The 127146-nt window shown below is 35.7% G+C and overlaps 1 protein-coding gene across 4 annotated transcripts; it reads right to left on the bottom strand.

Annotated features, from left to right (window-relative positions):
* Positions 1-32961: 32961 nt before the first annotated feature.
* On the bottom strand, positions 32962-121679 carry LOC145686385 (mitochondrial coenzyme A transporter SLC25A16-like; the record flags this gene model as incomplete). Of its 4 annotated transcripts, XR_014131601.1 has the most annotated exon segments (8): positions 35855-35994; positions 70098-70201; positions 75065-75206; positions 78293-78449; positions 83113-83298; positions 87001-87134; positions 102170-102262; positions 121141-121679. XR_014131601.1 is itself a non-coding variant. In XM_081759657.1 (7 exon segments), coding segments are annotated over 7 exon segments (951 nt in total). In that variant the 3' UTR covers positions 32962-35816.
* Positions 121680-127146: the final 5467 nt, after the last annotated feature.

Consider the following 127146-nt stretch of genomic DNA (forward strand, 5'->3'; position numbering starts at 1 on the left):
CAATGAGATTTTTGTTTATTGAAAAACCACTTTCAAAATGCGTTTTCGTGAACTGCGAAAATAAAACACAGTTTCATAACAGACCATAAGTCAACGAAATCCTTCTCATTTCCTAAGAGTATGAAAAAAAAAATCAAGTCCAATACCATCTCTGTCCTTGGCTATAAAATTATTGAAGTGTTCCTTAAATCCTTCAGCCTGAGCTTTCACTATGAGCTGGAGATATTGTTTCTTCGTGTTCTCAGATACTTGTCCAAATATCTTTTTGGCACCATGCAATTATAACCAATTCGTGTCGTTGTTCGTGGTTCGTTGTCCTACCAACGTACTCTACTAAGTATTCTGCTGAGACCTGAACTTACCTGGATAGGACGACGAAGGATCTCTCCAAGAAGGGGTTACAAATTGTTTCCAAATCACTCGTCGGTCTCAATGATGAGATGAGCATTAGGCGCCGAGAGGTTCGGATGTCTCGTCTCGAAAACATCACGGACGATCAGACGGTCAACCAGACCATAACGCACACAAACAACGAAAACACACTGGATTAAATAACACTATACTTATTTATTAGAATACTATTATATAAAAAAATAACAAAGAGAAATGATCACAACACTTAACACAGAATATGTATAATGATCTTCATTACTAAAATCACACTTTGCCTTGTTAATTCACTGTAGCCCTTTTTATCACTTTTACATAGAAGATTATAATTCAGATTTCACTGTAAATGCTTCTCTCACACCATTGATGCACTCGGGGAATTAGCACTGAGGGAAAAGTTGTCGGAATAATCCCACGTAAAAATCCGGTTGATGTGCCAAACAATTCTGAAGCGTTAAGATGAGTCTTCAGCAAATTAAAATAGTCTCCAAAGTAGAATGGCAATGTTGGAGGGCGCGTTTATAACTTTTTAGGCGCACAAGGTTTGTGAACCTGGGACTTCACTAGTTGGGGCTAGCCGTAAAAAAACGTCCTTCACCGGCTAATAGCTTGTGCCCCTTAACACAAAATCATACTTAATTCCCGACGCAACGTGCGTGGTGGCTGCACACAATTCCGGAGTCAAACTCCCCGAGCTCAAAAGTTCAAGATAAGAGCTGCAATGGTTGACTGAAGAGTGTTGGCAGTTCATTCCAAAAACCACTCAGTTAACTCACCTGTATGCATATACAATCAGAATACGGAAAATAATTTATGCTAATTTTAGTCCACTGGCCGCGATGCACGAGATATTGCGATAACTCGGGCGTGAGAAAGTACAAATAAAGAACTGCAAAAACAATGTGACGCGTCACTCAAACACCTGGTCAGCTAGTATTTCCATAAATTATTAAAGAAAGCACTTAATTCAGTTCCAAATAACTGCAGAATATATACTGTGCATATTAATAAGTCAGGGAGAAACACTGAGAAGATTTGTCATTCACTGAAATGTTCTCACCAAAAAGCAATGTTTTAAATATATATATGAAAAAACAATGAAAGACTTCTTTGTCCAGTTGCGTGGGAGAGCAATTCCCACCGAAGAAAGAACTTAATATGTCGCAGAATAAAGTATAAATCGAAAAAATAATCATTGTCTTTACGAAATATACAGAGCGTCCACAAAAAATACTTCTATAACCTGGTAGCGGTTATACAATTCTTCTAAAATAGCGTCTACTTTTGACCAAATATACCAGGACGCAGTTAAATGTTCAACAACTATTTCAGAGAACACTGTCTCCCTGAATATCATCATTGGGAACACCACTTTTTGCTTCCAGTAACAGTAAAGAAATTAACACACTATTTTATAAATTCAATAATTGAACAATGGAGCTAAATCGATTCTTCCCTGACGACTTTCTCTAATACATTTTTACTTGCCTGACCTTTCCCTGACTTCCACTGATTCTCCAGAATGTGGACACCCTGGATAAGAGTGCTCTTCACGGGGCTTACAGTATGATTGTAAAAGCGGAATCTAAAATTTGCAGCTACGTCATTAACCATTATATACAGTCTCCCAAAACAAGGAAGAAGTGCCCTTAAAAGTATAATCTCCGGAAAACATCCGTCTTAGCTCTTAACCAAATTGCTCTTAACGTTTTTTTTAGAAAATCCGAGAGAGATTTTAAATACTTTGTTTAAAAAAATAGTGTTTCGATTAAAAGAAAGAAAAAAGGTGTCTTATTCGTTCATCAGTTCTGATAGTTGTGAAATTGTATGACACATGAATATGTACAACCTCTTTTTCCTTAGATTTGGCAGTTAAATGTCTAAAAATTCTCGGTACACATACAATTCTGGTAATTGAAATAGATCAAACAATTACAGTAGTGGAAATATGGGTAAAATATAAACATTTTGAATTTCAAAATAGAATTTACTTCCAACTTCATGGTTTGACCATGCAGAATTATTTCTCTGTTCTTAGCCCATAATGTTCATCATAGACGTCAATCTGGAAGACCAAAAGCAGCCAGGGATGAAGCAGCAATAACAGTTCTGGCAGCATTCGTGAAGTCACCCAAAAATAATAATAATAATAATAAAAAGTATTCAACGACTATCCGCCCAATGTGGTGTTGGCAAGACTTCCATTAGCAGGATTATGCAAGAACAAAAATGGCATCCATACAAGATGCAAATGCAACATCTCAGAGAGGATGATCGTGATAGGAGGATGCAATTTTGTGAGTGATATGTCGATCAAGTTGAACGTAACCCTGGCTTCGGACGAAACATTGTTTAGCGATGAGCTTTTATATATATATTTTATATACCAACAGTAAAGTCAACCGACAAAACATCCTCATTCTCGGAGAACCAATATTGGGTAAACCTGGAAAACGTGGTTAGGGCAGAAAAAGTCATAGCATGGTGTGGAATATGGCATACCCATATTATAGGTCTATTTTCCATTGAGGGGATATTGAATGCAGACACTTATCTGTACCTGTTGCGCGATCATCTTAACTTCAGCGTGTATGCCGGATGGGTCTTTCCCACATTTGTTCAACATGATGGTGCATTACTTCATTACGGGACCATGGTTAGGAGGTTACTTGATGTCCAATTTCTTGGTAGGAAGATTTGCAAGACGAGGACCAACTGAGTGGCCACCCAGTTCCTCAGATCTTCCTCCTCTTATTTTTTACGTGTGGGGGTATTGAAGGCCATGGTTTATGCGGTTCCATTACGTGTTGTCACTTTCGTCAACTAATCACTGAGGCCTGTGACGCTATAACTCCAGAAACTCTTGTGAATATTCGCCGTTCATGGGAGACTCGTTTATAGATGTACAAGGGTTGGATTTTTAGTGATGGCAACACTGCTATAAATATTCTCAGGAACAAAGCAATCCATTATAATTCATACCAGCCGTAGGTTAGATGCCAACCCTCCTTCAGAGCACATGAACTCGCCTGTCCTCCTTTCTATGTGCGCGCAGCGCCAGCAGTTAAAAGGCAGTTATGTTTACGAAGCAAGATCAGAGGAGCTGGTTGAAAATTGAATGCGAAATATTGCAAGATGTTTGCGGTGCAAGTGCATTACCATACCGTACAGTAGCAAGGTGGGTCAAAGCCTTTAATGACGACGACAAAAAGTCACAGACATGCCTCGCTCTGGCTATTCTCCTGTAAGTGAAGATGTGCATGACGTGAACGCGTTAGTGCTAGCAGATCGGAACGCCACGATTCGTCAATTGGCCAACGATACAGGACTAGCGCATTCGACTGTGCTGAAAATTCTGAAGAGCCTGGGATTGCGTAAAATCGCCTCAAGGTGGGTTCCACATGATCTGACTGAACAACACAAGTAGCTGCGATATGATGCCGCTCGAACACACTTGGAGCGGTATCAACGTGAAGGTGAGGTCTTCTTAAGGCGGATTATTGCTATTGATGAGACCTGGGCTAGAGCGTATGAACCACAGTTGAAACGGCAATCAAATACGTGGCGTCATCCTGGGTCACCGAGAAAAACAACAGTTCGGAATACCCCAACCAATGTGAAAGCTATGCTCATCACTGCATACGACTGGGATGGTGTAATCATAAACAATACCGTCCCCCAAGGAGACACCGTTAGTGCAGAGTAGTACTGCAATTGTTTGCAAAACAATCTGCGAGCAGCTGTAAGATGAAAACGACGCCACTTCCTAACGAACCCACCCATCATTCTGCATGACAGTGCAAGGACACATTCAGCAGGTGCGGTCACTGATATGTTGCATCGTTGGAACTGGGAAATGTTGAACAAAGTGTTGTTCTGTCATGTATCACCCCCGTATTCTCCAGATTTAAGTTCCTGCGAGTGGGCTCTTTCCGAAGATGAAGGAATCACTTCATGACAGTTGTTGATCTCCGGGCCACCGACCGCTCCAACCCCACTATCCAGAGATTTTGGCACTGCCAACGGCTTCCACATCGCTGGGAACGCGTGATTCACAATGCTGGTGATTACATCGAGGGCCTGTAAAACTTCGAACCTTGTAAGTACTCTATTTCAAGATATACCATTGTTGCCATTACTAAAAATTCAATCCTTGTATTTACGGGGGCATTTTGTAGAGCAATAACTTTGCACAGGTTAAAGATATCTAAAAACTGACTTCATATTCTTGTTTCTGGTGACATTCTAGCCTAGAATTATGTGACACACACACATTTCAATTTAAAAAAAATTGATCTCAATCCAATATTGCGGATACCGAGATGGCTGCCGCCGTGGTCACCCACATTTATTCAAGTTTCTCCTACCCACACAGTATTACTATATCGTCAAATCATGACAATCTCTGAACTACAAGTCTCTAGTACGGCTGTTAAGGGATTTTCGGGGCTGAAAGAGTCTTTATCTACCAGTGTTATATACCAACAGACGATAGAGAATAAAACAGGTATTCTACTGTTCACTAAGGAAGCTTTCAAAAAGACAAACGGGATATAAAAATTGTAATGGGAGATTTAAATGCAAAAGTCGGATCCTAAAGCGAAGGATTGGAATAAGTGATGAGATTTTCCGCAGTGAGCACTATGAATGAGAACAGAGAAATGTATATAGTAAAAGTGGGGCAAACGGTCATGTCCTAACATTTCGGTGTATTATCGGAATACGAAAGTAGCAACACTGAAGTAAGTGTAGTTGGCGATTGGGGTTGTGTTGATAGTTGGGCTGTGTCCACAAATCCACTTGAAGTCAGAACAGTTGCAAATAGGAAGATATCAAGTGTCCATCTATAAATCAGGTACGACACATGAATCACTATTCTTATATATAAAAGAGAACGTACAAATCCTTTGTTCCCTCATCACGCTAATACGGCTGAACCAATTTCTTTCATTTTTGGGGGGTTATTAGGATTTGGACCCTAGATGGTTTTTATCATATCACTTTAATTTTTAATTACCAGTGTCTTGAGATAATTGACCATTCAAGTGTCCATAACGTACAAATCCTTTGTTAGTTCATCATAGGTAAAAATAAACGTATTTATATGCAACCCGCATGACCGTGTCACTCGGCGGGTTAACATAAATGACAGGCTATATAATGTTAACATTTACTGCAATCTACTATGATAGATCACTTGAAAGCGAAAAAGTAAAAATTATCTAAGTAACAAAGTTTATTGCGTTCCGGGGTGACCGCAGCGAAGCGGGGTGAACGCTGCTAGTTTATAATAATTGCAAAGTCTACCGTAAGGCTCTAAGGCAGCGTTTCTCAACCTTTTTCAACTTGCGGCACACTACGGGTGTAACTTGAATTCTCGCAGCACACTCATAGATATTATTATTTGCAAATATAAAATACCATGGTAATTTTGTTTCTGTGATTACTGATCTCCTCACAGAGATGAAAGCTCGATCACTGGTTTTCCCCTATGCTAATTCATTATGATTATTTTTATTCTAATTTTAAAATAGAAAACAATTGCAATGAAATATAGGACTCAGATTTTTAAAAATACGCTTTTTCGAACACTATTCAACCTTTCACTAAGAACGAACCAACAAATGTCTTGTACTTTTAACTTCGTTGTTTTAACCAAAACCGGTGCATATTATTGTAATCACACAGCCTGCGATGCGTCGAAGTTAAAACACATCTGTTGAACAAAGTGTTGTTCTGTCATTCACGTGCGAGTGAGTGTTCTACGAACGTTCACTTGACACGTATCGTACAAGTGCTTCCATTTCTCGGTGTTCGTATGACTCAATTGAAGCGTAACATAGCGGCTAACCGTGGAAATGTGTACGAGCCAAAATACTGTCTGCTACACAGTAATAGATATAGAATAATATATTACAATTATAGTATTTTTTTCCATGGTAGAAACTCATAGTAATGTGAAATACAAAAATATACATTTTTTCCTATGTCTTGCAATTTGGTTGCTATAGAATTAATAATTTTGTTTCGATTTCCGCGCGGCACACGGGTTGGGAAACGCTGCTCTAAGGTATTACAAGCGAGCGTAAAACCGTAACAATAAGGTATAGTGTGCACCATGGGTCATGCCACATTGCAACCTAGTCATAGGATAGCATGTGCCATCTTTCGATAAAAATTGGTGTTTCATTGGAAACCTGTATGCTGGGGCAGACGGACAGCGTGTCGTAGGGGCAAACGGACAATGATATGTACAGTTATTTTGAGACTGTGATAAACAATTAAGTCTAGAAAAATTGATAACAAACCCATCGGTAACTGACACAGCCTTTCATTTTCCTTTTAGTTATGATTCGGCACCGGAAAAGGATGACAAACGGATGTTAGTGGAACGCGGAATCTAGGTCATCTGCAGATAACGCTGTTAAGGAAAGTGCAAAGCCACTGTCAACAGCAGCAAAGACATTTAACATTCCTCGCAATACATTGCGGCGTCGTGTTCTTTCTGATACAGACGTGTCCTAAGTTTGGAGAGCACACCACATTTTCGATTGATATAGGAAACGAACTAGAAGCCTACCTATTAGACCTTGAAGGAATTGGATTTGGTTTGACTACGAGAGAGATTCGCTCATTGGTGTATTGTTTTGCTATGGCAAATAATTACAAGCATCCGTTCAGCAACAACACACAAATGGCTGGCGTTGAATGGATTAGAGTTTTTCTGCCACACAATAGTGTCTTGAGTGTGCGAGTGGCTGAAGGATTATATACTGGGAGAGAGGGAGACAACCAGAGAGAAGGCTCAAAAATTTTGCTCAAACAGGCACCAACCAGGAGCACGTGGAGTCTTATTCAAATGGGTCTTCATTGGATGGAAAACATCTAGCAGTTACAGAGTGATGTACATCTACCAAGAGGAGAAGCAAGTTGCTGTTCCGCTTCACCAGAAACCATTAGCTTTTCGCACCTAAGCCTTTCGACTACTGCAAAGTCATTAGGACAGAACCGCAACAGGACAATGCTGGATCAAGAATACTTTCCAGTCCTGGTGTCATGGGTGTGTTTCGGGTAAAACCTGCAAATAAATCCTCCAATCCAAATGCTAAGAATAATTTCTTGTCGACGATATCTAAAAAGAGTGGAGCATCCAAGTCACCAGCAAAACGACAATTCGATCTGAGTAATGTTTGTTTGAATGTAGAAAGATATACAAGAAAGGGAAAATTTGGGTTCAGTGTTTGAGATGTCATTTTTGGTTTCAGATTTCATGTGTTTCCAATAGAGATGAGCAGTACTTTGTGTGTGTGCGTTGTGATGATGATTCTGATGACATGTGCACAGTGTCCGTTTGCCACCTTTGTAGTGTCCTTACGCCCCACTGTCGGGGGCATATGGACACTTTGGCATTATTTTTTCTTGCGACTTTTTCGTGGACTAAATGTAACTACTGCTTTTCGTTTACAACCTTTCCTATTATGTAAAAGTCTGTAGTTTCCAATGCCATATGTATCTGCCTTCCAAATATAACATGTATAAAAATTTTCAGCCATATTTCATTACAATGTCCGTTTGTCCCACTTTTCCCCTAACTTTTGTGCTAGTTCAGATTTAGTAATTGACTGTACTACGTTCCCACATAAAATATTACACAAAATCTCGTAGGTATCTCCAGATCATGATCTACTTAAAACCAGATAGACCACATAGCCATCTCGTAAAAACGCTGAAATTTTGTACAAAGCAAATACTTACATGGGAAAATCACTTGACATACTCTGTGATACCAACAAATAAACAGTATTGCTAGGCTAACAAAATTAGTTTTTTCAAGCAGAACTACGTCAGATTCATATCTCAAATTCACATTGTGTTGGATACTATGATCATGATATGACGCATTTCGAATAAATGGAAACGAAGTTACGAATTGAAATTTTGACTTGATTTTCTCAAAAGCTTTTATTTCTGAAAAAATGCTTAAATAAGTAGCACGTAGATGTCTTTCAATAGATGTATAGATTATAATGCCATTTACAGGTATTTAACATCTCAAATCGTTCCATAGATATGAAAAGCATTTGTAGAGATTACTACAGACAGTATCCAACATTACAGTTGTGTTGTTACTGTGATAGAGGCTTCCACAATTTGGATGTTTGTAATACTGTAGTATCCCTAGTTTGCAGCATTGACTAATAAGTGTGGTATTTAAATTTTTGCTTAACATGTAAACTTGATATACGTAATAATCTGACGTCATTTAAAGATATATCTCTGTTCGTTTGGTGACACTCTTCATCTGTTATTGCAGTATGTGTCAAGAGATTTCCCTCTGTTAACCTTATGACGCCAACCTGAGGTCCGTGCGGACCCCAGGCTTCATTATATTCATATATTTTCTCTGTTTCATATTCTTATCCACGACTCGGGACATCTCTTTTTAAGATGTTTCCAATTCACTAATAACAATTTACTTGTTGTACGCTTTTGTATTTAGAAATTGTATGAATATTTAAGAACCAAAACGTATTTAGCACACCTGGGGTCCGTACGGACCTCATGGTTTTTCATGCTTCCATATGCGCTGATAGATAAATAAAGCTTGTTAATTGGTAGTTCCTAACAACGACAACATAAATAAAAGTAAATATTTATTCCCCTGACAAGTGAGTTGTGTTGTTTTAAAAATTGTCAGAAGATGGCAGCACGATCTTTATGTTATTGTTCTATTAAAATTTGGATACCTTACAAGATGTTACTATACACATATTTTTGAAAGAAATAAATTTTCTTTAACAAAAAGTGTACTTCCTGTATAATATTTGTGAGAAAATTGTTGAATTTTATTAGTATGTCAAAGTTGCCCTAGTATATTACTACTCAAATATACAGAAAATGGTGCGTTTCAGGTCAAAATTACGTTGATTACCGGTAGTTTAGTGTCTTGTCTAGGACTGCCTAAAAAAGCGTTCTGCGGAGATAGAAGTAAAAGTAACTACTAACGAAACAACTGAGATTGAATCGGACGTCAGCCATTACGAGAATGAACGTGAATTGTCTGTGGAAAGGAAAGGAGACTAAACTACCGGTGTCTCTAATGAAAGTGACATGGACCTGTTTTCTGATTATGACCCTTCGCAGCGTTCTAGCCGAATTTTAGACATGTCAACAGAGCACGAGAATTTGCAGCTCCACGTGGAAGAAAATCCAGTGCACAGAACACTCCAGAACACCAGACGTTGACAGAAAATGTCGTCAAGGAATTCAAACCAGCGGAATTAGGTATTCAGAATGAACTACGTGCCTTCCAAGCTTTCAAACTCCAGAATCAGCAAATCTAATTGTGCAGGAAACAGAAGCTCGAATCTATGTTGAGAAAGTAAAGGAGTAAAACTCAGAAAACGACCGAACTGAAATATATGCTTTCATAGACTTCATTATTTTGGCCCTATTGCCAAAATCGGCAGGAGAAGGGTTGAATGAATTGTGGCCAAGTGAAAATGGACGCCCAATATTCCAAGCAACGAGGTTTCTGCATCGTTTCTACTATCTCCTTAGCTTTTGTTGATTTCATAGTATTCAAACTAGTCAAGAGAAATTAGAAACAGAAAAAAAACAACATTCCGTGAACTTTAGGAAATATTCGTTCTGAATTTCTATGACTTGTACAGATCTGGAAATTTGTAAGCTATAGATCAATAACTGGTACCTACATGTGGAAAATTTTTTTGTATGTTTATATTCTAAGTATGACCGGAAAATATGGTATAAAAATTTACTGAGTATGCAATACTGAAACATCATAATCATTCAAAGACAAAATATATATCTATCCGCACGTAGGACATGAACGGGGCAATGTAAAAGACCTGGTGAAGTGACTTGTAAAGGAATGGTTAGATAAGCGAGGAAATATAACCATGGAAATTTATTTCAGAAGCACAGGGCTTGCCGAGAGTTGTGTCTTTAGATAACAACAGTTGTTGGTACAATGAGAAGGTGCAAAAGGGATATCCATACGAAAATGGTTGAAAGCCGTGATCGATCAGAAAATACGTAGAAATAAAGAAAATGTAGTATATAGAAAATTTCAGTAAAATGTATCGTAGTACACAAATGTTGCACTATATATATATATACTGTGTTTATTTTTACTATATTATAGTAAATAAAACTCAGGAACTGTATTTTACAATATAATAAAAATAAAACATAATAAAATGTGCCTACTAACAACGATGTTGGTTGGGGTCCGCACGGACCCCAGGTTGGCATTAACGTAATCTTTGAAAGGTTGGCGTCATAAGGTTAATACAGGGCGGCCTAAAAGTAGGTATATACCCCTGCATTGATGAAGTATAACATTCTAGCTTATAGGTTTATTTGCTTCGGCTGTTTCGAGCTTAAGGTATGAGTAAAAAGACATTAAGAACAAATAATAAAGAAATTAGGTCTATCTGTTTGATAACAATAAGAAATGATATGAAATACAGTGAGCTCATCAATACCGGACTGTACCTACTTTTGGGTCCCCCTGTATTTGTTCGGTACAAAATTTCAGCGTTCTGTATTAGTTTAAAAGTCCATGCTTGTAGCAAGCTAAAAAAGTCACCCTACGTATATATAATGCTTGAAAATTATTTATTGTAGCTAAGTTGCCAAATTGCCAATAGAACCGATGGTGACCAACATGGACATCTTTGAGTGTACTTGGATTAAAAAGCGTCTTTTTTCCCGATATAGCAGTGGTTCGAAAGAGTAGTAAAAAATTAAGCCTGTTACATCTTGTAGAAACGCTTCGTGAAGAGTAAGTATACAAAAGGTGATTTACATTGGACAATTAAAAGCTTTGTCGGCAATAATAATGAAAAATATTCAGTATACTACATTATTCTATTCAGCACTGTAAGAACTTTTACAGCGTGGTTCGTATGCCATGAGATAATCAATTACACTCACCACGCTCGTGCATCTTGCCGGCATTCGATTTTTGTACAAAGAGAACTGAACTAACGGGAAATTTTAATTGACAAATAAATAAATTGAAATGAATGATAATGAGATAAAGTGAAAGAATCCCAAGAAAACCCATGTACACTCATGTCCAAAATTACTGTTGCATGTCTATAAATATGTTGATGTAGGAATATAATTTGATAGCGAATTCGACCCGTATTTCTTGCAACGTTAGTATGTATATAATCGGCAAAGACACGTATGTGGAAAAAATTCATGTCAAAAGAGCAGTAAATAAGAACAATAAAACGGAAATAAAAATTTTTTGTCCATTTAGAAACATTTTGTTTTACTCATTCTAATTTTCGTATTTATAATTATTTTCCTATGAAATTTACCACAAATATACATTTCCCGATTACACACACAGTATCAGTATTAAAAATACCCTTAAAATCATTATCACATTATATTCTTACACGAAGACAGTTATAGATATGCGACAATCATTTTGGACATGAGTGTACATTTTATAATGTATTCTATTTCCGTTCAGGTAGATGGGAATGTAGAATAAACATTGCTGGATTTTTAATTTGGTCCATTATAATTTCTTCCCAATTTTTGGAAAACAAAAAAAGAACTACTCAAAGGGCTGTATTCCATGCCAACCTTCGCGAAAAGAATGCACCAACGTTGAAGAAAGCCCGTTAACCTCAGACGAGGATAATTGCGTACCCCTTGTCTGCTGTGACACAGCAACAGCAAACCAAAGATAAAGTGGGTGCAGTGTAAAGATTGCAAACAGTGGGCACATAAAACCTGCATAGCATATCCCAAAATTCCTATCTTCCTTTGCCATACCTCTGAGAGTGAAATGAGTGACAGACGCAATAACGATGATAGCGATGTTTATTTTTCTTGTGGTATGGGGATTAATAACTTTTTCTAAGTAAATTAGTACTGTATTTTGAAAGATAGGCCTACGTAAGTAACTTCTGTTTGGTTTGAATTGTCTATCGTTTCGCATTATTTTATCCTTGTTATGTAAATGTCAAGTTTATGATAAAATCTGCTAGGAAGAAAATTTCATTTTAGCTGATCAATTAATCAATCAGTTTTAAATAGACTGATAACGTTTTATATGATTTACAAAGCATATTATGTGTAGACGTGGCTGTAGGTCTTGGATACAACAATACCTATGTCATATTACATCTTACCCCACATATTACGATGATTGTACCATTCCACATGTTTCATAACTTTGTTGTAGTTTATTAAATGGTTGCAGTTCAATAGTTCAAACTGTGTTTACGTACACCTACGGGAGAAGCTCAATAAACGATAGTATTGAAACAACTCCATTTATTATCTAACAGCGATGAGGTTGAGAAAAAATGTTATAATTATACCCACCTTCCCCTATGATAGATTAGAATAAGATAAACGGATTGATAGCCCGAGGGCAGTGGTGAGGGGCAGCGGAACTTCCAAGAATTTCTCGAAACAATTTGTGCAGCTGTACAAAGTTCATGCAGGCATAGGATTTCACGTGAGAGCACATAGATCGTACCGATTTTGTACGCATTACTTCTCGATAAAACTGAAGATACATATAGACCTGTCCACATCTTTAAGAAGTTGTTCTAAAATTATTCGAATATTTTTTTCTGCTGTTATTTAAATATCTGAATATTCGTTATCCGAGCAATAGATTATTCGAGTCTTAACAGCATTTGTCTGTATAGCACGATCCAAGTGTGCTGCAAATGGACTTAGAAACTGCAGGTCTGAATGCATTATATTTCCGAATTCTGACAAGTAAACCTTACGTTTGGGTGAATCGAGTTGCTGACTGAGACACATATGAGAAAGTAGTACTAAATGTGGTCAGTATTTCAGTGAAGTTGTAGGTGCGAAGCTCCAGGGGTTTAGGAGATACAGCTACGAGAACATCACATGGAAGTACAGAATAGTCTTCATACAGTTGGAGGTAAAAGCTCTGTAAGACCTCTTATAACGACAAAAGGTGAATAACAAATATATGGGTACATATTAGGACTAGGGGGAAGTCATATAGTAAGGGTATACCTGACGGCAGCCATCTTGAAATCCGCAATTTTGAATTAAGGTTAAGTTTTTGAAATAGGAATAGGGTCATGTGATACATGATTTAAGGCGCAAATTTAATCAGAAGAACAATGATGACGTTAATTTTGATTTACGCGCAATTGGTAAAGAGTTACAGGGAAATTAAATATTGTTGCAGCATATGTATTAGTCCTTTACCCCACCTTGTAAAGTTTGTGTTAATGATAATAATTAAATAGAAAGCAGGTGGATAAATATTAGGTTTATGGTAAGAGTTGCCTTGATGGCGGCCATGTTCAAATCCGCCATTTTGAATCAGACAAAAGTTTTAAACAAAACGCATAACATTGACACCTTATTAATAGCAAATTTTACCATAAATCCAACGGTATAACCATTTTTGCTTTATCATTAACCAGCACAAAAGTAAATGGGAATAGAGTAATGCAATAGATGACTTCGGGCTAGAAGTTAATCAGAAATGCAATGGTGGCCTGTGATTCGCAATATGATTCGATTTGCTTTCAATCAGGCTGGATATTTGAATGAAGAACCTGGATATTGGATCGCTCCTTACGACTACTGCTTTGACGGAATTGTTAACGAGAAATGTGTCAAGTGTAACTCGATTGCCTTTGTCAGGTGTGCTCACTTTGAGCAGAGCATTTGTGCAAGTCGTGTACTCTTTTCTGAACTACATATTGATTGTACTAATTGAGGACTTTTCTGGAAGAAAGACCCAAGTTCAATTATGACTCAATTCTACTTTGGCCATTTTTCCTTAAATTAGCAACTTGTTTATGCGATAACAAATGCTGGTTGATGATAAAGCAAAAATGGTTATACCGTTGGATTTATGGTAAAATTTGCTATTAATAAGGTGTCAATGTTATGCGCTTTGTTTAAAACTTTTGTCTGATTCAAAATGGCGGATTTGAACATGGCCGCCATCAAGGCAACTCTTACCATAAACCTAATATTTATCCACCTGCTTTCTATTTAATTATTATCATTAACACAAACTTTACAAGGTGGGGTAAAGGACTAATACATATGCTGCAACAATATTTAATTTCCCTGTAACTTTTTACCAATTGCGCATAGATCAAAATTAATGTCACCATTGTTCTTCTGATTAAATTTGCGCCTTAAATCATGTATCACATGACCCTATTCCTATTTCAAAAACTTAACCTTAATTCAAAATGGCGGATTTCAAGATGGCCGCCGTCAGATATACCCTTACTATATGACTTCCCCCTAGTCCTAATATGTACCCATATATTTGTTATTCAGCTTTTGTCGTTACAAGAGGTCTTACAGAGCTTTTACCTCCAACTGTATGAAGACTATTCTGTACTTCCATGTGATGTTCTCGTAGCTGTATCTCCTAAACCCCTGGAGCTTCGCACCTACAACTTCACTGAAATACTGACCACATTTAGTACTACTTTCTCATATGTGTCTCAGTCAGCAACTCGATTCACCCAAACGTAAGGTTTACTTGTGAGGTATCTGGTTGTAGCTTTCACTTTAAGCGTGGTGGAATGACTACCTACACAATGAAGAAATGCGCCTCCACATCCGTTGTACGTGCATCGCTAAAACTTGGTACAAGTAGATTTCACAGTTTAGGCACTGAAAACTTGTAAGTGATAACGATGAAGAGTTTACGATGCTGCAGTCCAATCTTGAGAAAGCGATATCCAAATTCGAGGTCTACATGTATATTACATTGTGCACTAAAGGCAGCCGGTAATTTTAATTTTGTTGTTGGGTTGTATAATTTATAATCCATGATAGATACTTTTAGTCAACCCTTAAGATATAGTATTTCTGTTTGCCCATGTAAAATAACATGTTCTTATCCTTTTACATGCCCAGTGTTTCTAGTATTTGCAACGGAAATGAACGTCACTATCTAGGAAATTCAGTCATGTTTCTTTAGAAGGAACTCGGCATGTACTCCCATGCGCAAAAAAATATTGCGCGTATACTGTAACTCACGATTTTTCTCAATTATTTCATTTCCCTTATGTTTATGGGTAAAATTCAGTTATTAGTATGTGGAGATAATAGAAAGCAATCCATCTAAGGAGATATTTCCAAAAAATATAATAAAATAATAAAAATATAAGCAAAAAACAAAATTATGTTCCGTCTTGTGTATATTGGCAATAGTGTTTTCGAGGAAATTTTTGGAGTAGCACAGCACGATTGTAGAGGGAATTACAGAATTGGTAACAGAACAGGGGGACAGTTGAATCAAGGAACAGGAAAGTGGAATAAAATATTGCATTTATTGGCTTAAATCTAGGGTGTAAATTGTCTGCCAAATATAAATTAGCTTCTGTAACCAAGATGTTGTACAGAAATATATAAACAAAGAGAAAAACTGTTGTCTCAAGTTTGGAAGTGACATGCTCTATAGCCATGAGCATTTATTTCTTAAGAAAAAGATAGGCAACAAAAGAAAGTCTGTGTGGTCAAGTGGGTGGAGTGACGGATTAGTAATTTTTATACTGTTTTGACCCCAGATCGAATCCTATTCGATCCTGTTCAATTTTTTTTTCTTTACAAAACATTGTAGAAAGTGTATAATTTTTATGTTAATAAGAACCGAAACAATATAATAATGAAATAACTTTTTGTTTTTCTGATGACGTATTTATTCAGAATTAGCTTACCATTTATTACTAATAGCGATTGTTTTTAGTTTATGGTATGGTATGCTTAATCATTCCCTCTCCGTTTTTTTTAACACAGCAGAAGTAACTTCAAACTTCAACTCACTGCGAGTGTGTCTGTAAAAAACAAAACAAGCGCGACCTGCAGCTTTACACACAGCGTGACGAACACAATCACAGCCATAGCTCGTTGTCTGTTCTAGTGTTTCTGTGTGTGTGTTCCTTTTTAGAGTATTGACTCTCTTTCTCTCTCTCTCTCCTTTTGTTTCATATCAACAAGTGCAACAAATGCAAGTCTGTGTAAAAAAAATCAAGAATGCTTTCTTTAAACAAAACTAAATTTTACAGCTCTCTTTGTGAATAACACGAATGCTTCCGACGAATTATACAGTAGCGTGAAAAACTGATAATAAAATGATCTAACATGCATAAGCTTCTTTTTCTAGCGTGACAACACATTAAACATAACAAATTAAATTTTTGGGATTACAAATTATCACATTACGTGTCGGTGTAGGCCTATTCGTTTTCACATTCGAGCGACGAAAGAAGAAAGTGTGGTTATAGTTATAAAAACCGAATACCAGATTTCAATGAATTCAAGTTACATGGCTCCTACATATCAAAAAAAAATATTTTTCGATATCTATCCATCTATTCGTCTCTCGGTTCGTCACGCTTTTACACGCACTCAAATAGAGGCCATACTGTTCAACGTATCTGGACCGAATTCTAGACATAACGTTTTAATAACATACTATCTTTCGAATTTTATGTCCTTCGACATCTAAAAGTAAGGGTAATTTACTGAAGGATTAAAATTTAAAACAATTCAATTTTCTCAAGTAAAAAAAGCTGTGACGATTTTATGTACTTTTTATAAATATATATTTTATTAACGAATCTCCACCGCATATGAATAATTTTTCTGAAAAAATATATATGGTGTAATTTACTGTATGGTATGCGTTCTTTTTGCAGAATTTTCTCAACCACATTTCATAAATAAACGTATCATTAATAACCTAACAAACAACTCGTTCGAAGGAGTAGCTTAATCTTAGGGCGAGCTTTACCCCGATAGTTTTCCCATTAACGCCTCAGGCAATTTTGTTCATATTTCGTAAAGAAATGTTTCATTAATAAACTAACATACAACATAAATCGTTTATTCCGATAACATACAGAAGAAGTGGTTTTCTCAAGGGTTGAATTTTTTTGGACAATTTTCTCAGTAATAACTGACAAATTTGTTCTAATTTCAGTAAAATATTTTCTGTAATAATCTTACAATATGGTATAACTCGCTTGTTCCGAAAAGAAAAATCCAAAAGAGATACTTTGACAGTGAATTTTTTCCCGACGATTTGCTTAAAAATTACTCGATATACTGTGAAAATTACAGATAGAAGAGTTTACCTTTGGGGATAAGCTTTTCCCGATGACCTTCCTAAAAACACTCAGGAGATGTTTGTTGTTCATATTTTATAAATACATGTGACATAAATAACCTAGCTATATGGTATAATTCCCTCATCCGGAAAAACTAGAAATGGTATATTACTTTTGACAGTAAGTTTTACCCTGCGATTTTCTCAAGAACGACTCAGGCGATTGTGTTCGTATTTCATAAATAAATGTTTTACGAAAACACTAACAATATAGCATAGCTCGTTTGTCCTGAAAAGATCCACAAGGGATAATTTATTCTTGGGGGTGACTTTTTTCATGATTTTCTCAGAAATTACTCAGACGCTTTTGCTTATAGTTCACATAAAATTATATCCTTAATAATTCTAATATATGGATCAAGTTATTTCTAACGAAAATATGACCAATGAGTACTTTACTTTTGGGCCTGAAGTTTCTTCTAGCAAAGTTTTCCAAAACATTATTTTATTCGCAATTTCCCAAAAAAATGTTTCAATAACAGTTACAGCCTAACATAAGTCAGTGTAAAAAATTCGAGCGAGAAAGTACAGTGCGTTTGCTCCGTATCCTTTCTTAAATATATTTTTTAATGTTACACCTAATCACAATTTCCCGAACAAAATCGAAACTTCTTTTTAAATGTGCCTTGTTGTGGTCAAATGGTTCAAGTGCATTGGTTCTGGATTTGATTTCCAGTGAGAGCTAGTGTATTTTCATCCAAGAGATGTGAGACGTCGGTGCAAAGAAAATGTGTTTAAATAAGCCTAACCAAGCTAATCAACAAAAGAAATAATACAATGTTACGAAATTATCGTAGAAATGTTGTTAATATTAGGTAGGTGCGACTGAAATGTCCAAACGATTATTGTCAATTCCAAAGGCCTTTGTTTTCGTCCAGCGGGAGCTCATGTGGTTCGGATTCTACGTTAATCAGTAGGTCCACATCTCATATAGCCTCGCTGCTGAAAGGGACGTTAAACTCAAGATCACATCACACATCTTTGTTTTCGCCTTTGTTTTAAATGTCTCTGTTCATGAGCTCCTTAGTGGCTAAGCGGTTAGCGTACGCGTCTTTGGCGTGGAAGACCCGGCTTCGATTCCCGGCGAGAGCTCACGTGCTTCGGAGTCCACGTTAATCAGTAGGCCGACGTCTCATATAGCTTCGTTGCTGAGCGAGACGTTAAACTCAAACTCAATGTCTTTGTGTATGGTTTTGCATATACCGGTACGTGGCATGGACATTAAATTTTGATTTCTACGCCATATGTATCTAATTACATACACAGCTATAGAACGAACACAACAAACTTGGAATATCTACATTGTTTGCGTATGGAAAATAATCACGCTCTACTGCACAGGAGAGCCGTGTGTATGGAATTCCATACACATGGCAATCAACGTATTAAGAAATGTATAATAATAAGAATTATTATTATTATTATTTAATAATAATAAACAGAAAACGATACGATCGCTTACATAATTTATAAATATAAGTTAAGATTTAATAAGCATATAACTGCAATGGAATTAAGTTGTTTCTCTCTCTCCCTGAACGCAACAGCCCTTATTGTGCTAAGGCGTAGAAGGGAACTTGTGGCACTCACGATTTGGGGCGGTGTGTGGTCACAACTTCGGATCCCTTTGTTGTTAGTCCTAGCTTTGTAGACGGATGCAGTTATTCCCGGTAGAATATACAAGCAAATACATTTTGTATTACTATTAAAGTAAATAATTATACTCATTCCCTCAATGTGATACTTGTGGTTGCTTAACCGTATACAGACAGCTGATCCATGGAAGAATCGTTAATAATAATAATAATAATAATAATAATAATAATAATAATAATAATAATAATAATAATAATAATAATAATAATAATAATAATAATAATAATAATAATAATAATAAATAACAGAAGCTCGACAAATATTCTTGCAAATAATAGGAAAAAGTTTTCGTCACACAGTTCACTTTGCTGGACACACCAGTGTGCCGCGTTATACCGATTGTGGCACACTGGAATATAGGGTATGTTTTTTTTTTTTTTTTTTTTTCAACTATTCCAACTGCTTCAATTGAAATGGATCTATAATAATAAGAGAGTGAATTTAGTCTTCTTACCCTTCGATTTAGAAATAAGGTTCGCGAGAATTTCATAGAAGAATAATATACTCAGAATTGTATATAGTAGTTTGTTTTATTCGAAATTACATACTTCCTGCAACTGTTTTTTGATTGAAATGATTTGAAATGAAATCTTTAAATTTTACGTCCCACGATTATGCCGGATAGGCTAAAGGAGACAGTGATGATAAGAAATGAATGAAATGATCGAGTGAAGAAAGTGGGATAAAACGGGAGAACCTCGAGAAAACCCACGCACAGTGTTTGTCCAGCACAAGGTTCACTTGGCGCGAGCATAGATCGAACCAAGGACTCCATGCACCAGAGGTGAACGCTCTACCACTGAAACACCGTGGGCTCTGAAATTACTTAAAGGAGAAAGGGACTACTTTATGAAAACTTGATGACGAACACATTTGTTAAAAAAATACCAGCTTTCCGTGAAATATTGCTTATAGACAGGGGCGGATTAAGGCTTTTGGGGACCTAGAACCGACTGTTTTAAGGGGGCCCTATGTTAAGAATAGTTCCAGTGCATAAATTTTCTTTTCTGCCTTTCACAGCCTCATAGGCATATGGAACTACCGAGAACTATGCTGTAATATTTGAATGTGCTCCAAGTTTAGAATAATTAGTTTAGTTAAATTCATTATTAACAATTAAATAATTGCATTCATTATTAACAGGTAAATGCTGCTGATAGAAAGACTTAAATCTAGCGATACCGCGAGCGTAACGAGCGGGGGAAAAAATAGCATCGGTCTGAAGCCTATAATATAATAAGTTGATTACTATATTTTAGTATTAAACAGAGGGATTTTAAAGGGTCCCCTGAGCTTGGGGCCACGAAGCCTGGGCTCCATTGGCTCCGCCCTTAATCCGCTAATGCCTATAGATTATAAATTAAAGGGGACGGGCCGGGTCCGTTCTAAAAATTCCGGCCCGTGCAGACTTCTAGCCCCTGTGTATATGCTATCTTTGAAAATACAGTAGAGTTTCGCTTATCCGACATGAAACAGGCAGGCAGAACGCCGGATAATATGTATGTGTTAAGGAAAGACCTATTAAAAGTCAAACTATGATATAATTTTACATATTACGCATCTAATTATCATGTTTTGCAAGAAACAAATACAATGCATTGACTCAGTGACGTATCCAGCGTGAGGTCCTGGAAGCTGTCCCTTACCAAACCTCAAGCACTTTTTAATAAACCTACTTTTTCCCTTTTGAGGTTCTTTTATGTCAGATTACTTTGAGTCAGTGTCCGAACTGTGGACAATGCGTTGTTGTTATAATTCTAACAAGTAACACTTCCCAAGTGTAACGCTCCGATTTTGATAAAATTTGGCAGGTAGATACTACACATAAAATAAACAAATAAGTGCTTCTTTATTTTTTGCTGAAAAACGGTTTTAGGGGGCAAAAGCCCTCACCCAAAATGTTGAAAGTTGACGCCAGAAAGACAAAAACAAGTGGACCAAAGTGAACGAAATTGTGAACAGATATTGCGGACATAAAATTAGGAAATACGTGTTTTGTATTTTCCTGGAAAAAACGGTTAGGTGGGGCACAGACCCCTCCAAACCTTTGATCATGAAATATCAAAAGTGCTAATAACAGTATGCCAGAAGTGCCTAAATTTACACGAAGAATTGGAACAAAACTTTATGTTAGTACAATAAGCAAAAAAAAAAAAAAAAAAAAAAAAAAACGGCTTTTTTATTTCCTGCGAAAAAACGGTTTTAGGGGGCAAAAGGTCCCACCCAGAATTTTGAAATTGGACGCAAGAAAGGCAAGAAGAAATGGACCGAACTGAATGAAATTGTTCACAAATGTTGTAGAGGTAAGATGAGGGAATACGTGCTTCGTATTTTCCTGAAAAGAAAAAAAAAAAAAAAAACTGTTGAGTGGACCGAGGCGTTGAGTGTCGGAAGGAGAGGACCGAAGCGAATGAAATTGTCTGTAGATATTGGATATGAAAAATAAAGCCTCTCGTGTTTCACAAGCGTCTCCATCAGATTTCTTCAAATTTGGCAGATCAACAACAAGCACAAACAGTTAGCGTATTTTGTAGTATATCACGAGGCAACTTTAACCCTTATAATGTTTTTCCGCATAAACAAAAACACGTGCCGATTAATTTCCTGTTTGTTGTTGATGTGCTAAAATTGATAGGGACATCTTAAAAACACGAAAGTCCTTATTTTACATACAGTCTATACAATATCTACACACAATTTCATTTGCTTCGGTCCATTCCTTCCTGCACTTTTACGGTAATATTTACTTTTTTTTTTTTTTTGGAGGGGCTCTAGGCCCCAACACTGTTTTGTCGTACAAATTAAAACGCATTTCATTTATTTTTTTGCAAATTGCCCCTATACGAAGTTTCGTTGCAATTCTCCATACTCTTTAGGAACTTCTGACGTATACTTATTTGCACTTTTAATATTTCGTAATCAACAGCTTAGAAGGTCCGTTCCCCACTCAACCGCTTTTTTTCCAGGAAAATACGAAACACAATTACCTCAAATTTACGTCTAGAATATCTATGCACGATTTCAAAATTTTGGGTGGGGAATTCTGCCCCCTAAAACCATTTTTTCGCAGAAAATAAACCCGTATTCGTTTGTTTTTGCGTATTGTCCCTACACAATGTGTCGTTCAAATTCTTCATGTCCTTTAAGCACTTCTGACATACTATCATTAGCACTTTTGATATTTCACGACCAAAGTTTTGGAGAGGTCTGTGTCCCACCCAAACGTTTTTCTTTTTCTTTTTCTTTTTTTTCCCAGGTAAATACGGAACCCGTATTCCCTCATTTTTCGTCTGCAATATCTTTGCACAATTTCATTCATTTCGGTTCACTTCTTCTTGCCTTTCGGGCGTCAACTTTCAAAATTTTGGATGGGGGCTTTTGTCCGCTAAAACCATTTTTACGCAGAAAATAAAAAAGCAGGTATTCATTTAGTTTTTGCGTATTGTCCATACACAAAGTGTCGTTGGAATTCTTCGTCCTTTAAACACATCAGACATATTGTTACTAGCACTTTTGATATTTCATGATCAAAGGTTTGAAGGGGTCTGTGCCCCACCTAACCGTTTTTCCAGGAAAATACAAAACACGTATTCTTCATTTTACGTCTGCCATATCTGTGCACAATTTCGTTCACTTTGGTCCACTTTTTTTGTCTTTCGGGCGTTAACTTTCAACATTTTGGGTGAGGGCTTTTGCCCCCCTAAAACCGTTTTTCCGCAGAAAATTAAAAAAAAATCATGTATTCGTTTATTTTATGTGTAGTATCTGCCTGTCAAATTTTATCAAAATCGAAGTGTTACACTTGGGAAGTGTTACTTGTAAGAATATACCGTAATGCCATTGATACCAGGTGGAATTAAAGAACACTTTTAAATGGGATTACAATTTCGTTTCCGTTCTGTTTATAACATTACTGTATTAGAACGATACACTCATTGCCATTTGTTATTTTTGTTATGTGATATACGTAGCAGAGAGTTTTCCTTACATGTCTCTAGAAAATATTTTTTTTATTTCGTTTGTGTTAGAATGCAGTTTGACCGGTTCATAAATGAAAAGTAAGAAATGTTTAAGAGAAATACAGAATTGTTGCATTATTATTATTATTATTATTGATATTTTTGAAACATTAGAATTACGTGCTTACGAGCTTTCGTGTCGGGCCCCCTCCGAAAAGTAAAGCTGGATATGTGCCTGCACTGAATGATAGACGTATGAGTCAAGGTATACACGGGCGTGCTACGCGATCGAGTCCGGAGCATCAGAAACAGACTAAGACCACAACTTACAGTTTTTCTTGCCGATTGATGCTGCTTTTTACCTGCTATGGTATGTCGGATACTAATGTGAAATAAACGAAGGTCAAGACCATGGCGTATTGGTGTTTCATGCACCTAGACCTGTAAAATATTTGTGCCGAAAACATCTTTCACCCACTAGCTAAATTTGTGGGTATGATCGCACATCTTGCCTTATAAAGTATAGTCTTATAAAGAATATATATAGCATGCTAAAAACCTAAAGACCAAATTCAATGATTTTCTATAGTTTTCTTTTTTAATAACGGGAAACTTGTTTATTTCATCACGATAAATCACGTTTGATACTAAGATGTCTGATCTGTCTATATATATTTTTCATACTTTATTGGAGACATTTTTTTTTTTCAAGAAAAGAGGAGGATAAAAGAAGCTATATAACAGCATAAACTGAAACCAATGGCTATTCATTCATTCATTCATTCATTTATTTCGTCTTTTTAGTCATACATATTGCACGATTACGTGCGTATGAATAAGACTCGTCAAGGGTACAAATATATAAAACACGTAGTAATGACAAATACATACCTATTGAAATAAACTAATATGCTACATCTACGATATAAAAGCATTACATAACAATATATTTCCAAAACTATCAATAGACAATTGAATTAAACTACTATGCTACCCAAAACTATCAATAGACAAATTCACTTACATATCTAAAAATTCGTTTACAGAATAAAAACAGTGCTGCAACATATAGGTTTTCATTAACCTCTTGAACTCTCCTTTTTGTTCTGTCCTTCGAATATTCTGAGGTAGTTTATTGTACAATATAGAACCCATAAACATTGGATTCCTTTCATATAACTTAGTGAAGTGCTGTTTGCTGGGGATTTTATCCTTGCGCCTGGTATCATATTTATGTGTTGATGGTGTGTTAAATAAGTCAATGTTGTTTTTGACGAAGAGCAGCAATCGAAACATGTAAAGAGAGGGTAACGGCAAAATTTTAAATTCCTTAAATATTGGCCTACATGGGTCGTTTATTTTGGCCCCTGCTATAGTTCTTAAAAGCCTTTTTTGTATTACAAACAACATATTACTTTTTCGAGAATTTCCCCAGAAGATTATGCCATATGTAAGTAAAGACTGAAAGAGACCGAAATATAAGTTACGAATCGTGTCAAATTGTAAAACATGTTTAATTGATTTTAATGCATAGAGCATTTATTGAGTTTTTGGGCCAGTGAAAATATGTGAGTTTCCCAGGAGAGGTTGTGATTTAGCCAGAGTCCCAAAAATTTGGTTGACTTTGAGTACATGATTTTATGATTATTTAGCGCTATATCAATTTCTACGCACTGCTTATTTTGAATGTGATGGAAATTTAGAGCTGTAGATTTGTCTGTGTTTAATTTTAGTTTGTTTTGGGCAAACCAGTTTTCTAAACTACGAGTTGTCTCGTCAATTTTATCGCAGACAATATCATAGTTTGTACCTGTTATTGTTAGGCTTGTGTCATCTGCGTACATAGTTGTACTTGCTAATGATACGTCATGTGGCAAATCATTTACGTATAACAAAAATAATATGGGTCCTAGTATCGAACCCTGAGGGACGCCGGTAGAGATGCTTCTAAATTGAGATTTATAAGTTGCTGATTCAGCTGTGTCTGACGAAAAAGATATTTCAACAGCTTGGGTGCGATTTTGCAAATATGATTTAATCCATGAGTTAACGACTCCTCTTAGACCGTAACTGTTAAGTTTTTGGATAAGAATGTTATGAGGGACAGAATCAAAAGCTTTGGATAAATCTAGAAACAATCCTACGCATTTTTTGCCTTTGTCCAGGGCCTCCGTAACCTCATTGATATAATTATAGATAGCAATTTCAGTTGATTTGCATTTTTGAAACCCGAACTGTGAAGGTGAAATTACATTATGCTTAGATAGGAATGGTATAATTTGGTTGAGAAAGGCTTTCTCTATAATTTTTGAAAAAGAAGACAACAAGGAAATTGGTCTGTAATTTTCGATTTTTGTATTGTCCCCCTTCTTATATAGCGGTTTAACTTTGGCATATTTTAATTTCTCAGGAAAGGTACCTGTCTGAAAGGACATATTGATGAGGTAGGACAATGGTTCCGAGATGTGAATGCTGCATTTTTTGATGATGGCAATTGGTATTTCATCCAGACCAGAAGACCACTTTGACTTCAATGACATTATTATGTTATGTACCTCTCTTGCTGAGGTGGGGCGTAAAAACATGGTACCAATAGTTGTGTTTATCTTGCAAATGTTTGGGTGCGATTTATCATTAGGACCGTGCTGGTTATGTAAACCTGTGTAATAATTATTGAAGGCGTTTACAATATGGTCTGGGTATGTAACTTTGCTCCCATTAACATCCAACTCAGTAATTTCATTTTTCGTTTTGATGCTATGTTTTAACTCTATGTTTACTACCTTCCACATAGCTGCCTGTTTGTTTTTACAATTGTCTATATAATTTGAGTAATGTGATTTCTTGGCAAATTTAAGCAACTTTTTATAAACGGTTTTGTAGCGTTGATAATATTCCTGCATTTCTGGAGTACACTAATTCTAAATAAATACGTCATCAGAGGAAACAAAAAGTTATTTCTTTATTGTATTGTTTCAGTTTTTATTAACATACAAATTATACACTTCTATAATGTTTCGTAAAAAAAAAAAAAAAAAAAAAAAAAAAACTTGAACAGGATCGGATGGGATTCGATCTGGGGTCAAAACAGTATAAAAATTACTAATCCGTCACTCTACTCACTTGACCACACAGACTTTCTTTTCTTGCCTATCTTTTTCTTAAGAAATAAATGCTCATGGCTATAGAGCATGTCACTTCCAAACTTAAGACAACAATTTTTCTCTTTGTTTATATATTTCTGTACAACATCTTGGTTACAAAAGCTAATTTATATTTGGCAGACAATTTACACCCTAGATTTAAGCCAATAAATGCAATATTTTACTCCACTTTCCTGTTCCTTGATTCAACTGTCCCCCTGTTCTGTTACCAATTCTGTAATTCCCTCTACAATCGTGCTGTGCTACTCCAAAAATTTCCTCGAAAACACTATTGCCAGTATACACAAAACCGAACATAATTTTGTTTTTTGCTTATATTTTTATTATTTTATTATATTTTTTGGAAATATCTCCTTAGATGGATTGCTTTCTATTATCTCCACATACTAATAACTGAATTTTACCCATAAACATAAGGGAAATGAAATAATTGAGAAAAATCGTGAGTTACAGTATACGCGCATTTTTTTTTTTTTTTTTTTTTTTTTGCGCATGGGAGTACGTTCATGTTAGCTCAGCCGTAAAGCGCGGGACTTCTAATCGTGAGGTCGTGAGGTAATAAGTAATTATTAATTTTAAAATATCTGAGATATGGTATTATGGGTCAATATATTGTATGTGAATATTAAATACAAATTAAGAAAATCGTTAAATAGCACTAAATAAGTGTGTGTAGTATATTTGCCTGCAACTATTTGTCATACGGAGGTTACTAAAATATTCCCTATCGAATACCCGGATAAAACTCAAACACATGTGGGTTCTGACAAGAAATCCGTACTTAAAATTTCCTGATCCTTCCACGACTTTTTACGAGTAAGCTGAGTTCCCTATTTTATATATATATATATATATATATATATATATATATATATATATATATATATTTTAAGTTTTCCATGGTGGGAACCCTGCAATATAAGTAAAAATGTTGGCAAGAGCATGATGTGCCTTTTCATTCAAATGAGACGATTCTTCAGAACCAACACCTTTGAATACTTGCACTTAATCCTTCGGAAAGCTTCGATCTCTTCTCCAATCTGCTTCCAGCAACCGGCTTCTAATGTGATTTTTTTCAATGGTTTGGTTGCACTACACTCTTCCCAAAATATTCATATCTGATCAATTCTTCATATACGCGTGTTTAGAACTGACGTATGAAAATTAGGAGGGAATACTAAAACAATAAATTACTTACTGTTTGCATTTATTGGTTGTGTGAAGATGAGAAATATAGGAGTAATTTGTAAGCGGTCCGTAGAGTTATATGGAGAAACATTAGGACGTTTAAAGCTGTAGTAGTACTTAGTTGATTTGTTAGTTTTGACTTGCTTTTCAACACCGAGGCTATATACGAGACGTAGACCTACAGCTTAACATAGAATCAAACTCAGGCCTCCTGCATGCAAGACGTATATGTTAATCACGTAGCCATGATGGATCTCAGCTAGCGATTTCCTCCGACAAGAATAGTTTGTTTGGTAGATGAATTCTTTGATAAAGATTATTATTATTATTATTATTATTATTATTATTATGTAATTTCCCTTTTATGCACCGAAGTTATGTAAAACATGAAGCACTGATTTCAACATAGGATCCATTCGCATGAACCTTTTATCAGGAATCGAACTATAAAATGGGTCACGTGCCCTGATTTAATAATACAACATGCCAGTGAAATGATAATCGATCATACCAAGTAAGACTTTTAAAGAGAAGCCCTAACAGAAGTTTGCTTTCATAATGACGTGTCAATGGAATTCTATTGATCATTATCCATTTTGTTCATTTTCCAAACATTCATACATTACATGCCAATGAGGTATTTTGATTAACTTCATTATATTTTGCATTATTCAAGTTCCCATAAGCAGAAACAATTGAAAAATATTTTATTTATAGTCTTTAACTTTGAAAACTAAAGTTTACTTCTAACTTACTTGCATAATTTTTAGAATAACCGTTATAATCCAGTATTCGTATTCTACTGATACTTGCACTCTCTTGTTCAAATAAAGGAATCCCTAGGCAGAAATGGAAAATGAATATAATAGAACAAGGTAAGCTCTTTCGCTAATTGTTTCATGATGTGTAGGTAGGTAGGTAGGTAGGTAGAGAGAGAGAGAGAGAGAGAGAGAGAGAGAGAGAGAAATATGGATGGGAAAAGACAAAAATACCAAGGGACACAGTGGTTAACGCATCGACACAATACTCCGAAGACAAGGGTTCGATTTTCGGTTTGGAAGTGCTTTATATCACTCTTCGTATAAGGTAGAGATATTATATTAACCCTAAGAAGGACAAGCATGGTAGAAATTTTACCCCACATAGATGTTTATTAATGATTGTTTTCAATTTTTCTTATAGCTGACTATAAAAAATGAAGAATATAGCAATTAAATAATTTCTGTATAGAAAGTGTTATTTTTTTTAAAAAATAGGAATTTAAAATGCACTCCACTCTGCAATCCGTGGAAATAATTTAAATTATTGCAATGCGTACCCTTTTACATTTGGGCTGACACACTGCTTTGTAACATAATAAATTCTGAGAGGAACGATGTAATATCACATTAGTAAACTTCGGACTTGTCATTTGGCATTGAGTATCATTGTGTAACAGCTAACTAAAGCTCCAGAATGAACTGTGCAGCCCTGACCGAACAAGAAACAGAATCTGAATTTGTTGCATATATTCTTCATCTGATGAGGATTATGTTGAGAATTTAGAAGAAATTGACTCCCAAAGTGATGAATATAATGATTTCATAAATTCTCACGACTAAACACATCACAACAAAAATACGTTAGTCCAATTTTACCCTGCTTAGCCTTCCAAGGGTTAAAGAAATGCAATATACAGTGTGGACTATTTATCCTGATAGGCCCTTCTAACTTTTGAAGAAAGAAAAAAAAATGTAACGTACAACCATTGGCCGTGTGTCGGCATAGGCATATTGTTAGACATATCTTGTGATACCACCAGATTAAGTGTTGCAAACGCAACATGCAGTTGTATTTTTTTCAAAGGACACTACGTCAGGTCATTACGTATTTCAAACTTACATGTTAAACGAAATCAATATAATTTGTTATTCAGTGTCTACAGTATCGCAATAATCCAAAGTGTGGTAGCCCCTATTGCAGAAATAACAAGTGAGACGGGCATGCATATCTATATGCATGCATATCTAAAGTACGATAGTGTTGAAAACTACGTATTCGTACGATAGTGTTGTGGTATGACGGATTTCGAATGAATAGGAACAAAGATATAAGGGATTGAAAATTTAATTTCATATTCACTTTTGAACTGAACTTGAACACTGACTGTTATAAGTCATGGTTTCAAAATAATACTATTAGGCTGACAACTACCTTGGTAAATCACCTTGAGTTTTTAAAAATGTTTTGATGTCCTGAATTAATCAAGGAAAATGGCAAATAAATGCGTTACTCAAACTGTTTAATAACAGAAGAATGTTAATATATGAGAGGAAATCGGAAAGCTCTTGCACCTACTGATTTATTACCGGATTGCAAACCATAAAAGAAAAACCAGATATAAACAATATTCTATGCAGTTTTGTCCATTTTCCCACATAATCACCACATCTGTTGAGGTGCTTGTCCCACCGTACCACAAAGCTGCGTATAAGGCACCGGTTGATCACGAAATCAACGACGAATAACGTTTCTGCGCTTCAGTCTCGTTCGTGAACCTCTGACCTGCTACGAACTACTTCAATAGACCAAAAAGATGGTAATCACCGGGAAGCAAGGTCTGGACTGTAAGGGGATGATCCATAATCTTCCACTCCCAAAAGTGAAATTAGACGATTGCTTAGTTCGCCACGTGCAAATTTTGCATTGCCATAGAAGAAAACCAATCACATCGTCAAAAACACGAATACCATGACTGCTCGCAGATGGGAGAGTGTGCGACAATAGCGTTCTGCGTTAATGCTTTCACATCTTTGCAGGAAATCCAGCAGGAGTGGTTCCTGGCTGTCCCAAAACATTGTGAGCAGCAGTTTACAGGTTGATGTTGACATTTGAAACTTCGTAGTTACTGGCGAGCCGGGATGTTTCTACAACATGCTGCAGCTTTGGTTCAGGAGTGTAATCCACTTTTCGTCGCCAATGCCAATGTGGTCTAGGAAATTGTTGCACTCCTCGAATACGAGGTCCACTATTTATATTGTGAGCCTTGGCAATACTGATTGTTGTTATGCGCCATTTTTCATTTGCATAGAAACGTTTGACATTGTTGACCATAACGTACTTCAAATGTTTTGTCAATAGCTTTATTTGTGTTGTTTACGTTTTGAAGATTGCGTGACAACAGAAAAATTGAATTAATTCATGAAAATTTTCGTGCGATAATTTATTACCATTTTCGACGTGGATTATCAAGACAAGAGTACAACGATCAACTTACTTCCACATTTGGCGATGAAGTCCCATCCTTTGCCACTGTGAAACGCTGGTTTACTCGTGGCCGCCATTGGCTTACTGGAGAAATTCGCGCAGGTCGTCCAAATCAGTTGTTATTCAAGAAAACATTGATGATGTACAAAACCTAATACTGCAAGATCGTCATGTGACATACTGTGAGGTTGAGGCAACCCTAGGCATTAGTTCCACCAGCATATATAAAATATTACATGATCATTTAGCTGTGAGAAAAGTTTGTTCTCGTTGGATCCCACATAATTTGACAAAAACTCAAAAAGAAGCTCGCGTCGATTGGTGCACACAAATGCTCAATAAATACAAAGGCGGTGCTTTAAAAGACGTATATAAGATTGTAACAGGTGACGAATCATGGAAATATGCATACGAGCCGGAACGTAAAGAGCAGTCGACTGTATGAATGTTTCAAGATGAACCCAATCTAACAAAAGTTGTTCGCGCTCGAAGCACGTCGAAACAAATGGTCACCTGTTTTTTCGGGAAAACTGGTCATGTGGCAACTGTGCCTTTAGAGGAACGCAGAACAGTCACTTCTGAATGGTACACAACAATTTGTTTGGCGGAGGTCTTCGGTCAAATACGGAAAACAAACAAGCGCCGTCGATCATTCTTCATCAAGACAATGCGAGCTCTCACACATCTCGTCTAACAACCGACTATTTGAACACTCAAAAAATTGAATTGATGGGTCATCTGTCGTACAGTCCTGATTTGGCATCCAATGAATGTCAAGAATAAATTGCGTAGACAACGATTTTCGTCGGCGGATGAAGCCGTTGATGTGTTCAAAACCATATTATGGAGGTGTCTGAAGACTGGAAAAAAAGCTTTGACAAATAGTTCGAACGAATGCAAAAGTGAATAAAAGAGAATATTTCAAAAAACAATAAATCAATTTCCAATGACAAATTACTGTTTTTTCATTGTTAGGCTCAAAATATAAATAATGGCCCTCGTAACTCTGTGACATGATTATTCGTTTGCATTTGTTGACATCACTAAGGAACTTACGAACCCATCGACATGACTCCTTGAGATATCCCAACGAATTGTGGACAATGTCATGAACATAGGAAGTCAAGCTCCCTAGCAATATCAAAAATACTACCTTGGAAAATGTCAAGCTCTCTAGCAATATCCTTCGGTCGAATACGTCCATCTCCGTTTACAATTTCGTAAACATATGCAAGGAACGAAGTCCTCTCGATCGCTCGTTGTCTTGGACATTTTGGCTCGATCGCTCGTTGTCTTGGACATTTTGTCATCCATTTTCAAACTCCTTACACCACCACTGCACACTTCGCACTGCTAAGCACTTGTCCTCGTATACCGGCACCACTTCCCTGTGGATATCTATGGCTGTGTGTTCCTTGTACCATAGAAAATGAATAACACTTCGCTGGCGTGGACGTCTTGAGTATTCTGACCACCTTCGGGAACTGATAACAGTGCCGCGCGGTGGAAAAATCGGAAGTTACAGTGAAACCGTTGCAAGAAAAGCCTACCGCATCGCTCGGTACATCTGAATTTTGTATTAAAATCTATTACACACTCGGAAAAAAACTGTGCAAATACTTTTGTATTTTCCCTCGTAATATCAAAGAGTGATTACATACACTTCTAGCTTCATTTTCCTTTTATGTCAGGTTGTTTTATATACTCATCACTGATATTTTAGTTATTAAACAGAAGTCTAGAATTCATTTGATAGCTGAAAATTTATTTTTAACATTACTAATCTATTTGCGAATACTGTATTATTATTATTATTATCTTCATTGTAAATATCACTATCCTAAAAGGGTAATGTCATTGTCCTGTCGATCTTATAGTCTCAAATTTAACTATAGTATTTTTTATTTTATTTTTAGTTGTAAAATGTTTTCCGAAATGTTTCGAATTCAAATTCCAATACTTCTGGAAAATTACCAACATGCCTGTATTATCAGTTTGATAATAATAAATATATATTTTCACAGGTATCAAAAACACTATAATTTCACACTACTTAGATGGTTTGATTTCGAAGTACCGCGTATCACAATCTGATGTCAATCATCACAGATAAAAAAAAAAAAAAAAGAAAAAAAAGAAAAAAGGAAACAAACAATAAAACCCTTCATTACACATCATTTGTACTATCATTCTACATTTTCATACACAATGACCAACTGCATACATTTTGTGTTTTTCTTCTACTTTTTTTAAAAAAATATATACACCATTTCATTAATATTTACAATTTAATGAAAACAGAGAGAAATCTCCATCAAACTTACCATATTCATATTTCAGAATAAATTCAGGAATTTTAAACAACTACTTGGATATTTTTATAAACGCCTTGTAGTTTTCTTTATATCTTACTTCCTATATCAATAAACAATTTACTTTTGATATTTTTAAATAATAAATATCTTTATTCAAAAATTATTGTCTTTGATACATTAGGGAAAAAAACAGAAGTTAAAACTTTGTAGCGAATACTAATTCAAACCATTTTGATTATCAACTTAAAATATATTCTAATGAATAGAATTTATCGTTATTTAATTACATTGTATAGATTACAAACGTATTTAATTTATTACATATTTGACTGGATAAAAGTACTGGCAAAATGCAATGTCTTAACCCCTATTACACAAAATAGAATTCAACGAGGCTTATATACCAGATATATACAGAATGCGGACAAAGTCGCTTTCCCCAATATGTCTGTCCACCGTGAACAGGTAGACAGATAATGTCTTGGAAATAAAGTCATGGTAAGTAATTGCTATGTATGGTACAAAATGTCAGAACACACTAATATATGGCTGATAATGACTTAAATCTCAAAAACTAGTATTTATTTACTGTATGTACGAGTTAAACGCGTCCTTTGTCCGTTTCAACAGGGAAAAGCGAAAAAAAAAAAATGCAACGTGTGTGTTCATAATTCTGAATCCAAATAACGGTTCCTACTTATTCAAGTTGCAAAGCTGTCGCTATAGAGCAAGAGGGAATAGTTCGTAATGATTCCAACCAAATCCTTAAACATGACTTGTATTCTCGTCTGTTAAATATCAATGTGTTATATGCAATGATTTAATGTAATGTGAATTAATAAGAATGTTGGAATTATTCGACACACAAAGTTCTGCCAAAAATGCGTTGTCATGTAACTATTTGATGTCCCGTAATTGACGTCATATTTTATTCTTGTATGAAAAAAAAAAAAAGAAAAACGTGCGCACGTATATACAACGTGAATTTACGGGGAGCGTCTGAGTAAATAAGTGATAAGCACGCTTGCATATTCTCCCAAATTTTATTCCCGATGGAAGCCCAGTCTCCATTATTCTAAAGGATCTAAACGTCGAACATAACATTAAATAAATATATGAATTTACAACTACTGTTGGTTAGAATCCATAATGACTGATTTTATTCAGAATTTCCTAGACATAATAGACCAACGCTGGATTTCGGTGGGAACAGAGGATTCAGATTCAATGTCTAATTTATTTTAGTGTCATACTGCCCATTACAAATATGTTTTCAACATGGTAGATTAAAATTCTATTATAAAAAATATTAACTACAAAAGTCAACGAACGAAGCAACTATGAAACAGAAATAAACGAAAAATATTTGGAATTAAGTTCATTATAGGTTAAAATAGAATTATGTCGTTATCTCAAATAAAAATGTACTTCTTCATTTTAGAATGAATGAATAAATAAATAAATATAAACATTACATATTTCCAATATAAGTTATATTCTTGGTGTTTCTTATAGAGTTAAAAGTACTAAGTATATAATATGTTTAATATAAATACTTATTAAAGAATCATGATTTCAAAGAGCGTTACCCTGTTTACAACGAAGGTATTGATAAAAATTCTATTAACAGTCTATTTAAAACAACAAAACCCTCAACCTATATACTATCCAACAAATAGTTTTCTTCTCTTTTGTTTCTAACCATGTCTTAAAAATACAGCATAATTGTATCACAATTCTCCGAGACAATAATAAGAGGAGCGTAAAATATTGAATATCTATAAATATGAGATAGAATTATTTTATTACTAAATTGAGTTACCAGTACTTTTCCCTACTGTCTTTTATAAAATAATTGCACCTTCCGCTTATTTTTAATTCGGTACACTTGTGACCAAAAATAATGTCAATATTACATATCATTGCACAGCAATGTTCACAATATAGTTCACGTTTCATCCTCACAATACTGTTTAGAAAGACTTAGAAAAAAAAGCATCCCCATATTTTATATATATATATAAAGTCTTCTGACAAAATTCCTGTTTTGAAAACAAGTAACATTATAGAGAAGTTTTGAAAAGTCTCAGGACAAACAGACAGAAGACATAGACATTTATTAAGACATAAATCATTTCACCGCAATACAGTTTGCGACATCTGATACAAAATACCAGTCAATCAGCAATAACAATTTTGACAGGCATGAAAACATCATGTAGTCCTTCACATTTGATGTAAGAAAGACATGCTTCAACTGTTTGTATTTGGTTGTCTCATCATAAGATAACCATATTTCAGCAAACTTCACACTTTATTGAATCATTGGTTGTACAACTTGGACAAACACATAAGGAAGTATCCATATACCAAACTAATAATTAACCAATATTTTGTAAAATTTGTCAAAAAAGTAATGAGCATCACAACAAGTGGCTTTTAATTCTAAACCCATTCTATTGTTCCTATCAGGTCTGAAACTTTTCGATACCTCTTCATACATGTCTTGTATAATATGAAAGAGAGAGCTACGCATATTTTAAAATACAACTTAATACTACCTGCTATGATAATCGTGCTCTGCACTTCAGAATTCAAAATTTAAGAAAAATAAATGCTTATTTATGATTACACAAGTTTGATAATAATGAAAGAAGAGATTCCTCATCTCATGATCAAAAATGTTTCTCTTAACATAATGATTGCATCATCCCAACTTCATGCCAGTGTCAAGTTCCAACAGCTGTTTCATAAGTTCATATGTTGAGAAGGAGACAGCAACCATTGGCACGGCTCGTAAGTAATTAATGCTCATTCCTCGATACAAACCTTTCGTTATGCCGTTTTCCTTGTATATTAATGTTAATGTCTGCATCATTCCCATCCTACAAGAAAAATAAAATAAAATAAAACATAAGACTATTTTGCAAAGCAATATCACAACATATATTATCCAACAACATTAACTACCTTCTATACACGTTAACATTCAAAAATCTGGCCATCAATAATTAGGTAGTTTCAGATTCCGGTTTTCGAATTTACCGCGTTAGTGTGCCAATTCTTTCTGGAGGCGTCGTTTAAATTTTGGTAACGCTGTAATCAATAATCAGTTCTTGCGTCTTGCTTGCACGTGCTAACAAGAATTTCTTCTCATTTTATCATTTATTTGCTGCTGTATAATCCCACTGTGAATTCAGCAAAGGAAAAAGGTGAACTATTTTATTTAGTTGAACTAAAACTTTCTAGAATTGTTTTATTTAGTTCGTGAACATAAAACTTCATTTGCTTTTCATCATTGTTTAATCTTCCTTCTTTAAATGACTATACAGATAATCGTTTTCTATTAAATATATACAAGCTTAAAAATAACCATCCAAAACCCTGTATTCCTCAGGTCCGGAGGTTGCCAGGTCTTTGAATGTCAATCTGTAATATCTCGCATACAACGCATATTCAAAACTATGTATATTACTTCGTTTCAAGCGGGTTAGTTCCAAGTGGCTAATTGATATTACTACTAAATTTTCGAAAGTGTCATTACACAGGGAACGTCTAACACCTCTTGTAATATAAAGAACTAGGTCTTTCAATGTATTAACACCTAGAGCACTCAAAATTCTATTCGTACAATAAAAGCTTATAAGTGGATAGGTTCAGGCAACCTGTCAGAGGTTGTTTTGAGGAAACCAACACAGTAACGTCAGTGTTTCTACTTCGATATTTGTGACACCACATCCAGTAGTCTAGAGTGGAGAGGACTGCTTAAACAGCAGTTAATTCGGGCTGGGCGCGTAATATAGAATAAAGCATATGGAATAAGCAGTAAAACACTAAGTCATCAATTTCAAGTTCACTCCACTCCTCTTGGGATATTTGTACTTTTTCATAAAAGACAGAAATAGTATTAGGTATTTAATATGTGGGAAATTAAGGGATTGCCCAAAGAATTTTAACGTCAAGGATAAAGAGGTGGTGGTGGTACTACTACTACTACTACTACTACCAGCAGCAGCAGTAGTAGTAATCGTCGTCGTCGACGTCCAATGTAACTATTTACATCATAATTAGATTTATCGCGCATCTTTTGTTTGTAGGACAAAATACAAGAAATTATGAATGTATGCACGTATGTAATAATTCAAAATATTAAAGTATATTTCAGTTCATGTTTTTATTTTTTCATTATTATCTTTTGTAGAACAACGTTACTTTATTTAACTACATTTTGCACTACAAGTTCCAGGTAATACAAAGCTGAGCCGTAGGTCTTGCAATATTCTAGTACACAATATACATGTGTCTATTACAGTACAATGAAAGCAGGTTAATATTGGGACATTCCATGTCAAATCAACAACTCATCAAACTTGACCATCTCAGATTTTTGTCAAAATTGGTGCACAGCTTTATTACAGTGGGAGATGAAAAATTCCAAAATATTACCCCTCTTCTCCTGAAAGTGTCCCCATACAGGGTGTTCAAAGATTGCCAAAAAGGGCATTTTTTCAGTTACAGTGGTTATTAAAAATTGTCACAAAATGGTTAATATATGCAGTAGAGACATGGAACAAACACCATTGGAAAGCTTGAAGATTGCTCTACAAGTTTTACTGTATTGAAAAACCTGTATAATAAAAATAATATTTCAAAAATTCAAATTAGAATTTGAATTTTGAATATCACACAGAAATGTCCTGTGAATTTGTTCAAAATTGCCCTGATTGTAGTCTCGCATGTGTACTAAAACATCACAAAGATTCGTTTTGGGCACTCAATGGAATCCAGTTCAAAATTCAACATAAACCAAACATTTCAAGATATTGACCGTGTGAATATCTGGGTTCAGATCGATAACTATTTGCCTGTAGCTATTTACCTACAGCATCAAAGGATTTATATTCAACTTCATTTGTTTCTTGATGTATTCATTTGAATTTACACAATTATCCACCTTTCGAGTTATTTAGACAGGTATTACTTTTCCGAACAGTACTCAATACTGATCATTATTCTTGTTAGTCAATATGGATGTTTCTAACCTTATATTGGCAACATTGATACATGTTATTTTCATTCCTTTGTTTTAGGATACCTGTTACAAACATGTAGAAATGCATCATTGAAACAGGAAAAAGAACTAATGAAAAAGAGGGGCATGTTTCCCTCCCTTTCACACTATTCATATCAAATGTGTTATGATACACTGTGGCACTGTTCACAATCACTTCACACACTTTCAGCACAAACAAGTCAATAAATTCTTTTTCCTATTTCAATGATGCATATGTTTGTAACAGCAATCCTGAAACAAAGGAATGAAAATAACGTATCAATGTTGCCAATATAAAATTTGAAACATCCATATCGACTAACAAGAATAATTATTTGCATTGAGTGCTGTTCGTAAAAATAATACCTGTCTAAATAACTCGAAAGGTGGATAATTGTGTAAATTCAAATGAATACATCAAGAAAGAAATGAAATTGAATATAAATTCCTTTGATTCTACAGGTAAATAGCTACAGGCAAATGGTTATCCGATCTGAATCCAGATAGTTACATGGTCAACAACTTGCAATGTTCGGTTTATGTTGAATTTTGAATCGGATCCCATTGAGTGCCCAAAATGAAACTTTGTGGTGTTTTAGTACACATATGAGACTACAATCCGGACAACTTTGAAAGAATTCACAGGGACATTTCTGTACGAAATTTAAAATTCAAATTTTAATAACACTGTAACTGAAAAAATGCCCTTTTTGGCAAGTTTTGAACACCCTATATGGGGACACTTTCAGGAGGAGAAGAATAATATTTGGGATTTTTTCGTCTCCCACTAATAAAGCTGTGCATCAATTTTTACAAAAATCTAAGATCGTCAGGTTAGATTTTGTCATTTCATTGGTTGATTTCACATGGAATGTCCCTATTCAAATATAGCTCCTCGTGTTGGACTGTCTGTAGCCATCTTCCTTCTAATTCATCGATATTGCTTTTTGTCCTGAGAAGCAAAGAAATCAGTCATTGTTGTTTCCACCCCATGTTGGTTAGTGAAGCATCTCGATTTCAGGAAGTGCGCCATGGACCAGAACTATATGCCGAGTGCGACATCCAATCGATGCCACCAAGTTCCTGCAATTTTTTGTTGCATTTTTCGAGCCGAGTGTGGTTTTGCGTTATTCTGATGCAGCAGGACTCGCTTTTGGTTCACCAATGCAGGATATTTGCGACGTAGTGCACCATTCCGCCCCAACTGTTTGGAATAATGGTCGGCATGTATACTACGACCGTTAGGAATGAACTTGTCATTACCCTCTCGTAGTTACACCATATAGAGCATGACTTTATGCTTGAAACGGCCGTTTGGCGACCGGTCCTGGAAGCTGGCCCTTGCTCAATCACTGTTTGTGCACACTCGGATTTTTGAAAAAACTCCTTTTTTCGTCGCATGGGATAAACTGTTTCAGGAAACGCAGATCATTGCGCATCTTAAAGCAGCTGCCGACACACATCCATTTTCCTCTGAGCCTAGGCTGGGGTCAACTCATGTTGCCATACTCCCCTTCACGCTTCGAAGGTACCGCGGCAATTCTTTATTCTGGTTCCTCGTAGCGGAACAGATAACATTGAGTGGAAAAATAATAAAGTGATGGCGCATTTGAGTCGCCATACCAATCTTGTGGACTTGTAAGATTATCAAGGAAAGGGTGGTTCGAAGAAGAAGAGGTATGTATTCCGGAAGCCGACTCAAACTGTTTATAAATGCAATATGCTCGAGTATCGATTCAAATTACAAGTATCAATAACATTAAATGTTAAATAATCTGTAAAAGAAGTGACCATTAGAAATCACACAAATTATTTCAATCAGCCAAAAGATAACACACCAAATAATATAAAGGCGGTAAATATTAACCCCTTTAAACCTGAATTATTATGTGCTGCACATTTTTTTTATTACAATTTTATTATACGATACAGATTGACACAAATATTTATTTTTTCGAAAACTGACTAATTTTGATGTGCATAATTATGCCCAATTGTACTAGATGCATATATTGTATATGACATTTTAATTTCTGAACGCATATATGAAAAACATATTTTTGCTAATTTTTCTCTACATGAAAGTATTTTAAACCATCATATGAGACATTTAAAATACAATTAAAGGATATGAGTAAAATTGCTTGAGTATATCAACAGTGAAAAATATTTATACAGTTTTTGAATATATAAAAATAACTAGTAGACCAACACAAATACATTATTTGCATCTCATCTATGTAAAAAGAACTTTACGCACTACGATAGTACATGACGAAACAGTTTCTATCCTTTGTAATACATAAGTGTACCATACATTTATCCCAATAGAAATGTGTTTTCCGGTCTCACAGTCCATTTTTAGAACGTTTTCCTTACTTGTTCCCGTCTAAATCTGGCATGTGGTCAATAACGTCTTGACGAACTTCTGGAATTGGACGTTGTTCTTCTTTGTTGCACTTTGGTTTGCTCACAGGTTGAATATCAACACTGGGTAGGTTTTCCTCGTTTCTTCGCAGTTGGTTTGCCTAGCTTCACAAGATTTTCTGCAATTCACGTGCGAAAATGCAAAAGATAAAGAGTGTTCTTGACTGGGATTGAAAGTGCAGAACAACTACGCTTATATTCGATCCAACTGCCTACAGTTACAAAGTCACTTGCATGGAAAATTAGTCTGAGAGTCCACTTTCTTGAACAATATGTGTGCTCCTCGGATAGTCCTACTGGATGTTTGAGGTACTGCAAGCTCCCCAGCATCCTCATCATCGCCGAGGTCCAGATTAGATACATTTCCAGATTCGAGTAATTGTAGAATCTTGTCTATTTCGTCGCATTGAACATGTCTGCAAAGATGAAAATAACTGTTTCCCATACTTATTATAACACAAAAGTTTGCATAGCAGAACCATGACTATAAATAAACGCGAATACCATATACGAACAATCACAGGTGTCCGCAGGATTTTACTGAAGAGAGGGTCTTAAGCCCTATTAACCAGAAGGTATAGCTAGCAAATTTCCGTAGATTCGTCTTCTTGGCACTTTAGGCTGTTGTACAGAGTTGACAGTTTCAAGCCTACTTACTGAAATTCTTCGAATTTCTTATAAATTTTACAAATGCCAAAATTAATCAACTTTTATTCAAGATCCATTTTCCACAGGGACCATGGCCCCTATTTTATGAGCTCTTATGGGAACAACAACAAGTTGTCGCTAACATTACTATTTGCTTTCAGTAACTTTATAATAATTAAATTCGTGTTCCATGTAAATATTTCGCCTAATTTGCAATTTAATACTTAACACTAATTTTATTATTTAAACAAATAACATGACTCATAATTTACACTGTCAATATTCCTCATTCTCTCTCAAAAATAACTACTAATATGTGATTCTCTTCTGCATTGTCACCAATTCCCACAATCTAACCTGAACTCTTCCGATCTGAGTGGGCATAATAATGCACATCAATTTCAGACTGTATATTTGGCATAATATAATCTATATTTAATGCTTTTAATTTACCAGTTCTTAGCTACAGTCTTCCACTTCAAAATTATTATGAAACCTCTAAGCTAATGGGCTTTACAATTTAAAAATATACAAAAAACAATGACTTACCTTAGTGTGCTGACGAACAACCAGCCATGCTGTCTTTACACACAATTAATTCTATCATTTTGATGCTAGATGGCTACAACAGTGCCACAATCCTGCTACGATGATGTGCAGAATTGTGTACAACGCGTCAGTATGTCCCTACTTTAAATATGTTGCCTGTTTTAAATATAACAAAGCGATGTGCATAATTATGCACCGAGGGTCTGAAAGAGTTAATTTACAAGACTAAATACGTAGCTACGATTTGAGACAGTTAATGTAACCACACAAATTTCTTTCTTTCAGATTCCACGTCGAGATGTCTTCAGCATAATCGTCGAAGCGTATTTCCATGGTACGTAGTTTATGTACTAGAACGTAGTACAGATGTACTTAGAATTAACAACATTAGAAAGTTGTAGAAACAGTGTTAATAGTAACAATAGAAGTACTTATAAGTGTAGTACTTTGCAACGCATTGTGTACTGTTATTATGAGTTGAGAGAGTAGTAGTAAGCATTACTATTATCAGCTGAAAAGTAGAGGTTGTATTTGCACTAAGGTTGGTTTAAAATTAATCCATACAGGTACTTTATATGCTATCTACATTTGTTACGAAACACTAGTATAACGATTAGTATAAAAGGTATTTTCTTTCTTTCAATGAATATGTTTAATAATAATAGCATCATTATTATTTATTTAATCCATCTAACCAATACATGGTATTTGGAGAGTTCAGTTCACATGTACATAGTATTGATGTGAGATTATAAAACAAACATAAAATGATTTACAGAAGTGATATACATATAGATAAAATATTTTACATTGTTATACATATATTTCTAGATATTCTTTAAACTATAAAATTCTTTCTCTATTAGATACGTTTTTAAGTTTTGTTTAAATTTATTTAAGTTGTTCTCCATTTTCATGTGATTGGGCAAAGTATTGAATATTTTATTTGCCGTATGTCTGGGGCCCTGTTGTACCAGTGATAATCTAGTAAAGTAAGGTTTTTTGTTTTGATCTCTAGTACCGTAATTGCGGGCTACTTGGACCCATACCAAAAACTCGTTTAAAGTCCCATATGCAATGCAATATTGAGTGAGTTTAGAGTTAGATCCATTGGATGGGATCATCATGCAGGCGTACAAACATTGAAACTAGTTCTGTGGTAGGCTACGAAGGAGCAGTGTTGGTGAGAAAGATCATTGACGTAGAGTGTATTTATTGACCGCCAAACTTTTATATGTGGACACTATTTGCAAGGAAGTGGAACCAATGCTAAGTAAACACATAAGTAGTTACATATAGGTTAATGAAACTGACATGGTAAACTTTCTCATATAAAGTAAGATGTGTGCGTAATTCCATTATTTATGAAGTATGTACATATGACCTGGAAAACATGGATATTTTGTCCCACCCCTTCTTTGTTATCTTTATCATTGAAAAATATAGGTTTGTTGTCACGTGTCACACAAGTAAGGACTTTTCATTGTTTCCTTAAGGATACCAGTACAAAATGGTACAGCAATATAAAAGATTGCCTGGAGGTCGAAAATATGCGGATTTTTCATAACAGCTTGAAGAATGTTTAGCAGCAATTCAGTCAGGGAATATGTCGCATAAAGAAACAGAAGCTCACTTCAAGATAAGTCGTTCCACCATAGAAAGAAGATTAATGAACAGATCAAGGCAGAATCCGGGCCATCTGAAAGTATTCACTGAAGAAGAAGAATTAGCCTTCACTAGTCATCTTGATAAAGTTTGTGATTTCGGATTCCTCGTTGATTAACTTGATTTCAGATTTATTATGAAGTCCTATTTAGCCATGCATGGGAGAACTGTCATTGCTTTCAATGGCACTCTTCCCAGTCGAGATTGGGTGAAGTTATTTTAGAAACTACACCTCCAGTCAACGACTAGATTCGCTGCTAATATAGATAGGGTTTGTGCAGCTGTAGAAGAAAATGTAATCAGCTATTACAATCATTATATTTGATAGTACCTCTTAACATGGTCTCTTTGTGGTTTGCAGTAAATAAAAGGTGTTGTTCTTGGAACACCTACGTCGTACTTAGTCTCAGAGCAGATTTCAATGGTTTTCTGTAGGAAAATATGGGGGTGGGTTCAATTAGCCCGAACGCGAGTCTTACTTGGACCCATTTTTTACAATAATCGTCTGTGCTTTGTTTTCAATATATGTAACTAAAACTGTCCTCAATATGTACAAAAAATCCTGTAGTTCCACTTAATATGGGTTTTGACAATAACTTTCAAGTTTTCGTGGATGAAAACACACCGAAAGAACGAATTTATTGCAAAATTGGGTCCAAGTAGCCCGCATCTACGGTATTGTAATGATGCTCTTTTGCTTCATCTTCATTTTCTGTTAGACTGAAAACGGATGCTTTACATATATAAATAGATGGAACTGTTAATACCTTTAACTTCTTAAAATGCGACTTGCAGCTTGTAGTGTAATGTAAGTTTGCAATGGTACGCATGGTCTATTTGTGTTTAATAAATACAGATTTGCTCTCAGTTGCGTTACCCTAAAATAGGATGCCATTCTTTATGATAGGGTATATAAACCCATAGTAAATTTGTATTAAGCCTTTTAGAGTTAAAGAGTCTTTTAGCACTCTTAGAGCATATAGCCTTGGATTTAGTTTATGTATAGTTGCCTCAATATGACTACTCCATCTGAAATGCTCATCTATTATAATACCTAAAAAGTTTTGTTTCGTTGACTAGCTGTATGAATGGGTCGTTTAGATTTATTGTGGATTTATTGATATTTTTAGCGTGTGCTGAGTGGAAAAGTATATATTGTGTTTTCGTATTGTTTAAAACCAACTGATTACTATCAAACCAAAAGCGAAGTTTTTTTGTTATGTCATGTACATTGTTAATAAGAGCTTTTGTATCTTTTCCTTTGATAATCACTGAAGTATCGTCAGCATAGAGTATCATTTTGGTATCTATATTGCTAGGTAGATCGTTTATATATAGTAGGAACAGAAGTGAACCTAGAACCGAGCCTTGTGGCACTCCATATTTTGTTTCTCGAGAAGTCAATTTGTATTTCATTTGAGTGTCACCTGTATTTCTTATAATTTCGACTGATTGGTTCCTATTTTCTAGATAAGATTTGAATAATTTGAGACAGTTTCCACGTATGCCGTAATGTCCTAGTTTTTTCAGTAGAATATCACGGTTTATTACATCAAATGCCTTACTCAGATCGTAAAAAATACCGAGAACTAAATATTTTTCATTTATTCCTTTTAGTATATGGTCTATTAAGCTATAGGTAGCGGTTTGGGTGCTTTTGTTGGGCACAAAGCCGTGTTGCTCGTTCGTTATAATATTCTAGCGTATGATAAAGTCCAATAGTCTGCTCTTTATTAGGTGTTCAAATATTTTACTGAAAGTAGGTATATTGGTCTTAATTGAGCTATTTTAAGAGCATCAGGAAAGACACCACTTATTAAATAAATACGTTAGATGCGGTGTCAATAATTGTTTACATAGTTTCATTATTTTCGCCGGTATTTCGTCGTTTGTTAACTTATTTTCCTGCAATTGATTAATTTGATGCAATACCTCGTTTCCTCGTGGCTAAGCAGTTAGCGTACGCGCCTTTGGCGTGGGAGACCCAGGATCGATTCCTGGCGGGAGCTCATGTGGTTCGGATTCCACGTTAATCAGTAGGTCCACGTCTCATATAGCCTCGCTGCTGAAAGGGACGCTAAACTAAAATCAACTCAATTAATCCGAATGTGGGTATGTTGTTTCGCTTTTTAGGAAAACAGATAATCTGTTGATACGAAAAAAAAAATACTGTAGCACTTGTTTGTAATTATCTAAGTATTATCTCCAGAAAATTAGCTTATGCATGTATGTGTGTACGAATAGGCTTAGCAAGGGGTTGGTTGTGGAGATTAGAAGCCACTATCAATAGGAAGAATAGTATTTCTTACTCCACTTTTAAAGTGGGGCCGGGGTGGCTCAGTGGTAGAACGTTCACATCTGGTGCTTGGGGTCCCGGGTTCGATCCCAGCCCCCGCCAAGTGAACTTTGCGGTGGACAAACACCGTGTGCGTGGGTTTTCTCGGGGTTCTCCCATTTCCTCCCACTTTCTTCATTCTATCATTTCATTCATTACTCATCATCACCGTCTCCTTTAGCCTAACCGGTATAACCGTAGGACGTAAAACCCAAAGATTTCATTTCATTTTTTCCACTTTTAATGTTACTTTGATCGCAAAGAATCAAACAAAATATTAAGAGAGCCAAAGAGATTTTCCATTTTTAAGAGTGACCATTAGTGGGTACCATTAGTTTTTTTTTTTTTTTTTTTTTTAACAAAAAGTGTCTTTTTAATAAGGAAAAATATATTGTCCCTGGCTGGTTGCTTGCCGGTAGCTTGTTAAAAGTGAAAAAGAATGTTAAATCATATCAACGACTGAAGCTACACGCTTGTCTTTCTTCGATAGTTACTGACTGGTTTTGAAAGTCACGATGTTGTAGGCCTACTGTAACAACGTAAACTTGGAAGGGAACGTTCCAACTGAATGATACGAACAATTATTCCCAATGTCTTGAACATGAAACGTGGATTGCACGGATAACGCTTAAAGTGGGCTGGACTGCACTGGAATTTCCTTCCGGCAAATTAGTGTTTGGTCGGAACTCAGTTCTTCTGTGTAATTGTCTCTTAACAACATTTGAACATTTCTTTTAGATAATAATATCTAACTAACTCTATGGCCTATGGAACCCGAAGGTTCAATGCGGCGTTTACAACATATTTCCACTAACTTCTGTCCTTAGCCAACTGGATCCAGTTTCTACTCTGTACTCTTATTTCTGCAAGATCCATCTTAATATTGTCTTCCCATCTACGTCTAGGTCTTCCTAGTGGTCTTCTTCCAATTGGGTTTTCAGTTAAAATTATGAAAGCGTTTCTAATTTCTTCCATTCTGGCTACACGGAATGGCCACCTGAGCCTTCTACACTTAATGACCCTAACAATGTTAAGTGAGCGGTATAAACTATGCAATTCCTCGTTATGAATTTCCTCCAATCCCCATTTACATCCGTCTTTGGTCCGAATAATAATAATAATAATAATAATAATAATAATAATAATAATAATAATAATAATAATAATAATAATAATAATAATACGCATTATTATTATTATTATTATTATTATTATTATTATTATTATTATTATTATTATTATTATTATTAATATTATTATTATTTTCAACCTCCCGTCGTTCTGCTATCAATCTAGCAACGAAAGGCGTTCACAACTTAGCAAACGTGAAGCGAGTGACAAGTTACAGACCGAGTGCTAATGTAATACAATGTCACGAATTGTGTAAGCAAGCTAAAAAAGGCCTGAAACAATTCGTTTTCGATTTTTGCAGTCGTTTTTACGTCTGTAAGCTGACATGTTTAATATTAGTTTCTTTCTTTCTTTCTTTCTTTTTCATTTGTTAGTTACTTCAACGCTAACTGTAACCTCTATCATGCGTCTTCCTGAATCAAAAAACGTACCAATTTTATTTCCTGCAGTGTTTTCGCGTCACTGCTTTCGAAATGGGGAGGGGGAGAGCACACCTGCACATTTCACGCTTGCGTCTGCTCAATGCTTCAACATCGTGCGAATTTGTGACCAGGCTTGGCCGTAGGTTTTTTACCATCATGTGTGGTTGGCAACACTTATCGGATGCAGTGGAAGGGGCGGAGCTACCAACACCTGTGCTCACCTGTTCTTATCTCCGCTCGTTGTCGCTCACGCTTCGGCTCCGGGAGCCAATTCATGGGCAGGCCTGCTGTAAACAGAACGCGGTATCACGTTTGCTAACAGTTTAATGTCTGTATCGGATTCTCTTATTTTTACTAGCTCGTCAGCTGTTTCCGTAAAATGTCGATTAAATTCGTCACATATTTGAATAGGTTCATCTATTATTGTATCATCAATGATTAACTTTTTAATATTACTTACTTTTCTATTTTTATGTGTATGTGATCTCTGACAGCTTGCCAGAGAGATTTAGTTTTATTCCTAGAATGAGTAATGATATTGGTGTAGTGTGCCTGTTTAGTGTTTCTAATTAATGCTTTATAGAATTTAATAAAATTTTCTCTTTCGATTTTACTATAAGGTGAAACATTTTTTTTTCTGTTAGTAATTTTCGTTTCAGTTTACTGTATTCTTTAATTTTCTGCGTTATCCAACTTCTATGAACTTTTTTCTTTACTGTACGCTTTGTTTTTGGAAATGATTTGTAAAAACTAACATTGAGCATAGTAAGAAAGTAGCAAAATTTGTTTTCTATACATGGCGTTCCAATTTACGTTTCTTAGAAAATCAAGAAATTTATTTATATTTTTTTTGGTTTAGTATTCGTTTCTATTTTTACGTTATTGTTTGTGTGCCTGTACTCCAAGTTTATTTCTAATAATTGGCAAATGTGGTCTGCAAGTCCATCAATGATTTCATATTTTACGTAATCAGTATGTAAATTACTTAGCTCATTGTCTATTGCTGTTTTTGAGTGAGGAGTTATTCGAGTTGGTTTTTTGATTATATAATTTATGTTGTATGAGTTTAAGGAGGGTACTTCTCTTCTTTCCTTCGTGTTTATTAAAAAGTCAATGTTGAAGTTCCCGCAAATTAAGATATGTTTTGTATGTATTTTTCGTATTTTATCTAATAAGATATTTAGGTGTGCCAAAAAATGTGCAGTTGTGCCTTGTAGGCTTCTATAAATTGATACAACAATTAAATCGAGTTTTTCCAAAAAAGCTGCTGAGCACTCAAATTCAAATTCCGTGGAAATATTACATAATTCCGTTAATTCTTTAGCGTTGCCTAGTTTAGCTGAATTTACTGGTATTAGAGAACCCCCTCTGTTTTTTCTTTTACTTCTACAGAAACTACTTATTACATTATAATTACTAAAATTTATGGTATCTAGATTACCACGGGTACCCCAGTGTTCCGTAAGACAGATAATTTCGGGATATGGTTTTATTGTGTTTAATAATATTTCTAGTTGAGTTAATTTTGAGGTAAGTCCCTGTATATTGTGTTTCAAGACACTGACAGTAGTTTTATTTTGTAAGCTTACCTCTGGGATGTCGTCAAGAGTTTCCGGCTGAGAGTTTAATAGCTCTATTTCATTTGCAATGATCATTTCGTTTCCAGTTTTTTTTTCTCTCTTGTTGAAGATTTTGTTCTTCCACTCCCCCCTTTTGTTGTTTCCTTGCTACACTGTTCTCATGATGTGAAAGATGCACCACTAGTATTGGGGACCTGGGACTTCTTGCTTGGCGGGGCGGAGTCGGCATCATCTTTTTTCTGTGGGAGGTTTGTTTTTGATTGACAGATCCTTCGGGAGTTTCAGAAGTTTCCATTGTACTGGGTTGCTTGCCTTCTTGCCGCATCATTTCCTGATCTCTACCACTGTGAAAGTCATTGTCCTCAAGCTGTGAGAGTGACCATTTTTCCTCGTCAGTAATCAAATGACGAAAGCGTAAAAATGCATGTTTTCGTTCTTGACGCGCTTTTGACAAAATACAACTGCATTTTTTTCGTTCATTCCTGAGTATCCTCAATCACAAATATCCTTGTTCCACGTAGTTTATTACGGTTTTTTAAAATATATTCTCCCTTCTTATCACTTGAAATCTTACACACAATGGGCCTGAGTTTGTCTGCGAACTTTCTGCCTACCCGATGAACTCTTCGCACAAGTTCATCATCGATATTTATATCAAACCTATCGCGTAATACATCACAAATCTTCTTTCCGGTGTCAGGCCAAGTTTCACGATCAGTTTCTTGTATACCATGAAACACCAGATTTTGCCTACGAGATCTGTTTTCCAAGTCATCCACCTTGTGCTGCAAATAATTAACAACGTTCTGAAGTTCACCGAGCTCATTAGTTACGCGTCCAAGTTCGTTTTCAATGGTGGTAACTCTGTGCACTAGTTTAAATACAGTTTCCCTCGTCATCTTTACTTCTTTCACCATGTTTCATTTGATGCACTAAGAGATTTTAACATCTCTTTAATTTCACTTATGTCATTGCACTCACTACGTGAATAAGGTCCAGGATGTTGTTCAACTCCTCCAATAATTAATAATACAAGAATCACCACACCATAAACAAAGTATGCTTTTGTGTAGTTCGGTTTGCAATCAAGGGACGAACATGAGGTTACTTTCACTGCACTTCTAAACAAGCCAATTCTGGCTCGCCAACTTCCAACGATACTTCCATTGTTCATTTGACCGCGGGTGAACCGGAGAGAGAACCTGCACGTGCGTCCTCACTGACTGACTCGACATCGCTTCTTTATTTGCGTACGTTTTAATTGAACGTATATATGAAAGTAACTCAATCCTTATTACGTGGAATCATTCTCTCTTGTATATTCCTCGCATAATTAAACACTCCTTGTACCTATAACCTTTCCATTTCTATTTGACTTTTACTGAAATATTGATAATGTATGGTGAGATTATTAATAAGATTGGATGCTGGATTGCGTTAGCATGATCCTAGGAGGAAGGATTCCTTCCTAGCTCTTTAGTTACTTTAATGCATATTTATGTAGTATATTGTACTGACTCGAAATAAAAGATTCAATAACGTACAAAAAGTGAAAAAGTGACCGACTGGACCGGGACTCGAACCCGTGACCTCCGGCATGCCGTGCCGATGCGTTAACCACCACGCCACCCAGTCCGCTTCCCAGAACAGCCACCCACTCTCACTCTCGAGGTCGGTGCTCTCCACTGGGACCACGTGGGTTGTACCACAGACCACTGCTGTGATTGGACAATCCCTGTGTCGATATATATTGAGCACCTATGACGGTTGTGATTTCATATAGATATTAATGAAAGAGGAAACAACTGATTTTTTAACACATCTTCACACTTATAGAGGATATGGTGTTTTAAAAAATCGGTTCTTTTGTCTTTCATTAATATCTATATAAAAGATCAAAAATTTACTCTTAGTTAACAGGCTTAAGAATGGAGTTTGCTTGCTATCTCGTAAACAATATGTAAGCAATTTCGAACGTTATCGTTTTTAAGATTGCTAGTTGGCAATAAAACAATATTTTATTCTTTGGTAGCTAAATTCAAGATATAATCTTAACAATTCAGTCGATTTTTCATTAAATTAACGTTAACCATGAACTTGTTTGATACTAAGCAATGTATCTTTTTTCATCCTTTTTCTTCTTTCTTACAGGTACGGCTAGTGCCAGTCAGAAAGATAAAGCACTTTCAACCCACATCATTAAATGATCAAACTCCAATATATATATAACATGTGTAACAAAGTAACAACAGCAGAAGAGATATCAATTAATTTACAAATTTTGTTAAAATTAAAATAATTACTTTTGTCACCACTTTATATCACATCTCAGTTGGAGTGTGCTCCCAGTGTGAGGTGGCGCATGGTACAATGCGGCACATCCCGAGTTCGTAGAGGTAACGTACTACAGTACACTAAGACCTGCCAAGTTGGTTTCAGAATCGTCGTGTGCTGGTGGATCGATTATCCTCCATGGCGTGTCTTATAACCTCAGAATCTTTACCCCGGGGCGGCTGGCCCTTAGCTGATCTTCGACATTTTTATAGTCTGCACGAAATTTCAGAAATCAACTAGTTGCTGTGCTGCGGTTCATTGCACCGTCGCTTTTCGCATGATAAATGTTTCGGGTTGCTGCTTCAGCATTAAGCCCGAGTTCGAACTCATACAATAACAGTTCACGTATCAGATGTTACTGTGCACTTATTCTTACTGCCACTGAAAACCCACTGATGATATTGACGGACTGGTAGCCTCCGTGTTCGCTTGCCAACTTTCCCTTGAGCCAGTTTGACCTTGTACTTACGGTCGATCACGACATATAAACGCGCTGTTTGGGTTGTGGAAATGTTGCAAGATTTATGACTCATCTTGTACATATTTAGCGCAAAAATAAATAAAATAAAATAAAAATAAATTAAAAAGTAACTTCATTAAGCAAATATAATTGTAATCATCATCATTATAGGTATTCTGCCTTTATTGGCAGGTCACTTGCAGCAGCTGAGAAGCTTCCATGCTCCACGGTCCTCCGCTAACTTCGTCTTCACGTATGATCTTTCTGTTTTTATATCATCCATTAATAGTAGTCTCCTCCGCCCCCTCCCTCTCTTTCCTGCCACCATACCCTCTATGACGTCCCTCATGATACAATCTCTTCTTAGGCAATGTCCCAACCAGTTTCTCTTCCTCTTCCTCTAAAAGTGTTCTTTTCTCACCCACCACTTCTAACACTCTCTCATTCGTTTTCCGCTCGACCCAACTAATTCTTTCCATTCTTCTCCACACCCACATTTCGAAGTAAAGAACTAATTCTACCGAAATGCCATCATCATATAGGCTCTTTTCCACTATCTCTTCTAGATAGACATTAAAGTGTTGGCGGGAGGCAGCATCCTTGTCGAACTCCCCTTCCAATTGCACTCTCTTCCGTCAGTTCTTTCCCTATCCTAACACTTACTTGTAAAGCTTAGCATTATAAAATAAAATCATTATTAAACAATTTTTTCTGTATGTTGTGCAGATAAGCTTTAAGATTTAGCGTTTTTCTCGTTCAATAGCTAACAATTCATTTGTATGTGATCGAACTACCTTCAACGTGTTTCTCTGCCTCGCTCCCGGCTCCGGTAAAACGTCGCTCTTAACAGCTTAAAAGGGTGGTATCTGACGTAGACAAACAAACAGTTTATGTTTCTGTGGGCCTTATGCAGAGTCGTTCTGACACGCGATTAGTGCCATACTAAAGAGTTCGACTAACATAGGTTTCCTGCAGTAGTCAGGCCTTTAGTGTGACGCTAATCATACGTCAAAATGACTTTGCATAAGGCCCTGTAAGTTTAATCCACGATTAAGGTAAGTCCTTTTCAATTATGACCTAAAATCTCCAAAAGAACCTTTCCTACCCCTAGCTATTGCAAGGGGCACTTCGTTACCTTGCTTGATTATTCATGTTATATATTTTAATATTAAATCTATATATTTATAATTAAGTTGTGTATATTAATTAGTAAGTCAGTCCTGACACGTATTTATCTAACGCATTTATCTAGTACTATTTATTTAATAAGTATAGCGAAATATATAATCTTACTATGTTTATAATATGTAAATATCAATTAGTGCATTATCCCAATCATTTATATATGCCAAATTTTTCTTTTAAGAATAAGATTCTGCATAAGGCTCGCTATAATCGCTCCCACTTGATTATAGACCTGGTAGAGAGGCTAGTTTTTTGAAGATTTCTCTTTCTTGCTTGCTATTCCAGTAATTTTCCACTGCTGTAGAAATTTCTAGAACCGTTAAATACTTAAATTTTTTCTTCATTTTTTCTGTCCCCGGCAAAACACATAAAAAGGCGGATTTTTTTATGGCTTTCGCTGTTTCAGCTAGGGAGGCCTGTAGAGTAGAGGGCTATGCTGGTGGCTGTTCAGTCCAAAGGGAATTAGCAAGTAAGCTTTTTTCCTGGGAGTTTGTCCTTTAGATTAGTTACTGGATGACCAGTGGATATGTTAGTTCGTGGCTTTCAGTCCCGCTAGAGAAAGTGGTCTCTGGCCGTAACTTAGGTGAATTCCAGAGTTAGGAATACGAATTAAAGAATAAAGTAGGAATTTTGAGCTCTACGTCAGAGTAATGACTTAAATGGGCTCTAGTTACTGGTTAGAAGGAGTGAAAAGTAATTTGCTCTTGGGGTGACCCTAGGGAGAGAGTGAACCCAGGGCACTTAGGTTTTTGAAAATCTCCAGGTGCTGGAGGTTTTTTCCCATTAAAATTGAATCCAAGTTGCTATTTGGTTTCGTTCCCCGTACAGTCAGGCAATAGTGAGGCTTGGCTGGTGTATTTTGTTTTCACACTGCGACTTTCGTGTTTGAAAGTATTAGAGTGCGTGTTCACCTTTTAACCTAGAGTCTTGAATGGAAGACGTAATAATATAGCTGGGCCATGAGTGACGGCTGCTACTCCTAATTTCCTAAGTTTACCAATCCTTAAGATTTTAGTTAGTTTCCTTTTCTGGATTTCTCAGAGTGTTGAGAGTCCAAACCAGGTGTAGGCCAGATTGTTACTGAAGTGAAGTTAATCAGTCTTTGAAAGCAAGGAATATGGACCTAGAGTAGAGAGAGTACTAGTTTTCATATTACCGCAGTTCCCAAAGAAATATTAGAGAAGTCTTTTATTGTTTATGTTTAGTGATATTTAAATTAGAGTCTGTGCTTTTTGAACTCTCATGATGAGTTCTTTGGGAAGCCGAGCAAAATATTAATGATTTTCTTTCAAGGGCGAAGTAACGTCCTTTGAACCTCAAAATTCTAGTCACTCACCTTACCCTAATTAGAAAAATATTAAGTTAAATAAATCTAGTTATCCACTGTAAATCCCTTGAGTGTTTGTTTTTAACTCAATCGTGTTTTGAACCTGTTACCTAGACAACAGCGAGCGGTCGATTTATTTCTTAAGGATTTTTTTTTTTTTTTTTTTTTTTTTTTTTTTTTTTTTTTTTTGTTGTTGTAAGGTAAGAATGGCAGACTCGTTAGAGTGGTGTGTTAAAGAATCTCGATTAGGTTTATAGTTTCATATAGATATAAAGTGATCAGATCCGAAACGATTCGAAGAATAAAAAAGAACAAAACACAAGAAATACATAATCACATTTAACATTAATAACATTATTTTATTTTTATTTATTTATTTATTTTTTTTTTTACCTTACACTATATAGCTGGGAAGATGTTTGCAAACCTGATCATCGAAAATTAAGTACCGGTAACAAACAGAAACTTTGACTCAGGACACCTCAAGTAAGATGATTTACGTTGCCTGTCATTTTTATTTACTCTCTATAAAATTACCATTACAACGAAATTACAAATACTTTAAAATGTTCTATATAGAGTAACTACATTCGCTTTTCAATACACAGACATAATTTTTAAATAGCTATTTTCGCTCCTTGGAATATGAGAAAACCAACATATATTGAATCAATATCATTGCATATTTCGCTTTGATTAATAGTCATTATATTAAAGTTATTGCGCTGCCAAATGCTACTCAACGTTATGTTAATAAAATGGTCGTTCTTCCTGTATATGTTACTACTAGCAATTCACGAAACGTGTCAAAGCACATTTGACTTTTGAATCTTTAAAATTATTCAACGGCTATCATATATGAACAACTCATACATAATTTTCTATTTATTTATGTTAATTTTACTTATCAAAAAATTAATAACAATTATATTGTACAAATTACATATTCAACGTTATTTAAAATGACTTGCTGCAATTTATATTAAGCTCTTCTATAACTGTTTATAAGAATCTAGCACATTCCATGCGAAATTGTTTTCGACGAACTCTCGAACTATATTTTTAAGTAACTTTGTATACTAGCAAATGCGTCCACGTGTTGCAGCGTACAATATTTTGAGTTCTTCCTTCTGCACCTTTCATACAGAATTCGTTTAAACTCGAAGTCTAGCATGAAATTTGAACGCTTCGTATGAGCATCTTAGTGAACACCCTCATCCCTTTTCTTCCATTCTAGGATAAAATCTAAAAATGCTGAAACACATTTATAATTACAGTATCTTAAATGAAAAGTTTAAATACCAAATTTCATACTTTTAACTGTAAGAGATTCTGGATATGGAAACATAATAATAATAATAATAGTAATAATAATTGCAACCCCACTCCTTTTTCTTTCTTTCTAGGACAAATATCAAAAAGCGCTGAGAACAATTAGTTCTAATGATTAATTATTTTAAATGAAAAGTCTAAATATCAAACATCATGACTAGTTATAAGGATTCCAAGATAAGGCCATAACTGCAACCTCCTATCTCTTTCTCTTTCCATCTATTTTCTTCCTTTCTAATTTAAAAAAAAACACTGAGACACATGTTTAACTATATTTAATACGAAGCATTAAAATCAAATGTAATTTCTCTAATCCTAATCGATTCCGAGATATGGATACTTTATTATAATAATTGCAACCCCTATCCCTCCTCTCCTCTACGTCGATTTTCCAGAAAATTCCTTTCTTGGTGGTACCTTATGTCACAAATCCATACTTGCCACGCTTGGAGTTTATAGCTTAAGCGGTTTAGCCTAGATGTTAATCAATCAATCAGGTTTCTTATATACAAGGTGACCGGGATTTTCGTACGTAAATAATCGATGAATAGCCGGATCATGATGAAACTTGCGGGTGACGTAATGTATTCCTTCTCGAGTAACTAGCGCCCGGCATGATGTATTTGGCGCATGTGCAGCAGTTGCAGCGAACATGGCGGCAAGCAGTGTGTCTGTGGAGCAGCGGTGTGTAATCAAATTTCTTATGAAGGAGAAAGTTAAACCAACTGAGATTTTCAGAAAATTGCAAGCACAGTATGGTTAACAACGATGTCACGGACAAGAGTGTACGAATGGCGTGAACAGTTTCGCGAAGGACGGGAGCTGGTGACAAATGAAGCACATGAACACATTCGCCCGACTGCAGTCACACCAGTGAATATCGCACGTGTTGAGCAAATGATTCTTGAGAACCGGCGAGTAGCAGTGAGGGATATTGCTGCCGAGGTGGATATCAGTGTCGGAAGTATTGTGACAATCATTCACGACCACTTACGCTTCCGCAAAATCTGTGCAAGTTTGGTTCCCCGCCAGCTGACATTTGATCAGAAGTGGACACGCATGACGGTCTGTGAACAGCTTCTGAATCGGTTTCGAGCCGAAGGTGATGAATTGTTGTAGTCCAGATTTAGGCCCCAGTGATTATCATTTGTTTGCACCCCGGAAAGACCATCTGTGAGGGAAGAAATTCATGACAGATGAAGCACTGTGGAACGATGTCCTTCAGTGGCTACGACAACAACCAAGTTCTTTCTACGCCAAAGGAATCAAGTAGCTGCCACAACGATGGCAACGGTGCCTCGACGCGCACGGAGAATACTTTGAAAAGCTGATATAGTTTGGTGCTTCTTGTGCTATCTGTTTCCTCTGGAGAAATAAAAGTCCCGGTCAACCTTGAACGACCCTTGTAATATATACAACTGAAAATAGTGATAATCGAATGGTACAGAGGTCAGATGAGTACGATGGCTGGAAATAGCCCCGCCAAGCTCCAATTTTGTGTGTGCGTCTGTTACTTTAACTACCAGCGCTGCTCAACAATTGATCCTGATATAGGAGTTAAATAAAAATATTGTACTTGCAGTATGTTGTATTCTAAACTTTTAGAAGTATGTGTGCCAAAGTACAGGGAAATGTCATTGATACTAGTTGGGTTCTCTGTGTTTTGCAGGTAGAAAGCACATCCGAATGGAAGTACGTGCCACGATCAAATCCTTCCACATGGAAGGCCTACCCCCAATCGAGATGCACCCTGATATAGTTAGTGTGTTGGGTGATAGTGTCTCCTTCTATGAAGTGATTTTTAAAAAAAAAAAAAAAATGGTCAAATGAATTCTGCTTTGGCAGGCACAGTTGTGAAGATGCAACTGGTACTGGTCCTCGAATAGTGCGAACGCAAGAAAGCATTAATGTTATACATGATCTGGTAATGAATGACAGAAAACTAAGAGTGCGCAAAATATGTGAGACCAGGAGTTCCACCGGTTCAATTGAAAGAATTTTGCATGGAAGCTTAGAATATGCACAGTTAATTCTCATATTATGGGCAGCTATCAAAGAAAAAAGGATAGACATGTTACGCAGACAAGTTCTTTTGCATCAGGATAATGAAAGTCACCACACAACGACAGCAATTGCCTTCCGTGGTAGGCCTTCCATGTGGAAGGATTTGATCGTGGCACGTACTTCCATTCGGATGTGCTTTCTACCTGCAGAACACAGAGAACCCAACTAGTATCAATGACATTTCCCTGTACTTTGGTACTATTTCCCTTTTGAGTTTTTTTTCGATTTTCTGCGTTTACGTTGTTTTGAATATCTCAGCATCTATTTGTCCTACAAAATTAAAAATTGTTGGACGTCTCCAACTCGTGCAGAGCTAAAACTTCGATCTCGTAACATTTTTACCAGGGCCTACAGTAGCAACATTTTTGAACATTGAAGACATGTTTGGGAAGAGAAAATAACTGACGTAGATGTTTGAATTTGTGTGTGCATATAGTCCGGGGTTATAAGTTAATACACAAAAATTTACAGACTTGTAGCTGCTCCCAAACGCCTGGGGAAAAAAATCGTAAAGTTGGAGAATTATACCAATTTGGCATGTTTCACTGTCTAATATCTCCAATGGGCCTAGATGAAAAAATCTGAAATATTGGGAATAGTTAGTCCTTTAGTATACCATAACAAACAACAAAGCACGTTTTGTGTTTTTGAGCAGAAGGGGGTCAAACTATTAAGTAATAACGTCATACTCTAGGAGGTGTTTTGTTCATAAATTCAACTGGAAATTTGTTGTTGTGAAGTAAAATAAAGTAAGATAAATGGTTAGTCCAGTCAAGGCTCTCAAGCTCGTTTGTTTACTCTAGTTGCAGGGTGTCTACTGATACTGGAAATATACTGACATTTTGATCCGCATACTGGAAAAATCATGAAACTTGTAATTTGTAAACAATACTTTTTTGTAATTGTTTTAATAGTCTTAGAAACAATTTTGTATTCATTGAAATTGTATTTTTTTCCAAAGAAAGAGTTGTATACATTTTGTAATGAGACATTTAAAGCAATGGGTGGAGTGGAAAGCTGTGAAGGGAGTTGGAATGCCCTTTAAAAAACGTTAAAAAATAATTTGTATTTCAAAAAAATCAAGTCTAACTAAGTTTATTAAAAATAAAATACTTTTGGTGGTAAAACAATACTGTACAAACCTGAAATCATCAAAAGTGAGATTACTCCTAAAAAACTTTAAAAAAAAAATCATTGTATTAGATATTGGAATTTTGCTTATAGTTATACTGAATATACTGGAAATATACTGGAATTTTGAAAATGAAACTCAGTAGACACCCTGAGTTGTAACACTGTGCCGCTATCAGCACAAGGCGAGGAAAGTCAAAATGCACACTTGACAAAAAAAAAAAAAAAAAAAAAAAAAAACGTCCGTAAGTACTCCTTGCTCTTGCTGCTTGCTATATCGATGATATTCAATCATGTTTATTCTTGTTTTAGCTGTGAATACTGACTTGGGAATGTAGATCAAACGAAACGACAGCTGTCTCCTGTGTGAGTTGACAGCTAAAACAAGAATAAACATGACTGAATATCATTGATATAGCAAGCATCAAGAGCAAGGAGTACTTACGGACGTTTTTGTCAAGTGTGCATTTTGACTTTCCTCGCCTTCTGCTGATAGCTGCATTCTTCACCAGTGCTGCTGTGAGTTTGATAAGACAGTGTTACAACTGGAGGAAAGAAACAAGCTTAGCCTTGACTGGACTAATCATTCATCCTACTTTATTTTACTTCACAATAAATTTCCAGTTGAATTTATGAACAAAACACCTCCTAGAGTATGACGTTATTACTTAATAGTTTGACCCCCTTCTGCTCAAAAACACAAAACGTGCTTTGTCGTTTGTTATGGTATACTAAAGGACTAACTATCCCCAATATTTCAGATTTTTTCATCTAGGCCCATTGGAGATATTAGACAGTGAAACATGCCAAATTGGTATAATTCTCCAACTTTACGATTTTTTTTTTCCCAGGCGTTTGGGAGCAGCTACAAGTCTGTAAATTTTTGTGTATTAACTTATAACCCCGGACTATATGCACACACAAATTCAAACATCTACGTCAGTTATTTTCTCTTCCCAAAGATGTCTTCAATGTTCAAAAATGTTGCTACTGTAGGCCCTGGTAAAAATGTCCCCTTCACGTGGTTTTAGGCAAAAATGTTACGAGATCGAAGTTTTAGCTCTGCACGAGTTGGAGACGTCCAACAATTTTTAATTTTGTAGGACAAATAGATGCTATGATATTCAAAACAACGTAAACGCCTAAAATCGAAAAAACGCAAAATGGCGGCAGCCACTGCGTCGCCATAGAATGTTGTAAAAAGTAATTAATTGTGGTTTTGAAGTACCCTAATATAGGATAAACATTCATGAAAAAATTAGATTTTTTGGAAATGGTCGAGCGGCACATGCTTGAACATTTAGAATGGATCGCTTAGAGCGGCACATGCTAGGGTTATATATAATGGCATTTTTACACAATTAAGTCTCTGTTTCCTTAAGACGCATCAAATCTTCTTTCAGCTTGTCTGTGGTAGTGTACACTTTACTTTTCAATTAGTCTCACCCATGATTTTATAAGACTGAGTGACAAGCCACATTGCCAGTGTAATTATATTTTTGCAAACTAAGTTCAGGGAAAGCAGTTTGACCCTGTTACCAATAGTGATGTTGCCTGTCCACCAAACTGTGTTATGTATAACTTGTATATAAAAACGAATGAATATATGTTTGTATATAAATTCACACCATTGATTTAACATACTTCTAAATAACTGTATACTTTCAAGAGACTGTAGGATATTTAGTATTTTTTCATGCGTATTCTAAGGGGAAATGAGGGAGGTTTAAAGGAAAAGAAGTGGTTGAAATTTATACCAATAATAGAGTATCTCACGAGTTCACCATGTTAGAAAGATGAAACTCAATATGTAAAATCACGTAATTTCTTCACGAAACTGAAGAGTTCGTTGGAAGAAATCTCGTTGTGATTAAGAATGAGCTAGTACTACAATACAGCACAAATGAGGTATATTGCACTACAGTACAGATTTTAAAGAAGGGATAGTCATTGTAACCATGTAGAAAAACAATCGAATATACGTAAAGAAGAAGAGTTTTTTTTTTTCGTTTTCTTTCTTGATTTTTACTTTTAAAATGGGTAATGATCAGGCATTACATTAATTACTGAGAAACAGCAAGAGCCTTACAGAGAAACGTCTTTAATTGGAGTCGAGAAAATAACTTGAATATAAATATCAATATGTAAATCTGTTTCCTTTACGCAATATGGGAAAAGTCATAATTATGCCTGTTACATAAAATTCTGTTGATCTAAATGGAAGTGATGAAAGATCTTTCGGTTTTTTTTTTCTTTCTTTCTTGGTAGATATGTAAGTGTTTGCAGCACAAAAATTTTCGTAAAGCACTTCATGTCGTATATGTTAGCTCGAAATTTGACCCAGCTTCCCAACTAAATGCAAATTTCAACTTCTTGTTTTTAAATGAAAAAAAGAAAATGCATCCACGATCTTGTGCTCAAAATAGAAAGTAATAACTAAATAATACAATAAATTGCTGTTTTTTGTTAAAAAGGCTAGTTTTAAGGCACCTGACTTAAAAACACGAGATCAAAACAATGTTCTATTCCTCTTGTAATACAGCTTAAACAGATATTTATATGGCGGATTGTGTGTCTGTAATAGGTTCATAGCTTTGGTTCGCTAATAGACATTTTTGAAAGTAATAAGTTAAAAAGACAAGTAGATAAATTACGTTTTTGTATTTTATATCGTATTTGTACTTATTTAACGATATTACAATTGTAGTAGACTATAAGATAGGTTCATCGGACAATAGCGTGTTTTGTTCTTCTGCTAAGTAAAGTATTTTGTGGACAGTTCCGGTGTACTAATCTACTACTAAGCCACGGTATCCACGTCACAAGAGAGCAAGTAAACGAGGTCGGCCATGGTAGCTCAGTGATAGAGCGTTCACCTTTGATGTGTGGGTTCCCTGGTTCGATCCCAACTCGTGCCAGTGAACTTTGTAGTGGACGTACGTGGGTTCTCTCGGGGTTCTCTAATTTCCTCCCACTTTCTTCATTCCACCATTTCATTTATTTCTCATCATCAGCGTCACCTTTAGCCTATCCGGCATAACGTGGGACGTAAAACGTAAAGATTTCATTTCATTTCAGAACAAGTAAACGAGAGAATTACAATTTAAAGATTCACAACCACATCTATTAAATATTGAGTAAGGTAATTTAACTATTAGGTTACTTAAGTCATAAATAATTCTTGTCTCTGGAAACAAATTGGAATGCTGCATTTACCATTCTTATGTTTATCATGTACTATTCGACAGGTCTGAAACTGTGTGGAGTAAGTTAGTTTCTCGGCAGTGAAAACGTGTTGGATCCTTCCAACACATTCACCGTAATGTAAACAGAACCATTATCTTCACACTGAATAACGATACAATTTTAAAATGTATATGTAATAGTGTGGAATAAATAGTTTTAAGCCCAGAAATGAAGGTACTGAAAGATACATATTCATCGCGTAATGTGACGGAAATTGAAGCAGGAATAAAACGCGTCGGAGATAAGTAAAATATATGAAATGTTTATAGACAAGGAATGATAATTGATTGGAAAGGGCGAAATTTATTGAGGCAGTATGATAGCGTTAATAAATTCGTCATTCCAAATTTTAGAATGAGTCAGTCATCGACACTTTATCAGTGAACTTATCATTGTTATATTAGCAAGTAAAACCGGCACATTGTCATTTAATCGAAAAGAAAAGGTTCAAAATTAGTAATATTGGGCGTTTTAAAAATCCCTTCATTATTTAGTGTGAAGACATTGATAGTGCTTATGGTGATTCTACTGGTAGAATCAACATGTGACATAGGAAATAACAACTTAATTTAGGATTGTCTTTAAATATGATGATCTTTCGGGACATATATACGCATTGCTTTGACCATCGGTAATCATTGTTAACTTAATTCTACTTCAATGTACACATTTTTTTTGAGAAAATTGTATCGTATCTTATATCCATTGTACAGAAATATACAAGGTGCTGCAGGGGAATCTGATGATTTTTTATCGTAAATAAAGAAAACTTGTTGCAGCACCTGCAGTTTCAATCACTTCTACATTCTCCCTACTCCCTAAATCTCGATCCCAATGACTTCCAATTATTTTCCAAGTTAAAACAGTACACTCGTGGGAACAAGTTTGAAAATGACGGGGCTGTGGAATAATGGCTTGTTGTAAGAGCTCTAGGTGGATGAAGTCCATTTCTGTAATGGATGACTTTGTAGAAAAATAAATTTTCTTCTTATTATGAACAATAATTGTTCAACACCCTCGTATATGTGATTTTGCGTTATCATGAAGAACATTTTCTTTTCTATTTACGAGCGCTGGGCACTTTTCAAACTGGAAAACACGCTATAACTGTTTGACGTATGTTTTAAGTGTTTCGTTGCGATTTAAAATCTCAGTATGAGTAATACACAATGATTCCACTACACAAACATTACTATTCTTCCAAGAAGCTCAGCTTTTGAAAACAGTTGTGAAGATTTACCCATGTCAATGTCAATAAACTGCCAGTTGTACCGAACACTGTCGTATGTAATCTATTTGCATCGCCTATTATGATATTATTAAAAAAACAGGTAATTTATTTGTCGTCAAAAAAGGCTATTGATATGGATAAATGATTTGCTTTTCTTTTACTAACAGCATATTAGACAAAAATACATGGCTTTCCTACCTTTTCTAAGTGTAGACATATGGTAGCTTGTGATGTGTATTAAACTTCTTTGTAAATTCTCAAATGCACTACCATAGGTTGTATCCACCAATAATTTTAAAGCTTGATCATCTAAGTATGATGAATGACGTAATCTGGGTTAACTTTCCAACGACATGCGATATCTAAGGATGATGCTGGGAATTTATTGGAGATATAAAAGACGGTGTACTTTGGAGACTAACCAATATACACGTGTGGCAGAGGAATCTGACGATTTTTCTTTACAGATATTGGCAACACTGACTGAAACTTGAGCGACGTATTGATAGTCAGGTAATACGTTTCTCTCCCAGAGTATTCCAGTCAGCATGGATCAGTGATCGGAATACCGTGCTTTTGTTATAGAGGCTACTCTCAAAAACAATGATTCTGTGATCGCCGTAAAGAATGCGCTTCGGCTACAGTTTTATATTCACCGTAATTGGCATGTTCCCAAATGGAATACCATTTTGTTGTGGTCAATAACTTTTGTGCGAAAGGTTCGCTCAGATCACAAGATGGACAAGTCTCTAGAAACCATCGAGCGAGTTCGGCAGTCTGCTGTGTAGTCCTCGACGATTCAATTTATTTACGATAAAAAAAATCATTAGATTCCCCTGCAGCACCTTGTATATGTCTGCACAATAGATATAAGATACGATACAATTTTCTCAAAAAAAAAAAAAAAAAAAAAAAAAAAAAAAAAAAGTGTACATTGAAGTAGAATTAAGTTAACAATGATTACCGATGGTCAAAGCAATGCGTATATATGTCCCGAAAGATCATCATATTTAAAGACAATCCTAAATTAAGTTGTTATTTCCTATGTCACATGTTGATTCTACCAGTAGAATCACCATAAGCACTATCAATGTCTTCACACTAAATAATGAAGGGATTTTTAAAACACGCCCAATATTACTAATTTTGAACCTTTTCTTTTCGATTAAATGACAATGTGCCGCTTTTACTTGCTAATATAACAATGATAAGTTCACTGATAAAGTGTCGATGACTGACTCATTCTAAAATTTGGAATGACGAATTTATTAACGCTATCATACTGCCTCAATAAATTTCGCCCTTTCCAATCAATTATCATTCCTTGTCTATAAACATTTCATATATTTTACTTATCTCCGACGCGTTTTATTCCTGCTTCAATTTCCGTCACATTACGCGATGAATATGTATCTTTCAGTACCTTCATTTCTGGGCTTAAAACTATTTATTCCACACTATTACATATACATTTTAAAATTGTATCGTTATTCAGTGTGAAGATAATGGTTCTGTTTACATTACGGTGAATGTGTTGGAAGGATCCAACACGTTTTCACTGCCGAGAAACTAACTTACTCCACACAGTTTCAGACCTGTCGAATAGTACATGATAAACATAAGAATGGTAAATGCAGCATTCCAGTTTGTTTCCAGAGACAAGAATTATTTATGACTTAAGTAACCTAATAGTTAAATTACCTTACTCAATATTTAATAGATGTGGTTGTGAATCTTTAAATTGTAATTCTCTCGTTTACTTGTTCTGAAATGAAATGAAATCTTTACGTTTTACGTCCCACGTTATGCCGGATAGGCTAAAGGTGACGCTGATGATGAGAAATAAATGAAATGGTGGAATGAAGAAAGTGGGAGGAAATTAGAGAACCCCGAGAGAACCCACGTACGTCCACTACAAAGTTCACTGGCACGAGTTGGGATCGAACCAGGGAACCCACACATCAAAGGTGAACGCTCTATCACTGAGCTACCATGGCCGACCTCGTTTACTTGCTCTCTTGTGACGTGGATACCGTGGCTTAGTAGTAGATTAGTACACCGGAACTGTCCACAAAATACTTTACTTAGCAGAAGAACAAAACACGCTATTGTCCGATGAACCTATCTTATAGTCTACTACAATTGTAATATCGTTAAATAAATACAAATACGATATAAAATACAAAAACGTAATTTATCTACTTGTCTTTTTAACTTATTACTTTCAAAAATGTCTATTAGCGAACCAAAGCTATGAACCTATTACAGACACACAATCCGGCATACAAATATCTGTTTAAGCTGTATTACAAGAGGAATAGAACATTGTTTTGATCTCGTGTTTTTAAGTCAGGTACCTTAAAACTAGCCTTTTTAACAAAAAACAGCAATTTATTGTATTATTTAGTTATTACTTTCTATTTTGAGCACAAGAACGTGGATGCATTTTTTTCTTCCATTTAAAAACAAGAAGTTGAAATTTGCATTTAGTTGGGAAGCTGGGTCAAATTTCGAGCTAACATATACGACATGAAGTGCTTTACGAAAATTTTTGTGCTGCAAACACTTACATATCTACCAAGAAAGAAAGAAAAAAAAAACCGAAAGATCTTTCATCACTTCCATTTAGATCAACAGAATTTTATGTAACAGGCATAATTATGACTTTTCCCATATTGCGTAAAGGAAACAGATTTACATGTTGATATTTATATTCAAGTTATTTTCTCGACTCCAATTAAAGACGTTTCTCTGTAAGGCTCTTGCTGTTTCTCAGTAATTAATGTAATGCCTGATCATTACCCATTTTAAAAGTAAAAATCAAGAAAGAAAACGAAAAAAAAAAAACTCTTCTTCTTTACGTATATTCGATTGTTTTTCTACATGGTTACAATGACTATCCCTTCTTTAAAATCTGTACTGTAGTGCAATATACCTCATTTGTGCTGTATTGTAGTACTAGCTCATTCTTAATCACAACGAGATTTCTTCCAACGAACTCTTCAGTTTCGTGAAGAAATTACGTGATTTTACATATTGAGTTTCATCTTTCTAACATGGTGAACTCGTGAGATACTCTATTATTGGTATAAATTTCAACCACTTCTTTTCCTTTAAACCTCCCTCATTTCCCCTTAGAATACGCATGAAAAAATACTAAATATCCTACAGTCTCTTGAAAGTATACAGTTATTTAGAAGTATGTTAAACCAATGGTGTGAATTTATATACAAACATATATTCATTCGTTTTTATATACAAGCTATACATAACACAGTTTGGTGGACAGGCAACATCACTATTGGTAACAGGGTCAAACTGCTTTCCCTGAACTTAGTTTGCAAAAATATAATTACACTGGCAATGTGGCTTGTCACTCAGTCTTATAAAATCATGGGTGAGACTAATTGAAAAGTAAAGTGTACACTACCACAGACAAGCTGAAAGAAGATTTGATGCGTCTTAAGGAAACAGAGACTTAATTGTGTAAAAATGCCATTATATATAACCCTAGCATGTGCCGCTCTAAGCGATCCATTCTAAATGTTCAAGCATGTGCCGCTCGACCATTTCCAAAAAATCTAATTTTTTCATGAATGTTTATCCTATATTAGGGTACTTCAAAACAACAATTAACTACTTTTTACAACATTCCATGGCGACGCAGGAATGTTTATTCTTGTTTTAGCTGTCAACTCACGCAGGAGACTGCTGCCGTTTCTTTGACCTACATCCCCAAGTCAGTATTCACAGCTAAAACAAGAATAAACATGATTGAATATCGTCGATATAGCAAGCAGCAAGAGCAAGGAGTACTTACGGACGTTTTTTTGTCAAGTGTGCATTTTGACTTTCCTCGCCTTCTGCTGATAGCGGCACAGTATTACAACTCAGGGTGTCTACTGAGTTTCATTTTCAAAATTCCAGTATATTTCCAGTATATTCAGTATAACTATAAGCAAAATTCCAATATCTAATACAATGATTTTTTTAAAAGTTCTTTAGGAATAATCACACTTTTGATGATTTCAGGTTTGTACAGTATTGTTTTACCACCAAAAAATATTTTATTTTTTGAGCTGAGCGAAGCGAAGCTCTTATACTCGGGTTAGCCGTTTGGTTGTCCGCGAACTCCTCCTAGACCGTTTGGCCGATCTCAACCGAACTTAGCACGCTGATAGAGTATGTCGTGCTGAGTGACAACATAGGTCGAAATCAAAAATCCGATGTACCATCGAGGAATAATCACCGAAAAACGCTTACTCCTAGACCGTTTGGCCGATCTCAACCAAACTTAGCACGCTGATAGAGTATGTCGTGCTGAGTGACAACATAGGTCGAAATCAAAAATCCGATGTACCATCGAGGAATAATCACCGAAAAACGCTTCCTCCTAGACCGTTTGGCCGATCTCAACCAAACTTAGCACGCTGATAGAGTATGTCGTGCTGAGTGACAACATAGGTCGAAATCAAAAATCCGATGTACCATCGAGGAATAATCACCGAAAAACGCTTACTCCTAGACCGTTTGGCCGATCTCAACCAAACTTAGCACGCTGATAGAGTATGTCGTGCTGAGTGACAACATAGGTCGAAATCAAAAATCCGATGTACCATCGAGGAATAATCACCGAAAAACGCTTACTCCTAGACCGTTTGGCCGATCTCAACCAAACTTAGCACGCTGATAGAGTATGTCGTGCTGAGTGACAACATAGGTCGAAATCAAAAATCCGATGTACCATCGAGGAATAATCACCGAAAAACGCTTACTCCTAGACCGTTTGGCCGATCTCAACCAAACTTAGCACGCTGATAGAGTATGTCGTGCTGAGTGACAACATAGGTCGAAATCAAAAATCCGATATACCATCGAGGAATAATCACCGAAAAACGCTTACTCCTACACCGTTTGGCCGATCTCAACCAAACTTAGCACGCTGATAGAGTATGTCGTGCTGAGTGACAACATAGGTCGAAATCAAAAATCCGATGTACCATCGAGGAATAATCACCGAAAAACGCTTCCTGATTACGTAGTTTAAGCTCGCTCAGCTCATTTCATTGCAATCGGGTATATCCATTGCATTCCTAGTAATAAATTTAGTTAGACTTGATTTTTTAAAAATACAAACGATTTTTTAACGTTTTCTAAAAGGCCTCCCAACTCCCTCCACAGCTTTCCACTCCACCCATTGCTTTAAATGTCATTACAAAATGTATACAACACCTTCTTTGGAAAAAAGTACAATTTCAATGAATACAAAATTGTTTCTAAGACTATTAAAACAATTACAAAAAAGTATTGTTAACAAATTACCAGTATCATGATTTTTCCAGTATGCGGATCAAAATGTCAGTATATTTCCAGTATCAGTAGACACCCTGCAACTAGAGTAAACAAACGAGCTTGAGAGCCTTGACTGGACTAACCATTTATCCTACTTTATTTTACTTCACAATAACAAATTTCCAGTTGAATTTATGAACAAAACACCTCCTCGAGTATGACGTCATTACTTAATAGTTTGACCCCCTTCTGCTCAAAAACACAAAACGTGCTTTGTTGTTTGTTATGGTATACTAAAGGACTAACTATTCCCAATATTTAAGATTTTTTCATCCAGGCCCATTGGAGATAGACAGTGAAACATGCCAAATTGGCATAATTCTCCAACTTTACGTTTTTTTTTTTTTTTTTTTTTTTTTCCAGGCGTTTGGAAGCAGCTACAGGTCTGTAAATTTTTGTGTATTAACTTATGACCCCGGACTATATGCACACACAAATTCAAACCTCTACGTCAGTTATTTTCTCTTCCCAAACGTCTTCAATGTCCAAAAATGTTGCTACTGTAGGCCCTGGTTTTAGGCAAAAATGTTATGAGATCAAAGTTTTAGCTCTGCACGAGTTGGAGACGTCCAACAATTTTTAATTTTGTAGGACAAATACATGCTGAGATATTCAAAACAACGTAAACGCAGATAATCGAAAAAACTCAAAATGGCGACAGCCGCTGCGTCACCATGCGATGTTGTAAAAAGTAAATAACTGTGGTTTCGAAGTACCTTGATATGTTAAACATTCATGACAAAATTAGATTTTTTTTGAAAAGGTCGAGCGACAATTTTTCTTTTTTCTCGATCACTTTGCATGGATTGACCCTATAGTGACCAGTTTCTTACTTATGTGGGTCCAAAATGATATATGCAAAGCTGGTAATTAAGAACCTTGATTGAAGGCTAAGCTGATAGAAATGAAATGAAATCTTTGAGTTTTATGTCCCACCATTATGCCAGGTAGGTTAAAGGAGACGGTGATGATAAGAACTGCATGCAACAGTGGAATAAAGAAAGTGGGAGAAAACGGGAGAACCCCGAGAAAACCTACAAACATGGTGTTTGTTCAGAACAAAATTCACTTGGCATGAGCTGGGATCGAAGCAGGGATCCCATGCACCAGAGGTGAACGCTCTACCACTGTCACCGTGCCTTCTGATTTACGATTACAACAAAGTATACACGCTGTGTGATTATCTTCTTTCCACCGATAGTCCCTTGCACACATTAATTTTCCTCCGAAAGAAGGCAGACTTTCTACAGTATCAAGGAAGCAGATCCTTCACAAATGTTTACAAAATACGGATGTGATTTATCTACAGCAAATGTCCGAATGCATCTAAAGGAAATTCTTTTAGATGAAATTTTAAAAAAGTTAGCAAATCATTCATCGTTTGTTTTCAATCTTTAAAAAAATACTATTTTCTGGTCAACTGTCATACAATGTAAGACAATGTAGCGTTCTGGAAATTTCAGACATTTACTTACCTCTAATGTAAAGACTTTACCATCACCCAAGTATTACTTACATTGTTAGTCTTCTTTATTGAATAAAAGATTGGAAGAAAATGAAGATATTCTATTTTAGCGATAAGCAGATCTCCATTATCTCAAAGGAACCAACGTACATACCCTAAAATGTTATAAGAGAAGTTAATTTTCCGTGTTAACCTACACCATTCTGAAGTTTTTAAAACGTGCGATTAAGTAAGAAAACATATGTTATTAATAGCTAGAGTTGTAAATCGCACTTAATCGTTATAGCTAATAGTATCTAGTCTAAAAGGTTCATGCAGTCCACATACCGTCTTAAGAGAGAAAATAGTTGGTCCATCACCACCATTGTAAAGTAGGAACATGAAAGCAGAAAAAAGCAAGCAGAGGTTATTTACAGTATTTAAGAGAGAAAAAGAAGTGATGAATACTATAGCAAATAAAGAGAAAAACCTTTATTTGTTAAAAAAAAAAGCTCTAATTACTTATATAATGAAATTAAAGTATTTTTGGGAAATTTACATCATTTTTATTTTACTTATTGTTATTTCTGATGATCATTTTGCTAGTTATTTTACTGGCATTCTCACGGTTAAACTAACACATTAAACTCTCATCATCTATGTAATATAAAGATACTTATCAATTTAATAGAAACACCTAGAAAAAAAGGTACAACTTACTACATTAATATGGTACTGAATTCCTTTCGCCCTCAGAACAGCTCAAACAACGTGGAATGGAGTCAAAAAAGCTGTGAATGGTAACAGGTGGAATATCACACTATTCCACATGCAATGCATTACTCAGCTCCGTGAGAGAGAACAGAGGGAGAAATTTGCGCCAGTTTCGTGTTTCCAAAACAGAACCACAGATGTTCAATTATATTAAAGTCTGAAGATTTGGCGGGCCAGGAAAGATGTTTAACTTCATCCCAATGTTCCTCCCTCAAACCATGCTACAATAGCTCCAGCTATACGAATGAGCGCGTTATCATACTGAAATACGGCGTCATCGCACGGAAGCAATGTGTAGGCCATAGAATGCACATAATTCACTAAAATGTTGACACATCCTTGCCAGTGACGCGACTGCTAGCATTGACAACCAGGATATTACGGGCCACAGCATCACAGAGCCGCAGGCATTTTCCACGGTTGGATGGAGACACTGTGAATCATGTGCTTCTTTGGGCGTCCGCCACATATAAACACGACCTGTGGTTTGAAACAAGATGAACGATCAGACATCCAATCATATCACACGTTTCCAGTCAGTAGTAGTCTCGATTGCATGTTCGCAGCAACAACTGCCATCGTACTAAACCGTTATGGTTCCTTATCAACGGTTTCGGCCATGCAACCTGACCCCGAATGTCTATACCGTAATTCGCGGCAGACTGTAGTTGTCGACAGGCTGTAGGAGGTGCTGCTTGAATTCCTATGTCACTTGCACCGCAGTCCCACAACAGTTCTGAGTGATAATCCGCTTTAAAGCTTGATGGGACAGGTTACTGAGAATTTCATTTCGACTACTTCGCCGATGTGGTTTTATATGGAATTTTCTATGTTTTTATCTTGAATATTGCCCCTTACGATGCACCTAAAACAACTCGCACCACATAACCAAGTGCCACCACCTCTTTGGAAACCAGGAAGGTCGTTCACTTTACACTCCACAGCACACTGTCGTCCTACTACTGCTCATGTAGTTCTGAGTTTGCCCTAACACACCACTAACAGCTTGGCGCTGCTGTCGCCGCCTGATCGTTGCTAATCCAGACATCTGACATGTTTCCAACTTTTCCAGGTGTTTCCATTTAATTGACGAGGATCTGTACATATTACGCTAATGGTGATTTTTTTTAACCTTCGTAGCTGGTCTAGCAGTTAGTGTGCACCTTTGGCATACTGGGTCCTAACTTAGACTCCCAAAGGGAGAGCATTGGAATGCAATGCAGTGATTCATTCCACCTTAAACTGAAGTTCACGTCTCATATAGTGTCGGTGTTGAAATGGAACGCTAATATAACAAATAAACAAAAAACTTAGCAAAGAATGACTGCATTTAATATAAATTATACCACCTTTCACTACACAATTTAGATTTCTATCGTTACCAAATCTGTTTGATTATAACACGAATCTTTGTGGCCTTCTTGTTTCTGCATATATTGTCTTCCTTCTTCTGTTTCTATAATCTTCAGAAGTGAAGACAAAGCTCACTAGAAATATGCCCACTTTTTCTATTAAAATTGTGTTAATTTTAATTCTGAAAGAATGGTTACAACGTACTTGTTTTACTACCCACTATTAATAATAATCTACAGAGAGTCGCAACGAATTTTTCATGATTTATGTTTCCTTGAACCATTCATAATATTGCTTTCTGTCTTCTAACAATGAAATGAAATGGAACAAAAAATTACTTTTAAAGGCCAAACATGATACTTTCAGCCATCTATAAGACTATACCAATTAAATCTCTTCGGGCAGTTTTTCTTTTTCCAATGTTTGACGCTAGATTACTACTTAGATGGATTACACATGGGTACAGATGAGGAAACGGTACACTGTTACGTTAACCGAACTACAACTTTAACATCCTATCGTAGCATAGCATACATACACAAAACTTTAGAGCCATTCGCTGCACAATACGCATCATTTTAATTATTATTATTATTATTATAAACATGTTGAAAACTATTATATTATTTCATAACATTTCCTATGGTCTCGGTCACTCTTTTCTTCAAAGTTTATGTTACTTATTGTTAACAGTTATTTTAAAAAATGTGAAATGGAACGAAATTCGCTTCGAATGACTTTAAAATAAAGCTTGTCCTTGAGCATTAAGAGGATTCTAAAGTTCTTATGTTCACGATATAACAAAATTCTGTCAGAAGTTAGCTTGCGATCAAAACCAAACACTGGTACCTTATCTATATATTTCAGAAAGACTATTAATTTCGGTCAATGCATTCAGAACAGTTATACGGTAGTTTTTTTTTTTTTTTTTTTTTTTTTTTTTTTTTTTTTTAAAGCACGTATGCAAATTAATTTCTTCATTTAAAGGTCTTTTTTAAATCTTGTTTAATGATACTCTCTACACTATTACGAAGTATTTGCTCATATCTAATCGTAAGACAACAGGTTTTTCTTACACGCAAACTTCAATTTCACGCAAATGTTTAATAATCTTCATGGAATAGTTTAAAGAAAACGTGGTTTATTACTAGCGTTAGTATTCATGTGAAAATGAAATATTTAACATAAAAGTCTTTCATTTTCAATTTGCTTGCCACACCAAGTGCTTCAACTAGAATCGGAAATACTTAGATAGTTTCGATTATTTTAAGTGAAAAGCTAATATAAATTTATGTACAATTCCCATTAGATGTGGAGATACCGCTGTTTTAATCTGGTGCGTCGAAATCAATTATGAGATATAGAGCCATATTTAGGCTTATTGGCTATTTTAAGAATTTAAAAGGAAGCAAGAAAAGTGGTACAATACTTCAAATTAAACCAATAAAAGGAACAAGCATGAAAAATGAACTATTCTGTTTTCAGATATGAGGTATGTATGCTGGTCGGTTCAATAATTTTAACAGCAATATTTTTCAAAAGATGGCATAAAAAAGTACAGAACGTAGGATAACGATGCATGGAATCTTATGTAACAACCAATATGATTCTTTGCAAAATGACCATTTCTGAAAGCACAATACATACCGACAATTTAAGAAATTAATTACTCTGTATGAGATTCCTCTTATATTCTCTCTCCTATTTATGAAACTACGAGTACAAAAATTATATACAAGGAAAGATCGAAAAGTAATATTTATTTTTCTAGAAGTTTTAGTTAGTCATACCAAAACATATACATATGTTTTACGTGTTTTTCAACATAAGAACACACACGCTGCAATTTTTTTCCCCAGTGTTTTCACATACAATCCCGTTTTCTGAGCGCATAACCATTTGAAGACAACGATTTTTTTTTAAAAGTTGAATTGAATCGTCGACTAGACACAATTCGTTTCGCTCGACCAAAGGGATGAAGTCTAAAGAGGCCAGATCTGGTATGTGTGATGGATGATGGGCCACCTCCCAGCTCAATTGAACAATTCTTGGTACGAATGTGTTGGGCTGCACGGTAGCAAGCGTTGTTATGAAGCATTTAAAATTTGAAGGTCTGTTAGGGCCTTTTTCATGAAGGACAAGACAAAATTTTGCTAATGTACCTAGGTACTAGTTTTACTGGCTGCAGTCACAGTGGATGAACGTAACTTAAAATAAAAGCCTTGTAAGTCGAAATTTCACCAAAATACTATCAGCAGGACTTTTTAAGCAAAGTGATGAATACATTTCATACATTATACAGATTGCTTTGTTACGAGAGTGTAGAACACCCAGGACTCATAGCCCGTCACTATACCTTATAGATCAGTTGCCATATACAATGATATACAATATCGTATGCCATATCATACGAAATGTTGGCTTTCTGTGTAAACGCTCGCAGGTGAATCCATTGGTAAATTCCAGCTGCTTCCTCAATGCTTCTGAGGCTGTTGTTACATCGATTACAGAACAAGGCCAATAGTTAAGATTTAGCAGGCCCTCTACAAATAACTTTTACCGAAAGTGCTGTCTCCATGCACTCAGCACCAAGCAATTCTACTATTTCTTTGTTAGTTTCTCGTTCCGTCCACACACACACAAAGGATACATCTTTTTGCCCCTTTGTAGCAGACATCATATCACGCGACATTTTTGTGACGTTGACCACACTTTCACCGAGACGACAAACAACCCAATATACTGATATCTGGTTTGTATCTTTTTATCTAGTATCCTGTCAACCGGCAATATGACTTGCGCTCTGCAAAGTGGGACAGAAAAAGCAGTACTCATTACTTTTCGATCTTCCTTGCATTAAGATTCGATTTTTTTTTTAATAACTAAGTTGCGTATTATTCTTACATACTTACCCAAATTTCCTGGTATCTGGATTCATCATAGCCAGTTGCATTCTCCGTCTTGTTACATCCATAGGGTACGAAACACTTTGCGCTACGGCACCAGCCATTCCACCACACAATAGCTTCGCAGGTACTATCAATACAAGGCCGCCTGCAAAAGAGTTCGGTGTTGCAGTATAATGGAAATAAAAAGCATGATCAATTAAAGTAAGATTACCTTTAGCAGAAATTTTTTTCTTTACCATATTCACTTTTCAATCAATCGTCCCTTAAGAACGCTTCAGTATTTCTTCTAACAGTACACTCGGTATAGACAGTCTTGTTTATTTAAAAAAAAAAAAAAGTGAGTCAAGTATATTATTACTTTTATTGGCAACACATTATTACTAAATTTCAATATAAATTTGGTTGGAAGCATTCCTATTCCGTTTTATCTCTGTTCTCAAATGGAGCCACACTTATGTGAATATAAAAGAAAATAACCACACAAATAAGCACTTTTTCACAAAATGAAATTAGCTCTTAGTTATTTATAAGTACTATGAAGTAGAGAGAGATTCATTCCCACCTAAGGAAAATTTTGGCACCTATATAGTTAAGGAAAAGGATTTAAAGAATCTACGATAGGGGTGAACGCAGCTACTGAGTTGTGGAATATAAAATGAAAGAAGTAAATTTCATCATTTGGGCTATACAGAATCCGCATCTACTGAGAAAATACATTCAGGGATCTAGTAAGATTACCGTTAAGGTCAATGTTTTTCGATGATCCGCTGTTAGCTCCCACTTGGATTTCTTGAGAAATTTATGACACTGTCACTAATTACCTAACAATGCTTGTCGAAAGTTTTAAGCCATCAAGACATAGAACAAAGAAGGGCAAATGGTTATGTAAAGGCAACTAGAAACTAAAAGCAAAAGAAGCCAAAAGTATGACATGTGTAGTCAGAGTCAGAACATGTCAAAGTTTAATGTGATGTGATAATGCTCACACGGATACTGAGCAGGGTGCTGTTAAAAATAGCACAGTAAAGCATCAGAACATGTTATGTGCCCAACACATCAGTCACGTTTATTATTTAATGCAGTAACCAGACTCTGCAGCAACAAAGCCAACCCTTAGACATGCTTCTAACAATTTTCCCGAACTCTCCAATCGTGGTGACATGATACCATATTTATATTACAAAATCCATTAATCCATGTGGGAAGTTGATAACGTTTCTTCTTCAATATCACTCAAAACTTTTCGATATATTATATATATATATATATATATATATATATATATATTTCAAATGCACGACGACAAATGTTATCATCATAAAAGATGAAATTCTGCAAACCCACATCTTCAGAAGAAAATAATGTGGATTCCAAAATATCTACATTTATTGTGGCACCTGTAACCTCAACACGACCAACACCATTTAGCATGGGATTAAGCTCGTAATCGTAAGATCGGTCTGTTTTGGGTTTGAATTCAGCTCAGCATACGGATCTGTACCCTTTCACCATTCATTTTATTATTGTCATTCATTTCTGATGATCCCTTTTAATTTAAAGGCATAACAGTCGGCGAACGAAAAATTATCAATAAATACATAAACTAAGTAAAATAATAATATAAAAATAAAATAAAACTTCCAACACCATTGACTGAAATACAGGAAAACTTTTTTTCTTTTGACTCCAATGGCAATATTATCCACTTTTATAGTATTACTTATACGCAAGAGCAAGTTATCCCGCTGAAGTGTGATTTTACTGTCTGATAATACAATCATTAGTATGAGTGAAGTGGCCACATATATTATTTAATTACCTATTTTTGAAAATTACAGCTAAGTTATATCTAAACTATATATAATTGACCTAGCCAACACGATGTTACAGTGATTTTTTAAAAACTTTTTTAAGTATTTATTTTCAAATCGAAAAGACTCTGCTTTCTCCACTACTTATTAGAGGGATAATTAAAAAATTACACCATTAAACAGAGTATGTTACGTTAGGCTGAAGTAGTACATTAAGACTTTACATACAAAATGGCAAGTGGTACCCTTTGTATTGCCATGCTTAACAAACTCGAAAGATACTCTCTCACCGTGCTCTTCTGTATCCAATTAAGTTCAACTAAACATATTAAGCGTCGAATGTTCACTGACAGCTGTTAGCATTATCAGAACATAGGTAAGACAAGTTTTTAGTGCAGGTGTGATATATGGAAATTAATTACTTTTATCTTTTAATATTTACTCTGATAAACAAAAACGTCTTGCTTCTATACTTGTTTAATATGTACTTAACACACAAGAAGTGTTGGTAGAAGTTTCAAGCGTAAGAAAATAGTATCCAGTTAAGGAGTTTAGTATACCAAAACTCTTTTATATATTTACTCTGTCCGTCCATGTGTGTGTGTGTCCTTCCGGGAGACAAAAATCTCAAAAACTACTTAATGGATCACCATCAATTTTGGTCAGGATGTACAGTGTGGAAAATTAGGAATCCAATTCGTTGATAGACATAATATTCAAACCGGAAGTGGTAGAAATCAACCATTTCTGGTTTTAATGTTGACCTCTATACACCAGAAATGCCAATATCGAAACGCGGTTTCCTGCAATCGATTGAGCGTCCCAAGAATACATTTTATCTTCATTCTTGACTTTCTATTAAAAACAGCAAACTAAAAGTTCACTATAACTTCTGCTTTCAATGTTGATCTACATAGAGCAAAGACGATAAGAGAGAACGAGATGCAGTCTTTTAATCCATTTAGCGTTCTAAGAAATGATATTATCTTCTCTCTTAACCCTCTATTCAAATTGGAAATGTCATAAATCAATCACTTCCAGTTCTAACGTTGATCGCTATAGAATAAAAACTGTAATAGATAAAAAAAGCTGTTTTTTGCAATCAATTAAATGTATAAAAAATATATTTCATCTTCCCTCTAATTTCTCTCTACTAAAACTGGAAGTGATAGAAATCTACCACCACTTTTGGTTTCAATATTGAGAAAATATCACCGCCATAAAAAAAAATCGAACTCCTTGACATGGTGTTTATGTGACACTGCTGCTTGTTTTATACTTTGGAAAACTCATTTCGAGGCAACTTTGGGGAAGAATTGTTAACTGTATTATGCTAAGCAGAGTGTACTCACCCAGCTCATTTTTTTTATTTCAAATGGGTTTTATCTAGTAGCATCGAAGTTGCTTCACGTTAACTTACCTGTATTTCTGGAGCATGGTTCGCACGAAATCTGAGGAATATATTTCATACACAGGAACTTAAATCTTTCGAAACAATAGAAAGATAACCCTGCATACGGTATCATTCCACATAAAGTTGGCATGAAACCACGATATAAAGCTCGAAGGCCACCTTCCTGGAAGAAAAATAATCAGATTTTATTCTTACTATATGATTACATTTATACTTACATATACTAATTAAACACCGCAAGGAGTTATATATAATTAAGCCCAATCGTTAGCAAGTATGCAAAAAATAATTATTAGCTTTCTCAATGTTAAATTTCCGTTCACTAGCCACAAAGAAATTGTGACTGGTTAAGTTATCTACCATTAATATTTCATATGTTTCACTGACGGCATCTACCTTTATAAAACACTTACAATGTTTGTTTTGTGTTTAATTTACTTTTCACTTCATCAAGACCATATGAAATGTGCATCTACTGTAAAGCATGTTATGTGAACCACGTCAGTTTCCATAGAGGACAGAAACTGGATTTCCCGTACGAATAGCTAGAAGTAACCATTTAGGAATATAATTATAAAATGCTTATAGCCTTTGTAATTTGGGTAACCGTTCGATCACTTCATAGTTATCCTACATCATTACCAAATTTTACTTAATTTTACAACGCACTACACGTAGTTTTCTTGTATGTAAACGTAAGTATATAAACCTCCGCACTAACCAACTTTATGATTTACAAAACCTGCAAGTTCAATAATACAGAAACGAAAGTCCGAAACCTAGTTTTATTATGTAAGTATTAAATTTTCCGAAACTACAGCCTTGTCCACAGTATTCTACATTTTCAAATTGCTAGTATATTTTCTTTACCTCGCTAATATATCGCGTACATATCAGCGTTTCTTCAGAGCAATATCGCATCACAGTTTGCTATACAAAATCAGAGAACTGAGATGCAAACAAAAATTCGCATCGCATATAACTGTATAAATTGGAATAATAGGACCTAACAGATTACCTTGTATATTACACAATCAATTACAAACAAACATTCTTTTACTTTATGGTTAATCTACCGATTTCGGCCCGCCGAATAACAACAATTGTTAGTATAAGCACAATAAGGTGCTGTACACTAAAAGCTCAGTTTAGTTCTATGAAGTTCAAGCGTTTACTATTGTATTAGTCTTTTACCACCGGGAAAAACACTCTCAACTGGTAAAAGAATTGTCAAAATTGGTTATGTAGTTTCTGGCATTGTGTTTATTCAATGAGAGCAAGTAGGTCTAACTTTTACAACAATATGAAATAATATAATAAACTTTTCTCTAGGGATGTGCCCATACCACTTTTTTTTACTGATACCGATACTGAAAAGGCCGATACCGATACTTTTTTGACATATTTCTTATATATGATCAGGAATTTTTAGAATAATGAAATGGTCAAATTGTAATAGGGTACGGTATATAAGTTATAAGGCAAAAATTTGACAAACAAAGACAAAGCGCAGAATTTCATATTTGGTTCCATATAAAAAATATATTTCCTCTAAATATAATCCAGCTCACATAAAATGAACTAAAAAGCAGGAATACTTAAGGTGCGTTGCAAAATGATACAACCACCAGAGTTATTTAACATAACTCAGGACCCAATAGAGAATGACAACGAAACAGAATGTAGAGTAATAGCTGTTAGTATGCACTAGAAAGAGACATAGAGAACTGAGGTGTTTGCTCTGATAACAAGCAGCCAGGAAAGAAACAAACCAGGAGGTGGATATCAGCTGTTGCAAAACGATACGATTACTATGTGATAGAGGGCGTTACTGTAGGTTGGTGAAGATTGTTGGCGCTCGAAGCTTTTCCAAGCAGAATACTAGATTTCTTGTGATTGAGGAACACACAGTATCGTGTTTGGAACGCGCTCGTAGAGTGTATGACGGGGGATTAGGAAAATGGGTCCAAGGACCACTCTCTCTGAGTATGAAAAGGGCCAAATTACGGCTTATAAAGCTGAAGGAATGTCTTCCAGAGCCATAGATAGGAAAATTGGGCGCAGTGCGTGTGTGGTGAATAATTATTTGAAACTCAGAGCAAAGTATGGTGTAAAGAAATCGACCGGAAGACCACGGAAACTAACACCGAGACAAGTAAGAAATCTAATGCCTAAGCTTAGTGGTGACAATACAAGTCTAGGCAACCTGTTCGGTGATCCTACCATAAACTTTCACACGTCAATCTTGTGCCGCCTGTGCAGCTGTTCAATGTGTTGCAATACAAGAAAAAGAAAGTTCAACCTCGACTCACCACCGATCACAAGTGCAAGAGACTACGATGGGCGAAAGAGCATGTGCACTGGAAAGAAGAATGCAAGTGGGTAATCTTTAGTGATGAAAAGAAATTTAATTTAGACGGACCAGATGGGTGAGCATATTATTGGCATGATTTGAGGAAAGAAGAAAAGATATTTTCCAAACGGAAGCAAGGTGACAAATCTATAATGGTCTGAGTTGGGTTTGGTGCTTATGGTAAAACAAATCTTGCTTTCCTTTCTTGCCATATGAAGGCCACTGATTATCAAACTGTGCTAGAAGATAATCTGCTTCCTTTCACTACTGTAATTGGTGGACCTTTGTGGGTCTTTCAAAAAGATAATGCCCCTATACATGTGGCCTATTACACAAAAGAATGGTTTGTCAACAAAAACGTGCGCCTAATGGATTGGCCTGCTATCTCCCAGGACCTGAATCCAATGGAAAATGTTTAAGGTGTGTTGTGTCAACACGTGTATGCTGGAGGTCGACAATACGATAGTATCGAGTCTTTGAAAAATGCTATTACTGCTGCATGGGATGCATTTGACATTTCCACGTTACAGAACCTAGTGAATACCATATTTGACCGCGTGTTTCAACTAGCATTGAACAATGGTTCATACATAGGGTATTAAGTACAGTGATCGTATCATTTTGCAACAGTGCATTTCTCTGTATACCCATTGTTTCTTGTATTTCTACACACTCTGCCACACAATATATGTACTACTTGCGTGATTTGCTGTGATTTATTGTCAGTGTTATACCAACTATCCAATCTAATTCACTTCCCTCATTTTACATACACTTTTTGTACCTTAATACACTGGTAGTATCATTTTGCAACGCACCTTATACATAGTGTAAACTTAATTCTAAGACTCAGTGATTGATATTTAGAGTGATAACGTACTTTCATACATATATTGCGTTTACTAATTTCTATTACATACATACAGTGGCGGCGATTGGACGTTAAAAGTGTGGAGAGCAAGACATGATCTAAATATTTGTATAGCAATGTTAGTTTTCCTGATTGTTTCTAACACTTTGTTTGACGAAAGGCTGTATAATTAGTAGGAAACTTTTTTTCAGTTAAAATACCGTATATCATATTTTATTAAGTAAATTGGCAAAAGCAACGCAAGTAGGTACTAGCTCTTTGTACTAACTAACTATCCCTTTGAACTCAAACAACGAAGATCTAAGGAAAGATTTGATTTCTTGCTCATGAACATCTTAAAATTATGTCTGGAAAATTGTGTGATTTGGCCAGTGACCAGTTAGTCAGTGGCTACCGGTTACTATTTGATACCAAAATGTTCACCATTCTCTTGGGTATTCATCAACACTTATATCATCTCTCTATGACTTACGGTTCCCACGATATTGGCGAAAAAGTTCCGATTTTGGAAGATTTAAGAAGTCATATCTCGGGAACCGTAAGTCATATAGAGATTATATTGGTGTGATCAATACCTAAGAGGATGGAGAACATTTTGTTAACAAATAGTAACCGGTGGCTACTGGTTATATCTTCATTTTTAATATATATATATATATATATATATATATATATATATATATATATATATATATATATATATGGTGATAAGTGAGAACTCAATACAGCTAATTCAACAGATCCCCTAATACTCAGGTTCCAAATATGTAAATGTATTATCTATCAGGGGCGGATCCAGGGGACGAAAGTTTCTTATTTTATATATAAATAAAATCTATCTTGTGTGAAATTCATTTATTGAGTTTTTTTGTCAAAAGATATATATTTTGTCAAAAGATATATATATATATATATATATATATATATATATATATATATATATATATAAGTTCATTTCGTGAGCTAGGTAATAATGATTCCCCATTTCTTGTCGACACTACAGATTCAGCACATCATAAAAAGCTTCCATGTGGACACATTGAAAACCAAGTACCATCTTAGGCAAAAGGAAGAATGACGAAGTTAAAACCTTTGAAAATGCCTTTACTTTTCTTCTATATTGCTTTTCTTATTATATTATATTTATTCTTAAAATAATTTCCATATCTAATGATGTTACAATGCTACACAAAAATTATCAATTGTGAACAAATTTAAATTTGTTTCGCAAAGTACTACGCAAAAAAGCAAAATAAAAAAATGCTTATATAATTACATAATGCGAACTACTACTCTTCCACATATTTATTGTTATTTAGTTATTACCTTTAATATACGTTATCTCATTCATATTATCTGGAACTTAACCTTAATTCAATTCTAAGGGCAATTTTCAAATCTGTGACAAAAATTAAAATTAAAATAATGATTTTTAAAAATAACTATCGAAACAAGACAGAACATGTATTAATAATGTCAAAATTTATCAAATCTTACTTATTTAACAAGTAATAACACTACATTATGAATTATAATATCGCATATACAACATAGATAAAGCATATACACATTATTTATCGCACACAATATTACAACTTTTACCTCACGAAAAATGCTAATTGCAGTATGCACAATGCCCGTATACATATGTTCTCCGGTGACTTGGAAAGCCAGTCTGGCTCGGATAGTGTCCAGAGGGTAAGTCAAGGTTACAGCAGTGACGCCAGCTCCTGAACCAGCCAGGAACTTCGCTATATGTGAATTACTTCCAAGAACCCTGGAAAATGCCTATAATTGAACAAAAATAGGCACGATTTAAACAAAGCGCATAAAACACACAAAGTATCACAAAGAGCAAAATACAATATCAGAACCTATTATTCTTTTAGGGAAGTACTTTATTAATAAGTCGAAGTAAAGCGAATGAGAATATGAAGTCAATCGTAATGTAAAATACATATTTTTTCATTTTTTAACATCAGAGGTGCGGCAAGGAAGAACACCACAGAAATTAATTTTACAGTATCACATTTTACAACTTTACAACAAAGAGAAGTTATCAATAATAATTAATAATAATAATAATAATAATAATAATAATAATAATAATAATAATAATAATAATAATAATAATAATAATAATAATAATAATAATAATAATAATAATAATAAATATGCCGGTCTAAATGAACTGAAATATTTAAAACGTAACTTTATTGTATAAAAAACTTGTCTGATTACGTTCTCGTTCTATGATATCGATATCTGCTAAAATACTGGAATATTGGACAAGTATATGCAACATTAACTGCTTATTTCCCAAGTATTGTTTGATTTTATTTATTACTTTCAGACTTTATTTTCAATTTTATTAAAAAAGGGTAGTTGCTACCTCGATCTTCAATATAGAGTGTTTACCAGAAATCAGAAAATACAATTTTGTGACTTCTCCTTGTCCTGATTGTAATATTTAATTTTTAAACAATACGTCTTCATCTGTAAACTATTATCCAACTATCTTCTACTGCTTGATTTTTTAAAGATCTACAGATAACAGATATTCAAAAACACTCGAAAGTTCAATACTAAGTTTAGTTGTTGCTGGTACATTGCAATTGGGACTAATATACCTGGAAATATGCTCTTTTGATCCAAAATCTCTTTCCCCAAGTTCGATTAGACTACTTCCGCCCATACACAAAACTGTTTGTTCTATTAAAGAGCTGTCTAAATGGTGACCCGCCAAGCTATTTTGTATGGTCCGCAGCCTTCCACGATTTGTGAAGTTTTTACTGACAATATGTTCATTTTTTATGAACACGTTTTTATAATAAATCACAAGGATAAGTTGCAGACTGAAAAAAAAAAGGAATGACTGAAGGTGTGAAGAAAAGCTTGAAATTGTAACCAGGTATGTTTAGTAAAGTTAACACTGTTTCAAAACTGCGTATTGCATGTTTCGAATGCAGTTTCCCTGGTACTTGCTGAAGTGAAAGAGCAGTTGAGTGATGGAATTATAATGTAGAAATGTGCAGTAGATATGGAAAAGTGTTTGATGATACAAAAATGTTGTATTATTTTGAATCTGTACAGTTTTCTCATCAGACTGTGTAGAGAAGAATACTGGAAATGGGTGAATAAACGAAGATATTATATATAGTCATTTCTTCTCTTCGTGCCCTGATGAAAACAAGGATCAGTCAGAAGAATGTCAGCAGTTTCTGACCTTTAGAAGGTTCTTCGAGTAAAGAGGAACTATTAAACGTGCGTCTCCTTCACGGCACCGCAAAGGGAAGGGATATTAATGAAGAGGTAAACAATGTTGTTGATATATTTGGAGGTTTTGAGAATGTTCAACAATTGTAACAAATGGTGTACCGATGTGGTAAAGAGATCTGGACTAATAGGCCTTTTGAGAGAAAATTGTGGTAAATCAGTAAATCAGGCCGAATTTCTCAAAAAAATGCCCTAATTATCAACATGATAGGGGAAGATAATAGCTCTTTTACATAAACGGTTTCGTCAACTTTTAGAAGACATGGAATCGGACGGCATGGAGACCTACTTCTTTACAATCATGTTATGTGGTTAAGCGCACGAAAAGGCCTTAAGATATATATTTTGAACTGACAAAGAAACCCCTATTTCCTTAACGGATTATTCTATCAGACACAACACGCCTCTAAGAGAAGTACTGATTTTCTTCGACATTTTGTATTTCTAACAGGTATTAAAAGACATCCAAATAGGTTGAAAATAAATGAGTTAAAGCTTCTCCATTCTACTTTTGGGAAAAATAATTTAGCACACTTTCTAAGCTACGATCTTCCGACATATTTTAAAGAAGTATTTGATTTTTCTGATTTCTCTACAGACATAGAGAGTTATCATGGATTAATTTAATCCAATATTCTCAGATTTTGACAAGATAATAAATAAATAAATAAATAAATAAATAATAAAATCCATTGTGTGCTTTGGACCTGCCTTTCTGTGCTGCAGATGGTAGACTTATTCTTTCGTAGGCCTGGCTGTAACACAGACACTCGGTCGTCTACTTAAAACTGAATGCGCTTATAACCACTTTTATAATTATTAAAAAAAAAAAAAAAAAATCATTAGTGTTTATGTATACAGAATTTCAATTATATTGAATTTTACACTTATTTTAGATTGTATTTTTGTATTTGCAGTACAGTATTATTTTCCACTTTACAATCATTATAGATCGTATTTTTGTATCATAAGAAACAAAAAATCAGCTACTCATCACTGTGGTATAAAAATTCTGGGCCACTGGGTCTACACTGCTGACTTTTTCTTGACTTTCTTGATCTACCTGACAATTCTGGGTTTTTTGTAGAATTCTGAGACTTTCTTGCATGGGACATTTGGAAGGGGGGGGGAAATTAACGAGTTATTTCCTATCCAGGAGGACAATGCCAATTTCAAATATGTCAATCGGCGCTAAGTATGTTTCTTGTCAATCACTTGCATAGTCTTACTACTAAGCACCCACCAGTCATCTAAAACGTATTATAGTTCTATAACATGTGTTGTAAATCAGTGGTTCTCAATGTGGTCGTTAACGCCTCCCAGCGGCGTTCTCGTTTCCAAAGGGCGCGCTGGAACAAAAAGGGGCAATTGGGAGCGAAAGGCTATTTAGCAGGCGTTAAGATTTCATGACTTGTTAGACTTTTTTCTTACTATCGGACGAAAGCCATTATGCATTTTACAAATTATCAAAAGCTTAGACTTTTTCACAAGTATTATTATTATTATTAGTAGTAGTAGTAGTCGTAGTAGTAGTAGTAGTAGTAGTAGTAGTAGTTGTAGTTGTTGTTGTTGTTGTTGTTGTTTCAATAATAAGCAATTTCTTTATATTTCTTTTGATCAGCCACTTAAAACCTAAATTTCTTTGCATTTATATCTTGACTTTTGTATCAATTTTGTAATGATGAAAGATACCAAGATACCCAACCAAGCTTTTAAAAAGTTGATACAAAAAACTCTCGTTGGCCCTTATCTTTTGGAAAGTGAGAAAGGCAAGCACGTATGTTTAAAAAATGGGAAAAAATGCATTTTTCGGGAGAAAAAATGGCTAATATACGAGAAACTATAAAAAGAAACATTTCTTTCACTTATATATATATATATATATATATATATATATAGTTGAAGAATTGAAACCTTTTTCTGGTTTTTAGACTGCTTTGTCCAAGACTTACATTCAAACTTGTGCATGGCTGAATTAGGTTAAAATGCCAAGGGTCGCTCAGGACAATTGCATTCATCCAAGGGGGCGCCAGACCACTGTTGTAAATTAGGCATATACGGAACACTGTTTTAGAACTTGTGACGCCATCATGATACCAAATCTACTACGTAATATGACTCAACTTCCACTTTTTCTTTAACATTCCTTTTTTTCTACTATTGTTCCCTTCCCTTCCTTAAGTATAGATCTTAGACTTTGTCTCAGAACATTACCTTTTTATATACTTCAAATGAAGTAAACTGAGTTGCCGCATATGGAAATATTCTGACCATTTGCGCCCCATTTCCTTTGTAAAGAGCTAAGAATTTTTCTTTCTTCACGATGTTTATGAGCCCTGAGAACACACCTGGAATAAGAAGAACATAGAATAACGAAAAATACACAGTATTTATGTCTTCCCCTCTATTTATTTCGCTTTAGGAGGGGTATTCTTATATCTAAATTTTACAATAATCAAATATAATTATAATACGTCATAAAACGGATTTCCCATTTGTCATGGTTCAAAAATTTACTCACCAAGTGTGTCCTACATTTTTTACTATTGTTATTTTAGCAACACAGACAGTGCAGTCCGACGATGGCAACAATCTGTTACTGAAATGATAATCATGTGACACTTTCTGAGTAACATTTCCTTATTTAACTATGAGATAATTATATTCAATTAAATTCTCCTGCACTGCATTAAAGCCAGCAAAGGGCTATGGCAAGCTACACGACTCTTTGTTGTTGAACGATGTGTTAAATATACCGGTCCTCATCAGTTATTAGATTTTCTTGATTAGTAGCTCTAAAAATACATCAAGATGCTGGGTCAATTCCAAAAACTCTGTACCTGCAACAGTAACCGAAATCGCGACCACACGCAGTAATGAGATATATTGTGATACAAACTTTTTACTTTTCGATTCGTTACTACTTCGAAATTAGCGTCTCCTTTTATGAGAATGACCGCCTTTTTAAATTTACTTATTCTGAGGGAAACTTTCGCTACGATTAGCTACTTAGACAAATCACTTAATCTAATCAGGGAAAACTGACTGCTTGATGATAAATTTCTAATTTAAGTACAGAAAAATAAATAAGATGATAGACTAACTGCCAACAGGTTTGCCTAACTCGATACTTTGTCTGTTAACAAACTGATATTCCTTTATCTAGAATCTGGAATACACTTCATAAATTCCGCTTATTTATAAATGTTATAACCAGTATGTCAACATACTTTGCACTTTTTCACAAGGAAATTACGTCACTTCTATCATTTGGGCGTTTAATGTGAATATGTCACGAATTAGCAGTCACGCAACAGACTATCAATCAACAACAGCGGAAGGATGATGGAGAAAAAGGTATGACATTGATCTTTTTTAACTTTTAATAGATTGTTCTTTTTAATTTTTTTTTAAAAGTAGCCCTCTGAGAAGAACAATAATCATTTGTGAGATAAAAAATCTCAGGAAACACTTTTATTATTATTATTAAGGGAGGAGGATTTTCTGCTGATTTCACAGGAATTGCACAGTATAAGCATTTCTGTCGAAACCGATCAGTACAGTAGAATTTTCTGTGACTTTATGAAGTTTTGTCTCCTTCGAACAAGGTAGGGCATATTGATCTTTTCGATTTAAAAAATGCGTTGAATAAAATAAAGCAAAATACATAAAAAAATGTTATGTTGTTATTTGATGTATATAGAATGCAGTTTTATTTGAATAGGTTTTAAAAGTAATATCTTCCAAATCCTCACTTCTGTTTTCAACACATTGATGAAGCTGTTTCGGAAGTTTACATGACTCTTCGAGACATATTCCATAGGATAGAGTTGATTTCTTCAGTGATGGCAGTGTTCAGTTCATCGATCGTTTGAGGATGATATGTATACACCTTTCCCTTGAGATAACCCCACAGAAAAAATCGCATCGTGTGAGATCAGGAGATCTGAGGGGCCACCCGATATCATCCCCGCAAAAAGACAAGATGATCACTGTCTTAGAATCTCCATTGAACGACATGAGGTGTGTGCTATGGCATCATTTTGTTGGAACCAGACATCTTGTAGGTCGGGATCTTGCAATAATTCATCCAATTTCGGACTAAGAACAGTTTCAAGCATGTGACAATGTCGAGCAGAAGTTAAGTAATGACATCGTCGTCTTCGACGAGGTAAAGACCCCAAACACCACAATCGGAAACAGCGCATCATACCGTCGTTCGAGAGCTATGGAGTGGTCGTTGATGAAGACTCCAATGGTTATCTGCAACCCAGGAACGATTTTTTTTTTTTCAGTACCGGAGAAGTAACAATGGGCCTCGTCACTACAGATTGAAACAGTTGTGGGACATTCTGCTGAATAACGCTTCATAAATTTCTTCGTGCTTTATAATCTCTTTCACTTAACTCTTGCACTATCTGCGTCTTATATGGATGCATTTTGAAGTCTTTATGAAGGATTCTTCTTATAACACTGCGGATAGATAACCCAAGCGCGGCGACGTGCTTCCATGCCGTACGCTTTGGGGATTGCAAGACTGAAGTCCACAATCTAGCTACATTTGCCACCGACGTTGAAATCCTGGTCCGGTCTAGAGACTTTTCTTTTATCGATGCAGAAGATGTGGCTCTAAAATTTGATAACCAATTTCTTATTTTTCGTCCAGTGAGAATGGGACCACTCCGAGCGAGAGCAAAATGAATGCAAAAGGCTTTGCTAGGTTTTGATCACTGAACCGCCAGTTTTAAGAAACTCTTCCACAACGAACGCACGATATTCTCCCGATCAAGCCATTGCATGCACTGAAAATAGAAGAATAAATTACATGTTATAAAGTTTATTTATAAAATTGCATGCTATGACGCGTCTAATGATACCATCACAATCACTCTATTCTCTTCCTATCTGAGCAATCTCTTTGTGAAATGGAAAAGACCAATATATATCCCACCGTGTATATTTTGAATGTAGGAGTACTTCATCTAATTGCATTAGAATTTTATTATCTGACATTTTCCACAGGATCTTTCGTAAACATCCGAGAAACACGATCTCGTAATACGTTATCCAACCAAATGTTCTATTTGTTAACTGCTGTGTTGTTTCGACAATAAACGGTAAAGCTTTTAATAGTCGCCAGACGATTTCTTTATTAACATTTGCTAACACAATCTGCTTAATAGAAAAACAAGTGAGTTTCGTTTCACATTATGAAACTACAGTATACGGTAGACTTCCAAACTATGAAAATTCAATACTAAAACAGGAAATGGTGAATCTATACATTCTGGTTGCAATAGAGGGTAAGGTTAGAGATGGAACACGTTCTTCAGACTCTGAATTCATCAAAAACAGTTTCTCGCTATTTCTTACAATTTTATTAATATATTGGAACTGGAATTGTGTTAGTATTTTCTACATTTGGTTTCATTAGAAGAATAACAGCTGAGATAAAATCTGTTCTTTGAATCCTGCATTCACATAAAACTAAATAAATAAATAAATAAAAAAAGAAACCTTTAGCGTCTCTTATTATCGTTTCTGCTCTATAAGAATTAATATCGAAACCGGTTGCAATAAAAGAATAAAGTCAGCAATGGAAAAAAAATGAGGAATTCGATCCATATCAGAACTGCTTCTCGCTATCTATTAACACTTTTTACTATGGCGATGTGTGTTGAGACTGGAAAACACTTCTTTCATTTCCACAACTTAGAGGGATGGAAGTCGAAATGAAACTTATTCTTGGGATGTTTAATCAATATCAAAAAGCCACTTCCAGCTATCCCTTATCGTTTTTGCTCTATAGAGATTAATATTAAAACCGGAAATGACTATGAGCCACTTCCTGTTTAAGTAGATAGAGAAGGATGGAAGTGAAATCCTCTTGGGATGATGAAACGATTACAAACTCCGTATCTCGCTAACTATTACCGTTTTATCCTACGTGGATCAACGTTCAAACCCGAACTGGTTGATTTCAACTATCTCCGACTTGAACAAAGGGTTAAGAAAGGATAGAACCTATTCCTGAGACGCTGAATCACTGAGTTGAGTTGATTTTAAGTTTAACGTCCCTTTTAGCAGCGAGGCTATATGAGACGGGATTTACTGATTAACGTGGAATCCGAACCACATGAGCTCCCACCGAGAATCAAACCCAGGTTTCCCACGCCAAAGCCGCGTACGCTAACCGCTTAGCCACGAAGGAGCTCGAGACGTTGAATCGATTTTAAAAAGTTTCTCGATATCTCTGTATCATTTTTGCTCTGATACCCGTCAATAGAGAGAAGGAAAGACAAATATAGCCTTTCTGTAAGCCTGCGCCTCCAGCAGAACCGAACGAACACGAATGGGATTAGATACAGAAGTATGCGAATGCGAATTATACAGACATGTCTTCCTTTAAAAAGTAAATTTAAATTTTACAGTTGAAAATTCGTATCTTAAGCTTTTGAGAGAGCGATAACAATATATATATATATATATATATATATATATATATATATATATATATATATATATATTATTACTTAACTAACTTAACTACAAATAAGTAATTTTCATTTCTGTCACACTGCTCTATTGTTTGTCAATATGCTGATTAAGGAACTCATATTCTGTTTTTGGGGATTTAAGTTTCCTCTAGAGAGCTGTGAAGAAGAAATTGCTTACTTCATTCACATTACCTTTCACAATAATGATTCATTATACGTAGTCATGGGTTCGATCATCAGTGAATGTCTGTCTTCAGTTGTATATCAGACTTGAATTCAGACTCAGGTATTTTGATCGAAAACATATATAAAACATTATTCTTGTCTTTTCTAAAGCATATAGGCCTATCTACAATTATTTACTGGAAGTTTTTTCCTAACCACTGCTTCTACATCCCGCGCTGGAAACTTCATCGCTTCGATTGCAGATGACGCTTTATTTGCACGAGTTCAGACGAACAATCCCAGCTTGTTTGAATAATTCATTCATACCTTCTCGCTAGTCTTCCCAATTTGCAGGTAGGAACTATAGTAACGGTAAGGAGTGGTGAAAATTCGACCTAGATCTACCGATTTCACAACCCACTAGAACGCGAGGGTGTGTTCTGGTAGTCAACCCCCATTCATGAAATTCTGTCAGTATCGTCTTTCGCGATAACATCTCCTGAAAGTATACTGTTGTCGGATTGCACTAAGTCTCGTTTTGTTTATTTCTGTTGTAACTGTTGTTTTATACTTTTGTCGCTCTTATTGTTAAAGTTTAATTCGAATAAATGTTACCGTTCGTGTTATATTTTTTAAGTGCTCCTCTTTTGTCTCTCGATCACCATGTCTTGCGTTGTGTTCAAAATTTGCCAAAATTGTTAGTACACGTCTGATTCTTGAGTGCTTTCGGAAGGCAGCTTCACGAATTGTACATAAATCTTCCGATGTATTACATTATCACACGTGAAGTAGAATAGTTCTATGATTGGTAGAATCCAAGCTTCATGCGTCGTTGTTGTAAATATAGTATAGGCACTGCAATTCATTTACACATGTTGAGAAATTCTCATTCGCAATCGGATCCAGTGAGACACACTCTATCCATACTTATGAATGCCATAGTTTAAAAGTCTAAAACAGGAAATAACTGAACTGTAATGCGACACTGGCTGAATCTTCAACTTTCTACCTCAATACTTACAAACACTGATCATTTCAGGCGGGGCACCGTGAAATCAAAGCCTTTCAGTTAGATCCTGTAGGCTAAACATGATCTTTTTACGTAATTAAGCATATTACTAGAGATATTTAAAAAAAAAAACGATTTTAAGTTTTTTTTTAACGAACATTTTAACGAAAAAGGGAATTTAAAAATGTAATAATACAAGCAAAAATAAGATGAAAAGAATAGTGACTGAATCTTTAAGATTATCAAGTTTAATAAGCTTTTCGCAGTATTATTTTCAGAGGCAAAACGAAAAAAGAGTTATTCTCTGATATCCGTAATTATGAAAGTGGGAACCGAAAATTCGCTGCGCATACCTTCCCATAGAACGACAATTTTTGAAAATTTTCCTATGGATACAGGTATAATGTTATGTAACAGACTACCAAATAAAGTAAAAAATATACCGGATAAAACTTTGTTTTCACATGAGCTGAAAACGATCCAAATATACTACTTAAATGAAAGGTATTTACAGGATGTCAATTTGGATTCAATGTACAGGTAATTTTGTTATTTATTAATATTTATATATCACAATGCTATGACTATTTTTGTGCTATTATGTATTCACGACTGATATGTTCTATATACCATTTATATATTTCTATATATTATGTAATGGTCATATAAATGCAATAAATCTAATCTATAAATATTCGTTCAGAATTAACAACATATGGCTGCAGAGAATTTGATTAGTTCTGCACAGGTTGATGTAATTTTCTGTTGTCTAAATAGAATTTACCTACTCTTGCATAATGTATACAAGAAATCATGATCTACAGAACTTATGATTCTTTAATTCTGTTTAGGACAGTCACATAGAAAGATATTTCTATGCAGCGGACAACTTTTAATGGGTGATATTGTATTATTTTTAAAAAAAAAAAATTGTTTGTAATCGAATCACGAGAAAGCGCCCGGGCTCTTTGAAATGATGTTATAGATCTACCTCGAACTTTTTTCTTATCATGTCATTTTCATTCAAATGGGTATCTTAAGGAAGGAAACAGAAGTTTAAAATTTATGCCAAAAATATAATATTTCACGAATTCCTCCAGTCGGACGATGAAACTCGGAATATAAACTCCTTATTAAAAATAAGCTAACACATGTCTGTGCACTTTCGAAAATTTCGCTTCCAAGAAAGGAAGAATTACTAAATTATTTCCCACTTCGTATTTATAAAATGGCAAAAGTAAGGAAACGATTGAACAGTTTATACTGAATTTTTGAACAATGCACTTAGTTCAAATTGGAATTGTACCATTTCATTTCGATTCGTACATACAACCTAAGGGAGAGAGAAGGGGATTCACATATAGCTCTCAAATACTTTTAATAAATCTAATCTTTACATACAAACACCGGGCATTTCAGCTTATAGAGGATATTTTAACATCCCTTGCATTATACAAATTCCTTTATATACATTATTAATTTTATCATTCTATAAGAGATTGTGGATTTTAAGTAATATAAGGAAGAAATTCATGAAACTAGTGCTATAAAATTACTAAGCATTTCAACATAAAATGAAAAATACTTTTTTATATAAACAAACGGACTAGAAATAGAAAATAACAGAGTTCTAATATTCAACAGTTAACCGAGTTTACAATATATACTACTTAAATGAAAGGTATTTACAGGATGTCAATTTGGATTCAATGTACAGGTAATTTTGTTATTTATTAATATTTATATATCACAATGCTATGACTATTTTTGTGCTATTTTGTATTCACGATTGATATGTTCTATGTGTATGTATAGAAAATCTCTTCCCCTACTGGTTTGCCAATGAATATATTACGTATATGGTTGAAGACACAGTCCCAAGGCACCGAAAAAATTATCTTCTCTATGTGATGAGCTCCCGATTAATTTGTAGTCGCAACATAAGTAAGATTATTTACCATTGGATGTCTTAAATCAACAGGAAGAGCTCTTTCCTCAGTAGCAAGTGAAACTAGATAAGTAAGATAATTAATCATTGAAAAACGAAAGTAGCCAAGCAAGTCTTAGAACAATGAAAAAAGTGCCTGTTTAATGAACTACTCGATTCAGTTCATTTATGTAGTTGACGTCTACCTTCTCAATCAATTTGCTTCTTTTGCTACAGAAACTCGTTCTTCTTTCAACCTTGCGTGTGTGTGTGTATTTCTTTCTAGAGGAATGCAAGTTGACTTTTACTCGTCAGTCACGAAGTTATTTTTTGTGCCTGTAATAACATTATTCTGAGCTACTTAGATTATTAGTACTAACAGGTATATCTTCATTTAGTTTTTACAACAAATTCATTGCATTGAAAACTTCGATTTCACTATTACAAGTGTACTAAATATTCTCTTGTCGTTACTAAGGAAGACTAAAATAAAGCAGATTGTCAAGTTCACTTTGTGGAGAAATGTTGTGACTTGAGCATTTCTCTCCTCGCATAAACATACTGAACTGTTTATCTTAATACGCCTTTGTAATATTTAAACTAAGAGATTCAAAACGCAAACATCGATAGGGAAACATTGTTTGACATATTCTGCAACATCATCTGATTAAAATTATTGGCGGGAGGCACAGTGGCTCAGTGGTAGAGCGCTTACCTTTGGTGCGTGGGGTTCCTGGTTCGATCTCTGGCCAAGTAAATTTGTGGTGGACAACATCGTGTTCGTGGGTTTCCTCGGGGTACTTCCGTTTCCTCTCACAGTATCATTCCACCAATTCTTCGATCATCATTCACTTGTAATATTTTCCGATTAAAACTACACGCTTAGCAAAACAATATGTTATCGTAAGAATAACGTGTAACATTTTCGCCAACTATCCACTTGGCTTCATCAGATCTAGAGATAGTGTCTGATGAAGCCAAGTAGGTAGTTGGCGAAATTGTTACACGTTACTTTTACAATAAACGTAGTGTTTTGCTCAGCGAGTAAGTTTAATCGAATCATTCACTTGCCTTAATCATCGTCTCCATCAGCCTAAAGGGTATAATCGTGAGACGATAAACTAAAAGATTTCATTTTCATTTCAAAATTGTTGCCAACCAAACGGTACTACGTCAGTTACTACAAATTTCAAATATGTCAAACAAAAACTTACAATATCACACTTGATATTCAGTGTTTCAAACTACGGATATTACAGTATCATAAATATCGAAAAATAACCAAACTTTGAAGTAATAATAGCGCAAGTGAGACGGACAGGCCAATGTACGTCAACAGTACCTTAGGGTCAAATGCTACGACCATCATATGACGTATTTCGAACAATTAGAAACGAAGTTACAAATAATTCAAAATTTGACTTTTTTTCAAGGGACTTCATATCGGAAAGTGCTCAGATAGATATCACACCAATTATGTAGATGATTTTTAATAGACACGAAAATCATAATGATATTTACAGCAATTTGATATCTCAAACCATTCCGGAGATATAAAAAGCATTGGTCTAAATTACTATAATGCTTAAAACGAAGTATTTGTGGTAACTGTTTAAAACAACTGTTGCTTTTTCTTTACTCCTATAACATTACAACAATAGTTTCCGTAGGTGTAATTGCAACTAATTCTCTAATTCTTGGAATTACATAATTTTAAACAGTGATGCAAACTTTACCAGCGTTTACTAAATCTCCAGAATGGTTTGGAATATTAAATTGCTGTAAATGTCATTACGATCTTCAAATATATTGAAAACAATCTGTGTCACGGTGGCTCAATTGTATAGCTGACCTCTTAATGCATGGAGCCATTGGTTCGATCCCAGCCGCAGCCAAGTGAGCTTTGTGGAGGACAAACACTGTGTGCGTGGGTTTTCTCAGGGTTCTCCATTTTCTACCAGTTTCTTCATTCCACCATTATCATCCATCTCATTATCACAGTTTTCCTTACATTAAGTGCATAAGTATAGAACGTTAAAATAAAATAAAAATGAAATGAAATGAAATCTAAGTTTCACGTCTCATAGTTATGCCGGTTAGGCTAAAAAAGATGGTGATGATGAAAAATAAATTAAATGGTGGAATAAAGAAAACAGGAAGAAATGGGAAAACCCCAAGATAACATACGCACATGATGTTTTTTTCACCACAAAGTTCACTTGGTGCGAGCTGGAATCGAACCGAGGACTCCATGCACCAGAAGTGAACGCTCTACCATGGCCCCCGACTGTGGCCTGCGGCCCCCAATAAAATAAAATAAAAGGAAAGGAAATCATCTATGTGATTAGATGAGGTACTTATCTAAGCAGTTTTTCAAAATAAAGCCTTTTGAAAAAAGTTAAACTTCGAATTCCTTGCAAATCTGTTTCTATTCATTTGATATATGTCAAGCATGATCATAGTATTAGATACCAAGATGCTTTGGATATGCAATGCATCGTCCATCTCACCTGCTTTATTACTCTGTACGGGCCTCCAAAATTTGTCCGTATGCTATCACAAAGTGATAGTGTTGCGTCCTTAGTTTGCAATAATGAACAAAGAATGCGTAAAATGTAATTTTGTACGTTTTCGTCTAACGTAGATTTAGAATATGTAATAATCTGACCGTAGTATTATCTGAAAAAGTATAGCTTTTAACCTGATGCTATTGTAGGCGGGTTCCCACTTACTAGGCGGGTCGAATTTCCAGATTTTCCAGGTCACGATTTACAAAAGTCTTGGTCCATATATACCTAAGTAATGTAACTATTTTTCCCGACCAGGTGGTTTTAAAATATCATACTATGCAAAACAAACTAATTTTATTTTATTTTATAAAATATCTCCTATCAAATAGCCCGGGAATGAAGACGGTCAGTAGCTTAGTTGTTTCTCCTTACTACAACTCAAAAGAGGATCCTGCCCTACTACAAATTGCATTCGACAAGAACAAAGGTAAGTACAATTTTCGAATTATAACAGAGTTCACATTGATATCCACTTCGAGACACGTACCTTGCTAGAGCTTTGCTCACTACAATAATGTTTACAAACTTCTAAAAATCTATCATTAGGTCATAATGTGTGTAACGGAGCAGTAACTATGCTTTCCAAAGTCCGAATCACGAAAGTAAATAATTTCATGGATATTGTTAGTGAAAGTCCTAATGTAAAACACCTTTTAAATAGTAATATTAAACCACTGCCTCTATCTAGTTGCAAAAGTCGCCATCTCTTTAAGAGATTTCTGTAACAAAAAAAAAAAAAAAAAAAAAAAAAAGTTTAAAATAATGTGTTCTGAGAAGTAAAAAATTCGTACTTAAAATTCTCTAACTTTTACATGTTTTTTCCGCTTTTCATGAAATTCCGATTTTTTTTTCTCCAGTATTTTCAGGTCCGTTGGAATCCTGGTAGATTTTGTCAAACAATGTTTCCTGTCAGTATTTGCATAGTGCAAGATTTCAACATTTTTATCTATTAGTTTAAAACTTACAAGGACGTATCAAGATAAATGTTCCATCCTGTGTGTGTTCCCACCTCGTCCCACTGCTCATTAAAGCGAATAGTCCGGCGTCTTATTGCTTTGTGTATCCTTTTAAAACTTATGTTCAGTATAATTTATATACATTGGAACGGTGTCTACTGAACTACTTTTTTTTTTTTTATTATTATTATTGTTGATTTGTTTAACGTCCATTTCAGCACAAAGATATGTGACATGAACTTACAGTTTAACTTTATTATTCAGACCACATGAGTCTCTAGCGGGAATCAAACCTGCGTCTCCAACACTGAAGACACATATGTCAACTGTAGTGCCAAAGGAGGTCATAACGAGAGTGATCCCTAAACTAAGGTTTCTATTTTCAATAATGTTTACATCATTTTAAAGCTTGTACATTTACAAGATGTCTACTGGAGTTGACTTGGATATTTTCAAAATATTTTCAGTGTCCTGCTAGAAAGTATCGAGTATATTAAGATGAACTAAAAAAATTAATGCCACATACGATTGTATGCTGTGACCTATAATAGCCTATAAAATATGCAGGAGTGCAAATTAGCTTTGAGATCAATACTAGTAAGTTTACTGACTTCAAATATGAAAATACTGAGTTGAAACGGACAAAAAGCAAGGATTTTTAACGAGAAAACTGCCTCTCTCTTAATATTTACTGTAACAGCAGCTTAACAGTCTACACAGCATACACACAATCATGCATATATATATTGCATGATATGCGTAAAGCAGCCTTGGCTGAACCGCGTCCTCAATAAAGAATTTATATATATATATATATATATATATATAATATCTTGCAGTATTTATATAATAGTACCTATACTAAAATTTGATTAAAATCTACAAAGACTGCTTTTGTCAAATTGTCAAAGCAAAACCTGAAACTTGACACAAAATGAAAATATTTAGAATATTTTACACATAATTCCAAAGAGCAATATTACAGACATTTTAAAGCGTTCTCCATAAAAAGAGCATATACTGGTATGTGCCCTTATTGGAGATACTGTAACTCTCAATTGTTCTGTTAGTTCGAACAACAAAACACTACAATGAATATTTTAAGCAAGTAATATAATGTACCTAGGTAAATATATATACGTTAATGTAAATATGTAATGTATGTAATTTAATGTAAAACAATATATCAATACGATTATATGCTAAAATACAATACAGGTGTTGACTTTTTTTTTTCTGGACAAGGGTTATAATTAATGACGAATTTCTTTTATCTACATTTTTCTTCGCTACTTCACCAGCACGTTGTTTCTTTTAGTCAGCTTCCTACTTCACTTTTGTGGCACTGTCAAGCTAAATTGGCTGCAACATAATTTTTGTTCTTAATCAGGGATTCCACAGATATTTATAAAATGTTTTCCTTGACATTACTTCACAAAAGTTTATTCGTGAAGTAATCCACACATCCACTTTTTCGTAACCCTATTAGTTTAGTTATATACCTAAACTGAAGGTACAGCACTAACTTCCTAACGATCTCCCCATCCTTTCTTTGTCGTGAATTTCAGAACGGCCAGCTTTGATTCCCGTGCAGAAACACTACTTGCGGATGTTTCTGACATCTATGCACGACTCGCCATACACCTCCGTCTATTGGTGATAAATTCCAATCGGTTTGTATTTAAAAACCGAATAACTGCGCGAATTTCGCACTTCACGGTAGTACCAAGCGGGAGCTCCATTACAAACGGCTGCCAAACCAAGGTTCCAGGTGTGTGCACGCTTGTCTGGGAATGGGGAAAACAACACAACTGTGTTGCCAACAGCTGCACGAACAGCCCTCCATCCCCAGCGCTTTGGAAACCTCACTTTTGGTATTGCCGTAGTAGATGTTTTGTATTTTACACACCAACGACCTCTTAAACTGATTGAGGATTTCACATAGAAAGTGGTCGTAAAAACATCTGAAGAGGCACCGGTCCCTGGTTCGATCCGGCTCTCGCCAAGTGACTTTATGGTGGACTAACACTGAGTGGTAGGTTTCCTCGAGTTTCTCTTGTTTCCTTCCGATTTCTTCATTCCACGAATATCCATCTTATTATTATAGGCTCCCTCAAAACATGGCACAATCGTGAAACGTAAAACAAAGCATCTGATTTCAGCAAGCCTTTCTCTGGTATCTTGCTTTGACGAACAGCTCATCAGTGATTATAACCTACACTTCGTGAAGAAAGAAGAAGAGGAAGCATGCAACTGTCTTCCAAACACTTTATACCTTTATTACTTATATTTTCATACAAGGTAGGAACAAACGCGTGTAATCTTAGTTTCCTTAATGCCTATCCAGCAAACCTATATAAAGATGCTACATACCGTGCAAAGAAAACTTTCAAACAGAAGTTTTATTTTAGTTTTCAATAAACAAAACTTACAAAGATCTACTAACCATAAAAAATGTGACTAATTTGTTAATAAATACACCAACTTTATAAAATTAATTAATTCGACTGTGGCAAACTTATTTTCAAGATTCCCACAAAATACAGAAAAAACAATCATTGAACTTTTTCTAATTTCTCTAGCTTTCCAGTTTTCTGCTCAATTGCAGACATTTCTAAATAAATCAAAGATACTAGCTAGAATACCAAGATATTAGTTAGAATACAAAGATACTAGCTTTTGCTCCTCCAAATTCCAATAGATCGTTAAAAAAAAATACATTAAATGTCGAATTCTTGCTGAAAACTGTCAGCATAGTGCAGACAGAATTGACTAATCAGTACTCAGGTAGAGATAGGGAGTTCCCCTATTTCTACCAAAATATTGTTCCTTACCAAAGCCTTGAAAATGCTAATAGAAAGCGAAAATTCGACTTTCAATATCATTTTTTGAACTATTATAAGAATTTGGAAGAGCAGAAGTGAATAAATTTGAGTTTACTTATAATATTGCTCTTCTCAAGAGTTTCACGTTACAATGGCACTACTTAGAAGCTTGAAACACACAAATATAGTTGATTTGCTAATAAGTACAACATTATAAACATTAGAAAATGATAACGAAAAATGAGATATGCTCCTTTCTCTTAAAAGAGTCAGAAATGGATTATTTGGATATTACTACAATAATAATAATAATAATAATAATAATAATAATAATAATAATAATAATAATAATCTATATATATAAAAGAGAACGCACAAATCCTTTGTTACCTCATCACGCTAATACGGCTGAACCAATTTCTTTTATTTTTGGGGGGTTATTAGGATTTGGACCCTAGATGGTTTTTATCATATCACTTTAATTTTTAATTACCAGTGTCTTGAGATAATTGACCATTCAAGTGTCCATAACGTACAAATCCTTTGTTAGTTCATCATAGGTAAAAATAAACGTATTTATATGCAACCCGCATGACCGTGTCACTCGGCGGGTTAACATAAATGACAGGCGATATAATGTTAACATTTACTGCAATCTACTATGGTTTTTATCATATCACTTGAAAGCGAAAACTTCCGGGGTGACCGCAGCGAAGCGGGGCGGGTTAACATAAATGACAGGCGATATAATGTTAACATTTACTGCAATCTTCTATGGTTTTTATCATATCACTTGAAAGCGAAAAAGTAAAAATTATCTAAGTAACAAAGTTTATTGCGTTCCGGGGTGACCGCAGCGAAGCGGGGTGAACGCTGCTAGTAATAATAATAATAATAATAATAATAATGAAGACACAAAGAAGGAAAGAAGAAGAATACTTATTTGGCTGATGTAGGGAAATAATTTTTCTGGGAAAATTTAAATGATCTTTTTGAGATAAAAACTAGCGATTATGAAGAAAAGGCAGCACAAATTTCGAAAATAGTCGTAAAATAGTTCCATTATGCCTGGTTAAAAAAAATTAACTAAATAATTCGGCGGAAGTATATCTTCTATGTTAACTTAGAAACCATCGGAAACAATGAAATGTGTTACGTGCCTTCTTCAAAGCTCTCAAATGTTGTCTATTATTTGGAGCTAACATTAATTATGGATAAGGAACTAAAGTCACCCCCAATTTAAATACGCATCAGGGTAACTTTTTAAAAAAAATCCAATTTTCATGGAATATCCTGTTCCTTTCTTGCAGGCTTAAAAATTACTCCTATTGCATACGGCTGAAATCATTCTGTAAGGTGGTGGTTCAAACCTCACTTTTGAAAAAGAAACTCACTCGCTTCTACGATGCACGGCACCACTAGTTTAGTACTTACCTAAATGTTTATAATGTTTATTATGAGCTTGCAGTAAAATCTTTATTCGATCCAATGGTGCAACAGCAGTCTTAGAGCACATACCCGCCACCCCTGAAACAAAAATATAACAATATAAAAATACACATTATTACCTTCATAACCTCGATGTGCATTGAAATAGATGCATATTTAGACATGAAACTGAATTATGTAATACTGCAATCATAAAACAATATTTTAGGACTACGATTCTGTTTCAAATTACATAATACAGGAAAACATGAAAATAGCATCTAAATAATCACAATAATATCCTTAAACCCAACAACAAATAAAAGTAACCGTCTTTGTTTTCATGTGCATTGCATAGCATACGTGCTCCCATTTTTTATATATATCGCTTCTTTTTCAAAGAGTTCGGTTTACCAAAACTCCATTGTATATTTACTCTGTCTGTGTATCCGTCCGGGAAAGAAAAGTTCAAGAATTACTTGATTCATCACCATCAAATTTGGTCAATAGATACAGAGTTCGCTGATCAAACTGGAAGTGGTAGAAATCAACTATTTCCGTTTTTTTTTTTTTTTTTTTTTTTTTTTTTAAACGTTGATCTCTATAAAGTAAAATGGGTAATAGATAATGAGAAACTGTTTTCTCCAATCGATTAAGCGTTCCAAGAATACATTTTATGTCCAACCATAACTTTGTACTAAAACCAAAAGAGGTCCAAACCCGCTACCACTTCCAATTTGAATACTCATCTGCATGTAGCAAAATAATATGAGATAGTGAGAACGGTTTCTGGAAATCGATTTAGCGTTCTAAGAATAGGAATCATCTTCTCTCTTAACCCCCTATTCAAACTAGAAATTGTAGAAATCGTCCACTTCCAGTTTTAAATTGATCCCCACAGAATAAAAACCATAATATATACCGATAAGCGGTATATTCCATCTCTAGTCTAATCTCTCCATTGAAACTAGAAGTGGCGTAAGTCAAAATAAAAATGGTAATAGAATGTGAGAAGAGGTTTTCTGCAATCAATTAAGCATTCCAAGAATATATGCCATCTCCACTCTAACCTTTCTTCTGAAACTGGAAGTGCACTTTCGGATTCAATATTAACTGATAAAATATCACGCCATACAAACTAAAATCCTTCGCGTAATGAACAAGCCGACATTGCTACTTGTTTAGGTTTTACTTTTTGCGTAGGAAATTAGGTTTACATACCGATTTATATGTTTTGTATCGCATTTGCAGTAACAAACGAAGGAAGTATTTTATTATTATTATTATTATTATTATTATTATTATTATTATTATTATTTCGTCAACTATTTGACGAAGGGCCGTATCTCAAAATCTCACTTTTTTCAGACATAAAGGAAGAAACAATAATTCTGTAGACAGGAAAGCAGTTGAATATATAATGACTCGTTATCTATTCCAGATAATAATTATGTGGAATTATTGATGAATTATTACATATTTAACTTTTTTCTCCTCTATGGAATTATATTTCTTTCTTTATTTCTGAAAAAGTGAGATTTTGTGATACAGCCCTTCGTCAAATAGTTGGATATTATTATTGGTAATAATAGTATGTATACGTATGTTACTATTTTCCGGGGAAATGAAATTTAACAAATAATTGTTTTGTATCTATATTGCAAACACGTAAGATACAGAAAAATATGAGTAAAGTAATGATGACCATTATATTTAAAGAAAACGGCACCAATTTTGTTATTCTACAGATTGTCTAAGTAGATAACTGTTTAGAATGTATTCATATGCAGATTTTATTAAATGACGAATCCATAATCTGTCTACAACTGGGAAATTGAAATTAGGCATTCCAACCTTCACTTTTATGAAGAAAAAAAAACACACACACACACAAACACACAAAGGACTTAATTTCACAGATTTGCTCACTACTAAACTCACTTCCAAGAGGTTGAAAGAAAGAAAGAATTTTTCGTTTTGCATCACATTGCTGTGATTTTAATGTAGTACACAACGATGGAATACAGCATTTTAAAAAAAGGCTTAATGTGTTCCATAGAGGACACGGAATGTGAATTGAGAATGTTTATATTGTAATATCCCATGTGAAGCTGTTTACAAACAAATCCACGCATCAAGTGTTTATAAACACCTTCTCGTGCTTCATGAAGAGAAACTTCCACCAGGGGGACCTGCAATCACCTGCAGACGACGTTTAGCCCCTCCCACGGAGCAGAAGACGAAATTGAAGCAGCAGCGCCACCGCCACCCAAGGGACGCTATAAATTAGACAGAAGAATCCAACTCAGTTCCAGTTTTCTGGTGACCCTCCTTTCTGCTACGGGACTCTTGGAGTAACCTAACCCCAGGCCTCTAGTCTGCTACGGGACTACGGCTATCCTATCTCCTGGTTTAGCCTGCTACGAGGTTCTGTTTGGGAATCCTAACCTCAGCCGCTTAGCCTGCTACGGGGCTCTGTTGAAGATCCTGTCTGCGACCTTACGGTCAAAGATCACCTATACTCACCCTGATTCTAGAGAAATCAATTTGTATAGTATTTTTGTAAAAAAATACTTTTATAGAAAAACTTTTTATAATAAAAATACTGGTAGTGGGAGTCGATTCCGGACGCTCTTTTTATTAACAGCTCTACCTCTTCCTTATATATGAGACAAAACTACACAAAGTTTTACAATATTGTTTTGCAGTTGCAGATATGGGGAAGTTTACAATGCAGAAACCTGTGTTGATTTTACCAAAGTGGTGAAAGTGCAACGCAGACATAGAGAAAACATTGCAGGATTTTTGGAAGGAATGAAGTATCTAATGAGTCTACAGTTTGCAGACTAATGTTGAGGTTCCAGACAACTGGTTCAGTGTCTACGTTCAAATCACCTGTGCGAACGCGTTCTCGTCGGACAGAGCAAACCGCGTCGCTCTCGTACAGTGCACTATTAATGCAAGTAGGCCTACTGCAAAATCGATTCGTCAACGTTCGCATGAGTTGAATATTCAGTCAACTTCGTTACATTGAACCATCCATAAATATCTTAAATCTTCATATGGATCACATTTCAACTTATGCAATGTCTGAAACCGGCTAACTGCGATAACCGGAAACGATTTGCTGACTGGGTTATGAACAAGCTAGCAACAAATAAGTATTTCGCAAAACAAATCATTTTCAGTGATAAGCTTTTTCACTTAAGTGGATTTCTGAACAACCACAACTATAGGACATGAGAGACCTGAAAATCTGCGAATAAACCATGCGCACGAAATGCATCCGCTGAGAGCGATTGTGCTGTGTGGGATTTCGACAGGTGGAGTACTTGAGCCTTTTTCCTTTGAAAATGATGCGGGGAATACAGTTAAGTTAACGGAGAAATACTACATTATGATTTGCAATAAGTTGTGGTCTACTCTCGACAATATGTACAATCTAAACAATCGCCGGTTTCAGCAGGATGGAGAGACCTGACACGCAGTGAGAGAGATAATTGTCTTACTCCACGAAAATTCCTGCAACGAGTGATCTCTTAGCGCAGTGACCAGGAATAGTTGGCACTGTCATGTGAGCTCAGCGGATGTTCCAATTAAATTGAGTATATATATGGAGAGAGAGAAATGTCATATGCTCCAACGTCTTTTCACTCAGAGGCGGAAAGTAAAATGAGGTCATAACTATGTATCTAAAAGAAGTTGTATTAGCGAATTATTTTGTTTTCATGTAACTTTTAAGTCAATATAACATTGAGAAGTATTTCAATGTGACAGTTTATTTGAAGTCTGAGGTTCTTTTCGGCACCAATGCTACGCTAGACGTGGGCCTACAGCTGAACATTACAGCCAAACTACATCATGAGCTCAACAGAAAACATAACTCGAATCTGCAACCATGTAGGAATGATAGGAACCAATATTCTTTCAATTCATACTGTTAGGTTTTCAGACAACATTCTGTTTACTATATAAAATGCAAGTATTTCCATATTTTTCTATATAAATTCAATAGTCATCCCTTCAGATCTGCAAATTGCCTGCACGCTAGCAACATTTCTTGACGCCAGTACGAGGCAGTACAGTTAGCGACAACTATTAGCTTGACTGTGAACTATTAGGAATTAGTATGACTTACAGACTGAGATGTATCGCTTTTATAATAAAGATTAAGAATACCTAAATATTTTCGTCTATATGGCTATGCAATCCGTAAATGTTTTGAGGCTTGCATATTAGCGTGACTGACGGCCTGAGGCATCTTGCTACTATAGTAAATTATTTTAGATTCAGTTCCACCATACTAGTCTTGTATTACAAGCTGTTTTATTTTACACTAGCTGAAATACCCATTCTTCGCATGGGGGCTGCATTTGGAAGTCAATGTCTGTGGGAATATCACCATTGATCTCAACGACCGCGAAAACTATTGATTTGACACTAATATTGGTCATTGTGGATTATTTTTACATGTCTTGGTAACCCTCTCCCCCGCAGGTCACATACAATGAATGGTATATGAATTTGCAAGTCATCGCTAATGGAAGTATCAGCATTGATCTCAGCGACCGCGAAAACTATGGATTTGACACCAGTATCGGTCATTTTGGATTATTTTTACATGTCCGGTAAACGCCCCCCCTGGTTCGAATTTTTTTTTATTTTTTTAAAAAAACGCTTATTCTTGGTCTGGGGCCTGGACCAAGGTACCCGTGACCAAAATTTGGTAACCCTCGATCCACTTGTCTGGTCCCCAGGCCGCACACAGACAGACACATAGGCAAACAAACTGTTTATTTATATTCTAAAGATAACCATGTAAGTTGTAGTTTCGTCTCCTTCAAATTCCAAATATGTAATAGTGTATTTGATTAATGTACCACGCATATTCTGCAGTATGTCATGAAATCCACTGGAGGCTGAACGAATGAATGAATGAAGACCACATATACAAGGAGAAAAGGAGAGTACGTGGCATACATTCATTTGGGAGAAAGTACGACCGAGATGAGAAAGTTCTTTCATAGAAGACTAATGACCTCTAAGCTATATATGAAGTGTAACAGCACAATATTAAAATTATTACTTAATTCTGTGTTTTGGCCAAACAGCGTTGAATAATAACTTTATTTTCAGTGCTGCGAATAGATATGTCTTAGGAAAAAATACAACACTTTCTAACATTTCAATATACAATCATCTACAATACGCTAAAAAAAAATATTATAGTATACAATGAAATACTATAAGGTTTGCCAACTAAGCAGGTCAAGGTCCTTCATATTCCAAGATTCAAGTGTACTTTTAAAATAATATTAAAATCAAAACAGTCAATTTCTTAATATACCATTCTCAGAAAAATGCAAAATAAAGTTTTATTTATCAATTTAAAAGGATTAATTTTTTCTTCAGAATTACACATCCAGCAAACACAAATTCGAGATCACTTGGTTGTTACCAGATTGGTTAAATACTGTAAAAATACACATTAACAATAAAATCAAGATCGACAGATGAACTCCTCATAAAATTTAAAAGCTCAATCTATGTGACGAACGCTCTGTTACTGATTATTGATTTTTCAAACTATGCTATGCATAAGTGTCGGGTGTCTTATAGAATGGTTATGTTCGCTCCGTCATCCACTGACAGGTGTCAGAGCAAAAACGATAAGAGACATCAAGAAGCAGTTCTTTGCAATTGATTCAACATCCTAAGAATACATTCTCCCTCCTCCATTCCAACTGCTAGTGATACCAATCAATCATTTCTGGTTCCAACATTTACCACCATTATTTCAGAACAAAAACGGTAATAGATAGCGGTAAGCGGTTTCTTGCAAATCTATTCAACGTCTCAAGGCAACATATCACAACCCGCAACACTAAGCAAAATCAGATAGACGGTTCAAAAAGTTGTTTTTTGACACAACATCCCAGAAATGAATTTTGTCTTGACTTTTATCTGTTCAAACCAGTGGTGGTGAAAATATACAATTTCCGGTTACAACACTGATCCCATAATAAACAAAACGGAAACAAACAGGTTTTTTTAAATATTAATTCAGTACCACAAGAATGTTTCACCTGTGGCTTTATCTCTCTATTGAAACCGGAAATGATAAACATCAATTGCCAGTTCCGGTTTCGATATTAATCTCCATAAAGCAGAAACAGTAGATCAAGTAATATCTTTTTGATATGGATTCAGCGTCCGAGAAACAGGTTCTATCTTTGATCTTATTCTTCTATTACAACCAGTAGTTATAGATGTACTACCAGTACCTCAAATTTGCATAGTCTGAAAATATAGCGTAGTTTCACATTGTGAAACCAAACTCACTTGTTTTAAACATACATCACTTTAAGGTATCATAAAATTGTGTCACTCTTTTCAGCATTTCTCATAGAATAATATTAAACGTGCCAATACTGGAAGCTTACTTGCCACGCAAATTGAAAAGCTTCCATTCACCACGGTCCCTTGTTAATCCCTTCGTTTTGATGAATAGTATTCTTTAATAATACTTAGTAATTATAGCTGCAACACTTTCTTCCTTTTCCTTCTTACCACGGGCATCATCTAGGGAGGGCAGGGAGCACTTGGCCTCTAAGTTTAAGAAACATCCTTTTTAATAAATTGCATACTAATATATTAACATAAAACTCTTATATCGGTGAACCATACTGACCCTCCGGTAAAATATGAAATGATGCTACTGCTCGTTATCTTTCCACTATAATATTTTGCATGTCCCTGACAACAGTTTCTTCATTTAAAAAAAAAAAAAGTCCTAGCTATCCCGTTCACTATTCTCTCCCCCTCTTCTACCAATACTTCATTATCGTTACGTTTTATCCAACTATTTTTCTTCATTCTTCTTCACATTCATATTTCAAAAGTCTGGTGGTGTCTATGTTTGTTCGCGGTAAAGTAAACATTCAATTGCCTACTTCTTAAATCTGAAGACAAACAAGTACAGTTTCCTCTTAAGTTGTTTCGCTCCTTGCTTTTATTTCCCGGTCGAACTTCAGATCCTTGCCAATAATGTGTGCTTTTAATGATAAGATAGGGAGGGACAGTGTTTTCGTCAGCGAAGGCTCAGATTAATCTTCCCTAAAGTAACAGATAACACCTATTTTCATTATCCATTCCCATTCAATTGACGATCTTCATTCCATCTGATTGATTGATGACAGTGTTACAATCGGTGTTATATAAATGAAGTCAGCATTACAACGTGAACAAAATTGTCCATATTATATATATATATATATATATTCCCCTAACAATGACATTCTCCTTTAAAGTCCAGTTCATACCTCTTGACGTCAGTCGAAAGCCAATTGGTGTGCAGATGCGACGTTGTCGAATTTCGCTTCCTTCCGTGTACAGGCATAAGGTGAAACATTAACGCGAGAAATTAAGATATTGAAAAACCAATTCGTTCTTATAAATTTATTAACACTATATCATAAGGATGTACGTTTGAAATTGCTTTCTCCCAATCCAGGAACAAAGCTATTAGACAACTTCGCCCAATTTGCACTGGATATTGTGAAAGAGAGGACACGCCTTAAACGTCAGGAAGTTTGAGCCGTACTGTAAGTACATACTACTTGAAATATTTTTTTAATATATATATAACAAGCTGTAACAGCCTTTTCAGACCAGCTATCCTGAGTGAGTTTATTCACTGGTTTCGCTCATTCACACCAAATGCCGGGATGGTACCCAACATAAGCTTCCAGGCTGCTTCTTCCCGTCCCCCTTTCCCAGAGGTGTGCTCGCCGAGGGATGTCATCCCTCGTACGTGACGGGCTTAAGATCATAGAATCCTGGTAATGCCCAGAAATATGTATAAATAAATAAATTAAATCATTATAGATAACTTTTCAAAGAAGCTTCCGGTGCTAGAATGAAGTCACTTGAATTGGAAATATCAAAGAATAATGGGAAAGATCTTTTTTTAACGGCCATTAAGGTCAATATCTGGAAACCATCTCAGTCTTCACCTGGTATGAATAAAGGAAAGTCCTAGGGAATGATGATCTTCCGAAAATTAGAACCGCGTGCAACGCAAATATTCTAACCGTTACTAGATTGGCACTTCTTGAATTGTATATATATATATATATATATATATATATATATATATATATATAGAGAGAGAGAGAGAGAGAGAGAGAGAGAGAGAGAGAGAGAAAGAAAGAGAAAGAAAGAAGATATCACGAAGACATGTAAATTCTTTTACGAGCAAAAAAATTAACAAAGCATGAAAGATAAGAGAAGAACTTATTAGACCGGCTGCAACTGATCCCCGTATTAAGCCCTACAGTTGTTTGTGTGCCTCATTCACAAGAACTTATTTTCATCATCTTAAAATTAATGTGGAAGTTAGAAATAACAATCAAATAAGACTGTTATCCCGAAGCATGTCATTTCGCCACCGGATGGTAAAAAATTCTCAATGCCAGATCATGTGCTGTTTATACAGAGAACGTTTGGCAATAGTCAGCTGTGCGGATGGACAGTTAAAAAAAAAAAAAAAAAAACTCGCCACAATGCCAAATGAATAGGATAAACAAAGATTTAAGCATCTATTCGCATATGATATTTGGCTTAAAAACCGACTGACCCTTTTGCTTAAGGCAAGTGCCTTTAAAAAGGAAATGATCAACAAATTTACGCCGCATAGGCAGGTAAATCAACTGAATTCGATTACATTAAAAACAAAGAGTTGGCAACATCACTCTGAATTTTAAAAAATCAACAATACATGTAAAATCTAATAACAAAATAATTAAACTGAGAAAAAAACATTTCCACTAAAACGAGGTGCATGCCGAAGTTAACGTTTCTCTACCAATGTACTAGTTATAGCTATACGTATGTTCTGCTATTCAGGCCCGTATCCACGGGGGGCTAGGGTGGGCCACCCATTAAATTTTCAGGGTAGGCTTGCAAATGAACTATAATATGGAAAAAATATGTAGTACTAGACTTGCTATACACTTATGCAATATTGCAAACTAAGAACTACAGTATCGCAAACATCGGGGAAAAAATGGGGGGGGGGGGGTTCTACAACAGTAATAACACACGTGAGATATAAGCCATTATGATCTTCACATCTACTAAAAATCCATCTATGCAATTGGATTATATACTTATCTAAGCAGTTTTTCGAAATAAAGGCTTTTGAAAAAAAGTCCAATTTTCAATCCATTGTAACTTTGTTCGTATTCATATCAAATCCATCATATCATGATCATAGTATTACACTAAATAACCTAACGTAGTATCATTTGAAAAAAGAAATACAACTTTACATTTGGCTGGTTTGAGCGTTTTTTCTACATTATTTTAAAAGTTACAGAGTGTATCAAGGAAATGGTCAATAATCATATATATATATATATATATATATATATATATATATATATATATATATATATACAGATGATCAGAAAAATGGAAACACCTGTAGTTGGCAACACGTCAGATGTATGGGTTGGCAGTGGTGTCGTGGCGCCCGCAGCGCCGGACCGCTGGTGGTGGTGTGTTAGGTCGGTCTCCATACTACGTCAGGTGCAGTGGAACAGCAGTGTCCAGTGGCTGCAGCAGACGGAGGTAGTGTAAAATGGGAGACCTCTCAGATTTTCAAAGAGGACGAATTGTTGGTGCGCGGTTATGTGGAGTGAGTGTGACGGCAGTGGCTACTGTGTTAGGTGTGTCGCGTGCGACAGTGTCGAAGGTGATGACGGCCTACACAACACACGGAAAAACCACATCGTTGAAGCGGAACAGTGGGTGGAAGAAAATTATGAGTGACAGGTCACGACGGGTATTAAAGCGCATTGTCACGCAGAACCGTCGTGCTACTGCGGAGCAAGTGACGGAGGAACTCAATCAGCACCTCCCCCATCCTGTTTCGACAATCACAGTCCGCCGCGAATTACATGACATGAACTTACGGGGTCGTATTGCACAGGCCAAACCGCTCATCACGGAACATAACGTTTTCGCACGCCGCAAATGGTGCAGGGACCATGCAACTTGGACCGTTGAGGACTGGAAACGTGTGATATTGTCGGATGAGTCATCCTTCACCCTATTCCCAACCACGGGCCGTCTTTATGTGTGGAGAACGCCCAAAGAAGCTTATGATCTGCAGTGTCTCCGCCCAACTGTGAAACATAGCGGCGGCTCGGTGATGCTGTGGGACGCAATATCATGGTTTTCATTGGGTCCTGTGGTCACACTTAACGGACGAATCAGTGCCAACGATTATGTCGCAATTTTAGGAGACCACTTGCATCCTATGGTCCGGATGTTGTTCCCGAACAATGACGCCATCTTCCAGGATGATAATGCACCCATTCACACAGCTGGCGTTGTTGCAGCGTGGTTTGAGGAACATCGGGATGAAGTTCAACACCTCCCTTGGCCCGTCCAATCCCAAGATCTCAACATAATTGAACATCTGTGGTCCGTCTTGGAAACACGACTCCGGCGACGGTTTCCACCTCCATCCTCTCTCACAGAACTGGCCGATGCCCTGCACGAGGAATGGTGTAAAATTCCACTTGCTACCATTCACGACCTCTATGCCTCCATCCCACGTCGCATCAAGGCTGTTCTGAAGGCGAAAGGTGGCCCGACACCATATTAATCTGGTAAGTTGCAATTTCGTTCAGGTGTTTCCATTTTTCTGATCACCATCTGTATATATATCATCGTACTCATCAGCTCATTGCATTTTATATCATTTCTTACTGTAATCCATCAGGTAGACCTAGTTTCTTTATTATTTGTTCTTAATGTGGTTTTACTTACATTTTAAGCTTGGAAGCACCGAAGCAAATAAACCCATAAACTAGAATGTTACACTTGGTCAATGCTGTACTGTATACCTACTTTAGGGCCACCAGATATATATATATATATAGGGTGTATCAAAAGTCTCTTACCACCCTTTTGAAAATCAACAGGAATGAAGTTGCATGAACGCGAGATGAGCGATACACATTAGTTCCAAGAGGACACTTCTCTGAGTGTCACGCGGACGACTGCCATCATAGATTTGTAACTTTTGCTATGAACGATATGTGGATAGTATGATGTATGATAGGCCTAATGGGTTAAAAGTTTCTCATGATTTCAAGTATGCAATCAGATTTCATGTAACTTACGTTGGTGAAAAGTTATTGACAACTGAAAGTCATACGTATTTAGATGTTACACAATGTGTTCCACATGTTGTTCGTGCTGAATAATGCACGTCTGCAGACGCTTCTCCCCATTGCTGTGCACACGAAGCAGGATATTGGATGAAATTTGCGCAAAGGCAGCGTTGTTACTTGTTCCAGATGAACAAGATTACGATTTTTCACAGTATAAACCGTAGCTTTAACATGCCCCCAAAGGTGGACTTAGATCTGGTGGTCGGGCAGCCAATTCAACTGGCCACGTCGGCCAACCAATGTTCCAGGGAATTGTGCATCCAAGTAGTGACGCGTACGACGCCATAATGTTGAAAAACTCGAGGGAATGTTCCATCTTCGGACACTGCACCTGGCAGTATTGTCCTCGTAACAGCGGGAGGTATCGTTCCGCTGTTAAAGTTCCTGGAATGAAAAGGGGCCCGTTATTCATTTTTCCCATGCCTGCCCATACCATAATCTTCTCTGCACTGGTCATTTTGGAGGGATCTTTCCATGTAGGGGTTGTCACGTGACTAACAGCGCATGTCCGTCCATTAACCTACCCATTTGCATAGAATTGAGCTTCATCCGAATGGAGTAGCCGTATAGAAAAGTTAAGAGTTTAGCAGTAATTGCTCGATAGCCCACTCACAAAACTGCACTCGGTGATCAGGATTGTCCTCGGACAGATGCTGCTGCATTTGCATTTTATACGGATCCCACTTATACCTGAACTATGATTCACCCGATTGCATTGATAAACGACGTGTGCTCCGCTGGGGTGACATCGAGAAGGCCAGCACAGTCGTAGCTGTTGCTTCGTTCGTGGCTGTCTGCGGTCGTCCGCTACGAGGTCTGTCCACAACTGTGTCCGTTTCCTCAAATTTAGTTAATAACTGTGACATTGCAATATGTGACACAGGATCGCGTTGTGGATGACGCTGGTTGAAATCGACAGCCACTGCACGACAGTTCTTCCGCCCCACAGTTTGATTATCTGGATGCGTTCCTCGCGTGTTAATGGTATTGTTTCACACTTACAAGAAAGAGGTGAATATAACTTTTAGCTGTCAATAACTTTTCACCAAATTAAGTTACCCAAAATCTGATTGCATATTTGACACCCTGAGAAAATCCTAGCCCATAGTGATACGTTCATAATAAAAATTTCGAATCCAAGATGGCGGCCGTCCATGCGACATACTCCCAAAAGAGTTCCCCTGAGCTTATACATGGGATATATCGCCCATCTCACATTCAATGAAACTATATAAATGTAGATTTTCAAAAGGGTGGTAAGGAACTTTTGATACACCATATATATATATATATATATATATATATATATATATATATATATATATATATATATATATATATATGGTAAAACGTTTCGCTTATTCACCACTGACAGTTTTAGTAAACTGAATTTAGTTCCTCCATAAGTATGAAAAAACTATTTTTCCCTGTAGTAAGTTTTGCAGCACTTTTACAGAGGAAAGTAACAAGAGAATCCTAACTCAGTAACCGACCGCAAAAAGAAAGGAATTAAAAAAGTACTTTAGCTATCCCTTGACATTTAACCGACGTTCATGAAGCAAAGTTCAATGTAACCAAGGACATTTGTAGTCCTTATTTTGATGACATAGCCTACCGGAGGTTGAAATATGCGCATGATTTGTAAACATATAATCACATATATATTCCCATACTTTCAACTGACCGAACACAGCGTACTCCTCTCCCATTATCGAAGCAGCTCATGTACCGTTACACTTACTACGATGACTGCTTTCACGCCAGTCGCAAGTGTAGATCTCCTGTGTAATACTTTCTCCTCCACTGTCTTCATTTACAAGCCATATAAAGTCCTCTACTTCACCATGACGGAAGCTATTCACAATGGATCAAGTAGTAGGTACAAGACAAATCAAATAATTATACTTTTCATAAGCTATTAACGTCTTAATTGTATACTTGATGTATATACCGCTCTAAATTTGACTGCATTTTATACCTTAGTAATTAAAAAAAAAAAAAAAAAAAAACCTAATAATTTGAAGCTGCCGTTTCTTGTCATGAGTTGATTTTGAGTTTAACGCACGTTTCAGCACTATATGAGACGTGGACCTATTGATTGAAGTGGAATCCGAACTACATGAGCTTCCGCCGGGAATCGAACCCGGGTCTCCCACGCCACAGGCACGTACGCTAACCGCTTAGCCACGAAGGAGCTCCCGTTTCTTATCATGTTATAAAGAAAATGGATAAATACGAGTCGAGTTGGTCCTGAAACATAACATGGTGAAGTGGCTAGAGTAGTTAATTAGAAATACGATTTGGTAAGGCCCTTCTAATACATAGGCTACATGATTAATTTTCAATGCGTTCGATATAAAAAATCCTCCTCTGAAATCCTTATAATATAGTTATTTAAAATGGGGTTTTTGTACATCTTGATTTGAATATAGTCATTTGACAGCCCACTTTGAGTTTCAGTGTTTCTACGTCTGCATGCAATACCGAGGTTATCAAGTCAGGATCTCTATTAACGTGGGCTTGTATCTGTGCAGCCGGCGCATGCGCATACCATAATGCAAGATGAGTGCTTACAGTGTAAGGCCGTTTCCCACCACACTATTGTCTCCACGAGAGTTGGATTACAGATCAAACATGCCACCAGTTCCGCACAATTACCATATTAGTTAGTCTCTCTGGGATGGAACAACAGTTCGATGAGTTTAGGTTTTAAAATGATCAGTTTTTATTTTAGAAATACAGAAGATTTTGCTTTTCTTACTCACACGGGTCGTATTCTTCATTTTCTTGATACGTACGTGTACAAGTTAAATACTTTTATGCTTCAGAATGTCAGATAATTAATGTTCCAATTTACACTATAAGAAGTGATGTGAAACAAATTAACAGTATTACATTCCATGATTAAGCACTGTAAGCTAAAGGAGATGAATGATTAATGATTATGATATAATTGATAGAATGAGAACGTGGGAGGAAAGAGAACACACACAAAAAAAACACACAAACACGACGTTGTCCATCACAAACTTGTGTAGTTTGGGATGACCCAGATCACTTGCCACCAGAGATAAGCGCTCATACTAAGCCCCCATATAAATGTGATGATCTCGTTCACACATATCACTTGACGTTCACATATTCTCTCACTCCATTTGTAACTTCTTGTTGGTAAACATTAAATACTGATGTAATCCTTTCCTCTCCTGCTCTTAAATAGTCGAACGGAAATGTCACTACCATGCATGGTCTTAAAAATTAATGTTGATAAAGCCTTTTTACTAGCTGTGTTTTCTTGAGATTAACAATAACAGTAGAGAGCTATCATTATGATTTTTTGATTGTTTATAATGAGAAAAATTAATGGATGTACGCGACGGAGATCAGTAGAATACGAAGATACAGAACAATATCAAATTGCTACCACAGATTAAACTCCACGAACTAACTTGTAAGGAACAAATTAACAATCCTTACACACTTGGTTCTTTTTAACTGCAAAGTAGCCATTTTAAGAACTTATGTTTGACAAGCTATTGGCTGCTATCTCACTTGATGCGTGTTATTTACTTCCGATACACTGCTTCTCGTAGTAAAATTGTATTAATAGTATGAAATTACTCCTCCATTCAAAATCATGTAAATGCATTAGGACACGTGAATGCTGCCAATTCAGTGATTGTTACCTTACTGATCTGATGACTGGACAGAGGAAACTTATGTGGCTGCCAGGCAAAAATAAACTATACATGAACGCTATCAATCAAATGGAATTTCAAAAATTTTGAAAAAAAAAAAACAGTCTAATCAACGGTGACTGGTGTTATAGGTTGCACGGTTGTACAACAGCATATTTCTTTAAGACCAAAGAACGTTTTTTTTTTTTTTTAAGTATTAAAGCACTGTTCAGTGATAATAATCATTTGCTCTTCAGCGCAATATTGATGCATCTCTACAAAATTATAAAAACTTGAAAGAGTGAGGTTTGGACTTTGTTACAAGGAGCGTTGTCATTAGGTCCAGTAACACTGAGCACATGGCAGAGAGCTCCTATTTCTTAAAATGGGAAAGTGTATCGCTATTTTTTCTATATTGTTTGCTACCAGTTTCACCTTCTTCGGCAACCACTAGTTAGCTTTTGTAATACTTATTAATTCTTCTACTCGGAAATGCTTGACTAAATTAGTAGAATGGATGACGCAGCCAGCATTGCTAGTTTTACAGATTTATCTGTAGATCTACAATTTTTTCAATAATTTTTGGTGTGATCTACAGGTATTTGATATTATTTTCTAATTTTGTACTATTGTATATATAAAACAGAAATATGAACTAACCTTTTAAAATACTTTTAAATTTCCCAAGTTTATTTGAACATGTCTCAACGAATTTATCAAATCACAGCATTTCGTAGATAGCGATTTATTCTTCAAAGTTAAAACTTACTACACTAACACCATCTATTTAAGCAGGAGTAAAATAATGGCTTAATTACTGTCCACTGGATGTAGCACCGGAGATATCAAGCAACTAACGCTCGAGATTGAACAAAATCAATTGAAGAAAACATGTCAAGCGTGAGTCGACATCGGACTGAAATGAGCAAGATTAAATGTAGAGTCCCACTCCACAAAGAGCAAGAAAGGGCTAGTCTATCCAACTGGTAAAAATACCGATTACTGTGTACGTTATTGAGATTTGTGATGTCACTGAACCCTAAGGAAGAAATTATTTTTAGGTATGGTGGAAAGGCAGCCCATCCAACTGGCCCCACGCAATGGTTACATGTCCGAATTTAAAAGTTAAAATTTCATAAAGTCACATTCAAATGTTTTTGTAGCTCATGCCATAACTAACCTATACAAATGAAAGATGAAACAAAAAGCATAATACGAGAAGTAGAATAAAGACTCAAAAAATGCATCACTCTTGTAAATTTTACCACCCGTCGTCTCAGATGGGGCAAAGAAAATGGTTCCCAAACATGGCTCTTATTTTGTCTTGGCCCGTAGCGCACTATGAATCGGTCATCACTGATTTAAATATATTATTAGTGCAGACCATGCTAAACGACTAGCGCTCTTGCCTTTGACACTTAGAAGACGCAAGTTCGATTCCAGGTGGAATACATGGGGTTCACAATTAAAATAAAAACATACACCAACGTGTCGCAGTTATATATTTTACACTAAAGCAAATGGGTAATGAATTTAAGGAAATGACGAAGGAAAAATACCTGGAATGAAGAACATGGGACGAACGACATATCCCATGATCACAAGCCATACATTCTCGCAGGCCAGGAACGAATCTATGACCTCTCGTATGGTAAACCTCATTGGTAAACCTAATGTCCCAGATGTAACGCATTATTTATCTCTGATTCCACAAATACCTTGGAAGAAAATATCTCTGTTCAGAAACATGTACTTCAACACCATTGCTCGCTGAAACGTGAATTGTCCATGACAGGAAGAAACAAAGCAAGATAGACACGGTAATTTCCCGAAGAAAAAAATATCTATTTACAACAACCTAGTAAGTGTGTGTTTTATCTAAATATACTGGAATTTCTAGATTAGCAACTTATAAAAGTTACAATCTGTTCGACTTTTGCATATCAGAACAAGAAAAAAAAATTTTGTAATGGTAGTAAACTGACACGTAATAAATAAACCACTCGGTTATAAACTTACAAATTGGCGATATCAGATACTTCTTTCTAAATGTAACCCCTTATTTCCGGCTGAGTCCACGATAACACCACATTTACCAACTTTGTTCACTATATCATAGGTAGGAACTCCTTCCATTAAGCCACCACGCCCCCTCTGCATGGGGATCGGACATTAAACTTCAAATAAGTATTGCTAGTCCCTACGAAGAAAAGGAGAGAGAAAAAAGCCGAAGATGAATACAGTTGACCCCTAGGTTGATAAATCGATCATCAGTCTCCTACTTTCAGGGCTGATGTCTTGCAAACATGGCGCACGCATGGGGTCAGGAGGTTTAACCCCCCTTGAGCTACATATTATACAAACACATGGAATCATACGAACTTGGCAACTTGATCCCCCCCCCCCTCCTTGACGAATTTTGCGAAAGCCACTATTTGTATGATACAAGTACAAAAATTCGAGAATCCTTAAGAACTCATACTAGACCAACTGCTGTCGGGCAGAGAACCAGTTGGATTCTTTGCTAAGCGTAATTAGCCTTGCATGTACTTGCCAGGTAGGTATAGGTACAATACTATAGTATATCAGTAAGAGTTTGTTCAATGAAACTACCGAGTCAATTTAAATTGTAACTCGATGTTAAAGATGGGGCCGCGGTAGCTCAGTGGTAGACGGTTTACCTCTCGTACATGGGGTCTTTGGTTCGATCCCAGCTCGCGCCAAGTGAGCTTTATGGTGGGCAAACGCCGTGTGCGTGGGTGTTCTTGGGGCTCTCCCGTTTTTCCTCCCACTTTCTTCATTTCTCATAATCACCGTCTCCTTCAACCTAGCCGGCATAATCGTGGGACGTATAACTTAAAGGTTTCATTTCATTCCCGATGTTAAGGATATATGGTAAGAATACGGGCTATTAAATCATTCAGAAAAATTACACATTCATTTTCGAAGATTCAAAAATAATCTTCACCGCTGGTATAGTAGCTACCCTGTGTGCCTTTGGTGAACGTAGTCTCTGGTTCGATTCCCAGTGGAAGTACAAAGAATTAATGTCATAATCGTTCACTTTCATTAATAGTTTGTCATATTTCGCCTAAAAGACATAAGACTTAAACTGAAAATATAATAAATGTATTGCGTACAAATATAACGAAACGAAAACAAACCTTACAAATACATACACTATAATGTAAACAAATAATCCTAGATCTATTCTTTTAGATGAACTCTATATATTACTGCCGAGCAATTTGTTTATTATCATGTTTCAAAAAATACACCGAATTTACTTATACAACGGTGAGGCAGTATCCAGCAACACTTGCCAAATTGCAGAGAGATCAAACCATAAAGTATATTATATTGTCAAGCCTAGCCTAATAGGAATAAATGTTACAGAATACCACTTTCGACCCTAGCTAACAAAAGTTCTCATAAATGGGAACAGGGGGCGTACCTGGCACAACGTATACACAAAGACAGCAAATTGTATTCAGAGCCCATGGTAGCGAAACGATTCATTCATTCACAAACGGCAGACAATGCCTCTTAAATCAAACTGTCATTTAAATGAATAATTAAAGCCCACCCCCTGCATTATTTGCTTTTAAATTCAATGAATTTGTATTCCATCAACTTAGAATGTAGCATATGTACTTCGATATACGTCTATTAAAATTGTCTACACAACAGAAATCCCAGATTTCTTATTTTCACATACTTTCTAGGATATTGACCTTAAGTGCAAGGGTAGAATCGGATCATAGAATCTGGGTTTCAAAGAACGATATCTCACATCAGTTAGAGGTTTTCTATTAAAACCTAGGATTATCAAGAATGAATTTCAATTAGAGCACTTGTAAACGAAGAGCAGAATTACGTAGGTACATCTGTATACAGTGCAAGTACCGATACATGAAAAATGTATGTCAGTAACTTATTCTAAAACATCTACAATACCTATCACGAATTAAGAGGTATTTTAATACGAACGCAGCGTAAATGATTTAGTATTACTGTATTGAAAAGAATGAACTTAGAAAATAAATTATCTTACCCCCTGCAAGTAGTGATTTTAGAACAAATCCAACAGTATATTCCTCTGTTTTCAAGCTCATTGTTGCTTTCCAATATCTTCACTAATCACATTCCAAACATAACCACTCGTCCCCTTCTTGTCTGCCCATGACACTACACTATAAAATGTCCCTGACCTTCATTTTATGGTTGACGTGTATACCTGAAAACTTTTACGATGCCTGTAGGCATCCTATCTCATCCTTCCGCACCGCTCTCACTCCACAGGTTACGAACTACGTCAACGCCCTCTGACACGGTGACCTACAAACAATTCCAAATGGAATATCAAAGGCTTGTATTTTTTCTCTCTTCTTTCGTGGTTGTCGCGAAGTTATTTCTGATTGCCACATGACATCTGCGTGCATCTACGATTAGGAATCAGCCATTAAAATGCACAGATTCTGTAGCTGATTCATTGAACTATGAACCAGAACATCTTTGTTGTTCACAAAATTGATACAATCATAAAAGAAAAAATAAATGTCCGTAAAATGTGTTAAAATGAAACAGGAAGAGAAAAAAAGAAAGAAAACGCTGCAAAAAATATTATTATTCATAATCTCTCGGATTTTGGGTTTTCGGCATCTAAGGCCACTTAGCCCGTCAAGTTTGGGGGATGACGTTCCTCGGCGAGCACACTATCCGGGGAAAGAGAAGGAAGAAAGGATTGGAGAAGGAAGAAAGCAGCCTGGGGCCCATAGGCTAGGCACCACCCCGGCACTCGTCTGGTGTGAATGAGGAAGATCCGGGAAAATCTCATTCAGCGTGGCTGGCCTGAAAAAAAACATTTTACACTTTTTCGACCGAATGCCCCCACCGGGAATCGAACCCGGGACCGCTCGCACCGAAAGCAGGGCACTACGCTACGGGACTACCTACGCGGGGCACATTATTCCTAATCTCTTTTAAGATCTAAGTAATCTCACCTCGGAAATTTGAAGGGCTCCATTATAAATCAGTTTCCCTTTTTCCCTTTACACAGCGCAAAATTAGCATTTTAGTTTGATTATATATATATATATATATATATATATATATATATATATATATATATATATATGTGTGTGTGTGTGTGTGTGTGTGTGTGTGTGTGTGTGTGTGTGTGTGTAAATTTGTGATATGGTATGAGAAACTCACAGTGACGATGCCAGAAGGGGTCAGTGAGGTCTGATGAAAGTCTAAACCTCCGATTGCCCGCCAGTTTATGTTGTACTGATTATTATTTTTTTTTTAACTTGAGTTTAGCCATAGACGGATCATTTTATGTGGTTTAGAGTCCCTCTCAGAAATGAGGGTATGTATATATTTGGTGGGGAGATGAGACTCATATTACGGTAGATGAATCTGATTTCAGTATATCTGAACCTGTTGTATATTTGGCAGTCGGATCACATTTCTCCCTCAAAACACATTTCAAATCAGATTATTGGGGGGGGGGACAATTACCCAGTACCAAGATTGGAGGACATGTCCCCCTCATCCTCCCGGGATTTGCGCCAGTGCTCTGGTCTGATCACTGAATTCAGATCTGAAATTTCATGTCCTGTCTATAATATATACCAAAGCATTATATAGAAGTCATTACATAAAGGGGAGAGGGGGGCATTGATACACGGGGCACATATGTAGCTACGAGGTAGATATTTTTTCACTGTGAAGAGGTAAATGGACAACAGTTTGGTGTTAGAAACATTAGTAACAAACGAACATCGTGAGGCACAGTTGATGGATGGGCGCAGCGTTCTTTTCTCTGTGAAAAAAAAAAAAAAAAAAAAAAACTTGATTTCTTAAAGTAATAGTAAGTTTTCACTTCAGTCTTTGTAAGTTTATATTTGTAATAAGCACGGATTTTTTGAAAACTTATGTATGTTGCATGAAAGTGTAATTTTTTACAAATAATTTTATTTGTGTTCAATTGCCTTGCGTGGAGTAATTTTTCAATTATAGAAATTAAGGATCCCGAAGTTCGGTTGGGACACATTAGTACACATGCATGTGGGGTGGATTGGTATGGACCAATGTGCCCCCACTGATCTGTACCAATTTACCCCTTCCATTTGTAATTATAAGGGTAGACTACTCTTTGTGCATTTCCCATGTATCACAGTTTTCATTGTGATTAACATCAAGAGGAAAAATTTACTAATAACATAGACTATCTCTTGTGCGATCGCTTGATTTCCGTAATCAAAGCATAAAAATAAATTATACAAAATAATACGGAAAACTTTCCCTTTATTATATTTCCGACGTTTCTGAACTATGGGTATAGCCGATAGGTACACAAACTTTCGAATGGAAAATAGTTTAACCATTTAGAAGCCATGATAGCAAAAATGTGAAGATTCGACCCTCAGGTCATAACATGCAAGTGATTTTAATAGGCACATGTCTAACAAAATAAACTTCAAATATATATATTTGTACATGGACACTAAAAGCTAGCATATACGTAGTTAAGCGTCATATTTATTCGACTTTCAGCAACCTATTTGAAAGTAATTCGGCGAAGTTCTTGAAACTTTAATATTATAAAGGTAACCAAGAATGATCTGTCACTTTGCCAGGCCTTTAGTGAGGGTGTCGTGATTACGCGGACAGTGCACCGGCGGTTTAACAAGTTTAAAGAAGGTGACGAAACACTGGAAGATGCACCACGTGCCGGAAGACCAATACATGTACAAAATAAAGATCATGCAGCAATTAAGGCGAAGAGTGGCCAGACATGTGAGAAACTGAGACTACAATTCAGTGTGAGTGAAGAAACCGTTCGACAGCATCTCCATCAACTTGGGAAGCACTACAAGTTGGGTCGATGGATACCACATGATTGGATCTGGGCCAGAAGGAAACGCGAGCAGATACCTGTGTTTCTTTCCTATCTTGTCTGAGGAAGGAGCCATTTCTGGACAGGATGTTGACATATGATAAGAAGTGGGTCCTGTATGAAGCTCCACGGCGCCGTCATCAAAGGTTAGCATCCCATGAACCGGTTCAAAAACGGTCGAAACCAGCACTGCACCAGAAGATCCTCCTGTGTGTTTGGTGGACTACTCGCGGCATTGTGCATCGGGAACTGCTACCAGCTGGTCAGAGCGTCAATGCAACTGTGGACTGTCAGCAGTTGGTTTGTATTCAAGAACAACTCAAAACTACTATTTTTTGTAACAAGTTGAACTAGATCTGTTGAACTACTAAAGATTCTTACAAATCTTCACATTCTTTTTATGAAACATGTTTTTATTTTTCATTTTTGCTGCCATAGGTTCTTAAAACTATTGTTAAAATACTTCGAGTTTGTGGAAGTTTAATAGAATATTATATCTCAAAATATTTCATGGAAAAATAAAACAAAAAATTACGTTATCTCTATTATCAAAAAGTCTGTGTGATATTTTACTTTGCCGTACCAATCTGCCCCAAGCCAGTACCAATCTGCCCCACATGGGGAAGATTGGTAAAGATTGCAGACCTTTCGTAAAATTTAATTTACTCCAGGTAGGACACTAGTAGAAACAATATTGTACATTGTAAATATAGCTAAAGGATCACAGTTTAAGTAGGAAAAAAATCATGTTTCTCAAGCTGACGATATGTTCTAAAATCTCGGGTAAGTAAAAATTGCACCAGTCCCCCCCTCTACCCTACTGGCCTGGAAAGGTCAGAAATATAGGGCCTAGCATTTGAAGCAAATTACTATCCACGTACAAAGCTTAATCAACTCACTGGCGCCCAAGACTATACTTCAGGACCCTTCTCCACCCTCAAAGAAATTGTAGCTCGTGCATTGTAAATTACAACGTCCAAATTGTCATCGAAAAATGGATTCAGAATTTAGTCAACACAAAATCTTATTGTTGAATGCACATTTACACCGAAGGATTACTCGGAAAGAGGAAAGTATATTATTTAATACAGAAACACGCACATCGGAAATTTCTAGCACAATAAATCAATTCATTCTGGAATATCTAAACAGCCAGGTAAAGTATGAGAGAGTAAAATATATGACCCTAGGCTCTAGTGTACTCAGCCCAGGCGTTAATTCAAGACTGATTACTATCATCGATAATAATATGTGTCACATGACTGGCCAGAATTAATATAGCTATGTTTTCTTTAATTAGACGGTATTGAGGAACAGCAAATTTGCTAACTTATAGAGGGAAATACTAAACCCTCTTTCGCTACAGTCCATACAGATCTATGGTCGGTGAGATGGTGCTCGTTTAGCTGAGTGATGCGCGGTCAGTTCATTGCCTCCCAGATGCCAATATTTTTGATCTGATCTGTACCGGAGCTTGGTATTTCTTAATTGAGAGAGCTCCTAAATTTCCTCATGACACTGAATTAACGCCTTACAATTTTGGTGGTCCCTCAGGGAGTAAGGAACGTTGCATACCAAAGTCGCGCGCATTAATGATTCGGATAAGCAGAAACTTTGTAATATATGCAAGATATGATCAAAAAGAAAGGTGAATGTAGTTGCACAGTGCCATCTACCGATGTTGTATCCATTTCAACTAGTAAGTCCGGTAGCCTAAACCTCTTTTGGTACAGTCAGTGTCGAGTTTGAATGAGTTGTGACTTGTTAGTTGGCTTTCATAGGCAGAAGAGTGAGGACGTGTTAAGAGTGTCTATTGGTCGCCAACATTAAGTTTCGTTCTAAGCTGCAAAAAAGTACCAAAGAAGCTCACGAAATGTCAAAATCAGTGTATGGCGATGGAGCAGTGGTATTGACGACTGTTTACAAGTGATATGAGCTATTCAAATGTGGCAAGCACTTGGTTGGAAACGAGCAACGATCGAGACGTCCTTCGACGTCAAACCAGATGAAAACGTGCAAAAAGTGGCACAAATGATTTGTTCAAACAGGCGAATGACTATTCAAGAGCTTTCCGAAGAACTTAAACATCTCGAATGAAACCATGAAAAGCGTTTTAACCGCCGTTTAGATGGACAATTGGCTTCTTTGTTCACCACGAAAATGCCGTGCCACATCTTCTTTTGATCTAGTATTGAACGAAAAATATTTCTGTCAGTCTACATTCGCTGTGATCTGTAGATATAGCACCTTGCGACTTCTGGCTCTCTCCAAAAATTTAAACCGTGCTTAAAGATAAAAGTTTTGACATCATTCCTGACATTGAGAGGCAGGCCCGTAGCCAGCCCAAAAATTTAGGGGGAGGCCGGTAGAAGTTAGGGGGGTTCGACCAAATCATATTATACTTCATCACATTATAGTTCATTTGCAAGCCTACCGTGAAACTTTTAGGGGGCCATCCAAAGTTTAGGGGGCCGGTCCCCCTAGCCCCCCGTGGATACGGGCCTGTTGAGAGGGCCACGACAGAGCAACTGAACGCCCTTCCAAAAGAAGCCTAGTCCAGAAATGCTTCCAGTCATGGATCCAACGTGGGATAAGTGCATAGCTAGCCAAGGACATTATTTTGAAGGAGATGAAATCAACTTCATGTAAGCTTATTACTTTATTTGTAATAAAATTATTCATTCTATTTTTTGATCACACCTTATATATGTAAATTTACATCCAATTTATTGTTTAATGCTTTCTATTCGCAACTCAGAAGCTCCCAACTTGCAAAGCTGTGGAACACAACCTCTGGTGCCAACCCGAGCCTGTCTCTGGCCGAATTCGGCCTTGAAATATAGCAATTTTTACTTTTTATATATGATGGACTACTTTTCCATCAAATTTCCCCCAGATCCGATCAGTTATTACTGAGAAATAAATTAGAACTACCAACATGACCCGAGCCGGGCCGAGCTCGGCCATAAAATATAGCGATCTTTATTCCTTAGATGATGGCCTACTCGCCCACCAAATTTGGTTTAGATCCGGCCAGTATTTACTGAGAAACTAATTACTATACATATACACCTGGGGTGAAATTATAAGCTCATGTATGCTTATGCTGGAACTTTTTTATATATATTCCATGTAAATTAAATCCACTTTCTATAT

This window comes from Thermobia domestica, chromosome 5, assembly GCF_964235325.1.
Source record: "Thermobia domestica chromosome 5, izTheDome1.hap1.1, whole genome shotgun sequence".
NCBI lineage: Eukaryota > Metazoa > Arthropoda > Insecta > Zygentoma > Lepismatidae > Thermobia > Thermobia domestica.